Source organism: Phocoena phocoena, chromosome 11 (assembly GCF_963924675.1).
Source record: "Phocoena phocoena chromosome 11, mPhoPho1.1, whole genome shotgun sequence".
In the NCBI taxonomy this organism is placed as follows: Eukaryota; Metazoa; Chordata; class Mammalia; order Artiodactyla; family Phocoenidae; genus Phocoena; species Phocoena phocoena.
The window spans coordinates 32,561,211-32,705,389 of record NC_089229.1 but is presented as its reverse complement, the minus strand read 5'-3'; positions in this window follow the sequence as shown (position 1 = coordinate 32,705,389).

Genomic DNA, 144,179 nt, shown 5'->3' with positions numbered 1-144,179 from the left:
GTCTTAGAGTTCTGTGCTAAATTGTTTCATAATTACTGTATAACTTTACCTTACTTCACTTGATTTCAAGTTTATAAATATATGAATCAGGATTTACAACTTTTATCACTTTCCATTTCCCTCTCATTGTGTAGTACTTGGTTATGTTTGTTTCCAGTTGAAACCTGGCACTCCTCAAGCAACTGAATAGCACCTATTTGTGGAATAATTGATTGGCCTTAAAAGCTGAAATGTAAACGGACTCAAAAATTAAAATGGAGTGTTTTTTTCAATTTAGTTGTTCATAATTATTTTTCTGGTCCACTCTCAAAGTCCAGTGGGGAATGGGGAAGGAAAAATAAAAACAACAATATTTTAACAATCCACAAAGTATTTGGCTACCATTTCAACTATCTAAACTGTGCCGTATCTACTAATCATAAAAAAATACTAGCCTTAGTTGAAACACTAGAGGTCCTTTAGCCTAATCTTCTCACAGATGCTGTATCACTTATCTTAAAAATTTGCTTTATTCATATGCATATCTGTTCCTGGTATGATTGTTTTTTAAAAAATCTTTAAAATTACAGAAGTAAAAATCCTTCCTTTTCATTACTCATAACTTTTCCTTCTTAAAAAATATTTGCTTCAATGTCGTATTCTTCTTTATAAATGAGAATTCTAAAGGAAGCTTATTACAGAATAGTGTTTTCTTTTTTCTTTTGATCAGTCTTGCAGCATCAATATTTCTCCTAAGTTTTTTTTCAAAAAAGTCCCTCTCCAGTTTCAGAATAGTAAGTGTGATAAGGCGTGGTCAAACCTCTATTTCATAATTTGTACCAACATTTTTAATATCTTTCAACCTATAATATAATTCTGAGATATTTCTAGAGTAGGATGGCTGTACATTTATACAATTCAAGTTATTTGCAATATTTTTTTAAATGAATGCATTTGTGGACTTCTGTATAATACACAATAAGAGCAAGAACTCTTTTCCAACACAATTGCTGTTTTAGATCATTAACTTTCATCAACTTTGGTAAACTAAGGACTGATTATATCTGTTTGTTAAGTGCCTGAAACATATTATAGATACATCCACTTAGCTAAGTAAATAAGAGACAATCTCAAATACTCAGTTCCTGGGTGGACCAGGCCCAAAGGCCATAAAAACCTCAGAAAATGAGGTCTTAGTGAGACTTAGTTTGGTTCAACATATATCTGTTTTATCTCCTGGAGATAATAATCAAGCTATATGAATTACAGGTATTGCATTCACACTTCTTTTTTATGGATTAGAGGTCATTATACTGATATTCAGGTACATGTTTGCTATGAGAAATGTATTCAGGGTTTGGGGATGCTACAGCAGAAAACTTATTCATTAAATTACTCACAACATTAATTTGGATGAGTTAGTTGGCACCTTGGAGAATAGGATAACGTTTTAAAACTTGACAAGTTGGCATGTAGGAAGACAACAAGTTAGGTTTTAGTATTTAGGTTGAAGGAAGCTATTTCATCCAAGAGGAAAAACAAACTGGACAAAACAAGAAGATAATATTTGCAGAGATGTGATACATATGTGGTATAAGAAAATATATTTTTAAAAATCTTTTACAAGTAAACAAAAACAATTTCTATAATTAGTATTTACAGTTCATGATTAAAAATAAATTTTAGTTGATTTATTTCTATTTAACTTTGAGCCTAAATGGCTCCATCATCCATCTTTTTATTCATTCATTCATTCATTCATTCACAGTTTCATGCTTATATGCCTACATTTAGTCAGTAAATATTTAATGACAATAAACATTCTTCTTTTTGCAAGACAGAGGCAATAAAGGAATAGGTAGTCTGTTATTTATCCTTCTACCAGATTCCCTGTGTGGCTTTGATTGTAAGAAGAGATCAAACTGAAAATTTGGAAGATCTTTATTTACGCTCTGACACATTGAAAATCCCTTTTGTTATGGACTGAATGTTTGTGTCTCCCCTCTAAATTCAATGTGATGGCATTTGGAGTTAGGACTTTTAGGGGTTAGTTAGGTTTACGTGAGGTCATGAGGGTGGGATCTTCATGATGGGATTATTCTCCTTATAAGAAGAGGATGAGAGACCAGGCCTCTCTGTCTCTCTTTCTCCACCCTGTAAGGATATAGTGAGACGGCAGCAGTCCAAGCCATGAGTGTTCCACCAGAAACCAAATCAGCAAGCACATTGATCTTGTGCTGCCTAGGCTCTATAACTGTGAGGAATAAATGTCTTGTTGTTTAAGCCACCCAGTCTTTGGTATTTTGTTACAGTAACCTGAGCTAAGACATGGTGATAATAAGAAATATATATATATATATATATATATATATATATATATATATATATATACATTTTATTTTTATTCTTTGGCTGTGTTGGGTCTTTGTTGCTGTGCGTGGGCTTTTTCTAGTTGTGGCGAGTGGGGGCTACTCTTCGTTGTGGTGTGCGGGCTTCTCACTGCAGTGGCCTCTCTTGTTGTGGAGCATGGGCTCTAGGTGCGCAGGCTTCAGTAGTTGTGGCTCGCGGGATTCAGTATTTGTGGTGCGCAGGCTCAGCAGTTGTGGCTCACGGGCTCTAGAGCGCAGGCTCAGTTGTTGTGGCACACGGGCTCTAGAGTACAGGCTCAGTTGTTGTGGTGCATGGGCTTAGTTGCTCTGCGGCATGTGGGATCTTCCCCGACCAGGGCTCGAACCCGTGTCCCCTGCATTGGCAGGCGGATTCTTAACGACTGCACCACGAGGGAAGTCCCTAAGAAATATATATTTGACCTTTGTCCCCAGTTCCTGACACAGAGCTTCTAAAATTTTTGGTGATAGGAACATCCTTTTGTTATTCATAACAAGCTTCTTTCCACCATACTTGAATTTATACTAATAAAGTGACTTTTGATTGGCTCCTAGATAGCTTAAGGATGGGGGACGGTTGCTAGAGGAACTAACTGATGATTAGAAGTTAGGAACTTTCAGCCCCATCTGCAGAGGAGAACAGGGCTGGAGGTTGAGTTCAGTAATCAATGGCCAATGATTTAATCAATCATGCCTACATAATGGAACCAACATGAAAAACCCTGTATGATGGAGTTGAGAGAGCTTCTGGGTAGTGAACACATCGAGGTGCTGGGAGGGTGACATGCCTGGAAAGAGTGCATGCAGCACCCCTTCCCTCATACCTTACCCTATGCATCTCTTCCATTTGGCTGTTCCTGAGTTGTATCTTTTATAATAAACAATAGTAGTAAAGTACCTTCCTGAGTTCTGCAAGCAGTTCTAACAAATTATCAAACCTGAGGAGGGGGTTGTGGGAACCACTCAACTTTACAGTCAGTTGGTCAGAATTATGAGTGGCCCAGATTTGTAATTAGCATCTGAAGCAGGGGCAATCTATGGGACTGAGCCCTTCACCTGTGGGATTTGTGCTAACTTCACATAGTGTCAGAACCGAACTGAAGGTAGGGCACCTAGTTGGTGTTAGGAGAATGGAAAAACTGGTTGTTGGGTGAAGAAAAAAAACACACATCTGGTATCAGAAGTGTTGTGAGTAAAAACAGTTCAGAAGACACTTTCTCCTACTCTTTCTTTGAATTAATTGAATTCACCTATTCTTTAGAATTCAACAGCTCAATTCCTAATCTGACCAATAAGAAGTTGAAATTTCCACTCAAGAATAATACAAGTCGGGAAGCTGAAGACAAATTAAGTTAATAACATATAAAAGACTATATCTTTATAATTTTATTTTATTTTTTGGCATAAATGAAATATATCAAAAACATTTGTCATTAAGAAAAAAACACTACTTTAAGCTTTCAAAATATGAATGAAATACTTCTTGTAAGTGATAAATCTTAAACAAAAGAAAAAGTATAATGAATGTTATTTGAAATAAGATGCATGTATCTTTTTGAATTAGTGTTTTTATTTTTTTCAAGTATATACCCAGGAGTGGAACTGGTGGATCATATGGTAGTTCTATTTTAGATTTTTGAGAAATCTCCATACTCTTTTCCATAGTGGTTGTACCACTTTACAGTCCTACCAACAGTGTAGAGGGTTCCCTTTTCTCTACATCCTCACCAACAAAAAAATACACACACCCCAATATTCATAGCAGTGTTATCTACAATTGCCAAGTTATGGAAGCAACCTAAGTGTCCATCAACAGGTGAATGGGTAAAGAAGATGTGACATATATATATATATATATATATATATATATATATGCATACACACACACACACACACACACACACACACACACACACACAATGGAATACTACTCAGCCATAAAGAAGAACAAAATAATGCCATTTGCGGCAACATGGATGGACCTAGAAAACAGCATACTAAGTGAAATAAGTCAGAGAGAGAAAGACAAATACTGTATGATATCACTTATATGTGGAATCTAAAAAAATATGACAAACTAGTGAGCAAAACAAAGAAGAATCAGACTAACAGATGTAGAGAACAAAACAGTGGTTACCAGTGGGGAGAGGGAAAGGGGGAGGGGCAATATAGGTGTAGGGTTTTAAAAAAAGGGTTATTATGGGATTATATGAAATCATGTGTGTGAAAGTTTTGAAAATTGTAAAGCACTGTAGAAGTTAAAGAATTTTTCATTCAATTAAAAAGTTTTTTTTTTTTTAAATGCCACTTGCAAAAAATAAAAATAAGATGCGGGGCTTCCCTGGTGGCACAGTGGTTAAGAGTCTGCCTGCCGATGCAGGGGACACAGGTTCGTGCCTCGGTCTGGGAAGATCCCGCATGCCGCGGAGTGGCTCGGCCCGTGAGCCATGGCCGCTGAGCCTGCACGTCTGGAGCCTGTGCTCTGCAATGGGAGAGGCCACAACAGTGAGGGGCCCGTGTACCGCAAAAAAAAAAAAGATGCACATTTTATAATATAGTACTTCAGTAAACAATGATCCTCAGATCTTGAATTTATTAGGTGAATTTTGTCTCAACAATATGAACTTTTACATGTTGAGATCATAGCCCCACCATTAAAATAAGATATGCAGATGAAATAAAGGACTGAAGAGGGAGTCATAGACCTGCTGGAATGGATATACAATTTTTTTGGGGGGGTGGTTGCAAACAGCCTATGAAAATGGTCATGAGAGCAGTAATCACTTTAAACACTTCCCAGGCATAGAGATGACCAGAGATATACCCACAAAATAGACACATAACATTTCAGTAACCACCAAATAAGACCTTTCACATTCCTCTTTTCTCTTCCCTTCTAGACTTTCCCACATCCTGTCCCTACGTCCCATTGCACATACCTTAGTTTTATCATGGTGTGCAAGCTGGGAGAAAAGGATTAGAAAAAATAGATGATGAAAAAAGAATTTCATCGTACCTAGCTTCTACCTAAGGTAGGACTAAGCTGGAGAAGGGGAAAGGTCTCAACTTTAAGTCAAGAGCTATATCAAGACTATTAAGTGAAAAATGATACTTAATTGTTGGCTGGAGAAACACTGCCATGATTTGATCACACAGTGATGGGATTTGCCTAAATTTCATCAGAAGTAAGGCGAAGGGCTAGCCCCAGAGAATATAAAGATAGAGGGGAAGAAAAATAAAGTTCCTTTAGGATGATATACCAAAAACAGAGCTTGATTAAGTAAGAATTATAAGAACTCCCTTGTACCTGGTATCGTACAAATATTTTTACATAATGTGTGAGTGTGTGTGTTCTCATAACTTTTGTCCCATTTGTTACAATTATTGCTACTTCATTGTAGATGAGATAAATGAGACGTAGAGATATCATGTAACTCACCTAGGTATAGGGTTGCAAGATTTATCAAATATAGAATGCCAAGTGAAATCTGAATTTCAGATATACAATGAATGTATATTTTTTAGTACAAGTATATTCTGTGCAATATTTGGGACCTTCTTATACTAGGCAATTATCTATTGGTGAACTGAAATTCAAATTTAGCTGAGTGTCCTACATATTATCAAGCAAACATACCTAGATCACACAGCTAGTAAATGATGGCCCCAAAATTTGAAATCAGATCTATAGGGTCTGGGTACACTTTATCCTCATAACTCTGTGATCTCTTTTCAGAGGAGAAAAAATGTCAGCGTGATTGCTTCTTTGCACTGTTAAATCTCAGGATCTTTCCCTACCTTTTGGCTTGATGTATTCCCACTATCAAATGCTGAAATCTACTGATGCTGGTTCTTTATCGTTCTTATACACCCAATAGAATAACTCATCCCAAAGACATGAGGTATATAGTCAGCTTTGTTTCTGTGGTTATCTTTATTATTCCCCTATGTTAAGAGCTTCCTAATACTTTTGGCATTTCTCCTAACTCAACACTTCTTCCTACTGCTTACTCAATTTGCATTTTACAAGCCTCTCAGCTTCCCCTACCAATAACATATTATGGGTCAGTGGTTTTTCAAGCTGCTTTTACAGAATGTGAGTTCCTTGAAAGAGAAAACATTTCATTTGTAAAAAATATGAAAATCTATTAAGGGTAAGACAAGACTGAACGAAATACATTTGATATTCTACTTTCACCATATGTTTTGGAATAAAAAAATAACAGATGTAATACTACTTTGTGGTTTCATTGGTGTTAATCATGTTTCTTGGGACTAAATTATCAAATAATTATAATTTTGGTGCCCCCCCCTTAGTGTGAATTATAAAGATAAAATTCACAATGAACAGGAAAACAGAAGAAGTTCAAAATTTTAGGAAGCTAATAAAATGATGGAAGTCAAAAGTTTTCTTTGGACATTTTATTAAGTTTTCTGGGGAATTTAAATAAAAGTTACAATAGAGAACTAAAAAATCGTAAATTTTTAGGAAGTGCATTCATGGACAGCACAGTTTTTTAGCCTGGTAAAGACAACATTAAAGATATACTTAGAGAAAGTCAGATAATTATTAAGAGTTTGCCTGTGTACACAGCATCAGACTATATGCTCAGAAGTACTCTAGCTGAGGAATACTTGCTGTAAGCAGTGTTCAACAAAGAAAGAAAAATAAAACAGATTAAAATTATACCTTCACACCATACACAAAAATAAAACTCAAAATGGCTTAAAGACTTAAATATAAGACAGGACACCATAAAACTCCTAGAAGAGAACATAGGCAAAACATTCTCTGACATAAATTGTAACAATGATTTCCTAGCTCAGTCTCCCAAGGCATAGAAATAAGAGCAAAAATAAGCAAATGGAACCTAATCAAACTTAAAAGCTTTTGCATAGCAAAGGAAATCATAAACAAAATGAAAAGACAACCCATGGACTGGGAGAAAATATTTGCAAACCGTAAGACCAACAAGGACTTAATTTCCAAAATATACAAACAGCTCATACCATTCAGTATTAAAAACAAAACAAAACAAACAACCCAATGAAAAATTTGGCAGAAGACCTAAATAGATGTTTTCTCCAAAGAAGACATAGAGATGACCAACAGGCACATGAAAAGATGCTCATCATAATTAATTATTAGAGAAATTCAAATCAAAACTACCAGGAGGTATCACCTCCCACCATTCAGAATGGCCATCACCAAAATGTCTACAAATAATAAGTGCTGGAGAGGGTGTGGAGAAAAAGGAACCCTACTACACTGTTGTTGGGAATGTAAATTGGTGCAGCCACTATGGAAAACAGTGTGGAGGTTCCTTTAAAAACTAAAAATAGAGTTGCCATATGATCCAGCAATTCCACTCCTGCACATATATCTGGAAAAGATAAAAACTCTAATTATAAAAGACCCATGCACCCCAATGTTCATAACAGAACTATTTACAATAGTCAAGACAAGGAAGCAACCTAATTTTCCATCAACAGATAAATGGATAAAGAAGATGTGGTATATATACACAATGGAATATTAGACATAAAAAAGAATGAAATAATGCCATTTGCAGCAACATGGGTGGACTTAGAGATTATCATACTAAGCTAAGTAAGTCATACAGAGAAAGACAAATACCATATGATGTCATTTATATGTGGAATCTAAAATATGACACAAATAAACTCATTTACAAGACAGAAACAGACTCACAGACATAGAAAACAATCATATGGTTACCGAAGGGGAAGGTGGGGGGAGGAATAAATTAGTAGTTTGGAATCAACAGATACACCCTACTATATATAAAATAGATACTCAACAAGGACCTACTATTAAAGCACAGGGAACTACACTCAATATCTTGTAATAATGAAAAGTATCTTAGAATATGTATACATATATATATATATATATATATATATATATATATATACACATCTGAATCACTGCTGTGCACTTGAAACTAACACAACATTGTAAATTAACTATACCTCAATAAAAAAATTTTATTGGAAAAAATTAAAAATTTTTTAAATCTTAAAAAAATAATACACACAAAGGTATAAGCATATATCATATTTCTACAAACAAATGTCTCAAATTCTATTTTTGTTTGTTTGTTTTTGTTTTTGCAGTACGCGGGCCTCTCACTGCTGTGGCCTCTCCCGTTGCGAAGCACAGGCTCCAGACGTGCATGCTCAGCAGCCATGGCTCACGGGACCAGCCGCTCCGCGGCATGTGGGATCTTCCCGGACCAGGGCTCGAACCCGTGTCCCCTGCATCGGCAGGCGGACTCTCAACCACTGCGCCACCAGGGAAGCCCTCAAATTCTATTTTTATTATACATAAATATAACCACATAATAAAGTTATAAAAATAAACTAGCGGTACTGAGATATAAAAGTGCTAAAGGAATAAGGAAAATATAAAGCATGGAATTCCTGAAGTGACTTTGTAAGTAGAATAAATATAGCTTATCTGTAATGTTTTTAGGGAAGTATCAGGCTTAAAAATGAACTTTGAAAACAGGAGAAGCTATAGATTAGGGAGGAAGAATGGCAATCCAATATATGAGAGGTAAAAAAAAGCAAAGTGAGAATGGCAAATATGTTGACTTTACCTAATGCAAAAGTGTATGACAGACAGTGTGTCATGTGAATTCTGGAAGGAAAAATTAGTTATTTGGTAAAGAGAAAATGCTGAGGACATCTGGGGTAGTGAGGAAATAATTCTTTTGTCTTAAAGAAATTAATTTACATGTACATAATAAATTTTAGGTTAGATTGTAGGAAGCAGTGGTATGCTGAGCTGGGTTTTCACTACAAAAGAGCTGATTATTTAAATGCTGTGGTCTTTAAATTGACAATAGTGGAAAAATTTACATTATGGAAATCTACCAATGCTACAAGTCAGGATTTTGTTTGCTTTTGTACGGAGCTGGTTTGCCAGCACTCCACACAAGTTATTGTTATAACTTGAAATTAGCTTCCAAATAAGGTAATAGAAAAAAAAATTTTGGTATATTTTAAGAAAGAAGGTCATAAATATATTCTTAAATTATTTCTTACATTATGTAGTAGGTCAAAAGTCCAAACATAGTTCCTTCAGTAAAATTGTACCTGTACCCTCAGGGAATTTGTTCCAAATTTGTTTGATTTATGATGTATCTATTTTTTTAATACTAAAATTAGATGTCTTAGTTAAAGGTGGAGAAATAAAGCTGATATCTATTTAATGAAGAGAAAGCTGTCAAACGAAGAAAACGTGACAATGGAAAAAAGGAATAAATCTATACAAAAAAAGATACTTTCTAATTTTAAAAGATACACTATTTTCCATTTGTTATATTGTTAAGTGTTAATTTATGTGAAAACATTTTAGGCTCAAATTTATGTTTTTTGCCCTGGTGGCTTTAAATATTAATTACGTAAATAAGTTTTATTAGATTAGAAATAATCAGGTGACAAAGTACACATTGTGAGCACCGTAAGTTGTATTTGAAATTGTATCCCTCAAAGTTTGAGAGAAATAAAAACATAGGGCATAAAATGGCTTGTCACAGATAAAGCATTTACACAGTGCTGCTTCCTCAGTATTCACTTGCTTGAATAAATATCCTAAATGAATATACCATATAAAGCAACATGCTGTATTTGCTAAAATAAATACAAGTTCAAATGTGCACAGCTAGAGATGGCTACGGCTCTTAGAGAAATAAATAGGGCTCAGTCTAAAATGAATGTGAGACATTGAAAGAAGCATAAAACAGTTTTACAGAACATGATAAAATGAATACTGTGCCATTTAAAACTGATTGACAGGTAATGAACTATAAAATCTATATTAAAATGAAAATGGCACAGGGAGAGAATAGTACATGGCCTTATCCCTGCAGTCTTAGGGTTGAAAAATGGGAAATTTTCTCCACCACTAGCTCACAAAAATTAAGCAAATTAAAAACTGCTGGAAAATGTATGTGCTATGATTGAATTAGCCAGTTGCTGAGAAAGAGAAGTGCAATGCAATTTAACTTCGTGGTATTAGGATGATATTCCTACTCATAGATTGAATTGGCACTTGAAAATGAGATGTTTCCGGTATATATGTGTGTTTATTTATGCATCCTTATGTTTCTATACAATTCTTCATCTACCAGAGGATTTAAACATATGTTAGAGGTCTGTATACTGCATTTTAGCCTATCAGCATACCTGTGTAGACATTCCATTGCTAGTTTATAATTTAATAGTCTGAATTGTGTAGCCATAACAAGTAAACGGTGGGTTTTATTGCTAGCTTGATATAACTGTTCTGAATAAAATTTGAACTGCCTCACTCAAAAGGAAGATGTCTCTGTACCTTACTCTCTTTGTCTTTTTTCCTTGCCTCAGGATCTAATAGAAAGAAAAAAAAAATTCCTGGTTCTCATGGGTAGCAAAATAGAAGTTCTATTCTTATTTCTTACATTAAAAAATAGAGGGCTTCCCTGGTGGCGCAGTGGTTGAGAGTCCGCCTGCCAATGCAGGGGACGCGGGTTCGTGCCCCGTTCCGGGAAGATCCCGCATGCCGCGGAGCGGCTGGGCCCGTGAGCCATGGCCGCGGAGCCTGTGCGTCCGGAGCCTGCGCGTCCGGAGCCTGTGCTCCACAACGGGAGAGGCCGCAACAGTGAGAGACCCGCGTACCGGGAAAAAAAAAAAAAAAAAAAAAAAAAAATAGAGAGACTAAAACTGGTTATATAACTGAAATGAAAAGCAACAATTGTGAAGTTACAGGCTTATATTACAAGCTTATTTCAGTACACTCAAATACACACACACACACACACACACACACACACACACACACACACAGAGTTTAGGTATCATTTACTGATAACCCATTATTGGCCAGGGTTTACTGTAGAAATTTTATGAAATTGCTTAATTTCATACTGGGCTTCAATAAGATATACAGTGCTTTTGTTCTCAATTCACTAATGACAAAATTAGGGTCCAGAGACTTTAAGAAAATTTTCCAAATTTGCATCGATAGTAAGTGGCCATAGCCTAGTTTCAAACCCAGTAGCCTCACTCCCACACATTTTCTTAACCATTATATAACCAAAGGGGTTGTTTTTTGACAACTATATATTCTCATTTTACCTAAACACTTTAGATGTAAACTTATTATTTGAATTCTACTAAATACCAATGTTTTGGCCCAAGGCCTAGATCATCAGATACATAATTAACCTGGATGCTAATCTGTTACTATAAAGAAAGAATTAGAGCCAGGAGCATTATCAAAGTGCATCCCTCAAGTAAACAATGTAGAAAAAGGAGAATGTTATCCACAGTGATTATGCAGATAGGGAAACTGTCTAATGTATCTTGATAAAACTAAATTGATTTTCATCTTATCTCTGCTTTGCCTACAGTAATTCATCAATTTCTTAATTTCTGGTCATTATAGTGTAAATTTCCTTCTTTTGCCTTCACATTAGATATGTAGAGGTCCACTTATAGTGTAAAGAAGAGATTGTGAGTTTCCTGAAAACCTTCAATTTAGCAGAGAGAAACTGTGGCTTTTTTTAGACCACTAAACCAACTATTAGAGCAAATAACTCAATTCCTTTCTTAAACTTTTACAATTCTAGAGCTGTCAAGATAACATGGATTAGTGGAAAAAGGAAGAGGTCAAAAAGCCTGATTGGATGGTGGTTAAGAAAACATATTTGACAGGGAGACTACCAGGTTTGAATCTGGGCTATGGCCACTTACAACCTGTGCAAATTTGGACAATTTGCCTTAATGTCTCTGTGCCCCATGTTTGTCATCAGTATAACGGGGACAATAGCAGTATGCATCTTACTGGAGTCCTATATGAAGTTTAAAATGTCAATATACATAAAGCTTGCAGAATTTAAAATTTCACTTGGAATCCTAAGTCTTTACTCAGTTACCATGTGAATTTTGGAAAAGCCAATTCACTTATTATTCTAAAACTCACACCATTCTTGTTTACATTGATGAAAATAATTACTCTAGTCATTTGTGTCAGGGTAACAAAGCACCTCAAAGATAATGGCTGAAAATAATAAAGATTTACTTTGCTATTTTGGCAGGGGTTCAATGAGAACAGCTCCACAGGACATTACCTGCTGGGGAGTGAAACAATGGATTGGGCTGAAAGCATCTGAAGACTCCCTCCCTCTGCCTGGTGGTCGATATTGTCACCAGGAATCTCAATTGGTTTCTCAATTGAAACGCCTAACATGTAGACTCTCCTTGTGGCTCCAGGACTTTCTCACTATGGCTGAGATCCAATAATGAGCACCCGAATCAACCAGGCAGATACTATACCACTTTTACGACCTAAGCTCAGAAATCACAGTGCCATATCTGTCATAATCACAAACACACCCAAATTCAAAAGGAGGGGTCAAAGTCACAGTATAAGACAAGCATGTAGTGGGAGGTATTACTGCAACAAATTTTGAAAAATACACTCTACCACAGTTATCTAGCACATAGAACTGTTGCCAGAATAAAATGGAACAAGGTATCTAAAAAGTGTTGCAACATTTTAATTTCACTAATCAAATTAAATCACTTATGGATATGAACGCACAAAGGAAAAGCACTATTATATAGTTATATGTTATCATTCTTATCTAGAGTACAAAAATTTGATGAATTTTCAGCAATGTTGATGTGTTTGAAAATTTCACTATAACCTTGACTTTTCTATAGCTCAGATTAAAAATATTGAAAAATTTTGAAAGGAGGGCAAGGTATGTTGGAGTTGAGAATATTAAATTATTTATGGACTAAGAATTAGTTTATTATTAAAATTAGCTATGGCATACCCTCTAGATTTGTATTATTTTGAAGGTTAGAAACCCTTTGGGTATCTGAAAATAGAGCACCAATAGCAGAATTTTCAACAGCCACAGGGGAAGCCCAGAGACACAGGAAAATACTTCCCCATGCTGAATGAAAATAACTTTCAAAGTATACCAGCAAAATTATCCATTAGGAATAAAGGCAAAATAAAGATTAGCAAAAGCTGAAGCCATCCTAAAAACTTTCTAAATGATATATTTAAGGAAGAAGGAAAAGGGTCAAAAAAGGAAGGTCTGAGGCTTTAGAAGGAATGGTAGCAGAGATACTACTAGAAAATATTTGGTTATGTCTGAATTTTCAAAAATGTATAAATCAATAATAAAAGAGTATGCCTAATCTGTGGATTAAAAACAACTACAGAATTAAAATACTTGAATTATGTAGCATAAAAATACTGCTTTGTAGAAAGTAATATTTTTATGTTCCTTAGACAGGTATTAGCAAACTTATTCAGTAAAGAACCAGACACTAAATATTTTAGGCTTTGCAGGCCAAGAGGCAAAGTAGAGGATACTGTGTATATAATTATATAACAAGAGAGAAATATAACGAGAGAATTTCCACAATTGTTTTAATTGATGAAGTTCAAATTAAATAATAGTGATTGACAATACTTGTATGAATGTGGGGTGTGTGTGTCTGTGATACAGAAAAATAAAAATTTGGGGGGATATTTTGCTTAACCAGAGTTCAAAGTTAGTGTTTTCTATCAACCAATTGACTGCAAAATGTGCATCTGTTAATGCTCATCTTTAATAAGATTTTACATATTTCATGTTTGAAAATGTCTTTTCACACAGATAGGTAGTCCCTTATACTGATATCAACAAATGAACCACTTGGAAACTTACTTTGGTTATAGCCTCATTTTCATTCTGCTGTAGTAAAATATTTCATTTTAAATTTTGTAATATTTACGATGTTGCTTTCCTGGATTGCAGATATTGTTGTGGGTGCTTAGAGTTATAATGTTTATGCATATTTTATTTGTTTAGCTCAGCTATAATGTCATTAAATAATAAACACAATGCTTTGCTATCTAATTTGATAACAACACTCTACTGTGTCTAAATATCAATCAATACATTTGAAGCTCACTTTTCTCTTCTGTTTTGACATGATGAGCATTCACTGGTATCAAAAAATGAAAATGAAAGTCTCAGTATGGCAATACATGTGGCACTCAAAATGCTTTGGACTTATAATTTCATCAATGAAATTTGAATTTCATATTTTCTCCTTGTCACAAAACTTTACCCTTTGTTTTATTCATTCATTTAACATGTAAAAATTATTTTTAAAGTGACAGGCTCTGCAAGAAAAATGTGGCCAAAAAAAAAAAAAAAAGGAAATCAGAATGAACACACAACAAAAGTAAGTCAAGATGAATAAAACTATATTATTAAAATTAATGAAAACTTATGAACCCCCCAGTTAAAAAAAAAAACATGATTAAAATATTTAGATTGTATTAAACTTATCCAACAAAATTTTATTTGTAAGAAAACATCTAAAATAATTAAAACCTTTTGCAAACTGTTCAAGAGAATAAAAAGGTAGAAATGTTCTCCAAATTGTTTTGTAATGCTTTTATAGTTTTTACTTCAAAACAAGATGAGAAACTATACAATGCAAAAAAATATATATATAAGCCAATAGTCTAAAAGGAAACTAAAACGAAGAGGAGATGTCAGTACACATCTATTAGAATGGCTAAAATCCAAAACACTGACAATACCAAATGTTGGTGAGTATGTGGAGCAAGAGGAACTCTCATTCATTGCCCATGAGAATTCAAAATGGTACAGCCACTTGGGAAGAAAGATTCTTACAAAACTAAACACTCTTACATACTATCCAAGAGTTGTGTTTCTTGGTATATTATTCAAATAAGTTGAAAATTTATGTCAAAGAACCCTTACTTGCATGTGTATGGTACAGCAGCTGTATTAATATTTGCCAAAACTGAGAAGCAATCAAAATGTTTTTCAGGGCTTCCCTGGTGGCGCAGTGGTTGAGAGTCCGCCTGCCGATGCAGGGGGCACAGGTTCGTGCCCCGGTCTGGGAAGATCCCACATGCCGTGGAGCGGCTGGGCCCGTAAGCCATGGCCGCTGAGCCTGCGCGTCCGCAGCCTGTGCTCCGCAACGGGAGAGGCCACAACAGTGTGAGGCTCGCATACCACAAAAAAAAAAAAAAAAAAAAAAGTTTTTCAGTAGGTGAAAGAATAAATAAACTGTGGTATATTGGATAACAGAATATTATTCATGCTAAAAGGAAATGAGCTATCAAGCCATGAAAAGACATAGAAGAAATTTCAAGTCATATTACTAAGTAAATATTGGGTTGGCCAAAAAGTTCGTTTGGGTATTTCCATAAGATGTATATAATTCCAACTAAATGACGTTCTGAAAAGGCAGAATTATGGAGATAGTAAAAAGATCACTGGTTGCCAAAGGTTTGAAGGGAGAGAGGAATAAATAGGTAACAGAGGATTTTTAGGGGAATGAAACTACCCTGTATGCTACTGTAATGGTGGATACATGCTATTTTACATTTGTCCAAAGTAAAATAGTTACAGCAATATAAAGAAAAAAATGTCCTGATAAATGCGGATTTATCCCAGTAACTTAACTGAGTCTTAACACTAGAATCAATAAATGTAATTTACCACATAATGAATGAAAAGAGAAAAATCAATTAATTATTTAATAATTATAGAAAATATGCTTACAAAATTTATTTATGATAAATATTACTATTATTATAAAAATAGTAAAAAGTATAATAGATTATTTAAATCAAAACCACAATTAATAATTATTTTACCTTTTCCAAATAAGCAAAATTTATAAACTCTCATATGAATTGTTGGCCAAACAATGGGACATTTTATAAACTGCTAGTGTGAGAATACATTCATTCAACCACTCATTTTTTTTTTCCTTCTGGGCAGAAGATTAAATGTTATTGTAGGCTACTGAGTTTGAGGATAGTTTGTTATGTATTATTATCATTGTTTGTTAGGCTAACTTTAAAATCTGATAGTTACGTGATGAGGAGACAAAAGTAAATGATACCAATAGCCTACGTATTCTATGATAGAAGTATGCAAAGAGTATTACGGGAACACAAAGAAGGTAAATTAAACAAAAATGGCAGAAAGAATATGTAAGGGTCAAAGGTGTTCTAGAAAAGGTAAGTCTAAGTCAGAATGGCTACTGAATGTATACAGGATGATGTATGGGGGTTGCTTGCTACAGAGCAAGGTTGCAGATTGAGTGAGACATGAAACAATAAATAAGCAATAAAGAATATGGCACATTTGAGGATCTCTAAGTAGTTCAGTATTGCAGGAATAAGAGGGTGTCTGTAGAAGACTGAGTAGAAATAAGGTTACAGAATAAGGCAGATGCTAGATTTTAAAGGGCCTTACTTGTCACAATTGGATTTCATACTAAGACAATTTTAACAATACTGTATTCCCTTTTGTTGGTTCCTTATGAGAGAGCCAGGTCTATAATCTAAAAGTCTAATAATCCAGGTATCATATTATCATATTGACAGATGGTGAATCACTCTTGATAAATAACTTATTAGGGTTTACAAGTTACTAGTATTTCAATAGTAACATCCTTCAAAATGATGAAACCAATTTTATATATATGACTCTTGAGCAACAAAAGGTTAGGGATGCCCACATTTACACAGTTGAAAATCTGTGTATACCTTTTGAAACCCCCAAAACTTAACAACTAACAGCCTATTAGCCTACTGTTGACCAAAAACCTTACTGATAACGTAAAACAGTCAATTAACACATATTTTGTATGTTATATGTATTATACACTGAATTCTTACAATAAAGTAAGCTAGAGAAAAGAAACCGTTACTAAGAAAATCATAAGAAAAATACATTTACAGTACTGTATTGTATTTATCAATACTATAAGCTTACATCATCTGTTTATAAGATGAATCGTCTGTCAGTACCTACATGGATATTGTCCCATATAATACAAAACACTGTAGATATTTTATATGTATTACTAACACTGGTATCAAAAATGAAGATACTGTGAAAAAGAAATTTATATATATTATAGGTATAACAATTCTTGAATTGAAAATGAAGAGGCAGCAATATGATAGCTTTTTGGTAGCCTGAGGTAATCGATACAATTGCTTATATCAATAGTAGCCTAGTCTATATACTAATGAATGAATCATTATAAGATGTTTATGGCATACAGTATTATGGTAGAATTCATAATACAGCATTGGAAACATTGTTATATTAAAAAAAAAAACCCTGTGATGAAAGGCTGATATGAAGTTTCTCCAATTACAGCAGGAGGGTCATACTGTATGGTAATGTAATTCTTTGAAAGCATAGTTACAAAACGGCAAGAAAACTAACACATTATTATTAAATATCACTCACTTCATGCCTGTGTAAGGATAGGCTATCCACTTCAATGCAAGTCTTGCACACAGTCTTCTATACGATGAATACTTTGGCGGTGATGACATAAAAGCATCTCATACAGTTCTTGCTGTACAATTATTAGATTTTCACATGATGACACTTACATGACTACACAACAGATAACGTTTATTAACTGTATGGCATGATGGTTATTTGCTATTTATCAAGTGGAAGTGGATCATAAAGGGCTTCCTCCTTGTTGTTCTCTTAGTGAGTAGGCTGAGAAGGAAGAAGAAGAGGAGGGGTCAGTCTTGCCATCTCAGGGGTGGCAGAGGGTGAAGAGCGGAGGAGGTGGAAGGGGAGGCAGGAGAGGCAGACATACTTGATTACATTTATGGAAATACCTTGTATTTTCTACATTACTTCTTTGCTTTTTCATTTCTCTAAAAATGTTTCTATACTGTACCAATCCTTCTTCCCCCACTACTTTAGCTTCAGTGCCCTTATCATAGAAGGGTCCATATCGTAAAAAAATGTCAAAAGCACTCTCAAGTAATTGGAACCCTCTGCCAGACAGGCACTGCTTCTTCTATGTCTTCTTCCTGATAGTCTAGCACTGGTTTGGAAACACTCGTCTCCATCAAGTCATCTTCTGTTCATTCCTCTGGTATGTTGCCTATTAGCTCTTGAATTTCTCCAAGACACATACCTTGAAACCCTTACAACCCCCCACCTTTTTTGCCATATCCATAACCTCTTTTATGATTTTCTTGATTGGCTGTGCTATAAATCCTGTGAAGTCATACACAACATCTTGATATAGTTTTTGCCAGCAGGAATTTACTGTTTCAGTCTTCATGAATTTCACGGCTTTTTGCATAACAATGGCATCTTTAAAAGGTATAATCCTTCCAGATTTTCATGATGTTCTCTCTCTCAGGGTTCCCTTTCATAGCATTGTCAACACTTTGCATAGAGAAATGTGTGTAATGAGTCTTAGAAAATGTGTATAATGAGTCCTCACAACTCTGATCTAGAGGCTGAACTACAGACGTGTTTGTGAGCAAGTAGACCATTTTGATGCCTTCAATTTGAACTCATAGCATTCTGGGTGACCAGAGACATTGTCCAATATCAAAAGAACTTTAAAAGGCAGTCTCTTACTGGCAAGGCACTTCCTGACTTTAGGGACAAATCATCCATGGAACCAACCCAGAAAAAGGATTCTCATTGTCCAGGCCTCTTGTACAACCAAAAGGCCTGCAACTGGTGTTAATATTTTTCCCCTCAAGCGTTGGGGCTTAGGAGGTTTATAGATAAGGGCAGTCCTGACCATAAACCTGACTGCATTTGCACAAAACAGGAGAGTTAATCTGTCCCTTCCTGCCTTAAAAGCTGGTGTTGCTTCTCTTCCTTACTAACTTGTGGCATTTTTTTTTTTTTCCCCCAGAGCAGGGCACTTTCATCTGCTTTAAAAACCTGTCCCTAGGGCTTTCCTCGTGGCACAGTGGTTGAGAGTCTGCCTGCCGATGCAGGGGACATGGGTTCGCGCCCCAGTCTGGGAAGATCCCACATGCCGCAGAGTGGCTGGGCCCGTGAGCCATGGCCGCTGAGCCTGTGCGTCCGAGCCTGTGCTCCGCAACGGGAGAGGCCACAGAAGTGAGAGGTCCGTGTACCGCAAAAAAAAAAAAAAAAAAACCTGTCCAGGCAGATATCCTTTCTTCTCAATGATTTTCTAAACGGCATCTGGGAACTTTGCTGGGTTTTGGTTGGCAGATGCTGCTTCTCCTTTATCTTGCCATTTTTAAAGCCAAATCTTTTTTCTAAAATTATCACACCACCCTTTGTTGGCATTAAATTCTCCAGTTTTAGATCCTTCACCTTTCTTTTGCTTTGTCACATAATGACTTCACTTTTTCTCGATTCAGAGTCTTATAGGTACGCTTTTCTTATAGCAATCCTGCACACCACATAAAAGCTGCATTTTCAGTCTGAGATAAAAGGTATTTGAAAAGAGTGCAAGATTTTCACATCTGCTAGAGTAGCTGCAGCAATGGCTTCATGGATTTCCTTTCCTTTTTTTACAGTGGTCCTTATACTGGATTCATTTGCCTTGAAATGGTGGGCAACTGCAGCAGCAGGCCTCAATCTGTGGTACAATTCAACTTTTTCTTCTATTTTCATGACTTTTCTCTGCTTCTTGGGAGCACGTCCAGTATCACTAGTGGCACTTTGTATGAGTTCCATGGTCTTATTCAAGGTTTACGTTTTTGCACGAAACATGATGAAAAATACACGAGAACCACGAGAGGTCGCCTTTTACTGAGATTCGCAATTTACTGGACAAAGTGCTCAGGCAGAGATAATCAGCATCACAGGGCATCTTAAGCAGATACAATACATGAGCTCACCACAGTAGCAAGGGAGGTGGCTAAAAAATTATTACAGTAGTTCAGTACGTACTACAGTTAATTTTTTGCAATTATGACTTAATGCATTTTTACATTTCTTTACATCTCTCTACTGTGAATGCCATCGCATACAATCTGTTTTTGTGAACAGATTTTAATAAATTTTAACTTTTTATAATAGATTTGTATATATTTTATGGTAGTAAATGATAAAATAGACTAAGTATATACATATATTTATGCATTCATGACATAACTTTCTCTTTTCCTTTTTTTTTTCTTAACATCTTTATTGGAGTATAATTGCTTTACAATGCTGTGTTAGTTTCTGCTTTATAACAAAGTGAATCAGCTATACATATATATATGTTTCCACATCTCTTCCCTCTTGCGTCTCCCTCCCTCCCACCCTCCCTATCCCACCCTTCTAGGTGGTCACAAAGCACGGAGCTGATCTCCTGTGCTATGCGATTGCTTCCCATTAGCTATCTATTTTGTGTTTGGTAGTGTATATATGTCCATAACACTTTCTCACTTTCTCCCAGCTTAGCCTTCCCCCTCCCCATATCCTCAAGTCCATTCTCTTGTAGGTCTATGTCTATATTCCCGCATAACCCCTAGGTACTTTTTTTCTTTCCTTACATTCCATATATATGTGTTAACATATGGTATTTGTTTTTCTCTTTCTGACTTATTTCACTCTGTATGACAGACTCTAGGTCCATCCACCTCACTACAAATAACTCAATTTCGTTTCTTTTTATGGCTGAGTAATATTCCATTGTATATATGTGTCACATCTTCTTTATCCATTCATCTGTTGATGGACACTTAGATAGCTTCCATGTCCTGGCTACTGTAAATAGAGCTGCAATGAACATTTTGGTACATGACTCTTTTTGAATTACGGTTTTCTCAGGGTATATGCCCAGTAGTGGAATTGCTGGGTCGTACGGTAGTTCTATTTGTAGTTTTTTAAGGAACCTCCATACTGTTCTCCAAAGTGGCTGTACCAATTTACATTCCCACCAACAGTGCAAGAGGGTTCCCTTTTCTCCACACCCTCTCCAGCATTTATTGTTTGTAGATTTTTTGATGATGCCCATTCTGAACGGTGTGAGATGATATCTCCTTGTATTTTTTTTTTTTTTTTTTTGCGGTACGCAGGCCTCTCACTGTTGTGGCCTCTCCCGTTGCGAAGCACAGGCTCCGGATGCGCAGGCTCAGTGGCGACGGCTCACGGGCCCAGCCGCTCCGCGGCATGTGGGATCTTCCTGGACCAGGGCACGAACCCGTGTCCCCTGCATCGGCAGGCGGACTCTCAACCACTGCGCCACCATGGAAGCCCTCCAGCTTTCTTTTGATTTCCATTTGCACGGAATATCTTTTTCCATCCCCTCACTTTCAGTCTGTATGTGTCCCTAGGTCTGAAGTGGGTCTCTTGTAGACAGCATATATATGGGTCTTGTCTTTGTATCCATTCAGCCAGTCTGTATGTTTTGGTGAGAGCATTTAATCCATTCACATTTAAGGTAGTTATCTATATGTATGTTCTCATTCCCATTTTCTTAATTGTTTTGGGTTTGTTATTATAGGTCTTTTCCTTCTCTTGTGTTTCTTGCCTAGACAAATTCCTTTAGCACTTGTTGTAAAGCTGGTTTCGTGGTGCTGAACTCTCTCAGCTTTTGCTTGTCTGTAAAGGTTTTAATTTCTCTGTGGAATCTGAATGAGATCCTTGCTGGGTAGAGTAATATTGGTTGAAGGTTCTTCTCCTTCATCACTTTAAATATGTCCTGCCACTCCCTTCTGGCTTGCAGAGTTTCTGCTGAAAGATCAGCTGTTAACCTTATGGGGATTCCCTTGTGTGTTATTTGTTGTTTTTCCCTTGCTGCTTTTAATATGTTAACTCTGTATTTAAGTTTTGATAGTTTGATTAATATGTGTCTTGGCGTGTTTCTCCTTAGATTTATCCTGTATTGGACTCTCTGTGCTTCCTGGACTTGATTAACTATTTCCTTTCCCATATTAAGGAAGTTTTCAACTATAATCTCTTTAAATATTTTCTCAGTCCCTTTCTTTTTCTCTTCTTCTTCTGGGACCCCTATAATTCGAATGTTGGTGTGTTTAATGTTGTCCCAGAGGTCTCTCAGACTGTCCTCAGTTCTTTTCATTCTTTTTTCTTTATTCTGCTCTGCAGTAGATATTTCCAGTATTTTATTTTCCAGGTCACTTATCTGTTCTTCTGCCTCAGTTATTCTGCTATTGATCTCTTCTAGAGTACTTTTAATTTCATTTATTGTGTTGTTCATCATTGCTTGTTTCCTCTTTAGTTCTTCTAGGTCCTTGTTAATTGTTTCTTACATTTTGTCTATTCTATTTCCAATATTTTTGATCATCTTTACTATCATTATTCTGAATTCTTTTTCAGGTAGACTGCCTATTTCCTCTTCATTTGTTAGATCTGGTGGGTTTTTACCTTGTCCTTCCTCTGCTGTGTGTTTTTCTGTCTTCTCATTTTGCTTATCTTACTGTGTTTGGGGTCTCCTTTTCGTAGGCTGCAGGTTTGTAGTTCTCGTTGTTTTTGGTGTCTGTCCCCAGTGGCTAAGGTTGGCTCAGTGGGTTGTGTAGGCTTCCTGGTGGAGGGGACTAGTGCCTGTGTTCTGGTGGATGAGGCTGGATCTTGTCTTTCTGGTGGGCAGGTCCACGTCTGGTGGTATGTTTTGGGGTGTCTCTGGCCTTATTATGATTTTAAGCAGCCTCTCTGCTAATGGATGGGGCTGTGTTCCTGTCTTGCTAGTTGTTTGGCATAGGGTGTCCAGCACTGTAGCTTGCTGGTCGTTGAGTGAAGCTGGGTCTTGGTGTTGAGATGGAGATCTCTGGGAGATTTTTGCCGTTTGATACGTGGAGCTGGGAGGTCTCTTGTGGACCAGTGTCCTGAAGTTGGCTCTCCCACCTCAGAGGCAGATCCCTGACTCCTGGCTGGAGCACCAAGAGCCTTTCATCCACATGGCTCAGAATAAAAGGGAGAAACAATAGAAAGAAAGAAAAGAAAGAAAGAAAGAAGGAAGGAAATAAATAAAGAGGATAAAATAAAATAAAGTAAGATAAAATAAAATAAAGTTATTAAAATAAAAATTATTAAGAAAAAAATTTAAAAAAGTAAAAAAAAAAAACAAAAAACGAACGGACAGAACCCTAGGACAAATGGTGAAAGCAAAGCTATACAGACAAAATCTCACGCAGAAGCATATACATACCCCCTCACAAAAAGAGGAAAAGGGGAAAAAATCATAGGTCTTGCTCTCAAAGTCCACCTCCTCAATTTGGGATGATTCATTGTCTAAAGGAGGGAGGGAGGGAGGGAGGGAGGGAATGAATGAAGGAAGGAAGGAAGGAAGGAAGGAAGGAAGGAAGGAAGAGTAAAATAAAGTTATTAAAATTAATTATTAAGAAAAAAATTTAAAACAAAACAAACAAAAAAAAACGGACGGATAGAACCCTAGGACAAATGGTGGAAGCAAAACTATACAGGCAAAATCTCACACAGACGCATACACACTCACATACACACTGACAAAAAGAGGAAAAGGGGAAAAAAATCATAAATCTTGCTCTCACAGCCCACCTCCTCAACTTGGGATGATTCGCTGTCTATTCATGTATTCCAGAGATGCAGCGTACATCAAGTTGATTGTGGAGCTTTAATCCACTGCTTCTGAGGCTGCTGGGAGGGACTTCCCTTTCTCTTCTTTGTTCTCATAGCTCCCAGGGGCTCAGCTTTGGATTTGGCCCTGCCTCTGCGTGTAGGTCGCCACAGGGCGTCTGTTCTTCACTCAGACAGGACTTTGTTAAAGGAGTAGCTGATTAGGGGGCTCTGGCTCACTCAGCACGGGGGGAGGGAAGGGTACGGATGTGGGGTGAGCCTGTGGCGGCAGAGGTCGGCATGACGTTGCACCAGCCTGAGGCGCGCGTGTGTTCTGCCCGGGAAGTTGTCCCTTGATCACAGGACCCTGGCAGTGGCGGGCTGCACAGGCTCCCAGGAGGGGAGGTGTGGAGAGTGACCTGTGCTTGCACACAGGCTTTCTGGTGGCTGTAGCAGCTGCCTTAGCGTCTCCTGCCCGTCTCTGGGGTCTGCGCTGATAGCCGCGGCTCGCGCCTGTCTCTGGAGCTCCTTTAAGTAGCGCTCTTAATCCCCTCTCCTCGCACACCAGGAAACAAAGAGGGAAGAAAAAGTCTCTTGCCACTTCGGCAGATCCAGACCTTTTCCCGGACTCCCTCCTGGCTAGCTGTGGTGCACTAACCCCCTTCAGGCTGTGTTCACGCTGCCAACCCCAGTCCTCTCCCGGCGAAGCCGAGCCTCAACTCCCAGCCCCGCCCGCCCGGCGGGTGAGCAGACAAGCCTCTCGGGCTGGTCAGTGCCGGTCGGCCCTGATCCTCTGTGCAGGAATGTCTCCGCTTTGCCCTCCGCACTCCTGTGGCTGTGCTCTCCTCCATGGCTCCGAAGCTTTCCCCCGCTGCCACCTGCAGTCCCCGCTCATGAAGGGGCTTCCTAGTGTGTGGAAACCTTTCCTCCTTCACAGCTCCCTCCCACTGGTGCAGGTCCCGTCCCTATTCTTTTGCCTCTGTTTTTTCTTTTTTCTTTTGCCCTACCCAGGTACGTGGGGAGTTTCTTGCGTTTTGGGAGGTCTGAGGTCTTCTGCCAGCGTTCAATGGGTGTTAGGAGCAGTTTCATGTGTAGATGTATTTCTGATGTATCTGTGGGGAGGAAGGTGATCTCCGCGTCTTACTCTTCTGCCATCTTCTCAAATCTCCCTTTTCCTTTTTTTTTTAATTATTTCTAGACTATGTGGTTCTTCTGTGAGTTTTTTCAAATTGTCATAAGTCCAAAAATTTCTCCAATACAGTTACTGAAAAAAAACTCCTTATAAGTGGACTGGCACAAACTCACACTGTTAAAAGGTCAACTATATAATTTTTCAGACACAAAGAATTCCTCAGGTTTCTCATAATTTGGGGAGGACTAGACACTTTCTCCTTAAAATATAACTTTCCCAGTTTTGGAGAAATAAGCTTTGCTCTAGAGTCGCTTTTGTAGAGCAAGGTCTTTAAAATTATTCAGAATTGTACAATTGTAACCTCAATTATAGTTTGTGCTCAATAAATGCTCACTGACTGTATTAATCTCTTAATTGGAAAGCACTTCAGATACACCTGGGTTCAAATCTTAGCATTTCTGCCTAAGTGTACCTTAGAGCAAGTAACTTCTCTTTTCGTCTTTTAAAAAAAAACTTTAAAATAAAGTATTATAATTCTTACTCCCTAGAGGTGATGAAAATACTTACTGCAATGATGCCATAAAACGCCTGGTACAGTACCTGGCATCTAGGAGGCATTTAATTGATGGTAGCTATTGTAATCATTGCTCTATTACTCTTGCTGATGTCCAAGTTTGGGAGGTTGAAGTCTATACAACCACAAATAGAGGCAGATTTGTCACATCTTGTCAGAAAGGTTTAATGAAATTCTAGCCGAAGACATAAGATAGGTTTGCTTCTGACTGGATTTTTAATATGCTTCAGTTGGACCACCTCTAAGAGCTCATTGGCAATACTGCCTCATCGGTTGCTATAGGCATCTCACTAGGAGAGATTATTTTTCATTCTCCTTCCTAGTTCATCCTTCCTTTTGTTCTTTCCCAACCTGCATAGCAAATGGCATTTCCTCTGCTCTTAAAGAATTTTATAGCAGCTCATTCACTCTTTGTGCTCAAAGAAAAGTGAACTGGCCTTATCATAGAGCAATACAGGGCTACAGTTGAAAAGCTTAAGCTTAATTCACTCATTAGTGAGAAATGCCCTACCTGGAGGAAGATAATGGAGATCTAATACATATGCTACATAGCTTCCCTACAGAATATTCCTTTCAAAAAGAAATAATTAGATAATAAATTAGATTTTAAGCACTGATCTACCCATATACACCAAAGAATACGTAATTAGAAATTTAAGCAGTCAGCCAGATATCATTAAGTCATTGGAGACATTTCTATCAGAAACCAATAGTATTCCAAGATGTAAATTGTCTGAAACCATTTTAAAATCCTTAAACATTGCAAAGTGTCCATAAGGTTGATTGAGCAAGCCAATTTAGATAAATGCATCTGATAAATAGCACTATACTTGTGGAAAATATGTGCTGTACTACACTTATTATGTTAACTTGGTATTTTAAACCCATGGCAAAAGGATGATGGAAATGTGGTGAAGAGTCATTCACATTCAAGAAAATATCCTTCTCTTAAAACATAACTGAGAGGCACCTAATGATGATATTGTGCTATGTGATACAGGAATATAGGCTATATCCTTTCTCCATAAATGCTCTAGCTCCAAATAGTCACACTGGGGTGAGGACTTCAACATATGAATTTGGGGGCAACACAATTCAGTCCATAGCACATGGATATTCAAAATGACCAAATAAACATAAATAGTTCTAACTTTTATGCTTCTAAGAAATATATATATAAGAAAAGATGACTGGAGTATGTGTGTTAGAGCTAAATATGTAGAAAAATAAAATTTGGCCACATTTGGAAACAGGTGTTTTACTTATGGATGATTAGAAATTGCTTCCAAGCTGCTCTCTTTATTTTTACTTTTACTTCTAAAATGATACAGTCTTTTTTTTTCTTTTGGCCCTAATATGGTTATATACTCTAGATTAATTCTAAACTGTGTGACCCTCTGGGATATCGACCAGTCTGTACATATTCATACTTTGGTTAGACGAATCTATAGGAATCCTGTTTGCTTAAGGAATTAAGGCATCTCTTGAGGTGGTGGGGTGGGGAGGGCACATTCTAGAAGGAGTCATAGGCCACAAGCTTAATCAGTTAAAATAAAAAGCTTATCTTTGCAGGTAAAAGCATATGATATGGCAATCAGAATTACCTATTAGCCTAGCCATCCATGAACTTATATCAGCAGTATATGGTATATGATGAAAAAAATCTGAATGTTATAAGACAAAAGCAGCAACTATTTTATACACATATACTCTATCCAAATGTTGGAAATAATAGGAATGGAAACATTTCTTCCCATTTTTTAACATGACTCTAAATATTTGGCTTCATGAGGACTCTATATAACTGTAATGGCAGTGGCATTGCCCAGTATATGGTAGGAATCAGCAGTTACCCAGAGGAAATAAAGGAAATCATGATAATGTTTAGAAACAGTGAGTGCCTAGTGGATTCTGTAATGGCATCCAGAGAAAAACAGAAATTGTTCTCAGCTCTCAGCACAGAGGCCAGAATAGTTTAGGAAACTCTGATATCAGCAAGAGTGATCTCAGAGGAAGAGGAATAAAATCACAGATGCCAACGGTAAATGACTTGAGGTATCTGTAGTTGGCATAATCAAGCCCAAAATAGTTCTGATTCATACCCAATTGGCAGAGTACTAATTAATGTGCCCTGTTGTACTCTCTAAAACTTCTCATTTTGGTGATCATGTTGATATATGGTAACCAATCCCAAGAGTGGGGAAATTTTGAGGAAACTGGAAAGTGCCTTAGCAAGATAAGGACAAGAGTAAAAATGTAAATTATGCTTTATGAAGTTATTGCATCATATTTTACTGTACTATATTTAGAGTACTAAAAGATTTAAGGTACTCTCAGCCATGTTACTGGTTGATTACCAAATTCTGCTAACAATGACGGAAGTGAAAATTGAACAGAAAGTTCTATAGTTGAAATGATTACTTTGTGTATATTTCTGGGCTAATATTCTTTCCTATAAAAACTTCAGTTATAGTGCACTTCTCTTCTTAGAGGTTTTAAGGAAAGCACTGGATTTCTTTGGGCAGGGAGAGTGACAATAATTGGAGTCAATCTCCTTCACTGGAAAGAAGAGATCCTCCTAGTACTTGTATGGGTTAACTTTGGGAACATCAGTTAGAAACCTACCTTGACTCCAGAAAAAGGTAGGGAGGGTTTCAGATACTCCAGATAAAATGGGAATCAGAAAAGAGTTCCTTTATTACTTTAGATACTTGGCAGGAATCTAGAGTCCAAACTGATTTTATTTTTGACATGAATTAAGGATACAAGTTATACCATGCCTGGAAATTCTCCCTATTACAAATGATATTTCAGTAAAATCAGAATTATATTTGGCACCTGCCATGATTATTTGGTGTTAGACTTTTTCAGTAAATAACAAAGAAATTGAGTTTATATGCAGTATTACAGCTTATCATGGTTTCTGATCTCAGCACTAAAATTTTGGGTTGGATAATTCTTTTTGTAGGGGGCTATTCTGTGCATTGCAGGATTTTAGCAGCATCCTTGGCCTCTATCCACAAGATAACAGCACACTCCTCCCCAACCCAGCAATATCTCTGGACATTGCCCAATTTCTCCAGGGTTGGGTGGATGGAGAGAAGGGAAACATTGCCCCAGGTTGAGAACCACTGGCTTAAGTAGAATAATGTGAATTTCTTGAAATGGGACTCTATGTACATGCAAAATTTAGAAATCTCACATACAACCTCACTTGTGCACAGCCTCACTGTCTGGACTTAAAGCCAGAATTAAAATTAAGTATCTCCCAACTCCCTAAGACAATAAGGAAACACATTTTTCTACCTCCCTTTCCTCTACCCTGACACCATGTCTTTTGGACAATTAAACTATAGTACTTTAGATTCCTTAGAGGAAAGCTGCTTTGTAAATGCAAAGTAATAATGGATATTGGCCAAATAAAATGAAAGAAACTATACTAAAAAGCTAACTGTCTAAATTGAGAAGTTGATGCTCATGAATGAATATTCATGGACATATTTTCATATTAATACACTGAAGTAATACCAGACTCCTGCTAGCAGATTAATTTGAAGCCAAAAGAGACATATATTTTTGAAGCTCATGACATTGATCTTGTGATGATCTATAACAATAACTGCACTTCTATCATAGAAAGTAAATGACATTATAACTTTGAAATGATGAATGCCAATGGTGTGGCTAGATACACGTTTATCAATTTGATTTGCTTGAATGGAATTTTTCCCCTAAGGGTCCTGGTAGTAGGCAGCAAACTTATAATACGTAAGAAATGGTTGTTCTTACTCTATGACATAAATCACAGCAAGATCCTTTTTGACCCACCTCCTACAGATATGGAAATAAAAACAAAAATAAACAACTGGGACCTAATGAAACTTAAAAGCTTTTGCACAGCAAAGGAAAACATAAACAAGACAAAAAGACAATGCTCAGAATGGGAGACAATATTTGCAAATGAAGCCACTGACAAAGGATTAATCTCCAAAATTTACAAGCAGTTCATGCAGCTCAATATCAAAGAAACAACCCAATCCAAAAATGGGCAGAAGACCTAAATAGACATTTCTCCAAAGAAGATATACAGATGGCCAACAAACACATGAAAGAATGCTCAACATCACTAATCATTAGAGAAATGCAAATCAAAACTACAATGAGATGTCGCCTCACACAGGTCAGAATGGCCATTATCAAAAAATCTACAAACAATAAATGCTGGAGAGGGTGTGGAGAAGAGGGAACCCTCTTGCACTGTTGGTGGGAATGTAAATTGATACAGCCACTATGGAGAACAGTATGGAGGTTCCTTAGAAAACTAAAAATAGGACTACCATATGACCCAGCAATCCCTTTACTGGGCATATACCCTGAGAAAACCATAATTCAAAAAGAGTCATGCACCACAATGTTCATTGCAGCTCTGTTTACAATAGCCAGGACATGGAAGCCACCTAAGTGTCCATAAACAGGTGAATGGATAAAGAAGATGTGGCACATATATACAATGGAATATTACTCAGCCATAAAAAGAAATGAAATTGAGTTATTTGTAGTGAGATGGATGGACCTAGAGTTTGTCATACAGAGTGAAGTAAGTCAGAAAGAGAAAAACAAATACTGTATGCTAACACATATATATGGAATCTTAAAAAAAAAAAAAAGTTCTGAAGAACCTAGGGACAGGACAGGAATAAAGACGCAGACATAGAGAATGGACTTGAGGACACGGGGAGGGTGAAGGGTAAGCTGGGACAAAGTGAGAGAGTGGCATGGACATATATACACTACCAAATGTAAAACAGCTAGTGGGAAGCAGCCGCATAGCACAGGGAGATCAGCTCGGTGCTTTGTGACCACCTAGAGGGGTGGGATAGGGAGGGTGGGAGGGAGACACAAGAGGGAGGAGATATGGGGGTACATGTATAGCTGGTTCACTTTGTTATAAATCAGAAACTAACACAACAAAAAAAGAAATGGTTGTTCTTACTGTTACTTTTATCACAGAAAACAGTCACTGACTATACTTCAACATCATCATAAATTTTCAAATATTAATAGCTTGCTGACCAGTGGGAATTTGAGTTTGGTGATGAAATACATATTGTTGAATGGGAAGTTTCATTAATTCCAAGGAGAAAGAAAAATGTGGTTATGTCTCCCCTGAAAAGACTAATCCTATTTAATTGGTTGCTGAATTGTAGACTTGATTTCACTGTGAAAGGTAATGGGATAAATAATTATACTATAAATTTATTTAGTTAATTTATTTGATAATCTAACTGAGCTGAATAGCTGATTTAAGGCTAATGCCTTAATCCTGATAAAATGTAATAATAATAATAACACTAACTTGGAATATAGGGCTACATGAGATCATGATATTTCTCTTGTGTCCACTAGCCCTCTGTCTCCCCACCACTCATCTGTTCTTTGTCCCAGCCACTAAACCAGTCTCACCAGATCACATGCTGAAATCTTCTTCACTTATCCATGTATTCATGCTAACCTTTCAGCTATTAAAGGCTGCACCACATCTTTTATAGGCTTCTACTCTTTTTACTTTAAAAATTCAGCTCCCTATATTCACCTCCTCTATGGAATCCTGCCTCTACTGCCCTAAGTATATTGAGTCTCCTCTTCTAGTGGCTTACTCCCATCTCTGTTCTATTACCTATTACATTGTAAAGCAGCTTATTAGTTCATTTATTTGCCCCCCTGACAATGTGAGCTCTTTAAGATCAGGACACTCTCACTTACTGATGTTTCCTACTGAACACAGTAAACTCAGAGAGCAGATGCCATACAGACATTTGTTGAACTAATAAATAAATCAATGAACAAATGTAAACTACTGTATAGTTTAAAATCAATTTTCCAGCAGATATTATAATGTGCAATTAGCATATATTTATTTACTTGCTTTCTTATCTGTATTTCTTCTCCTGTACCTGAACTTCCAACACCTCTAAGTTTTTTGAGGGCCACTGACCTTGTCTGTTTTTCACCTCATCCATATTTCCCATTTCACACCTAGTAGTCACCCGATAAATATTTACTAAAGGAAGAATCATGTTGTTGGATGTTGATAACCCTGTGGAGTGTGTAGCTGATTACAAATAAGCTGAAGCTTTAATCACAGACGACCCTTTGGAAATACTTTCAATGCCTGATACAATACTTAGTACTCAGCAAATGGTTTGTAAAAACACTAATACAGTGAAGAAAAACAATTCTACAGTCTAGTTATGCCTGGGGGTATTTGGAAGGGAAAGTTGGTTACAGGTAAGCAGTATTTGAAGATAAAAATGAAAGAGGAGATGATTGATCTTAAAGATAGCAGGAGGGAATTAGTATAAAAACACTGGTAACATTTTGAATCTGGAAAGAATAAAAGATGGTGATGTTTCATCTAAAACAATGTAAACTCCCTTCCATGATGTTCTCTCTCTCTCTTAGGTGAAAGGTCATAGTCCTTTAAGATGACCTGCATGGACTTCCATTGCCTAGCGCTAGCCTAGCACTCCACTTCATCACCCTATCAGGTCCTACAATTCAGCTGTGTGACCTGCCTTCAGTTCTTCAGTGTCCTCAGGGCCTTCATTCATGTTGTTCTCTTGGCCTGTAACCATCTTTTTCATCTTCCTCTCCTCTTTGATATTCAGGTCTTGCTTTAGATGATACTTCATTAAGGAAAATGTTCCTAACTCCCTATATTAGGTTAGAGGATAGCAAATTGCAGATACTTTATGAATTATTATATTACATTAATTCATCTTGCTTCCTAGACTATAACCCTATGCTGTCAGGCAAAGAATCTGTATTCTTTGCCATTATAACTTCAACTCCCAATACCATGACTGACTCAAATTTTTAGTTGAATAAATACTATGGTCATATGAGAAAGAATGAAACATTAATATATAGACATTTATAGGGAGAGAAAAGCAGATGTATTTCATATTAGATACCCTTTTTTACTTCATAGTGAAACAGCTGGGTAGAGTTGAAAATATTTGGGAAAATAAGATAATTTAGCATCAGTCAAAATGGAGAGTTCAATACAGAATAAACAAAGACTCAAAACCCACAGATTAGCCAACAAAGCACAAAGAAATCTGAGATCACCAGTGCAGCTCCTTATGTTCTTTCCTGCCATACTGGGACACATCTTGGTCCAGAGTTGACGGATGAAATCTCCAAGCAATGTAAGCAGGGAATCATTTCCACAAAGAAAGCTATTTAAGTTATAAAGTATATCCATTATATACTCCGATAATTATAAAGCTGACACCAACATCTCTCAGTGAATCATGCCCCATAAATGCTTAAAGTTTAAGTTTGTTTACCATTTACAACCTTGACTAACCAGAGGTACCCTATTTAAATCATTCCATAGATCATGAATTTCCAATGTCTTCCTACTGGTCAGTGTCATCTGGGTTTGACTGGTACGTCAACAGGGAAGTTGACCTTTTCCTAACCATTTCTTTCTTCTTTTATTCCTGGTGTCCCTAGGGTAGGCAGGATGCGTTACAAAACAGCCACTAATGTTTTTCTTACCACTTATTATCCCAAATTCATTTAAATCAATTGACAGATAAAAGAAATCATGCACACAATTTTAATGTGGTAAGCTGCTAATATCCAATTTATAGAAGATATGAGAAGCAAAATAAATTATCTACAATCACACTACCTAACATTTTAGGACCTGAACTAATTCAAGCTTTAACTAAACCTAAATTGTATGGAGAAAAAACACATATAAAACAAAATATTCACATCCTGTTGTGATCCTTAAATGTACTTACTTTATCCCCACCTGATAATAAAGGATTAAAAATGTTAAAGTTGTACTTATATGAGGATACATATATATATGTATATATATATATATATACTTATATCTGATTGCATACCACCTCTACAAGACTTCTAGAATTAAGCATTTGTATAATTTTATCCAAGTTAAAAAAAAATTAGCTGTTGCTAACTGTAAGATTATGATAACAAAGACCATTTTTATTCATCTTACTGGGGGCACATTGATTTTCCAATAGATTCTAGAGCTAATGACTTTAATGATAGCTGTATTTCTCCTTTACACAACCCTGTATTTCACCCTAAGTGATTTGCAAGACAGGGTTATAATCTAGGTATGCCAGACTCCTAGGTGCTAATTTTTATAAACTAGAATCAAATAATTAGAACAGAGGTTTGCATCTTTTTAATCAACGTGAACATTTTATTCCTAAGATATATTTTCTTTCAGAAGTATGCTGTAAAATGAGTCAGTATATTTCTGAAAAAAAAAAGTACATGGATATGTTTTTAAATCTCATCCAGAAGTGAAATCACTTGAAGGACAGGCATTTAAAACTGGTCTTCAATGATTTTTTTGCACACCAGATTTGGACGATCACTAAGAAAAGATACAACATTCTTTTGGATAAAAGCATTTCTCAATGAAAATGTGTTTGTGAGATGAAAAATATTAACTTTTTGCCTTGCATGTGGTAAACATATGATATCATGGACAAAATAAAAAAAAATAAAAAACCTTTCAAGGTAGTACGTCAATAACAATTTTATGAGCTAGGTAATTCAAATATTTTTATTCCCATTGTTCAGATAAGCTAACAGTGTATTAAGAGTTTAAGTATATCCCCTTTTTCTAACTCAATGTCCTTTCACATCATGTGAAATAGATCTTATTATCACTGTTTTTTGCATCTGCAAGTTTCTGTAGCATGAGTGGAGAGTTGAGTAGGAAGCAGAGTGTTTTGTTTTGTTTTGTTTTGTTTTTTCATTCTTACTTAACATAGATACCTTCCTGTATCCTCCATTGCTTTGCAAATAGAATGAGGCTTCTACTTCCACAAAGTAATCACAGAACTGCAATCAAGGAGTGATAATAAGCATTACTGCATTTAAAGACCTTCAGGATTATAAAACAGGAGGATAAAAGAGGAGAAATTAAGGCCTAAAGGAAACTAGAAATCTTTTTCTTAAATTATAGATTCGGGAAAAATGTTGCTCTGTTCCTAAAACTACAAATTATTTTCCAGCTGCTTTTCATTTTAAACTTATCCAAGCCATTTAAAGCATAAAAACACATCCAATTATAAAAGAAATCATCTTTTCTTGTTTGTTTGGTTTTCTTTTCTTTTGCCCTTAAGAATTTCTTTTATTATCTCACAAGCACAGCTTATATATTCAAAACTATGCTTGTTGCATTTTATCCAAAATTTCTAGGTACTTTATCATAGAAGCGTATGTGAAAATATACAAGACATTGATTTCAAAAGAGTAGGTGATATAATAGTTTCTTCATCTATATAATTAAACACATACTAAATCGGCTGCTTCAACACCTATTACATTAAGGTGTTTTAATGTTGCATTAATCTTCACGTGATCTTCACTTATGGCCAATTCTTGAGCAGAATGGTGAAGAGGCAGCATAATCAATTATTTCAGAAACCCAGAAATTGAAAGGGCTCCCAGGCAATAACTGTGACTCTGAGGTCAGCATGAAATTATACATTGTAGGCATTTGCTAGGGAGTGGAGCCTAATATTTAGCTTAAATGTCAGGGAACATTGGCTATCTTAGTGCCTAAAGAAATCACCCTTTGCTTATTTCTCTGGGTGAGGTGCTGACAATTACCTTGGCTTGTATATTTTGGGGGATAAGAGCAGGGAAGAGTCTGCTTTTGCTGCTGGTAGCAACATGAAGTGATAGCACCCTCAGGCAATAGTGTAATGCTGGTGTAATGGATGGCATCTCTAGAAAAAAAATAAGGAAGATCATAGAAGGTATTTGGTAAAGAGTTATTAGTTTCTACTATATACTGAGAAAGCAAGGTGCTAACTTTATGTAAACAGGAGATGAATATCCAGGGGTAAATTGATTGTCAAACTAATGCAGTGTGTCACAGCCCCTCATTTTCTGTACCGTCCTTCTTAGAAAGGCTCTACCAATACTGGATATGATCCTATATTTTTGTAAAATTTTCAAAAGTATTTTGTATTCTTCTTTTTAATAGCAACTTCCCTTCCCCCTATTGTATAAACTTTAGTCATCCTCAACTTGTATCTTCCTGTGGACACAGTCCATGAATTTGTAACTTAAGATAATCACTTCCAATTATTCCAGGAGAAGGTATATAGACTTCATATCCTTATAAGATTTGAACTCTTCTCTCTTTGCAGTTTGCAGGGCTTCCTCAGCAACTATGGACTTTTTGGGAAAGCAAAAATAACTGAAATGAGTGGGTGCTGTACCTGTCATTCAGAACATACCTTGGACATGGACTGTCAAAAGTTTTTGCCATTTGTCCATCACTGTCAGCGGTGGGCCTTTCTCTCTAAGCAGGGGTCAGGTGCAGCAGCATCTGTAGGGCAGCCCTGGAATATTCTGTGACTGAAGTGATGGCATGTAAACATAATCCTCAGGGCCAGCACAGACTCATGACTGTCCCAAGTTATGCAAGTGAAGAAATTTATAGGAATCTGTTAAGAGATATCTGGATTTCTGTGTGAGACTAGTAATCAGGGGACCAGAGATACAGGGCCAAATACACACTATGAGAGATTAGGCAGGGAAAGATACTGAATCAGGGGCACACCGAATAAACCAGTGATCACACGGACACTGAGGGTCCTCTTGTCTCCTCTGGAGTTCTTTGGGCCACAACTGAATAGACTCATAACTATGCCTTCATATTTATATTGTGACATTTATGTGCAGATTTACTGTTTGGCGACAGTGTCTGTCTCTTCCTGCCACTTTAGCCATCATGACCCCCAAAATGTAAGAAGCCAAAACCAGACACAATTAATAGTACAAGGCTGTCTAGGTTACTGGCCACTGAAAAGAGGTTAGGAGTCAAAATACAGTTCATAAGATAAGGTGAGGCAAGGCAGACTCTGAAACAGACAGACTCTGAAATTAGTTTTGCAAAACCTGAGTCTAGAAACTGATTGGTCACTATCACCAAGTTTTTAAGTTACTATGTTAGACAGAATAATGAACTTTCAAACATGTGTGTGGCTAATCCCCAGAACCTGTGAATATATTACCTTACGTGGTAAAGGGGGCTTTGTAGATGTGATTGAATGAAAGGATGTAGAGATGGAGAAATTATATTGGATTATCCAGGTGGGTCCAATGTAATCATAAGGGTTCTTATAAGAAGAAGGCAGGAGAGTTAGAGTCAGAGAAGGAGAAGTCACAACAGAAGTAGAGGTTGGGATGGAAGAGGGCCAAAAGCCAAGCACGGGTAACCTCTAAAAACTGGAAAAGGCAAAGAAAGGGATTTTCCTCCACAGCCTCCAGAAGGAACGAGGTCTGCCAACACCTTGATGTTGCCCCCATTTCACTCATTAGGACCTCTGACTACCAGAACTTTAAGATAACTGTGCTGTTTTAAGCCACTAAATTAATGGTAATTTGTTATAGCAGCAATCAGACATTAATACAGTGGTTGCACAACCTGGGATTATCATTGGCTTAAATAGCAGGTGTTCAGTCTCATAATTTATAGTTGTTTTTTTCTCATTCATTTTAAGTATTTTACTTTTATTTTTTAAGAATTATAGCCAATAGTTGAAAGCAATTGCATATGATTAATAAAAGTTAAGTGACTAATACGAGATGCTTAGAAACACTAAAAGGCATTTAAAAAAAGTTTTTTAAACAGTAGCATTAAACATATATATGTATATATAATTCATGTTGTATGAAATTTAATGTTAAACAAAAATAAAGCACAATGTGATCCCACAATATAATAACATTTATACTAAAATAGAATAATATATAATTTTACAACTGACCCATTGTTCTGCCAAATCAAAATTAAAAATTATTTCATTCTAAAAATTAAATGAAGGAAACTAAGTGAAATGAAAAAAAAAGATTCACTAAAGAAATGCTTTTAAATATCAGAATCATTTTATACATACATATATATATATACACATATATAAATATATACATATACATAACATAAAATTGGAAAGAGTATGAAAACCAAAAGCAGAAGAAGCAAAAATAAAACTAAGAAATCTCCAGATTCAGGGAAATCTCTCTCTCTATTAAAACAATAATGTATTATAGTGGAATTTCAGGGTAAGTTCTCAGTTTGTTGTGCTTTAATTTCTATTGACTTTAGACTTTTAACAAGGAAGAAAATGTATTTGAGAAGGTCAGGAAAAAAGGAATGTTTTCTCTTCAGATTAAAATAAAACACAGTGAAATACCTCAAATTGATCTACTATGGGCACAGAGATATGATACTTTTCTGAAGAAGTAGCAATATCAGTGAGCATAGTAAATAAACTTCCAGAACAGAGAAGGGGAATTGACTGAGAGTCCACTCTCACAAAAGCTTCATAAATGTGCTGTTTAAAACAGTACACATTTTCATAGGCAGCTGGCTTTAAAGCCAAGCATGATGTAAGAATTAACTCCCTTAATCTGAAATGATTGCAGTCAGTTTATAAGATCAGTTTAATTGGCCCCTTTTTTACTGGCATTTCTAGGATTTGCCCTGGTTTCTAAATCCTCAGAACCAAATACCCAGACTAAATTTAGCTAATCTCACTCTTTGGCATTTTAATGATGTCTTCCCCTCCAAAATTATACCCTTCTGCTATTAATTCAAATTATTGAGCCCTAAACCATCAACTTTCTTAGGTGTTTTAATTATTTAACTTGTTTACTCATTTCAACCTTGCTTTCAATGCTCAATGGTCCATGGGAGTCGTTCCCATTCTTATAATTCATTTCAAGCTGCACTGATGGCCCATAAAGAATAATAGCAATTTAAAAACATCTCAGACTTGACTGCCCACTACATTAGTTCTCATTAAGCATATTTTCTTTCAGCTTGATTTGTTTTACATTTCTTTTTTTTTTTTTTTTTTTTTGCGGTATGCGGACCTCACACCGCTGTGGCCTCTCCCGTTGCGGAGCACAGGCTCCGGACATGCAGGCTCAGCGGCCATGGCTCATGGGCCCAGCCGCTCCACAGCATGTGGGATCCTCCCAGACTGGGTCACGAACATTGGCAGGCGGACTCTCAACCACTGTGCCACCAGGGAAGCCCTGTTTTACATTTCTTAACATCATGGGAAAGCATCAGAAAATCCTCAACATGTAACCTGATAATCCTGATCACTATGTGTAATGGATTATTTTCTCACGGACAACAGATGGAATAAGCAGATTGCGACTGTTATGTATTGTTCTTAAGCAAAGTATGCCAAGGTATCTGCCAGTTCTAGAGACTTGCACACATCTACAAGTAATATCTACAAATCCTCTGTTTAAAACATTTTGCCTAGAAACCACGATGGCTCTTTTCTTCTTTCCATTTTACTTCTACAAATATAAAAGGACTTGTTCATCAACATGCCAAATAACATACGAAGTGTAACAGAAGATCACAATGGGGTCACTATTTCTACCATGATAAACATTATTTTAAAAGGTCTGAATAGCATTTCTTTTATGTCTTCAACTGTCCCCCCAGCTCCTGTCCCCATCCTCCACACACACTCACACAAACATATTCCAGATGAGTTCCAGACCATATTTTCAGAGGTTCTGCTAAAGATAGCATATATGTTCTTTTAGTACTTCTCAAAATACATAATATTGAACCTTAAACCTACTAGGCACTCAGTAAGTATTTGCTGTGTAATGCCATTTAGGAGCAAATATTAAGACAATGAAGTAATAAAGAATGCTTTTTAGACTTTTAAAATCTGTATTTGAATTACAAAAGTAATTCATGCCTAGTATAAAAAAATAAAAAACACACAGAAAAGCAAAATGAGTAAAATAAAAATACCTTAGTTTCTAGGGCAACAAAATATTATACAAGATAATTCCGAAGAGAAAATCCCCAGATGATTTTTCAAAATCATCATGGCAAATTTTAAAAAGTATAAATCATTTATAGGAATATAATAAGAAAACATAATTACAAACTTTAACATAATGGCTACTATGGACTCTTCTTTTTGATGGTGAAACAGAGGAAGGAGAGCCTGTCTATAACTGAGAAACTCACAGTGTGGGAGAAAATTCAGACACTGTGAGAAATGGTGTTACAGGCAGATACACAAAGTGCTATGGTAAGCACAGCTAAATAAGCCAATACACACAGCTGTGTTACTGTTTTGTTTAGTGTGAGAATTTGTATTACTAGTGTCTCTCCTTCAGAAATAAACTCACATCTACTTTAAATTTCTCTATATATTTATCTGAAATTGGAAATACAGCCAAAGGATGACATTCTCCTAGTTTCACTGCCTCTTTCTCCAACCCATCCTCCACCAGCTCATGAAGAAATACTCAAACATGAAACAGACCAGTTTTCCTAAGACGTTTTTGGACACTGTAAGAAAAATACCATGACTAACAAGTAAGACTGAGCAGTTAGGAGGACATCTTATCATGCTAATACTTATTACACCTTAGTAACAGATCTTAAAAGGAATGAAAAATATATGCTAAAGAGAGCATCAGTCACTAACATTTATGGAAATTACTACAGACTGTAGATGTAAAGAAATATGTCTTGCAATAGCACCACTAACCACTCAGGTTATTAGGTATCACTTAGTACAAACTCTTTTGTAATATTTACATTAAAATAATGGAATACCTGCAAGGGTTTGTTTTGCTTTAAATGGATACATGATAATGGACACATTTGTATTAGCCAGAGTTGGCCAAACTGACTTATTAGAGTCTTACAAGAATAAGACTATTCCACATAAAAACTAATCAAAATGACCAGAAAGTAATAACCACTTATTGATAATTAAAATTGGTTCAGTTATTCACTCAACAAATAGTTACTGAAGACCAGCTATGTGCCAGGCACTATTAGCTAGATGAAATTTGTGAACAAAATAGTTCCTACTATCATGGGGCTTACATCTTAGTGGCAAGAGAAAAACAGATGGGTAATAAGTTATAGAGAAAAAGAAAGCAGGAAAAGGGGATAAGGAGCAACTGGCAAGGTTTTGAGTTGGTGCTAGGAGATCTTAGTAGGAGATAATGGTTTGGATGATTTGGGCAGCTGTGAAAATGAGCAACAGTGGCCCAAATCTAGAAAAATGTATAAGGAAAAACTAATAGGATATTATAACCATATGATAATAAAAATTGAGAAAGGAGAAGTTAAGGATGACTCCCACTTGGCAGCATCAGAGTTATTGAAGAATCAAAAGTTGATACTGAGAGGAGGATCAGAGGATCTAACCTAGGGACAGAGGGTTTAATTGGAGTTTTGGAGAGCTTTATATGTGCCCCCTGTACTGACGTAGTAAACTAGTGTTTTATTCCTATCGGGGAGGTCTAAGTAAAAGATAGGTGTGTTAGCTGTTTTTATCATGGAACAAAAGAGCAGTAACTATTTTTTTGGGGGGTGGCATAAACTTGAAAACATTCTCCCAATAGGGATTATAAATGCTTCTCATGGACCTGATGTGAGCCATACACATAAAAGAAAAGCTATGTTTGTCAAGTCCTGTCAAACGGGATTTCATGGGGAGGCATAAAACCTTAGTAGAAAGAAAATGAAGGTATCACCAGGATACAAGAAATAACAGAAGGAGTAACACACAAAATAGAAACTCTTGGTCCTTGCTTAGTGAACAGCAGATGAGAGATTCCCTTTGCTGGGGGCATGGGAGTCTTCTGACCTATATATGATAGATACTCATTGGAGAATGAGTCAATGGCAAACAGTGCAGGACAATGCAGGATCACTCTGAGTGTACTTACCAAGTCAGAAGTATTCTTCTTTTTTCTCTCCTTCTTCTCTTTCCTTTCAAAATTTGCAAACCTGAAAGGACCAGAAACAGAAGTTAGGAAGGTGTTCAATGGGAGCAGAGGAAGAGCCTAAATAAGGAAAGAAAGAAGTGATTACACTCTCCTTATTCAACTGCTCGCTTCTTACCTGGTGCAGGCTGAAACCAGGGAAGGCAAAAGCTTTAGCTTTGAATCAAGTTTGGAATTCTAATTTTGATCCAATATTGGGCATTTTAATTAATAAAGTGAGGGACTATAGACACATTCTCTAAGAGAAAGATGACAAAATTTATAACACTTGCTCAAGGTTTTACCTGAGGCACTGGAAGAACTAGCCCCACTGTGCAGAATTAAAAAGAGAGTGCAAGACAAACATATTCAAGTAGAGATGTGTGTGTGTGTGTGTGTGTGTGCACACACACGTATATATATATATATATTCAGTGAAGAAACTTTAAAATTTTGATTCCTCTTCCAGATATGTCTATTATTTCTTATCAGTGTTAAGAAAATTTAATAAGCTATTACTTGTCTTTAACATGGTTCTTAATAAACTTATTGAATAGGATAGGATCAATGATAAGAAACTTATGCAATGTCTCAATTGATAATAATTCCACAGGCTAATTATAAGCCCTTTCCATTTTACTGCAAATTTTCTATATCTTGTCCACTGGGATAGACTAAGAAACTCTAAGAAAATGTTTTATTAAAGACAGACAGGAGAGCAGCCAAGATGGCAGAAAAGGACCCTAAGCTGACCTCTGCTCACAAGCACACCAAAATCATAACAATCTGAAGAGCAACCATTGTTAAAAAAGCCTGAAAACTATCAGAAAAGATCTTCCACAACTAAAGACATAAAGAAAGAAACACAAGACCGGTAGGAGGGGCGGATTTGTGAAATAATCAGATCTCATACCCCCTGGGTGAGCGACCCACAAACTGGAGAATAATTATATTACAGAGTTTCTCCCACAGGAGCGAGAGTTCTGAGCCTCAGGTCAGACATTCCCAGTCTGGGGGCCCAGCAACAGGAAGAGGAGCCCCCAGAGCATTTGGCTTTGAAGGCCAGTGGGAGTTGGCTGCAAGAACTCCAGAGGATTGGGGGAAATAGAAACTTCACTCTCAAAGGGCACACACAAAATCTCATGCTCAGCAGGACCAAGGACAAAAGCAGTAATTTCATAGGAGCCTGTGCCAGACCTACCTGCTTGTCTTAGAGGATCTCCTGGGGAGGCAGGGAGTGGCTGTAGCTCATTCTAGGGACATAGACATTGGTGGAAGACATACCAGGGAATATTAATCTACAGGAACTTTCCTGGAAACTGACATCTTGCTTGCATCATTAGCATCAAGACCTGGCCCACCCAACAGCCTGTAGCCTCAAGTGCTGGGATACTTCAGATCAAACAACTAACTGGATAGGGAAACATTCCCACCCATTAGCAGACAGGCTGTCTAAAGACTTCCTGAGCCCACAGATTCCTCTTTACATGCCCCAAAACATGGCCCCGCATATTAGAGGGCCGAGACACAATTCCAACCACCATTCAGTAAGCACCAGCCCCACCCAACAGGAAATCTGCACAAGCCTCTAGACCAGTCTCACCCATCAGGGGGCAGACACCAAAAGCAAGAAAACTATGGTCCTACAGCCTACAGGCCAAATCCGCAAACACATGCCAGACACTACCCTAGGACCAGCTGGCCCCTGGCCCTTGGGTGATGAGAAGGGAGTGAACTCCTGGGATGCATGGGACATATTCTATAGAGGGCCACTTTTCCAAGGTCAAGAAATGTAACTAACCTACTACATACATAAGAATACAAATAGAAATTTAGATACAATGAGGTGACAGAGGAATATATTTCAGATGATGGAACAAAATAAAACTCCAGAAGAACTAACTGACACAGAGATAGGCAATCTACCTGAGAAAGAGTTCAGAGCAATGATTGTAGAGATGATCAAAGAATTCAGGAGGAGAATGTATGCACAGAGTGAGAAATTAGAAATTTTTAACAAAGAATTAGAAAATATAAAGAACAACTGAACAGAATTGAAGACTAAAATAACTAAACTGAAAAATACACTAGAATGAATAAACAGTAGCCTAAATAAGTTAGAGGAATGGATCAGTGAGCTTGAAGACAGAATAGTGGAAATCACTGATGATGAACAGAAAAAAAGAAAAAAGAATGAAAAGAAATGAGGACAGTTTAAGAGACCTCTGGGAAAAAAAATCAAGCATACTAATATTCACATATAAGGGTCCCAGAAGGAGAAGAGAGAGAGAAAGGGCCTGAGAAAATATTTGAAGAGATAATAGCTGAAAACTGCCCTAAACTTGGAAAGGAAACAGTCACTCAAGTCCAGAAAGCACAGAGAGTCCCATACTGGATTAACACACAGATGAACACATTGAGACACATCGTAATCAAAATGACAAAAATTAAAGATGAAGAGACAATATTAAGGGAAAAGCAACAAATAACATAAAAGGGAACTCTCATAAGGCTGTCACCTCATTTTTCAGCAGAAACTCTGCAGGCCAGAAGGGAGTGGCACAATATACGTAAATGATGAAAGAGAAAAACCTACAACCAAGAATACTGGACCCAGCAAGCCTCTCATTCAGATATTGGGAAAGCAAAAGCTTTACAGACAAGCAAAACCTAAAAGAATTCAGCACCACCAAATCAGTTTTGTAGCAAATGCTAAAAGAACTTTTCCAGGGAGAAAAGAAAAGGCCACAACTAGAAACAAGAAAATTACAAAACGGAAAAGCTCACTGGTAAAAGCAAACATACAATAAAGGTAGGAAATCATCCACACAAAAGCTAGTAGGAAGGGTGAAAGACAAAAGTAATAAGATCATTTGTATCCACAATAAGCAGTTAAGGGATACATAGAACAATTAGATGTAAAACATATATCAAAACAGTAATCAGGAGGGGAGGAGGGTACAAATACAGGGTATCTAAAATGTATACGAAATTAAGAGATCAGCAACTTAAGTATATATATACACTTCTGTACAAAAACCCCATGGTCACTGCAAAATGAAAATCTATAATAGATATACACAGAAAAAAGAAAAGGAATCCAAACACAACACTAAAGATAGTCATCAAATCACAAGAGAAGAGAACAAAAGAAGAAAGGGGTAAAAGACCTACAAAAACAAATCCAAAACAATTAATAAAATGATAAGAACATACATATAAATAATTTCCTTAAATATAAGTGGACTAAATGCTCCACCCAAAAGACACAGACTGGATGAATGGATATAAAATCAGGACAGGTATATATGCTGCCTACAAGAGACTCACTTTGGATTTAGAGACATGTACAGACAAAGTGAGGGGGTGGAAAATGTATTCCATGCAAATGGAAATTGAAAGAAAGCTGGAGTAGCAATACTTATATCAGACAAAACTAGACTTTAAAATAGAGATTGTCACAAGAGACAGACATAAGGACACTACATAATGATCAAGGGATCAATCCAAGAAGATATAGTAATTATAAATATATATTCACCCAACATGGGAGCACCTCAATATATAAGGCAAATGTTAACAGACATAAAAGGAGAAATCAATAATAACACAATAATAGCAGGGAACTTTAACACCCCGCTTAGATCAGTGGACAGATCGCCCTGACAGAAAATCAACTAGGAAACACAGGCTTTAAATAACACATTAGACCAAATGAACTTAATTGATATATATATAGAGTGTTTCATCTGAAAACATCAGAATGCACATCCTTTTCAAGTGCACATGGAACCTCTCCAGGACAGATCACATGTTAGGCCGCAAAATAAGCCTTGGTAATTTTAAGAAAATTGAAGTCATGTCAAGCATCTTTCCAAACCACAGTGCCATGAGGCTAGAAATTAATTACAAGGAAAAACTGCAAAAAACACAAACACAGGGAGGTTAATCAATATGGTCCTAAACAACCAATGGATCACTGAAAAAATCAAAGAGGCAATCAAAAAATACCTAGAGAAAAAAGAAAATAAAAACATGATGATCCAAACCTTATGAGATGCAGCAAAAGCAGTTCTAAGAGGGAATTTTATAGCAATACAAGCTTACCTCAAGAAACAAGAAAAATCTCCAAAAAATCACTTAACTTTACACCTAAAACAACTAGAAAAAGAAGAGCCAACGAAACCCAAAGTTAATAGAAGGAAAGAAATCATAAAGATCAGAGCAGAGATAAATGAAGTAGAGACTTAAAAAAAAAATAGAAAAGATCAATGAAACTAAAAGAAGCTTGTTCTTTGAAAAGATAGACAAAATAGATAAACCTTTATCCTGACTTATCATGAAAAAAAGGGGAAGGGCCCAAATCAATAAAATCAAAAATGAAAAAGAAAACGTTACAACAAACACACAGAAATATAAAGGATCATAAGAGACTACTATGAGCAACTATACACCAATAAAATGGACAACCTAGAAGAAAGTGACAAATTCTTAGAAAGGCACAATCTCCCAAGACTGAACCAGGAAGAAATAAAAAATGTGAACAGACCAATTACCAGTACTGAAATTGAATCAGTAATTTAAAAACTCCCAAAAAACAAAGGTCCAGGACCTGAGGGTAAAACATTTAGAGAAGAGTTAATACCTATCTTTCTGAAATTATTCCAAAAAACTGCATAGGAAGAAATACTTCCTTAGTCATTGTATGAAGCCACTTTCACCCTGATACCAAAACCAGTCAAAGATAGCACACAGGGCTTCCCTGGTGGTGCAGTGGTTGAGAGTCTGCCTGCTGATGCAGGGGACATGGGTTCGTGCCCTGGTCCAGGAAGATCCCACATGCCGCGGAGTGGCTGGGCCTGTGAGCCATGGCCGCTGAGCCTGCACATCTGGAGCCTGTGGTCCATAACAGGAGAGGCCACAACAGTGAGAGACCCACGTACCACAAAAAAAACCAACCAAACAAACAAAAAAAATGATAGCACACAAAAAAGAAAATTACAGGCCAATATCAACTGATGAACATAGATGCAAAAATCCTTAACAAAATACTAGTAAACTGAATGCAACAATACATTAAAAGGATCATACACCATGTGCAAGTGGGATTTATCCCAGGGATATAAAGATTTTTCAATATCTGCAAATCAATCAATGTGACACAACATTAACAAATTGAAGAATAAAAACCATATGATCATCTCAATAGATACAGAAAAAGCTTTTGATAAAATTCAACATCAATTTATAATAAAAACTCTTCAAAGAGGGAACCTACCTCAACATAATAAAGGCCTTAATAGACAAACCCACTGTTAACATCACACTGAATGGTGAAAAACCATTTTCTCTAAGATCAGGAACAAAACAAGGATGCCCACTCTTGCCACATTTATTCAACACAGTTTTGGAAGTCCTAGCCACAGCAATCAGAGAAGAAGAAATAAAAGGAATACAAACTGAAAAAGAAGAAGGAAAATTGTCTCTGTTTGCATATGATATGAGGCTATACATAGAAAATCCTAAAGATGCTACCAGAAAACAACTAGAGCTCATCAATGAATAAGGTAAAGATCCAGGGTGCAAAATTAATATACAGAAATCTGTTGCATTTCTATACGCTAACAACAAGATATCAGAAAGAGAAACTAAGGAAACAATCCCATTTTCCATCACATCAAAAAGAATAAAATACCTAGGAATAAGCCTACCTAAGGAGGCAAAATACCTGTACTCTGAAAACTATAAGACACTGATGAAAGACACTGAAGACAACACAAACAGATGGAAAGGTATACTATGTTCTCAGATTGGAAGAATCAATACTGTTGAAATGGCCATACTACCTGAGGCAATCTACAGAGTCAATGCAATTCCTATCAAATTACCAACGGTATTTTTCACAGAACTAGAACAAAAAATTTTTAAATTTGTATGGAAACACAAAATACCCTGAATAGCCAAAACAATCTTGAGAAAGAAGAAGGGAGTTGGAAGAATCATGCTCCCAAACTTTAAACTATACTACAAATCTATAGCAATAAAAGTGTACGGCACTGGCACAAAAACAAACATATAGTTCAATAGAACAGGATAGAAATCCCAAAAATAAACCCATAAATTAATTGTTAATTAATCTATGACAAAGAAAGCAAGAATGCACAATAGATAAAGACAGTCTCTTCAATAAGTAGGCTTGGGTCAGCTATACAGCTACATGTGAAAGAATAAAATTAGAACATTCTCTAACACCATATACAAAAATAAACTCAAAATTGATTAAAGACCAAAATGTAAAACCAGATACTATAAAACTCCTACTGGAAAACATAGAATATTCTTTGACATAAATTGCAGCACTATTTTTTTGGATCTGTCTCCTAGCATAATGGAAATAAAAACAAAAATTAAAAAATGGGACCTAATTAAACTTAAAAGCTTTTGCATGGCAAAGGAAACCATAAACAAAACAAAAAGACAACCTATGGACTGGGAGAAAATATTTGCAAAAAATGCTACGGTCAAGGGATTAATTTCCAAAATACACAAACAGCTCATACAGCTTAATATCCAGAAAACAAACAACCCAATCAAAAAATAGGCAGAAGACTTAAATAGACATTTCTCCAAAGAAGACATACAGATGGCCAACAGTCACATGAAAAGTTGTTCAATATTGCTAATTATTAGAGAAATGCAAATCAAAACTACAATGAGGTGTCACCTTACACCAGTCAGAATGTCCATCATCAAAAAGTCTATAAATAATAAATACTGGAGAGGGTGTGGAAGAAAAGGAACCCTACTACACCAGTGGTCCCCAAAGTTTTGGAAACAGGGACCAGTTTTGTGGAAGACAAATTTTCCAAGGACCGGCAGGGGTGGGGGATGGTTTCGGATGATTCAAGCTCATTACATTTATTGTGCACTTTATTTCTATTATTTTTACATTGTAATATATAATGAAATAATTATACAACTCAACACAATGCAAAATCAATGGGAGCCCTGAGCTTGTTTCTCCTGCAACTACATGGTCCCATCTGGGGATGATGGGAGACAGTGACACCTGAAGTGAGTTTCTTATGTCCAGTCTACTCTGTAATCTCGTTTTGGTGCTGTCACTGCAGAAAATCTTGTTTCACAAAGATAGGATGTTGGAAATGGAAGTAGGCTTTTCAGTGCTTTTGTGGCAATCTCAGGATATTCCGCCTTGACTTTAATCCAGAATATATGGAGATTTCAAGTTGTCTCAAACATACTTTTAGCGTCACCGTCATTTGCAATCTCAAGCAGTTGATCCTCTTCTAGCATGGACAAGTCGATCACCAGACTTATTCACAAATGGGTCACGGATCCATTCCTTCCCAGTTTGGGGGTCTTTTATGGTTAGGATGTAATGCTCAAACTCTTTTGAAAGCTGAGATAGGTGATCATGCACTAGCTGGGAGAAAGAAGGCCCTAGCTCAGTCTCTTTCAAAAATCTCTGCTAATGTTTGAAACATGTCAAAAATCCCAATGTTCACTCATCGCCCCCATAATTCCAATTTGGATTTGAATGTAGCCACTTTAACTGCCAACTTGAACACAATTGTCATTCTCCACTGAAGTGACAGATTGAGTTCGTTGATCAGGTTGAATATATCACACAAGTAAGCAAGTTTTTTTAACATCTCTATTAGAGCATAATTGCTTTACAATGGTGTGTTCGTTTCTGCTTTATAACAAAGTGAATAAGTTATACATATACATATGTCCCCATATCTCTTCCCTCTTGCAACTCCCTCCCTCCCACCCTCCCTGTTCCACCCCTCTAGGTGGTCACAAAGTACTGAGCTGATCTCCCTGTGCTATGCGGCTGCTTCCCACTAGCTATCTACTTTATGTTTGGTAGTGTATATATGTCCATGTCACTCTCTCACTTTGGCCCAGCTTACCCTTCCCTCTCCCCATATCCTCAAGTCCACTCTCTAAAAGGTCTGCATCTTTATTCCCGACTTGCCCCTAGGTTATTCTGACCTTCTTTTTTTTTTCGCTTTTTTTAGATTCCATATATATATATATATATATATATATATATATTAGCATACAGTATTTTTCTCTTTCTGACTTACGTCACTCTGTATGACAGATTCTAGGTCCATCCACCTCACTACAAATAAACCAGTTTCGTTCCATTTTATGGCTGAGCAATATTCCATTGTATATATGTGCCACATCTTCTTTATCCATTCACCTGTAGATGGACACTTAGGTGGCTTCCATGTCCTGGCAATTGTAAATAGAGCTGCAATGAACATTTTGGTATATGACCCTTTTTGAATTTTGGTTTTCTCAGGGTTTATGCCCAGTAGTGGGACTGCTGGGTCGTATGGTGGTTCTATTTTTAGTTTTTTATGGAACCTCCATACTGTTCTCCATAGTGGCTGTATCAATTTACATTCCCACCAACAGTGCCAGAGGGTTCCCTTTTCTCCACACCCTCTCCAGCATTTATTGTTTCTAGATTTTTTGATGATGGCCATTCTGACTGGTGTGAGATGATATCTCATTGTAGTTTTGATTTGCATTTCTCTAATGATTAATGATGTTGAGCATTCTTTCATGTGTTTGTTGGCGATCTGTATATCTTCTTTGGAGAAATGTCTATTTAGGGTTCTGCCCATTTCTGGTTTGGGTTGTTTGTTTTTTCGATATTGAGCTGCATGAGTTGCTTGTATTTTTTGGAGATTAATCCTTTGTCAGTTGCCTCATTTGCAAGTATTTTCTCCCATTCTCAGGGTTGTCTTTTCGTCTTATTTATGGTTTCCTTTGCTGTGCAAAAGCTTTTAAGTTTCATTAGGTCCCATTTGTTTATTTTTGTTTTTATTTCCATTTCTCTAGGAGGTGGGTCAAAAAGGACTTGCTGTGATTTATGTCATAGAGTGTTCTGCCTATGTTTTCCACTAAGAGCTTGATGGTGTCTGGCCTTACATTAAGGTCTTTAATCCATTTTGAGTTTATTTTTGTGTATGGAGTTAGGCAGTGTTCTAATTTCATACTTTAACATGTAGCTGTCCAACTTCCCAGCACCACTTTTTGAAGAGGCTGTCTTTTCTCCACTGTATATTCTGGCCTCCTTTATCAAAGATAAGGTGACCATATGTGCGTGGATTTATCTCTGGGCTTTCTAACCTGTTCCATTGATCTATATTTCTGTTTTTGTGCCAGTACCATAATGTCTTGATTATTGTAGGTTTGTACTATAGTCTGAAGTCATGGAGGCTGATTCCTCCAGCTCTGTTTTTCGTTCTCAAGATTGCTTTGGCTATTCAGGGTCTTTTGTGTTTCCATACAAATTGTGAAATTTTTTATTCTAGTTCTGTCAAAAATGCCAGTGGCAGTTTGACAGGGACTGCATTGAATCTATAGATTGCTTTGGGTAATAGAATTATTTTCACAATGTTGATGCTTCCAATCCAAGAACATGGTATATCTCTCCATCTGTTTGTATCATCCTCAATTTCTTTCATCAGTGTCATAATTTTCTGCATACAGATCTTTTGTCTCCTTAGGTAGGTTTATTCCGAGATATTTTATTCTTTTTGTTGCAATGGTAAATGGGAAGGTTTTCTTAATTTCAATTTCAGATTTTTCATGTTTCTAGGAATGCAAGAGATTTCTGTGCATTAATTTTGTATCCTGCTACTTTACCAAATTTATTGATTAGGTCTAGTAGTTTTCTGGTAGCATCTTTAGGATTCTCTATGTATAGTATCATGTCATCTGCAAACAGTGACAGCTTTACTTCTTCTTTTCCGATTTGGATTCCTTTTATTTCCTTTTCTTCTCTGATTGCTGTGGCTAAAACTTCCAAAACTATGTTGAATAAGAGTGGTGAGAGTGGGCAACCTTGCCTTATTCCTGATCTTAGTGGAAATGGTTTCAGTTTTTCACCATTGAGGATGATGTTGGCTGTGGGTTTGTCATATATGGCTCTTCTTATGTTGAGGAAAGTTCCCTCTATGCCCACTTTTTGAAGGGTTTTTATCATAAATGGGTGTTGAATTTTGTCAAAAGCTTTCTCTGCATCTATTGAGATGATCACATGGTTTTTCTCCATCAATTTGTTAACATGGTGTATCCCGTTGCTTGATTTGCGTATATTGAAGAATCCTTGCACTTCCCGGATAAACCCCACTTGATCATAGTGCATGATCCTTTTTATGTGCTGTTGGATTCTGTTTGCTAGTATTTTGTTGAGGATTTTTGCAACTATGTTCATCAGTGATATTGGTCTGCAGTTTTCTTTTTTTGTGACATCTTTGTCTGGTTTTGGTATCAGAGTGATGGTGGCCTCGTAGAAGGAGTTTGGGAGTGTTTCTCTATCTGCTATATTTTGGAAGAGTTTGAGAAAGGTAGGTGTTAGCTCTTCTCTAAATGTTTGATAGAATTGGCCCGTGAAGACATCTGGTCCTGGGCTTTTGATTGTTGGAAGATTTTAATCACAGTTTCAATTTCAGTGCTTGTGATTGGTCTGTTCATATTTTCTATTTCTTCCTGGTTCAGTCCCAGAAGGTTGTGCATTTCTAAGAATTTGTCCATTTCTTCCAGGTTGTCCATTTTATTGGCATAGAGTTGCTTGCACATGCACATTCACATCCTCCTGAAAAATACATTGCACAAAAAAAAGCATTGTTGCCTTGTTGTCAACATCAGTAGACTTGTCAACCTGGATTGCATACCATGGTGACTCATTAATGCTTTCTAACAATTGTGCCTCAATATCCTCTGCTATTTCAACAATTCATCTAGTTATGATGCTAGCAGTAAGAGGAACACGTGCTACCTTTTAAACTGCAGCCTCCCCTAAAAGTTAATGACAAATGTCCTTAGGAGCAGGCAGGATCAACTCTTCACCAATAGCAAAGGGCTTCTTAGCTTTAGCAATGCAGTTAGCCACTAAGAATGATGCTCTCAGTGCAGACACATTTGATGAAGTGGTGGCCTTCAGTAATTGCTTCTGTTCTTCATGCTCATGTTTTTTTTCTTTTGAAAAACTCCAAAGGCTTGTCTTTTAATGCAGGATGCTTGGTCTCCATGTGGCAAAGCCATTTTGAAGGTTTCATGGCTTCGCTGAATAGCTGGTCGCCACGTATTATACAAAGCGGGCTTGGAGAATGTGCATCACCTGTTGCAATGAACCCGTAATTTAAGTAGGTCTCTTGGTATATTCTTTTAAATGCAGCTTTCTTTTTGTTGGCAGTCTTAGAGGCTTCTGCTGTCTCATCATTGGGTGTTTCCCCCTTTTCAAAGAAGCTCTCTGGTGACATTTGTTTTTCACTCATTTTGGCTAGGGTTAGCTTGCGGCCTTACCAAAACTGTGACTGAGACAAGTGCAAAGTGTGGGAAAGAGGCGCTGACGGAAGTGGTAAATAAAATAATGGGTGGGCCACACACAGACCAAAACAGGTGTCAGATTCTGACTTAAAGCCTGCCACCAGATGCAGCTGTACTATTAAAGTACATCAACTCACTTGCCACTATGAAGCCTGACACCAGATGCAGCTTAATTGTCACTTGCCACTCACTGATAGGGTTTTGATATGAGTCTGCAAGCAGTTGATTTATTATGGTCTCTGTGCAGCAAACCTCTCTGCTAATGATAATCTGTATTTGCAGCCGCTCCCCAGTGCTAGCATCACAATCTCAGCTCCACCTCAGACCATCAGGCATTAGAGTCTCATAAGAAGCACACGCCTAGATCCCTCGCGTGCACAGTTCACAGTAGGGTTTGTGCTCCTATGAGAATCTAATGCTGCCGCTGATCTGACAGGAGGTGGAGCTCAGGTGGTAATGCGGGCAATGGGGAGTGGCTGTAAACACAGATGAAGCTTTGCTTGCTCTCCCACCGCTCACCTCCTGCTGTGAGGCCTGGTTCCTAACAGGCCACAGACCAGTACTGGTCCAAGGCCCAGTGGTTGGGGACCCCTGTACTACACTGTTGGGAATGTAAATTGGTGCAGCCACTATGGAGAACAGTATGAAGGTTCCCTAAAAAACTAAAAATAGAGTTACTATACGATCCATCAATTCCACTCATGGGCATATATCCAGAGAAAACCCTAATTTGAAAAAATACATGCACCCCAGTGTTCATAGGAGCACTATTTATGATAGCCAGGACATGAAAGCAACCTAAGGGTCCATCAACAATGAATGAATAAAGAAGATGCGGTATATAAACACAATGGAATATTACTCAGTCATAAAAAATGAAATGATGCCATTTGCAGCAACATAGATTGACCTGGAGATTATCGTATTAAGTGAAGTAAGTAAGATAGAGAAAGACAAATATCATATGATATCACTTATCTGTGGAATCTAAGAAAAATGATATAAATGGACTTATTTATAAAACAGAAATGGACTCACAGACACAGAAAAAAAACTTATGGTTACCAAAAGGGATACGGGGCGAGGGGAATAAATTAGGCGTTTGGGATTATCATATACATACTACTATATATAAAATAGATAAACTACAAGGACCTACTGTATAGTACAGGAAACTATTTTCAATGTATTATAATAACCTATAATGGGAAAAAATCTGAAAAAGAATGTGTGTGTGTGTCTGTATAACTGAATCACTTTGTTGAATACCTTAAACTAACACAACATTGTAAATTAACTATACTTCAATTTTAAAAAGTTAAAAAATAAATGAAAACAAAGATAAGAAAAACACACACACAAAAAACAAACAAACAAAAAAATCTTAGGAAAATATAATCAAGGATTGAATTGGTAATAAATGAATGACATCCAACCCCCTCTCACCCAAAAAAAAGAAACACAAACTACCTGTTCAAAACCTCCTAATAATTTAACAAAATATTACCATATCCAATAATTTAATAAAAGCATTACCTCCTAATTTAACTATTTAAAACATCAAATAAGCAACTTAGTTCATTTTGATCGTTTGTTCTTTTATTTTTTTAAAGGACTGTGCTATGAATTTTTTCTCTATCTATCTATCTATCTATCTATTTATTTTGGGCCATGCCGCATGTAGGATCTTAGCTCCCTAACCAGGGATCAAACCCATGCCCCCCTGCATTGGAACCTCGGAATCTTAACCACTGGAACATCAGGGAAGTCCCTCAAGTTTGTTCTTAGTCAACTCACTAAATCCTTTTCTAAAATTGCTTACATACCAGTGACAACTCTATTTTTTAATTCAAAAATCTATATTTAATATAAAGCCTTTTGTTCAGAAATAAGTCCCAAAGCCATTTATTTTATATTAAGCTCTGTATTTCCTAGTATTGAAAACTTGTTCAAATATTTTTATTTAGCATGTCTATGGATAAATATCTCAATTTTATAAGGCTATTCATCTCAACATTTACTTCACATTAGAATAATTTAAAGAGCTTTAAAAATGCTTGTGCCAAACTGAATTCAAATATTTTGGGGGAGGGGGGCTAGCAATTATCTAGTGTTGTAGGACAAACCACCTTAAAATGTGGGGCATTAAAACAACAAGTATGTATTTGCTTATTTTACATAGTTTGGTCTGAACTCCGCTGGGTGGTTGTTCTGCTAGAACTGGAAGTCACAGAATTGCTGAGAAAAATATTCTTCCAATAGATGCTGAGGCAGATTTATAATTCAAGGCCAGAGGAAAGAGTGTAGGGACATGTACACTGTTAAATATCTTTATTCTTTCTGTTTCCCATTTGTACAGTTGTCTGAACCATGCTTTCAAGTATTTTAACAGATAGCCTTATTTTCCACAACTTTCTATTATGAAAATGTTCAAATATACAGAAAAGTTAAAGAAAAATGAAACAAATTATATATCCACCACTTAGATTTAAAAATTAACATTTTGTCATAGTTTTTACTGAACAATTGGAAAGTAACTTACAGACATGATGTTTCACCCCTAAACACTTAGGCATGCATCTCATAAAAACAACCACAATACCATTACATACCTCAAAAAAATGAACAGTAATTCCCTAATATTAAAACAAACAAACAAACAAAACCACAGAGAGAATCAAGATATTTAAAGTAACTGCCAAATTAGCTACCAGAGTTAAAACTTAGAGTGTAACAAAAAATTTTAATTCATTACATGACAACATAGCAATATGAAAACTTGTGTTTGCAATTATTTCAAATGATCTAAGAGGTTGTTCATTCCCACACAAAAGGAGAAACACCCACACACACACACACACACAAAATAATGGAAAGAGAATAAGAGAACAAATGATTTAATATTACCATGGATGGCTTTTCTAAGACCTAAGAGAATGATTATATTATTTTCATGAAATATTAATTCCAAAAATCTTGGGCCATGTCAATCATTCTAGAAAAGTTAATGTAACAGCAAATATTTGTAAATCACTGTATTTTGATTTTATAGATACTTTGCTACTTAGAGCTCTATGTTTTTTCTCACTTGAATATCACAACCAAATAGCTTGTTTCTGGAATCAATTACACTAACAAAATATTTTGTAGTTTCAATAATTAGGTTTGTAAGAGGTGAAAAGTAATTGCATAACTAGAATGTCATAAGTATAAAATTTCAACAATGTTGAGTAGGTATCTCTTTTGCTCTTGAGAGGAAAATTACATTTGTTACTAAATATCATTATATCATATTTCTGGGAAATATCAAATTCCTTATAAGAATGTCACATTGTTACTTGGCAACTGTGATCTTCCATCAGATACATTTTTGTAACATGGATTGGATGACTAGAGTATTAGCAACAAGTTATTCATTTTAACCCAGTTTTTTGTTTTTGTTACAAATGGCTTCATTATAGAAGAATACACAAACAATACAGACATTCCCTTGTATGCACCTCTTACAGATGAAAAAACAAACAAACCAAGTATATGTTTGTTCCATTCCTCCATTTACTATACTGAAGGGTTACTGGCACATACAAAATAGCTATTTCCACCTGGGTGTGCATGTATGTAAGTGTTTTTATGGGTTTTCCACAACTATATGATAGTTTAGTGGATCATTTACTCTAAAAAAATCAAAATGTAAAGAAATAATTATTAATATTCAAAATCGAAGAAAATAATTATACTCTGTTTTACTGTGACATTGTTACAGCTGAAAGGAAATAAAGGGAAGCCTCCTATTTTTTTTCTTCCATATTTACTTTGGGAAGGTTTACAAAATTACATTTCATGAAGAAAATTAAAAATTACCATCTCTATTTATTCAAGGTACTTTTTGACATGGAGACTGTTGGTTCATGAGGATCCCTTAATGACAAAATACACTGCAAAAATACGAAGCAACAATTCTTTCATTGAGCAAGGAGGGAGAAGGGTTCTGGCTTCAGCTGATAATTTATGTGATCCTGTGCTCAGTTCCAATTTTCTGAATAATTATTTAAAATTTTATTTTAGGATTATCTATCCATATACGTAGGAGACTTTGTGTTTCTGAGGCTCCAGTGGCATCAATGTAATAAGCAAAAAATGAAAAATCTATTTTTAAAGGAGCAGAATACTTTGGAAAAAAGTTTGTCCGTGTAGAAAAATTTCCCAATAAAGTGATATTGCAACTCTAGAAGACTGTATTATAAATATGTATTGTACTGAATCATTTTATTTAGTAGACAGTTTTAATATTGAATATATTTCAAGATCCTTAAGCACTATTTTTTTTTTTTTTTTTTTTTTTTTTTGCAGTACGCAGGCCTCTCACTGTTGTGGCCTCTCCCGTTGCAGAGCACAGGCTCCGGATGCGCAGGCTCAGCGGCCATGGCTCACGGACCCAGCCGCTCCGCAGCATGTGGGATCTTCCCAGACCAGGGCATGAACCCGTGTCCCCTGCATCGGCAGGCGGACTCTCAACTACTGCGCCACCAGGGAAGCCCCTTAAGCACTATTTTAACAGGTGGTATTATATAGTATAAAATTATAGAGAACAATGCTGTTGAAGAACAGTGATGAGAACAGAAACTAGGTAATAAAAGAAAACACTATATCTGTTATTGAAAGGATGCAAATCAATATATGGCCTTCCTGAATAGTCTTACTATTCTTTGCAATCAAGGGCATATAGTAGTTTTCAAAGAAATGCTTATTGGGTTATAATAATCATTCAAATCTTAAAATACAAACTACCTCTCTGGCAAGTTTTGTCAGATGATTGTGTCTGATATCTTCCCAGAAGACTTGCTTATAAAGGAAGGAAGAACACATTTTAAGAAGGAACAGACAGAAATCTAATTCCATCTTTATCAAAATAAAAAACAATTTAGGGGAATTTGTAAGTTTTCATGGAAATATATCTTGGAGACAAATGTAAAGGAAATGAATATTACAAGTAGTGTGTCAAGTGCGTCTCTGTGAGTCTATCGTAGAGACCGCAGAATATAAAGTGTCATGAAATACAGAAAATTTTAAATAATTATTTAAAAATGTGTTTTTGAAAAGGCATGTGTAGTTGACTAGAGAAAAATGAGGAAACTTAAGGAAGAGGCAAATATCAAATATTTTATATATATACATATATATGTATATATATACACACACATACACACCCACATATATATAACTGATTGATTGCATCGATGAACCCAATTAATGACTAGACCATATCTAACAACCTTTGCCATGTAACTTAGCTGTTCTCTCCTTCATTGACTCTGAGCTGGCCTTGTGGTTTTGTTTAGCTAACAGAATATGCTAGTATACTAGTGTGAAAGTGATGGCATGCTAGATTTGAGCTTGTACACTTCTATTTATCCTCTTGAAACTGAATCTACCATGAGAACAAGCTTAGGGGTGTATTTCTGGAGGAGAAAAGATCAAGTGAAACAGACAAGTCATCTCAGCTGAGCTCAAGCTAGACCAGCCAGGTACCAGCCAAGCTGCTAGCTGACCACTGAAGCATAAGCAAGTCCAGCCAAGAGCATCCAGACTGGCTCAAACAGCAGATCCACTCAACTAATCTTGTATTCATGAAAAGTAATAAATAGTTGTTATTTTAAGCCACTAAGTTTGGGGGTGGTTTGTAACATGACAATATTGTTGTAATAGATAATATACAGCAAGTATGTAATTTATCATACAAACGAGGAGTTTTGAGAATGAAAGGGGCTACTATGAATAATTATACTGAGAAAGCAGGTACAAGTTGGCTCTGCCCAAGTATAATCAGGCATATAGTCATCTTATTTATAGAGCATTCAATATCAGTCATTATCCAAAATTTTGTTTTTTAATTTACAAGGTTTACATTTTGTTTATTGGGGTATAGGGTTATGAAAAATCTAGAAAAATGAAATGTAAACTTATCTCCACCTTTAATAATATGTGCATTCATCTTTCAGCTGTAAAGAAGTACAACTCAAAATGACTTATAAAATACAGACATTTATAATCTCACATAAAGAGTTAAGGTTGGTTGGTTTACTGACAACAATATCACTAAAAAAAGAAAAAGAAAAAAAATCCCATAAAACATAAACAAACAAAAAAACCTCTCAACCTGTTTTTATTATAATCTTCCTTATCTAATAATTGGCATTATCATCTGTCCATGTCTCATAATATTTTTTCCCTTTCTCTCATTTTATTCATCAGCAAATCCTGATGTCTTAACCTATGAAATACACACAGAATCTGGCTATATTTTACTAGATCCATTACCATCTTGATCTAAAGCACCAACCTCTCCTGATGAATTATTGCAATAGCCTCCTAATCAGTCTCTCTACTTCAAACCTTATATCTATATAGTCTGTTCTTTATACTGTAAATCAGATCATGCCACATCTCTACTGACAGCCCTCCACTCTCTGTCCATTTAATTAAAAGTTACAATGTTCTAATGTTGTGTTGTCCATTTCAGTAGCCACTAGCCATATACAACTATTGATGACTTGGTGTGTGCCTGATTCAAATGATGGTATGCTTTAAGAATAAAATATACTTTGGATTTGAGAGACTTAGTATGACAAAAAAGATTGCAAAATATCTCATTAATAGCTTATATGTTGATTACATTAAGATAATTTAAGGTATTTTATAAGATAATATTTTGCATGTGTTGGGTTAAATAAAATATATTGCTAAATTAATTTGCTTTTATTTTACTTTTTTGCGTGGCTACTAGAAACTTTAAAACTATATGTCTCTTGCAGTATATTTCTATTGGACTGTCCTATATGACTGGGCCTGTAAAACCACTCTGAGTTAATCTCTTACTATGCCCCTCCTTTTTGTTCATTGTGCACCAAAAACTCTTGTAATACACTTTTGTGACCCTCCTGCTTTCACAGAGACACCAGACATGCACCTCCTTGGTAACTTTTAGGGACAATTTTAAGCTCTGTGCAAACAAATAAAATTTGGAATCTTCTTAAGGAAAACAATATAATATTATTACCATAAAATAAAGTAAAAGTAAATATTTCTTAGAATAAAAAAGAATTTACAACAAATTATAATTCTTAAAAAAAAGCTGAAAAATACCACAAGCATGAAAAACTCTAGGTGCTAGAGTAATAACATGATATTATGGGTACCATAATTCATAACATTATATTGTCTCTGGCCCTTCACCTTTAGGTCACAACACGTGAAGTATCATTCCTTGAGCAATAGAATTATTTACTGGAAGTTATTCCTATGAAGGGATGGCTAGCCATAACATAATAATAAATGGAAGTGACTGTGAATTATATATGTGTATCCCACCAAAATTATATCATATGTAATCATTTTAAATTATCTTCTATTCAACTTCTATTTAGCTCATTTTCCAAAAATGACTATGGCACTTGGATACATCCCTACAAGAATAGGCGTATAATGGAGGGGAATTTGAAGTTGACAGTGAGTGACCTTACCCAACTGAAGTTAACAAAAATCTAATTTCTGAAATTTTTACAAAACCTTGTGACCATATGATCATACTGCTAGCTAGCTTCATAGTAAATACTCCCCTGAGGCCTTTGGATGGATAATGTCCTCACCTCCTTCAAGTCTCCTCAAAAATCACCTTCCCAGGGCTTCCCTGGTGGCGCAGTGGTTGAGAGTCTGCCTGCCGATGCAGGGGACACGGGTTCGTGCCCCGGTCCGGGAGGAGCCCGCGTGCCGCGGAGCGGCTGGGCCCGTGAGCCATGGCCGCTGAGCCTGCGCATCCGGAGCCTGTGCTCCGCAGCGGGAGAGGCCATAACAGTGAGAGGCCCGCATACTGCAAAAAAAAAAAAAAAAAAAAAAAAATCACCTTCCCAATGAGGCTTACCTTGGTCAACCTATTTAAAATAAATACCATCCACAGCTTTCGTGATGTGCCTTACTCTGCTTTTATTTTTTCCAGAGATCTCTGTATACTGTAAAATTTGCTTTACCAAGTTTTTCTTTGTTGGTTGATCTTCCCGAAGGTTACTGGAATACAAACACCATGAGAACAAAACTTTTTACAGCTTTTTTTCCAATGCATTTCCAAGGCTTTGAATCATGCCTAGAGCAGAGGAACTACTCAATAAATGTGGATTCGATGAATGAAGAAACCAGAGCCTTTTATCTTTCTGCTCTGCCAACCTCATTGGTCTTCAGATTTTTCTCTTATGTTTGCAAGATAAGGCAGCAGACATCTCTTCTAACTGGGTACTGAATAAGCACAAGGAGTATTCCCTCTTGCTTCTCCTTTGCATTTGTCTAACTCATTAATTCTTGCTTTAGCATTGGCCATTTTCCTCATTATGCTTTCCTGTCATTATCTTTACTTTTCCTTTCCTATCATTGTGTCTTAAATGCCTGAGTTATTTTTCCTTCTTTTCTTTTTCACACGTGTATGTATTAAGTTTATGTTTCCTCTGAGACCTATTTAGCTGCCCCATACATTTTTTATGTCAGGCTTCAACTGCCATAATTTTAAAGAGTTTGCATTTTGTGACTGAACATTCTCTATAACTACTGAGTTGCTTAAGAGACAGTTTTGTGATTTGTTTTGATGTAGATGAAGGGGAAAAGTTTTTTCTGTATTTTTCAGATGTATAGTTTTACAACATTGTGATCAGAGAACGTGGTTAACTATTACTATTTTTAGAATATATTGGGGGTTGGGAGGATTTTTGTGGCCTAATAAATGGAAGTTTATCATGAGTGCTCCATCTACAGTCATATTTTTAAAATATTGCTGCATTTCTTAACAAAACACATAACTATTCCAGTTGGATCTATTAGTTCCACTAAGCTACACATTCAAATAATCCTAACTAAAACTAGGTATCACTAAACCAGGTGAAACTTAAAATTGGCAACACTAGAAAATTAGAATGTTTTAATAGCACTATAAAATAATTCATTTAGCATCTTATTATACATAAAAGTTAACTTAAGAGACTTATTCTGTGGTTATGAAGAACCTAGGGGCAGGACAGGAATAAAGACGCAGACATAGAGAATGGACTTGAGGACACGGGGAGGGGGAAGGGTAAGCTGGGACGAAGTGAGAGAGTGGCATGGACTTATATATACTACTGAATGTAAAATAGCTAGTGGGAAGCAGCCGCATAGCACAGGGAGATCAGCTCGGCTCTTTGTGACCACCTAGAGAGGTGGGATAGGGAGGGTGTGAGGGAGACGCAAGAGGGAGGAGATATGGGGATATATGTATATATATAGCTGATTCACTTTGTTATAAAGCAGAAACTAACATACTATTGTAAAGCAATTATACTCCAATAAAAATGTTAAAAAAAAAGACATTCTGTTTGTCACCTAGGAATACAAGAAAGAAGAAAAATAAATAAAATTTATTTACTTAATATTTCACCATAAGTTCATTCACAGAGTAGAATGAGAAATGTTTCTACCTATATCACAACTGCTAAAGAATACTGTGAAAATTATCATTAAACTCATTCAACATGTAGATTTAAACATTAAGTAAGAGCATGTAATGACTTCGGTATAAAAGATTTGGTAAAAGTTTGGTCCAAAGAATAAATTGGGAAAAGGGCCATTGAAGTGTTTCTTTTCCTTTTCCCATAAAATGTAAATTATTTATCATGAAAATGTAAAAGAATACCACAGGTATAATTAAGAGTATCGTAAGTATAATTCAATAATACAAATTTTAACATTCAAATAGAAAACTAGAAAAATCCATTTTTCTCTATTTCTCTAACCATGAATTTGATCTAATGTCTCAGTCTCTGTGATGCAGCTCTTCGTAAATACTGTATTATGTCTTATCTATTTCTGAAAAGGCAAAGCCAACACAAAGAATCTTTCTGTAGGCTTTTTTGTTTGTTTGTTTTAGCAGGACAGACTAATTTTCTCTGAATTCCTACTGCATTAAAATGTGATGACAAGATCTACTAGGTGGACGTGGCACAGATCTGAAGGATTCTGAACTTGAATGCATTCTGATTAATATTCTTTCCTTAACAAAATTGCAAGGAAACTCTCCTCCTTATAAATCACTGCTGTAGAAACAGAGCTAACTGGCTACAGCTTTATATACAGCTTGGCTTTCCCTGTGGGAGATGAATAATAATTGTGTTGTTTCCAGAGCATCACAGAGTAATTTGAAATTTGCAGAGAATAATACAAAGAACCTAGGCTTAGCTCCTGCCTCTGAATCATCAGCCAGATCAAATAAGTATTGGATGTTGTACAAAGTGAATGTAATGTTAACTCTCTGCAGTTGAAATAAAAATATTTCACCGGCTAACATATTTCAAAATGACTTTTGAAAGAGATGCCTTGCTTTGGTTGATGATACTTTAGTCACTATGCACTACAGAAATTGTTATTTATCGACAGGATTTTTTTTTGATATTTTCCTCCAAGGTTTAACCTTTGGCTAAAAGAGCATGCTTGAATTTACATTTTTAATAAGTTTCTCTTAAAGTATATGTAGTTCATGGAATCTTAAAAATATATTTTATTATTGACAGAAGAGTATTTCAAAATCCCTAGTGCATGATATGGGTATGTGTGATTGGGAGGTTGATGAATCTATTAAATTTCTACAGTTGCATTTCAGTGAAGATTCCTGATTCTGAAATATGTAGGGTTTAAGCCTGGGATTAAGCTTTTACTCTCTTTGTGGCCTTGTAAAATTAATTAATACCTATTAGATATAATCTAAGAAAATAATTGACCTTGTCTGATAGAGATATTATGGAAAATTAAATGAGATAGACCAAGCAATCTCCTTACACAGTGCCAGACACATATTGAAAGTTTAAGAATGATGGATACTATCAATGAAAATTTAGTTTATAATATAGTGAAAATAACCTTGGACAGGAAATACTAAGCTCTAGTAAAAACACTATTACCTAATAGCTCTGTAACCTTGGGAAAAACACATAAACTCTCTGAATCCATTTTAATAGCCATAAAATAAAGGTTTTCATAATTCCTTGTATATCAAATAAAACTGACATAATGATAAAATAAGGTAACATATATGATTATGCCATACAGTCAGATGAACTTTTATTTAAGAGTTTATTCATTTTATTACCTTCCTTCACACACAAATTTCCTCTAAAATCATGAAATCAGTTGATGTTTTCTATATAAATCCATATTTGAAAAAAAAAAAAAGAAAACTCAAACTGGCAATTATATGCAGACTTTGCATGTGTATCAATATTTTTCATGGTTTGGCTTTTTTAGAAATGTGTTTTTCATTGCTATTTTACCTCATTCCTAACAGTTAACTATCAACCATGTATTCAAAAAAAACCAAAAAACCCAAAATGGTTTATTTCTGCAACCATTCACTACAAGTGCCGTATTTCTTTCATCCCTTTGGAATACCCTCGTTATAAAATTTAGCATAGAAAAAGAGTGAAATTGGATGTACATCTCAAATCTCAAGTAAGCTATTTTGGTCACCATATCTCCCAGGAACAACTTGATATAGATTTATCATCCATCTTTAAAATGGATGAACCTTAGGGACTGGAATGGAAATGAAATATTTAGGCACTGAAACTTTAACATGATTTAAATATCCAAATTGAATATAGAAGGCTAGCTTAGAGGAAATAAAGAAAAAGAAGAATTGGTATTCTGTCTGATTTGTATTGCTTCAAAGAAACAAACTTTTGCATACTGGACCAAAATATATATTACTGGCATATGAACTTCTATTCCCACTTAGTGTTGTTGGCAATATACAAGTCAATTCAGCTAAATGAATCTTTTTGTATACTCCCAAATGCTCCAATTTCTTTCACACAGTCCACTGATTTTTTTGTGTGTGTGTGTGGACTTAAGAGGTGATCGGCAGCTCAGCTATCTCCATGGAGATTAATAGTATGTGATTTGCAATACGCTTTTAAAGTAGGATAACAAGCCAGATTCAATGGTACTTAAATTATAAAGTATGAGCCAATTTTTGTCCCAAGCTGTAAATATTTGGGGATGAAATCTATAAAAGACAAAAATCGTATTATAAGAAAACCTAGCTACATTTTAAATATAAAGGATATTCAAAATGTCATTTCACTGAGTTTAAGAAACAGCTATTATTTTCCAGTAGATGATTCTGTTCGCGGGGGGTGGTGGTGGTGGTGATTCTCCATAGTGTTTCCACACATTCCTACGGTCTAGGCTGTTTTTCAAGAATGTTTGTATAGTAAGCAACCTGAGAGGATAGAAATAGGCTCCCTGTGAGTCAGTGGACACATCTGTGTTTTGACCAGGAAAATACAGATAGTATCTTCCTCCCTCTGTAATAAGATTGGGGAAAACCTAAGCTCAGGATTCCAAATCTATGATGCAGACTCATTGTGCAGCATCCACCTGGGCCATTTCTCATGGTCCCCATAGGACTTTGGAGGCAAGGGTACCTGATGAAAACATGAAGCTCATGTTGTGTGCTGTATAGTGAGTCATAAAGGCCTTTGTTTCTCTCCCGTGGGTCTCTTGCCTTCTGCCAGAACCTATGAAACTGTGGCAGGGTAACTCATTAGCTTAGAAGTCAGGTAAAATCTCAGACCCTTCATCGTTTTTGACAGGGTCATTTTGATCCAACAGTTATTTATTGAGAACTTAATGGGCAAGTGACTGTGTTCAATGTTGCATGGAAAGAAATACAAAGAGATTATGTGACCCATACTCCAAAGGTATTTACCATTAGGGGTAGAGTGGGGAAGTAAGCAACACCTAGAATAATGTAATTCAAAGGAAGAAATTCTTTACGCTGACAAAATATCAAAAAACAAAAACAAACAACAAAAAATAAACCAACACCAAAAAACAAATGAAAAAACAAACAAAAAACAACCAGCACCATCACCAAAAAATTATATTTTGATAGGTACCAAATGGGAAGTATGGGGTTAAAGAAGCACCCAGGCTAATAAAGTTACAGGAGATCTTGGTCTGTTTCTGTAATAAGTAGATAATCATGGTTTAATTTTATATAATGTGGAGAACTGTACATGGGTATGAGACTTAAAAGGCAATTTAGGATAGATCAAGAAACGCTTGATGGCCAAGAAAAGAAAGAGGTTTGGGACACCCTGTCCGAAGTCAACCACTAGGAAACACAGACATACACGCTAAAAAGGATTATTGCAGGGAATTGGCCTACACATTCCACAGCAGAGGGACCTGCTTCAACAGTCCCTGCAAGGCTTTCTCCACTTTTCTTTTTTCTTTCTCTCCTTTTTTTAACTTATTATTTTATATTGGAGTATAGTTGATTAACAGTGTTGTGATAGTTTCAGGTGTACAGAAAAGTGATTCAGTTATACCCATACATGTATCGATTCTTTTTCAAATTCTCTTCCAGTTTAGGTTGTTATATAATATTGAGCAGAGTTCCCTGTGCTATACAGTAGGCTCTTGTTGGTTATCCATTTAAAATATACCAGTGTGTACATGTCAACCCCAAACTCCCTAACTATCCCTTCCCCCCACACGTCCCCTCTGGTAACCATAAGTTCGTTCTCTAAGTCTGTGAGCTGGAGCCTGAAGCCCACAGGACAGCAGTCAGGAAGGGAAGCTCAGCAACAGACTGGACTTTCGTGAGCATGAGCTGCAATCCCCCAAAGGCTGTCCGAGTCCTGTGTCCATTTTGGCTGCCTCTTATCTCGGTGATGAGGGCATCCTGTAGACGCCTCAGAGCCAAATACACATATCTGGTCCAAAGGCTCCTTCACAACAACAAGGTGAGTCAGCAGATGAGCAACAACGGTACAAAATGATTGCTACCTCCTTTCCACCCTCCAAAATCTTCTAAGAATCTCCCTTGTGGTCCACTTTAACAGGATGCATAGAAGGAAGGGAATTCTGGGAAGTAGTTCAGTCTAGCCAAGCTGACATAGTATATAGTCGCCATAGACCTTAATAGATAGATATTGGAATGCCTTTAAGGATTTGTTTTTGTTTTTGTTTTAAAATGATACCAGAGAAGCTGTTAACAAATATTATGTAAAAGTGCAGAAATTAATTTGAAAACAGAAAAATTGAATCCTAAATATCAACTATTTTAAATACATTTACTATTCTGTCATTAACTGCTTACAAAGTATGTGCTTTCTTACCCTCAACCAATTATCATCTTTTTTCCCATACTGACTACCAGAAATAAAAAGTAGGTTATTCTTTAACATATATTAAATACATACTCAAATAATCAATCTACCAAAAAATACAGTAGATTACCTTTACAGCATATGTGTGTGTATATAAGTATATATATGCAAGAAAACCCAAAGAAGGTGGTCTTGGTCTGGGCCATGCAGAACCAAAATTGTATAAGACCATTTCACTGTTCTAAAGAAGTGCCTTGGCTTAGTACTTAATTATAAGGGCAATTCTTTAGAAGATGAAAAAGCACCAAAATGTCAGCCTTCAGAAGTTGATCTCTATTTTAGTCTATTTGAGATGATAGAGACTTCTTTTTGTGCCTCAAAAAAATGAACGTGAAGACAGTGCCACAAGTTTTACTGCATTTAATTCAGCTTTCTCTAAGTCTAAAATGTAGAAAGCATTAATAAATACTGAAATCCCTGTTTCAGATCTGCCTGGAAGAGACTTTAATAAATTATATTTTATGCTGCAGTCCAAGCACTGAGCTGCCACACTCATGATTAATAGAGCAGCATTCTTATAAAAGAACAACAGTTCTAAAAGAGAAGAATTTTGTTATACAGTGCTATCACATCAATACTAAGAAGAGGTACAATATTGTTGCAGTCAAATAACTGAAAGAAAAAAATAAAATTTTATTATTAAATAATAAGTTATTAAGCTGTCAATTCAATTCTGTATCAGATTTTAAAGTATAATAGTACTGACATCAAAATTTGAAAAATGATTTTTAAAAAATTGGAGTGGAATCACTGTTGTTTTGGTTTAAGACTTTGAGAGGATATTCATAAAAATTCATTTGAATAGCAATAAAATCTCTAGATTGAAATTATACTCTTTGTTTGAAGTTCCAAATAATGGACATGAAAATCCATCAAAGCTGTCAATAATTTTAATATTCTTAAAGAGTGTCTTTGGCAACATTTAAGCACAGTTTTAAATTTTAATTTCAATTTTTCTAAATAATCTAATAGTTACTAAAATTATTCTTAAGATATTTTCAAATCTTTGCAAGTCAAAACTGACTTCTCCAGTCAGTGGGGGTGAAAAAAAATATTTTCTCAATACGTGCTCCAGAATTCTTCATTGAACAAGAACTGTGTTTGTTTAGAAAATTATATTAAAGGAAAAAGAATTAGTTAGGCTTTAGCTGTTAGCTCATAGATTGGATGAGCCAAAGAGGAGGAAAACTGTTAAACATTACAGATAAATGGAAACTGGAAATAAAGATAGCAGAGAAGAGAAAAAAAAAGAGAAGGGAGGAAAAAAATAAGAGAGAGTACTCAAGTAGTGTAGCAGTCCACCAAAGCTTGAGTTGCAGAAATGGCTGAGGAACTTTTAGCTAGATACCCAACACTGATTCTGAAGTTTTTTAATTGCAAAGAGAAAATTTTCTCATCTTCCTTACTCTTCTGGAGTGAGTAAAGTCTGTTACTCACTTTCTTCTCTAAAAATAAACAAGCAAAATTAGAAGTTAATCATCTTGATTCTTTTCTTTGGCTTAGTTGCCACTTTGTGTCTTGTCACCTCTTCTTCTAACTAGTGGTTTACAAATTTTAGCATTCATCAGAATGGGAAGGGTTTTTTTTTTTGGTTTTTTTTGTGGTACGTGGGCCTCTCACTGTTGTGGCCTCTCCCGTTGCGGAGCACAGGCTCCGGAAGTGCAGGCTCAGTGGCCATGGCTCGCGGGCTCAGCCGCTCCGCGGCATGTGAGATCTTCCCGGACTGGGGCACGAATCCGTGTCCCCTGCACCGGCAGGCGGACTCTCAACCACTGCGCCACCAGGGAAGCCCGAGAATGGGAACTTTTTAAAACAGAATTCCGGGATTCATTCCCAGAGTTTTTGATTCAGCAAATTTAGAGTGTGGCCTGACACTGCTGGTTAGTGGAACACATTTTGAGAATACCTGCTCTAAAGGATAATCTAAATAGGTGGGCCTCACATTTTCTCTGCTACCATTCTCATTCAGGCCAACATCATCTCTCACCTGGACAACAGCATCCTAACTGATCTTTTTACTACACCTCTACTCAGTAGTATGAATAATCTTTCAAAAAATATAAATCTGATTGGGTAAATAATTATTCCACAAAAAAAGCCTTCTCTGTCCACTTTATGTAAAATACAATGGACTCCTTTTCTCCTACATCCTGTCCCCCAAATACACACTGCTTTATATTTTAAGAATATGTACCACTATCTCATGTTTTCTTATTTAATACATATTGTTTATAAATCATTAGAGTTACAACATAAGATAGCTTGTCTTTCCTGCTTATATCCCTGCTCCCACATTGTACATGGCTCATGTTGTAGATTTCATTAATATTTGTTGAAAGAATAATTAAAATGCCATATTGCTATTATAAATATTTTAAGGTACCTTGTTATTTTTACATTTTCCATGGAAATTCAGATCACAAGATATCTGTTTTATTTACATTCTTACTCAGAGTCAAGCTTTGTCATTTCTCAGCTTTGCTACTTTGGGCCAGATACTCGTTTTCCCTGTGTTTCGGTTTCCTCACCCATAAAATGGGGATAATAATACTACCCATGTCAAAAGGTTGCTTTGAGAAACCAATTAGTCATTACATATAGAGTACCTGACTCATGGTAGATAATAAATGTTAATTTCATTATTATTTTAAATTATTATTATTACTAACTAGGGTGCTTCCCTAGATTAGATTGTTCATCACCAACCAGAGGTCATTGTTGGCAAAGGGATTAGGAAGCTGAAAAGTAGTCAAAAGAAGTGCTATGATGGATGAAAATGATGGTGTCACAAAGTTAAAGTGTCCAACTAGTAGGTAGAAGTTTGTCTGGCTGGAACGTAGGGATCATTGATGTGGACCAGCTGGCTCAGACAGCAAATGGTTCTGGAAAAATGGAATTGTCTGGCATTTAATCCCTGATTGTGGAAATTGGGAAATGGAACAAAATGCAACTTATTGAGCACCTGCTACATGTCAGATAATTGTATTCATGTTGTCTTATTGCAGTGTTGTATTTCTACAGATTGTAAGGGAAGAGACAGAGACATCAGGTAACTTATAAAACATTACACAACTTAAAATCATATCTGAACTCAATCTTAGCTTTGTCTAAATCCAAAACTAATCACCTCTTCTCTCTCATGTTTTCTTTTGGCTGTAAATAAGCAATAAATTTGTAAGAGTTTCTGATATACGAATTAAATCTATGTACACTGTGGAGACTGCCTTCAATTTACATCAAAAGCAAGAACCTTCTTTTGGGAATGTGGTTTATTGGAGCCAAGGGTAACAAGATGGAGGACATAGGTGGCTAGGACCTCTGGGAAATGGAGTAAAGTATATTGAGGGCAAAAGCAAGCAACCCCTTGGTTTTAAAATTAACACTTTAGACCTGACACCATTCCCAGAGGGGAATGATCTTGGTCCCTCTCTAACTAGAAATCCTCACGCTCACCTAAGCCAAGTTCATAGTGGGACTCTGAAAAACCAGAGATGAAAAGTGTGTCTGCAACAACTTAAAGCCTCTAGAAGCAGTACACATCAGATCTAAAATGTCACTCAGAGATAATCTAGTCCACCTGACAGACCTGTCAATTAAAACACACATTGCTGCCCAATCCTTAACCCCAGAATTTCTGATAGATTAAGTCTCAGATGAAGCCAGAAAAACTGCATCTATAACCACTTCTTAGGTAATGCTGCTGCTGCTGATCTAAGGCCATACCTTGAGAACCACTGCTGCAGTCTAAATCACTCATTTTATATGGGAATAAACTGAGATGAGAGTGTGTCCAAAGTTGCACAGTAAATGATCTTGGAAAGGTAAGAAGAATAAAGGACCATTGAGATGTGTCCAAAGAATGTATGTGGAGTCAATCTTGTGATAATATGGTTGTGGCCTTGCCCAAATTCATTGTTATAGCTACAAGGGTATTCAGCCACTTTGGGACTAAGCAAACCACCGGGAAAAAAGAATCAACATAATATATTTGATGCCATTTTCTCATAAACACTAACTCTTGCTTTGAAAATATTATAATAAATTCTATTAGTTCACTGTAAAGTTGTAATGAAAATGCGTGAAACAGGTTTTGTCTAGTTAGTCTTCAATTGCTGAAATGCACTAGAAAAAGTTGGGCTATTTAAATGATGGAGTAAATGTTATGTTCTCAAGGGAAAATTGATTTTATTTCCCAGGCCAAGTAAGATGAATTGGATATAGTTGCCTAGGGTACTGTCTTGAAAATTATTTGGATGCTAAGCTGGGGCTTAGAGGAAAAGATAATTATCTGTCACGGGTAATGAAGAGAAAAGGAACACCAAGTATTATACATTGTCAAATTCTGGGTTGTTACTTTCATTTGTGCTGGTTTTTCACATTATTCATATGAAAAATATATACATGGCTCTAAATTTGATGAAAATGTATGCTAGTAATTATGACCATGGAAACATTCTTTATCACATATTGTTTAATCAAATATTGATTGATCCACCCAATAAAATTCTACAACTGTGATAGTTGGACAACCTGTTAATTTCAAGACTCTTTTGTTCTACATAATCTTCTATGACTGTCCATGTAGCACAAACTTAAATCTTGTGACTCACTTGATGACTCATTTGACAAACAAATAAGGTTAAATTAGGAATTTGAGAGGTTATAAGAATGAATGTGTACAATAATGCTAATCAACTGTGTCTATGATGGTGGCGTGATTTTTGAGTGATATACTATTGCTTGCAACAAATATCTAGAAAGCCTAGAAAAAGAAAAAGTGAAAGGGTATTGGCTCTAAAGAGCTACGTATTACTTTTCTATTGCTGCATAACAAATTACCAGAAATTTAGCATCTTAAAATAAAATACATTTATTATTTCACAGTTTCTGTGAGCCAGGAGTCTGGGTATAGGTTAACTGACTCAAAGCCAGGCTGCAGTCTCCTCTGAGGCTTCAGGTTTTCTTCCAACCTCATTAGTTGTTCGTGGAATTCAGTGTTTTAGTGCTGTGGGACTAAGGTCCCTATTTCTTTTTTAGAGTAATGAAGTATCTTTTCTAGCTCCTAGTGGATGCCCTCAATTCCTAGCTACATGGGTGTCTTACAGTATGGCATCTTACTTTTTTGAAACTAGCAAGAGAATCTTACTTATGCTTTAAATCCCTTCTTTTCAGGAAGGGCCCAGTCCCTTTTAATGGCTCATCTGATGTGCTCAAATCCACCCAGAATACTCTCACTTTTAATTAACTCAGAATTAACTGATTTGAGACCTTAATTACATATTTGAAATCCTTCAATTTTTATTATATAACATAATCTAATCATGGAGTTGACATTTATAATAAACAGTCCCTCAACACTGAAGGAGAAGCAATTATATTGAGAGTGTTTTTAGCAGGGGGAGAGAATTTTGGATGCCATCTTAGAATTTGGATGCCTACCACAGGCAACTATTTATAGAATGTTTATTTTATATGTTTTACTGGGATTATAAAATATTATATATTGATTATGAACAATTGGGGAATAAGGAAAGAATAAAAACTAAACATTTTCTGTACTCACCATTTATGGGTAATTAGTATTAACATTTTGGTGATTCTTCTCTATTTTTTTCTATTTGTATTTATATGTATAAATGTTTTTAACTGTTAGACTTACTGCATATACAATTTTGTACCTTACTTTTTCACTTAAAATATTAGAAATACTTCCCTACATTATTCATACTATTCTAACACAGTTTTTCCAATAACTGCATAGTATGAATCAGATGAATGCATCATCATTTATTTTACGAGTCCCTTAGGTTTATTCCACATTTTAATGTTCCTTGCAGTGGCTATCTTTTTAATGTTATTTTTGTTACCATCTCTGTTTTATTCAGATAAAGCCTGTGGTAGAAGAAAATTATGGACATAATGTTTCACGCCTACCTATATCTATGCCTTTGTTAGTACCCACTACCTCCTCTACTGATTCTGGGCCTGGACATTTGAATACTTCAGCTAGTGGGACACTAGCAAACTTGATTCAAGCAGAGTATAAAATTAATCCTTATACAATCCAACTTCCTTTCATAGACCCCTGCCACTACCATGAAAATGTTTCCAGGGTGGCCTGTGGAATGATGTGATTATCATGTGAAGGTGAACTAAGTGTACCTAGCAAAGGTCATCCAAGACAAGGTAGCCCCCAGCCTACCATGAGGTAACTGCACTCACCTGGGTGAGCCTAGTCAAGGTCAGCTGAGCCTGATCCAAATCAGTAAATCTATAGACTCATGAGAAATAATAATCGGTTGTTTTTTTGAACAACTAAATATTTGAAGTGGTTTGTTAACCAACTAAAAACTAACTTACACAAAGTTCTAGAAATGAACTATAAAGGATACATTTAGAAATATCAGAAAATTACCGAAGAGTAATTACTTAATCAAAGTAACATTTACAGAGCTGCTAAGAAATGTGAGGTGAAAATTGCTTTTACAGAAAGAAAGGAGCAGGCTTTTTTGTAAAGATAAAAAGAATATCATTGAGAAGAAAGACAATCCAGAACATTGGCTTGAGACATTTAAACAGCACAAAGACATGAAATGCTCTTTCCATTGTGAGTTTCAGAAGTTTTCTCTTTGACATAAGACCTAGACCACGTTTCTACAAGATATCACTGGGATAGCCTCCAAGGCATATAACATTTTGTTAACACCTTCTGGGGAAATACAGCCTTCACTGCTCACTGGCATTAAGTAACACCCCAGTCAAACTGAAGCCACACAGAGAAATGAGCTTGCCCTCCCCCTTCAACCCATTTAACTTAGGCAAGAACTTGGCTGTATTTAGACGTACTTAGCAAAGATTGTTAACCATAAGCACTTTCTTTTTCCTTTCTTTACATTTTTCATGCTCCTCAGAAACAAAGGTCTACAGAGTTTCTCAGGGGAACAGAGCCCATGGAATTAAAATGTGTACAAATTTTGCGTCAAGTGATGGAGTCTCTTTTCGTAGAACTGTGTATTCTCTCCACCATGCTGCACAGAAAATGAAACATTTTTATTTCAGGGATAATAGCATATGGGACCAATCAACCAGGTACAGAAAGGAGACTCATTCCCTAAAGCAAATTGTTTATCATCAGTATCTATTGAGTCTGTATACTAAAAATCTACTGAAATTTAAGTCTGATATGAAATACAGTAAACTATACAAATCTTCATACCACCCTAGGTTTTACTACTGGAAATATTTGACAGGAATGGAATTAAAAGCAAACTAGGAGAGGAAATTACATATTTCATCATCATTAAGAGACTTCATTCAGTTAAACGAGTAACATATTTTCCCTTGAAGGTTAGTTTTTTGTTTTTGTTTTTGATGATATTCTTTTCAGAGTCAGAGGCAATATTAAGCTTGCCAAAGAGGAGACAAACAGAAACAGGTTATTTACCATCTTTTCTTTTTCATGCATTCTGCCAAGGAAATAAAAAAATAAAGGTGCTTAAGCATTTGACTTAGATATATTGGAATTGACAACAATCAGCATTAGATTATAATGAGTATTAATTAAAATCATATAAATGACTTCCTTGATGTTTTATCTGATGTTACTTTGTTTGCATTTTCTACCTCATCCCCACATGCTTTTTGTTCCCTTAGAAATATCAACAGATATTTAATCTAAAATAATGATTCAAGATACATTAAAATTATCAAAAAGGCTGAGGTATTTTGTCAACATGGTATTTCATAGTACTTAAAATCTACATGTTAGAATCCTAGTTGACAAGAGAGTAAAATGTGCAAGAGAAGACTTCGAAAGATTAAAAATGGCCACAAATTATTTGTCACTCATTTCATTAAAGAACAATAGATCATTGAAACAAATGCTTTCACAGTGCTTAGATATAATTTTGGTTTAAGGCAGTTGGTCCTCTGGACTTCATATTTTCAAATTATGATTATGTGAACAGAATGTTAATAAGAAAAAAGTGAATGTAGATTAAATTACAGAAATGGAGAGTCATTACAGAAAATGGAGTGCTTTTCTTCACATGTCAGCAGAAGGGAGGAGCAGTGGAGTCAGGGAAATTATTTTATCAGGAAAATCCCAGCATTAAACATGGATTCTCAAAAGACTTTTTAAAATACTTTCTTTCTTATATTCTTCTGTATATTTAAAAGGTTTGTTCTCTCCCATTTTATGAATTATTAAATTTTGATATTTTAATATCCACATAGTTAATATACATCATATCAGTCTTTAGAAATATCTTAATTGTGATCATTCAGTCCATTTTTTCCCAGAGTGACTTCCAGAGAACCTTTAAGATATGCACACATACAAACACAAAGAATTGGGGAGGGTGTACAGATAAATATGAGAAACTCTTTAAAGTGTGATCTCTTTCTTGGGAAATCAAAGTACATGTTAATATATTGGAGAATCCAAGAATTCCATTATTAAGTAAAACAAATGTAACTGACTGTGGAGCCTATTATCACTGCAGAACTTGTGATCTGGGCATACTAAAATAAAGGCTGCATGTAAACACAGCTCTAGAAACTACAAATGAATCCAAAATTAAAAAAAAAAAAAAAAAAAAGAAACGTGAGCATCCAATAGGGCCAAAAACATGTGTACGTAAGTGGCTCTTTCTAAAGCTTCCTGTGTCTGTAAAATGTGGAAACAGGAATAAGCTATTCCCTTGATCCAGATAAAAGGGCCCTGCTGACTATTCTTCTAGAATTTCTTGTGGCTTTAGAAGCTGGGAAATTTAAAGGAAATCCAAATATTATCATTTTAGCAGTCGCTTCTTTATGTGTGACCTTGAGCAAATTAATCCCTCAGCTTCCTCCTCTGTAAAATGGGAACAGTACAAAATCCATAGGGTTGTGAGGATTAAAGGACTTAATATGTAATGGGCTTAGAGCAATGTTCTTAAGTTAGCAATCCTTTGTTACATGCCATTATTTTTATTATTTATGGTTTCCTTGACAATTCATTGGCATACTTTGAAAATTGGTTGACCTTGAAGTTTCACTCCAGTACAAATGTCTTAAGTCAGGGATTTTTAAATTTGTATTGGAATAACAAAAAGAAACATGTTAAATTTAAACTTTCATGCACAGACCAAGGACCTCTACAAATATAGCAACAATATTTTCAACACTATATTCTCCAAATTGGCAAAAATCTCACAAATAAGAACAAAAAAACTTGTTGAACAAATTGATTCATAAAGTTAGAAAAATAATAGATATATAGAGCAATCCACATGTTTACTAAGTAATAACTATATTACGGTGGGACATTTCTGAACAATTTTCTTATAATAAAACAACATATTTAAATGACTTACAACAATAAAATGTATGCAAAGTTCTCAATGCAACTGAGAAATCTATGATCCTAAACTTTATCAGCCTTTAAATTGTTGCTCTCACTTGCAGTCATATGGTGCCACACCCAACTAACCCAATTAAATGGAACATTTCACATTATCTCTTAAAATAGTCTGCCTATGTGTCATGATCTCATAAATTGGAAGTTTGACCTAAAAAATCTTCCACAAAATGCCTAAAAGTTTCAGTTAAAACCTCACCATTCCAAACATACCCAATGAATGTAAATGGATTTACTTGAGAGGAAGAATTAGACATTGATAAATATATCAGCGTTATAAATATACCTATAGGGTCTATAAGCCACTAGCTATTACTTTGGAAAGAAGAGATGAGGTCAACGGAACTACTAGGCAGGTGAACGTTGGAGTCTGTATTGTGACGTCAAGCCTAGAAGTGCTCTGCTTGGTCTTTTGATGCCAGGGATGGGATAGGCTGGGGTAGGCAATGAAAATGGATATAAGGAGAAAGAGAAATATATCAAAAATAAGTATCCTCTTCCCAATAGGATGGTTTTACCATTGTGTGTGAATGTGGGTGAGTGTGGATAAATGGGGATATTTTTATACACTATTCTATTTTGCACAAGAAAGTACAGATTACTCATGATTAATAAAGTTTAAGTTTGTCAAGTTGGAATTCATGGAATGAAAAATGATTGTACAAATTCATGCCAAGTTCTGACCTTGCTGATCAAAACTATTGTTATACTTAGATATTATGCTCAATTATCTCCTACAAGGCTTTGTCAACATATAGCTCACATCCCTTCCACCATGTGATGTGATAGCAAAGCAGTTGATTTGCATATAGGAGAGATAAGTTTCCTAGACTGAATGTTTTGATAAGCCTTTTGGGTGAGGGGAAAAACAGGAGGTCCAGAGAGACCACTAAGGAACACGTTTGAAAATACGAGGCAATGGTGGCTGAAATATGTTCCTAGAGAGGAAGGGTCAGTGGACCGCTGGACGTTCAATGACCTAAGTGGAAAGAGAAACTAATCACTAGGAGTGAAATCTGAGGAATAATAAAGGGGACCTAAGAGGTTATGCAGGACAAGAGACAGGAGGTGGCAGTTGCCAAGAAAAGAATCTTTCAGAAAAGAAAAAAAAAGTGGATGTATAAAAGGGACTGTGCTAATTTGGTATGTGATATGTGATATAAACCCTTTTCCTTCTCACACCACAAAATCTCTAAACATCCAGGTAAAGTTAATTTGGGAGAGACAAGCCCTATATTTCTATGAGACGGAGCAAACTTTCAAGATTGTTTGCTGTTATAATAAGTGACTTTTTAAAACTTCTTTATTGGAGTATAAGTACTTTACAATGGTGTGTTAGTTTCTGCTTTATAACAAAGTGAATCAGCTATACATATACATATATCCCCATATCTCCTCCTTCTTGCATCTCCCTCCCATCCTCCCTACCCCACCCCTCTAGCTGGACAAAAGGACTGAATTGTTCTCCATGTACTAAACTGCTGCTTCCCGCTAGCTATCTATTTTACATTTGGTAGGGTATATATGTCCATGCCAATCTCTCACTTTGTCCCAGCTTCCCCTTCCCCTTCGCTGTGTCCTCAAGTCCATACTCTACGTCTGCATCATTAACCTGTCCTGCCCCGAGGTTCTTCAGAAGCATTTTTTTTTTTTTTTTAGATTCCATACATCATGTGTTAGCATACGGTATTTGTTTTCCTCTTTCTGACTTCACTCTGTATGACAAACTCTAGGCCCATCCACCTCACTACAAAAAACTCAATTTTGTTTCTTTATATGGCTGAGTAATATCTCATTGTATATATATGCCACATCTTCTTTATCCATTCATCTGTTGATGGACACTTAGGTTGCCTCCATGTCCTGGCTATTGTAAATACTGCTGCAATGAACATTGTGGCACAAGATTCTTTTTGAATTATGGTTTTCTCAGGGTATATGCCCAGTAGTTGGATTGCTGGGTCGTATGGTAGTTCTATTTTTAGTTTTTTAAGAAACCTCCATACTGTTCTCCATAGTGGCTGTATCAATTTACATTCCCACCAACAGTGCAAAAGGGTTCCCTTTACTCCAGAACTTCTCCAGCATTTATTGTTTGTAGAACTTTTGATGATGGCCATTCTGACCAGTGTGAGGTGATAGCTCATTGCAGTTTTGATTTGCATTTCTCTAATGATTAGTGCATCCTTTCATGTGTTTGTTGGCAATCTGTATATCTTCTTTAGAGAAATGCCTATTTAGGTCTTCTGCCCATTTTTGGATTGGGTTTTTTGTTTTTAGATATTGAGCTGCATGAGCTGCTTGTATATTTTGGAGATTAATCCTTTGTCAGTTGCTTCATTTGCAAATATTTCTCCCATTCTGAGGGTTGTCTTTTGGTCTTGTTTATGGTTTCCTTTGCTGTGCAAAAGCTTTTAAGTTTCATTAGGTCCCATTTGTTTATTGTTGTTTTTATTTCCATTATTCTAAGAGGTGGGTCAAAAAAGATCTTGCTGTGATTTATGTCAAAGAGTGTTCTGCCTATGTTTTCCTCTAAGGGTTTTACAGTGTCTGGTTTTAAATTTAGGTCTTTAATCCATTCTGAGTTTATTTTTGTGTATGGTGTTAGGGAGTGTTCTAATTTCGGTCTTTTACATGTAGCTGTCCAGTTTTCCCAGCACCACTTACTGAAGAGGCTGTCTTTTCTCCATTGTATATCCTTGCCTCCTCATCATCTCTCATGATCAAACTGACACATGCAGTGTCAGTTGTTACTTCTCCTTTTTCATTTCTAATTCTTTTGATTTGAGTCTTCTCCCCCCCCCTTTTTTTTTTTGATGAATCTGGCTAATAGTTTATCAATTTTGTTTATTTTCTCAAAGAACCAGCTTTTACTTTTATTGATCTTTGGTATTATTCCCTTCATTTCTTTTTCATTTACTTCTGATCTGATCTTTAGGATTTCTTTCCTTCTGCTAATTTTGGGGTTTTTTTTTTTTTGTTATTCTTTCTCTAATAGCTTTAGGTGTAAGGTTAGGTTGTTTATTTGAGATGTTTCTTGTTTCTTGAGGTAGAATTGTATTGCTATAAACTTCCATCTTAGAACTGCTTTTGCTGCATCCCATAGGTTTTGGGTCGTTGTGTTTTCAGTGTCATTTGTCTCTAGGTATTTTTTGATTTCCTCTTTGATTTCTTCACTGATCTCTTGGTTATTTAGTAGTGCATTGCTTAGCCTCCACGTGTTTGTAGCTTTTATAGTTTTTTTTTTCCCTGTAATTTATATCTAGTCTCATAGTGATGTGGTCGGAAAAGATTCTTGATATGATTTCAATTTTCTTAAATTTACCAAGGCTTGATTTGTGACCTAAGATATGATCTATCCCATAGAATGTTCCATGAGCACTTGAGAAGAACGTGTATTCTGTTGTTTTGGGATGGAATGTCCTTTAAATATCAATTAAGTCCATCTTGTTTAATGTGTCATAAAGCTTGTGTTTCCTTATTTATTTTCATTTTGGTTGATCTAGCCATTGGGGAAAGTGGGGTGTTAAAGTCCCCTACTATTATTGTGTTACTGTCAATTTCCCCTTTTATGGGTGTCAGCATTTGCCTTATGTACTGCCATGTGCCTCTGTTGGATGCATAAATATTTACAATTGTTATAACTTCTTCTTGGATTGGTCCCTTGATCATTATGTAGTGTTCTTCTTTGTCTCTTGTAATAGTCTTTATTTTAAAGTCTGTTTTGTCTGATTTGAGAATTGCTACTCCAGCTTTCTTCTGATTTCCATTTGTATGGAATATCTTTTTCCATCCCCTCACTTTCAGTTTGTATGTGTCCCTAGGTCTGAAGTGGGTCTCTTGTAGACAGCATATATATGGGTCTTGTTTTTGTATCCATTCAGCCAGTCTATGTCTTTTGGTTGGAGCATTTAACCCATTTACATTTAAGGTAATTATAGATATGTATGTTCTTATTACCATTTTCTTAATTGCTTTGGGTTTGTTTTTGTAGGTCTTTTCCTTCTCTTGTGTTTCCTGCCTAGAGAATTTCCTTTAGCATTTGTTAGAAAGTTGGTTTGGTGGTGCTGAATTCTCTTAGCTTTTGCTTGTCTGTAAAGATTTTAATTTCTCTGTTGAATCTGAATGAGGTCCTTGCTGGGTAGAGTAATCTTGGTTGTAGGTTATTCCCTTTCGTCACTTATAATATGTCCTACCACTCCCTTCTGGCCTGCAGAGTTTCTGCTGAAAGATCAGTTGTTAACCTTATGGGGATTCCCATGTATGTTTTTGTTGCTTTTCCCTTGCTGCTTTCAATATTTTTCTGTGTATTTAATTTTTGATAGTTTGATTAATGTGTCTTGGTGTGTTTCCTTGGATTTATCCTGTATGGGACTCTCTGTACTTCCTGGACTTGATTATTTCCTTTTCCATATTAGGGAAGTTTTCAACCAAAATCTCTTCAAATATTTTCTCAGTCCCTTTCTTTTTCTCTTCTTTTTCTGGGACCCCTATAATTCGAATGTTGGTGCATTTAATGTTGTCCCAGAGATCTCTATGACTGTCCTCAATTCTTTTCATGCTTTTTTCTTTATTCTGTTCTGTGGTAGTTATTTCCACTATTTTATCTTCCAGATCACTTATCCGTTCTTCTGCCTCAGTTATTTTGCTATTGGTTCCCTCTAGAGAATTTTTAATTTCAGTTATTTTGTTGTTTATCATTGTTTGTTTGCTCTTTGGTTCTTCTATGTCCTTATTAAACATTTCTTGTATTTTCTCCATTCTATTTCCAAGACTTTGGATCATCTTTACTATCATTACTCTGAATTCTTTTTCAGGTAGACTGCCTATTTCCTGTTCATTTGTTTGGTCTGGTGGGATTTTACCTTGCTCCTTCATCTGTTGTGTGTTTCTCTGTCTTCTCATTTTGCTTAACTTACTGTGTTTGGGGTCTCCTTTTCATAGGCTGTAGGCTCATAGTTCCTGTTGTTTTTGGTGTCTGCCTCCAGTGGGTAAGCTTGATTCAGTGTGTTGTGTAGGCTTCCTGGTGGAGGGGACTGGTGCCTGTGTTCTGGTGGATGAGGCTGGATCTTGTCTTTCTGGTGGGCAGGAGTGCGTCTGGTGGTATGTTTTGGGGTGTCTGTGGCCTTATGATTTTAGGCAACCTCTCTGCTCATGGGTGGGGCTGTGTTCCTGTCTTGCTAGTTGTTTGGCATGGGATGTCCGGCACTGGAGCTTGCTGGTCATTGAGTGGAGGTGGGTCTTAGCATTGAGATGGAGATCTCTGGGAGAGCTCTTGCCGTTTGACATTACTTGGGGCCAGGAGGTCTTTGGTGATCTAATGTTCTGAACTTGGCTCTCCCATCTCAGAGGCTCAGGCCTGACAGCCATCCAGAGCACGAAGACCCTGTCCGCCACATGGCTTACAGAGTTTCCAAGATAGTTAAAGTAGATAATGCACCTCGTATAGGCTCAGCATGAAGAGGCACTTGATAACACCCAGCTTCAAGCTCATTGGCTGCTTTCAGTTGGCAGGATAGGAGCACACAGGGCTGTTTGCAGATTAGATGAGTCAAGTAGCTGCCTGACATCACACATCCTGTAAGTAACGTCCAGCTGTGATATCAAGCCAGCCATGTGGTTCCGGCATCCATCAGTGGTTCTGAACCACTATGCTGTGCTGCCACTTTTTTTTTTCCTTTATGCTTAGTCTAGTTTCATTTGCTCAAAGCGTGCTGCAATAAGTTACTTTTATAAAACATTTAACACAACTACCCTAAAGGTAGGTATTATTGTTCTTGTAATTCTCAAATTTAAGAAAACAGAAACTCGGCAAAGTGAAATGACTTGATTAAATATAGAAACAAAATTAGAAATTTGAATTCAGTTCGAATTCCACATCTGATGCTTTTTTGACCACAAAGCCACATCGTATTATTGTTATTATTGTAAAAGAAGCATTTGGATATATATTGTTGTATATCCTCCTTATTTTGGGGTGAAAAGTAGGGACAGCTGGTAAATTTGACATTTCTTTGGCATAAATATTCTAGTTGGAAAGGAAAAAGAAAAATTATTTTGAGAAGAATTCATGTTTTAATTCTATATCAGGATGTATCAGCTGAAAAGCACTGAATATTTGGGAAAATTATCAGGCTGACTATTGACAGTTGAGGGAGACAAAAGGATTCAGCCAGAGGTAATACCGATACAGTGCATGACCTGTATAAAATATCCATAACAGCAAGAGACAGGCTCAAAGAGACAACAAAAGAATGGAGGAGTCAGGGAAGCCAGACTAACAGTGGGAGTGAAAATAAATCTTTCTTTAAACTCAGCAAGAGAGAAGAATCCTAATGGAAAAAGGATATTGCTGATGAAATGAATGTGGCCATAGCCATAAAACACTCGAGAGAACAAAATCACAGGTTAACAAGTAAGAGGCACACATTTTGAGATTTTAGATATTAGCTGTGACTATAAGCATATTCCAATTACTGAGAAAAGGTAGTACATCATACAGAATTTTATATAAACAGATCCCAGGAAATATTTTCCAAAGGCACTGCCATGATATTTGTTGAAAGGACACTGCAGCCTAGATGTGATAAAAGGGTCATTCTGGCTTTTGTGTTGGGCCAAGGCTTGAGGACAAGGCAAGAAGGGGTCAGATCTAAGGACAGCAACAATTTCAAATTGGGGTCACAGTGACTAAAAGCCAGAGACATGCCTTGGGCAACAAAGAACGGTAAACTAGATCCACTGAAAATCTCAGTCATTTCCAAGATGAAAATGGTGGGAGGCAGGGGAGAGAAAAAAAGATTGCTTAATTCATGAAATATAGTTGAATACCCTAAGAAGTTCAACATACATCATCAAGACTGACTAGAAATAGTCCTATGGAGATAAGATAATGATAATGACTGAACAAAATGAACGAATATGTACGTAAGGGTCTGGAGAATTTTCATTTATTTTTTGGAATGCCAAATAGCATACATCTTGTCAGCTGGCTGAACTGCTTTATGCCTGCAACTTCCAGTCGGAGAAGAGAACGAAGCTAATTGCTCCCCGTTGGCAGTAAACTTGGAGTCAGTTTAAAATCTTCACTCTTCATAAGGCCTTCCTTGAAATTTCCTGAACACCGTATCTCAATCTTCTTTTGGCACTTAACTGTAGAATTTTTAGCATAGTATAAAAAGAGACAAGGCAATTACTGCCTAACAAGATGCAATTATATCTACCAGAGATCAGCAAAATGTGGCTTGTGGGCCCTATCTGGCCCACTATCTATTTTTATACAGCCTGCAAGCTAAGAATAGTTTTTACATTATTAAATGGTTGGGAAAAACTATATCAAAGGAAGAATCATATTTTGTGATATAAAAAAATTATATAAAATTCAAACTTTATATCCATAAATAAAGTTTTATTAGACCATTAGCCATACATATTTGTTTATGTATTGTCTACGGCTGCCTTCATGCTACAATGACAGAATTAAATAGGTGCAACAGAAACTGTATGGCCTATAAAGCCTAAAACATATACTAAATAAATGTGTGTATTTTAAATGTCAAGAATTTACTGGGCTGTATTCATTTCATAGGTAATGTCCTTTTCTATTAGAATTCCTCTTTGCTACTATGATTTATCTTTATTAAACTGTGAATTTCCTGGAAAGAAGACTTTTTCTTTCTATCACTGTTTTTTTTTCATGTAGAAGGAATTTAATAAATATTTATTAAATTAATAACTATTCCAAATAATTTGATGTCATTATTTAGTAATGATGTTATTATTTAGCAATGTTATATGCCTAATTCTGAATGAAGTACCACTTTGAATAGGGTGGGCTGACATGAAAGAAACTGATGACGTTATTACAATCTTTGAGATTCATAATTTTATTAGGGATCCAATACAAATTTAAGAGTATCATCTACATAATGATACAGAGCAGTATATTATTTAAGTAGCAAATACTTGTTAGAGGCATAGATTCCAATACAACAATTGTAGACATTAATCATCATCATAATAGCTTAAGTTCTTAAATGTTCACTATGTGCTTGGTTAAATCCTAGGTATGTGTTAATCTTCAACAAACCCACATGTAAATACTATTGCCATTTTCATTTTAAAGATGATAAAGCAGTAACATTTAGAGGTCCTATGGATTTAGCTGGGAATTAAACTCAAGTAACATACTCTTACTTTTTAAAATATTTCAGAAAAAAACTGAACTTGGCCCACAGTCTTAGCCAATTTGGAGTCCGAAAATGTGTTCAGGGAATTAAAGGGTAGTATTAAATATAAAATTGAGAGATCAGGAAGCGTTTCCTGCAGAAGAATGGGAATAATATATGTAAGTGAAAAGAAGAGAGAAGTCAGAATGAGAGGAGGAAACTGAAAGAACAAAGACTTGTAAGGGGTGTGATTGGACTCTAATGACTCACATCATAATAGGATTCTACTTTAATTAACTGAGGAATCAAAAGAGGAAATCTGTATATGTAATTTAAGGACAGAATGTTGCTCTCTTGAGTTAGCAAAGTTTCATTTGCTAAATTTCTGTTTCAAAAAAAATTTTTTTTCAGAGGGAGGAGTACCTTACATTTTTTTCCTCCAGAAATTATACAGTACTTGAAAATAACAAAAGAGAAATTACTTTCCCTTTTTCTCTATATATTTAAAATAAAGAATATAAAAGTAGATAAGTGGCAAATTGACATCATTAAAATCAGCAGCAGGAGCTGCAAAATTAATTTGTGCAATCACGAGGCTGCTCAAGGTGTTGCAGAGTGAGAGCAGATTTAGAACAACCACTCCTCGGGCTTCCCTGGTGGCGCAGTGGTTGAGAGTCCGCCTGCCGATGCAGGGGACATGGGTTCGTGCCCCAGTCCCGGAAGATCCCACATGCCGTGGAGCTGCTGAGCCTGCGCGTCCGGAGCCTGTGCTCCGCAACGGGAGAGGCCACAACAGTGAGAGGCCCACGTATCGCAAAAAAAAAACAAAAAAACAAAAAAAAAAAAAAACAGAAAACAAAAAACAACCACTCCTCAACTGAGAATGAAGCCAGTGTGCTCAACCTAACTCAGCCTCTCTTCATATGAAAAACAAAACCCACAGAGCTACTTTCTACTTCAAGTCTTCATCTCATTATAATTTACATTTTAAGGGACAAGGTGAAGAGAAAGGCAGTTATGATAATTACATCTTCTCACCTATGCTGTATTACCATCTTTATATTTCAGTGGGCAATCTAATTCTATGATGTAAAAAAAAATTATTCCTGAGTTAAGTGAGAAAGAAGATGATTTTCACAATTGTGTGATGCCACTGAAAACAGAGGCAGTGAAAGTGACAACTTGGTATGATTTCAAGTACTCAAAAGCACTGAAACCATGTGTGCCAGTAAGACATATGCCCATAAAATACTGGAAGAATAATTTCTACTCATTGCATGCCATTGTAATTAATGTGTTACACCTCTACATTGATTCTGGCTGCTTCATAGCTGTAAGTTTATATTTATCTCTGTGTCTCCAGATAGACTGTGGTATATTTAGTAGGGAGTAGAATATAAGGTGCTTCCTATAACTTATTTTATTTAATCCTCATACCATCATAAGAGCTTAGGATCAGTAACTCAATTTTCTAAGACATAAGAAAGCTAAAGCTCAGAGAAATCAGGAGATTTTCCCATTCTGATATCACTGAGATGGTGACATGGGTTGTTCCTAACTTTGCTCTCCCTCACAAGAAGAATGACCGCTATTCAAGAACAAGATACCACTGAGAATCCTAGATCATGGGGATGAGGCTGAAGCACCCCCACTGCCATACCACTGGATCAAAACACACCCCATTAGAAGGGTAAGAGAAGCAGCCACATGTTGACCACACTGTCCCTCCCCCAGGCCAGTGCAGTGGAGAGATCTCCCCTGAGCCTCCAGTTCCTCTCAGCATTGTGGGCTGCTTTGTGGGAGCCTCTACTCTGATCTTGTACCACGAGGACTGAAGTGAAGTCTGTGGGGCTCAACCACTGGGAATCTGTGATGGAGAAGTGGGGAGGGGCTTGCAACAACCATTACAGGGATCTTGGCAGACTGAGTGTATACCTGCAGTTCCCAGGTAGTAATCCCAACTGGTGGCTTTGCTCTTCTGCAGAAACCACTTGGGGGTGTACTCTGACCAGGGAACTCGGAGGGGTGCTGCCTGATTTGGATCCTCAAAGGAGGAGTTTGGCTGGCCCTAGAGCCCATTTTGCCCACCCCAGGCAGAGAGCTAAATTACAGCCCCACCTGATGTGGAGAGTTTCTTCCAGCCCCATCTGACCAGAAGGGCTGGAGACAACTCCTGCAAGCTGTGCAGCCTGGCAGCACTCGAGCGAAGATGTGGGTGGGCAGAGCTGATAGTTTGCCAAGTAAAGCCAGTGGCCCTGGTCAATCAAGGAACTTGAATTGTGGGTGGGCTTGAGTTCAGACAACGAACAAAGAGCTTAACTGGCTTTAGAGCTGCTTCTCCCACTGCACCTGAGCAGAAAATCTAATGCATAGTCCCACTCATGGTTGAATACAGGCTTCAGCCTGTTCTACCGGAGAACCTAACCAGAGCACATGGGAGGCTGCATAGCCCATTCAATAGCCCCATGTACAGTGCATTCAAACAGAGAGCACAGCCTATGGCTTCCTCCACCTGCAGAGCAAAGCCTGTGGCCTCACCTGATCAGGGAGTTCAGTGGACACTCTAGCCTGATCGAGATTCCCAAAGAGCGGTACAGGTCCCAGGTTCCACCCTGCTGCCCGGACAGAACAGATAAGTTAATTCACAGCCTCATCCACTACCAGATATTGGGTCCAGTCCCAACCATCTAGTAGTTTTTCACCAGAAGAAACAGGCAACTACAGAGGCTATCCTGCAGACTTACTTAGATAGGGAACCAAGCCAGCAGTTCTATCCAACAGTTCTATCAGCCAGTGGCACACCCCTCCATCCCCAACCTCAATATATGTAAATCAAACCATCATGCTGTGATATACGTCAATTATTTCTCAATAAAACCGGAAAAAGAGATTTTTCCATTGTGATGCTGATAATAAAAGGCTGAGCCACAGTTGATACTGACTCCAAAGACTTCAAGTACTTAAATTTTGTTGATATAGCTCACGCACAGAAATCTACTCAAGGCCATCATAGTGCTTTGCACAGAGTGCTTTTTTAAATTAAATACTTAAACAATCCAGTAGTGACTGATTTCCATCACTCATACTTTAGTATGAATAAATACTCAAAACTCCATTTCTAAATAGACTAAGATCTTGAGGAAACCAAGAAGAGAGGAGAATAATTCTACAAACAAGCTTTAATTACTGTATAATTTTTTCCAAAGGCCACAGCAATATGCCACTATTTTGCAAGTATTACCCTGACTGATATCATGTGTAGTATTATTAAAATCTTACCTTATGCTAGACTCTGGGGGTTTGTGATATTTCCAAAGATAAGGATTATTTAAAATTTTAGTTTTAGGCAATATTCTATTCACTTTAAGCCACACAGTTAAATTTGAGTGTCTATATAAGGAAATATATATGTGGTTTAAGGTTATGTGATAGCATAGCAACTTTCTGGCAATAGGACATTACAACTATTGTTTTAATCTTTTTCCCTGGATACTGATTTTAGTTAGTTCATTTTATTAACATTTTTCTTTTGTTTACTAAAATACTTATCTTTTCCTACAGAGAAAAATACACTGGGAGTTATGTGTAAGAAATATTATTCCTTGTCATGACTTCATATCAGGAATACACATCTCAGTAATAGCATACGTTCTTTACGATGCCCCACCCATGTCATTTACCTTGCTTTTGCACAACAATATAAGCCAATTTGACCATTCCCAATTTCCCTGAAGTTTTAGTGGATATATTTGGCCTGCAACTTGAGAGATAAGTGAATGGCTATAGGTTTCTCCCACACAAACTCAACCAACAGGTGTTATATTCTGACGAAGGCTAGTTTCAGACCAAGTTCTACCACATCAAATGTTAATTTGCAAGCAGGCATAAGTTAGTAAAGTCCTTGCACTTTGTCCTTTTAGGCAGTCTGACAAATTCCTTATAACAAGAGTCCATTTTGAGGTTGTTGAATACCCCCAAATATTGCTAGACAACCTATAAATCTAGGTGATTAGCAATCACTTCAGGAAGCAAAAACACCACCTTGATAGAGTCTTAGAAGGGTCTCCAAAGGAAGAAGTCAGAAGTGACAGGTTACAGGGTTTTACAGTCTGGGGTCAAGTATTTTTGAGGCAGATCTTTCAAGGTAAGGTATAGAATTGATTGGTATTGGGCAAAGCGGTTGACATAATGGTTGAGGATTGGTAGACACAGAGAAGTGAAGATCTTCAAGCAAGTCTTGACAAGTAAACTGCTGTTTGATAAGCAAGATGTTTGCCTAGGTGTGCAGATTGCTGTCACTCATGAATTAATTTGTCGGAGTTTTCTGAAGCAAACACAAAAGTAAGTTACTGGTGTATGGTCCTATATAACCAGGCAAAATTTTTTGCTGCAAAAACAGATGTGATTTTGTCATAGGTATTGGCAAAGATGGTCTCAGTTCTCAATGTAAAGACAATACCATTCTTCTGGCCAAATCAACTAATATTCCTATCAGAGCAATCTACACAAACTTCCCTTAAATGAAAGGACAGAAAACTGATAGAGTTCTAGATTCAAGGCTCCACTTGGAAGGTTGCAGACTGCATATTCTCCATTCATGGTTCATACAGGGGTAGTAGTGCTTGGTCCATATTTCTAGTCAACTACATAACTTGAATACCACTCACTGCAACAAAGAAAAATTCTATTATCTCCTAAGCTAATTTCTATTTATGTAGTAATATCCTAAAGAACTTACTGTGGCCACTTTGGAATGTATACTCCTATTAAGTATTTAAGTTCTTTGAAGAGCTGAGTAAATTCCTAATGTGAATGACTCACTTGAACGATTACCCCAAGGTTATACTTAAAGTTCATTTACACACATATCTATTGATATCACTGGGTATTTAAAATTATTTACAGTAAGTATGACACTTGCAAGTATATACAAGTGGAGATGCAGGAAGGTATATAACATTAAAAAAATAAATATTGCAAACACAGATCCTGTTGATAATTAGTAAACAGAATAGTCCTTAGCTATTTTAATATGCTATTTTTGCAAGAGAACATAAGAAAATATTTACCCTCAAACTCTAAAAATTTACACTGTATACATGATAATTGTGCAATGTAGTTTTTTCTTCTGATTTATAATTGTTTTATTTTTTCAACGTTTTTATTAATATTTTCAAATATACAAAAAGTTAAAGGAAGGTTTTACTACACTATACTCACAGCCTAGGTTCAACAATTGTCAATATGTTGCCATATTTGCTACATTTATCTATTTCCTATCATTTCCTGCTGTATAATTTCCTATCATCTATTTCCTATCATCTACCTAAATTTACTGAATACTTTCAAAGTATTTGAGATATCATAACACTTAAGTCTTACCTAGTTAACCATGTGTCTACAAAGATTTAGAACATTCTCTAGCATAACCTTAGATTATCCCATCTAAGAAAATTATTACTAATTCTGTAAAATCCAATACCCAAGCTATTATCAAATTTTAATATAGATGTTCTAATCATATTTTATGCTAATTAAAATACAGAATTTAAACAAATTCCAACTTAGTTGTTCTACAACACTCCAAATCAATACATACTCATCGTACTATTATAATAACTTCTTCTGTATGTGAGTTGTAAAGGAAGAATTTTTACAACATTTAATCTTAAAGAAATATATTTGAAAAATTAAATCAATAGCACTATTGCATGGTAACAAATTACAATTTTCATTGTAATTTGCATTAAATTTCACAGAAAATTGAATTTTGCAAAGTGTCGATGTGTACACCATTAGAATGTATTCTAGATACCCATTTCAGAATATTTTGTATGGCCCTATATTGTAGTTAATCGATGTATTTTCTCTTGTTTGAGGTAATTAGAAGGATAATATCTCATTTTACTTTACATAATTAGCTTAATTTATATTTGCACTAATGACCAAATGCCTTAGTTGAAAAAAGCTTATTCTTCATGTCCTCCTCTACTCTTTGCAACGTCACACCAGGTCTCAAAATCCCTAGGGAGAGTGTCAATACTACTGCCTTAAAATCTCCAAATGGATTTTTTTAATGGGCCTTCGATGTTGAAGAAAAAGATAAGAGATTCTCTCAAGTAAATTCACTCCTGGGGTTTATCTTCACAAGCATCTTATGGTAAATGAAGAAAAAAAAAAAATCACCCTATCAATAGGTACTTGTTAACTTTAAAGACAAATAACTTTAACCTCACACTTCATTCATTTAAAAGCACCCTGCACACTCCTAGAAAACTTGTATGTAAACCCAGCTACTGATCCCAATTAGCTCTCTTGTTATCAAAAAATGTATGATTATTTTCAAAGAATGTATTTAAATAACCTGTGGATTGACTTGAATTTCTGAGTTTTATTTATCCAATATGTTAAGCTGAAAAACAATTGTTGACTTGAAGGAAAAATGAAAGGAATATTATCAATTACGATGATTTAGTAATAGGATTTTATCAAACTGAGATTGGCATTATCTGATTCTGTATATCCAGACATGAAGAGGCAATTTTAAGAAAATGCAATTCCTTTTGCAAAGTGAACTCACATCTTTCCAACTCTGGAAGAAAAAGCCAAACATACACCAGCAGAGGAGTTGGAGCATACCATGCAATTATGAACCATGATGCGATGCTCTTTTGAAGCTTATTGAAAAGTGAAAGCAACATCTGAAAATATCCGTTAAGCAGAAGTCTGGCCTGGGAGAGCTGAGTCAAAGGAACAATGCAGTTTTGTTGACAGATGTGACAAAGGAGCAGGTAGCAGAGCACTTCAGCCAACAATTGCTTGAGTGATCACATAACAACAAACAATAATTTGCCATCAGGTATGCATCATCACTTCCTCTATTTCACACCCTGGCCCTTAGCACTTTCTTGAAAGATCTCCTTGGAAGCTCTGGTTTCCTGCTAAAGAAACTAATGTAGTTGCATGCAGCTACTTCACACTTTAAAGTATGCTTTGAAATTACACACACATGGGAATAGCAGGAAGCTGAGAAAGTATCTAGTTCTATGCTTTTCTTCTTTAAGCTACTATAATAAAAACACACAAGGCTTCTTGTTTTAAATATATGTTGCCAACAGGAAATAAACGATTCTGATTTTATTAGCTGTAATATTTTAAAAGATTAGATGAGGCAAAAATACTTGAATTATTTTAGGATGCTAAGCTATAAAGGGGATTACCTATAGTGTAGAGCATGACGTTGGAGTCGAAATATCTGAGTTCAAATCTGTGTCCACCATGTTGCTGTATAATTTTAAACAAATAATTTATGTAAATTAGTTTCTTTGACTGAACACTGAAGTCATTAGAAGCTATCTCATGAGTTACTGAGAGGATTATTTTTTTTAATTCATAAAGGTATTAGAAAATGGTCTGACATCTCTCATTAGTTTTAATCTCATTATTATAATTATTATTTTAGTTTTATTGGTGTAACTAGAAACACTGTTATCAGTATCATTTCTATGAACTTTCAATAAACTTCACTCTTGACTGAACTTTATTCTTACTTTAATGTAGGAACCAATCTAAGTTTCTATGCATAACTTTTTTTCAAGCTATCATTGCCTCCTAAGTTTCTGGATTTAGAATATTTTTGATTCCAGGAAAATGACTTTACACTTTGTGGCAGTCTCCTTTCTGATTTTCAATCTCATTTCTCTTTTCTGTACACATGGCTCTACTGCATTTTTTACCATCCTTAGTAGGCGGGTTTGACAACATAGCTTGCTTATAGTTTATGGGGCAGAAATAATACATACCACATTCAGGCCAGGCCCCTACAACCCTCTCACCATAATCCTCTAGGTTTTTCCCACTCAGCTGTCTTCATGCAGAAGAGAAAGGTGACAATGGAATCCACATTTTAAATATTGAAAGAGCATAAGGTGGAAAAAGCTAGGGTCTTTACATCACATCTTACAAGAGGACTGTCCACCTATCAGATCCACCTGTTTGGACTTATGTGACTGAAAAATAAACTTCAATTGTGTTTAGCCTCTGATAATTTGGGGTGTAGCTATTATAGCAGGTTTTATTACCCTAACTAAAATATCTCTCATGGTGGGAAAATATTATATACATGTTCAAAAGTTCAAAGCTAGAATAAATACTCAAATTATCTCTAATCTAACAAAGTTTGTTATATCAGGCATTTAGAAACTAATTGCTATCAACATAAGGATCGAAATTTCTTGTCTCTTTTTCTAGACATTAAAACTTTATTTTTTATGTGGGGCGTATCTAGTTCATGACTGTATCTTTTACACTATTATTTCTTAAGAATAATCAGAAGCTGATCTATAAGTGACATCTGAAGCACAAATCATATTCTGCAAAGCATGAATCTTTCATTAAGTTTGATCTGTGTGGACAAAATGGATTTATGAAAAGTAGATGGGGCTTATAATCAGCCAGATCTGGGTTTAAATCCCAGGTCTAATTTTTTTTTTTCTCTTTAAGCTATTGGGCAAGTTAACTTACTGAAATTTAGGTATCTGGTCTATAAAATGGGACTAATAACTGTAAAAACATTAAAGAATAATTATAGAATTTAATGTATACTTATGTAATATATAGTTATATGATATATAGCTATATACTTCTATACTCATGAAATACATATAGAAAGAGGAAAAGAATAATTTACTGAGCACATCCCATGTGTCAGGCACTGTGCTAAGTATCTTTTTAAGATGGGTGTTAATTTATTTAATAACATCTATGACCCCCTACTAGTTTATCAATTTGAGTTCCTGCAGGAAAGAACATCCTCTTCACATATTACAGTTAAGTGGAGGTTAATATGATGACTAAGGCGTAATGAAGGGAAGGCTTAACAATGATTGTCAGGAAAGCTATGGCTAGGGAACAGGACAGTAACTAACTTCTTCACCCTCAAGCACGAACACAGATGGAGAATCCAAGCCTCAGAAGTAGGATCAACAAGTGAAATTTCAAGGAAACATCTGCAAAGCTGCCTTTTCTGTTCTAACCACCCCATCGAATAAAGCCACTGTGTCTGACCTATACCTACTTCTTTTTTTTTTTTTTTTTTTTGTTTGCAGTACGCGGGCCTCTCACTGTTGTGGCCTCTCCTGTTGCGGAGCACAGGCTCCGGACACGCAGGCTCAGTGGCCATGGCTCATGGGCCCAGCCGCTCCACGGCATGTGGGATCTTCCCAGACCGGGGCACGAACCCGTGTCCCCTGCATCGGCAGGCAGACTCTCAACCACTGCGCCACCAGGGAAGCCCTATATCTACTTCTTAATCTTAAATGAGTTCTCCTTGGCAAACTCTAACTTGGAACCACACCCCAAAGAGAATTCTGAGGAAAGCAATTCCCAGCTTTAGTCAGGAGGAACAAGTGCTGATGCTGACCTAGCAACAGACAATCCAGCCTGCTTAGATAGTGTTGTCCCCATAATTCAGGAAAAGAAGAAAAGAAATCATAGTAAAAACAACAATGTGTGTCTGGCATTAACTGTTCCCCAGGTACACTTCATAAAGTGTTTACATCTACATGCACTTAACAGTCACAAGCTCTCTTTCTGTTTTACACATTAGGATATAAGAGTGAGCAAGTTAAAGCAACTTGAACAAGAACTAGAGCTGCTAAGTAGTAAAGCCAAGATTCAAACCCTATTCTTTCTGATATTAGAGCTTGTGCTTTTAAAAGGTGATACCAGAAATAAAATTTTGATCTGTTTAATTGCAAAGCTCTATGCCATTGACACCTTTATCACTTCTGTGGTACAAAACTTGGAGTTACTTGCTAAGATAAAGACAGATATACAGCAATATATATAGTAATAATAGTGCTGTAAAGTTATCTTATATAATTATGTTTAAAATTGTTGGAATATATGAGAGTCAGCTAAATTTCAATAAAAAATAACTCTATTCAGACACATAACTAGAAATTAATAATATGATTATTATGAACTCAATTGCAACCCCCTCTCCCCAAATTTATGTTGAAAGCCTGCTCCCCCAATGTGACTGTATTTGGAGACAAGGCCTTTAAAGAGGTAATAAAGATTGAATTAGGTTATAAAGGTGGGACCCTAATCCGATATTATTGGTGTTCTTATAAGATGAGGCAGAGATAGCACAGATGTGCACATACAGAGAAAAGGTCATGAGGACAGGGCAAGAAGAGAGCCATCTTCAAGACAAGGAAGATGCATCAAGACAAACTAAACTTGTTGACACCTTGATCTTGGACTTCAAGCCTCTAGAAATGTGAGAGGTAAATTTCTGTTAAGTTATCCAGTCTTACAGTATCTTGTTATGGTAATCCTAGCCCTAGCCCTACTATAAGGATTTTATATAAGAAAGTGGGAGAGAGGATGGATTTCCGTGTGCATTGGTGTGATGAAAAGCACTTTTAATTTCACACAAAATGTACCTGTTTTCTTTATACAATATCTGTATCAGTCAGGATTCCACTACAAGTAACAGAAATCAATCTATCTAGTTAAAACACAAAAGGGTATCCATGAAAAAACTACTGCTAAAATCATACTAAATGGTAAAAGATCGAATGATTTACCCTAAGATCAGCAACAAGACAAGTTCTGTTCTCAGAACTTCTATCGAACATATTACTGGATGTTATACCCAGGGCAAACATGTAAGAAAGAAAAATAAAAACCATCCAAATTGGACAGGAAGAAGTGAAATTGTCCTTACTCACAAATGAAATGATCTTCCTTGTAGAAATCTGATGGAATCAACAAAAAAGATACTAAAACTACCAGGTTTAGCAAGTTTTCATGATACAAGATCAATATAAAAAATTGCTTTGTTTTGGTTTTATATATGAGTAACAAATAATTGGAAGTTGAAATTAAGATATAATATGATAAACAATAGTACCAAAATATGAAATATTTGGGGATAAATCAGACCAAAGATCTGTAAAACCTGTAAACAAAAACTACAAAGTATGGCTAAGAGAAATTTAAGAATTAGATAAGCTGAGAGATTGACCATGTTCATGGTGGGAAGACAATATCTTTAAAATGACAGTTCTCCTGAAATTGATCTATAGGTTAAATGCAATCCTTATCAAAACCCAGCAGACTTTGTGTGGGTGTGTGTATGAAGTGTGTAGAAAACAATAAACTGAATCTTAAACACATGTGAAGATGCAAAGGACCTAGAATAGCCAAAATAACTTTGAAAAAGAGCAATAATTTAGAGAATAAACACTCCCCAATTCCAAAGCTTATTATAAAGCTACAACAATCAAGATAGTGTGGCACTGGCACAAAGAGACAAACAGATAAAAGAAACAGAATAGAGAGTTTGGAAACAGACTCACACATACATGTACAACTTATTTTCAAGAAAGGTAAAAAGACAATTCAGTGGAGAAAAGATAGTTTTTTTTTTTTTTTTAACAAATGATGCTGAAACACTTTGATATCCACATTCATACCTAACCCATATACAAAAATTAACTCAAAATAAATTACAGAATTTTATATCTTGTGTGCTAGATACAGTTGTATTTTTTGTTTTGTTTTGTTTTGTTTTTTTTCGGTACGCAGGCCTCTCACTGTTGTGGCCTCTCCCGTTGCAGAGCACAGGCTCCGGACGCGCAGGCTCAGCGGCCATGGCTCACAGGCCCAGCCTCTCCGCGGCATGTGGGATCTTCCCGGACTGGGGCACGAACCCGTGTCCCCTGCATCGGCAGGCGGACTCTCAACCACTGCACCACCAGGGAAGCCCTATTTGTATTTTTAATAACTATTATTGTGCCTTAGTCTGGATAGTGCTTAAATTAATTGTAAACAGTTTAATCCTTTCAGTTCCTGATATTAAGCTATCTTAGGAGAAACCAGGCCCGATTTAGTTGAGGGCTAATCCTCCATCTCTCACACTCCTACTGAGGCAAAACCCTTCTCAGAACTCTATCTAATATCCTATGCATTATAAGGTTTTCCATTCCGGCTGGTGGTAAAAGGAGTTACTTTCTGTCATGTGTAAGCTTTCGAGATTGTTTCTTCTAATCTTTATTGTTGGTTCTTCCCCAGTCTAGCATAGCTTCGTCATATGTTTACATACTCAGTTGGAGACTGGCGAGAACCCTCTGAAGATCTCCAGTGTGCCGTACAAACTCTAGTCACCTTGGCTCTCCAGACACCTGGTTCCATTCCCTGAATCCCCTGAATTCAGAGATACTGCCAAGCTACTGCTCTCCTTGGGCAGCACTGTGGAATTTCTCTCAAGACAGAGAATTGAAAGTCTCATATTATCTATTTCCCATCTCTCAAGGTTCACTGTCCTTTGCAGCCTGATAGCTTGAAAATTATTATTACTATCTATTTGGCCAAATTTTTTTTACTGTTTCAAGCAGGAGGTTATATCTGGTTTCATTTATACTATCTTAGCTAGAAACAAAAATATCAAAGGCATTTTGATTCTGATATAAAAATTAAATGCATTCAACAGGATATGTGTAGTAAAGAGGGACAGAGCAAGAAAAAAGTAATCTGAAGATGTGGTCTTACTCTAGTTTTATAAATTAGAGGCTGTGGCCAAGGACAAGTCATTTAGTCTTTCTGGGCTTATCATCTGTGGAATTAAGGTATTATTATCTGCTCTTTCTGCTCTATACTGTTATTGTGAGGCTTCAGTGGCATGGTTTATGTACTTTAAAAGGAATATTGCGAGCAGTTCACCAGTGAGAGACATTTCTATGGTAAGAAAACTGATCACAGAAATATTAAAATGCATATTGAGAAGAAAATGAGTTTTGGCTTCAGAGTCGTGGACTTAAAAGCTCTTTCTGCTCTTTATTAGGTGTTTGGCAAGTTAATTAAACTCTCTGAATCTCAACTGCCTCTTCTTTAAAGTGAAAGTAACAATACCTACATTAAAGTGTTGTTTTAGAGAATTTTAAAAGAAAAAGTATACAAGATTCCTAGGACAGTGCATGGGGTGGAATGCCAATAAATGTGTTAATTCTTGAATTGTGTGATAAGTTTAAAAAAAAAAAAGAGAAGCAGGCTGTGAAAAAAAAATAACAGACAATTCTGCACATAAGTGCTACATATTTGTGTTGTCTTGACTTTATTTCTAAAAAATGGGTATCAGGGCTACCACCAGTTGACACAGCGTCATCGTATGAGTTATAAACAGAATGTGTGAACAAATTAGGAAAAGACACCTCTTGCTTCAGGGATAAACAGCTCTTTAACGAGCAAATTGTAAAGTAGATTTCAGCCTCTCACTCCCAGGGACAGGCGTCTCTGTGAAATGCACAACCTGTGCACCTTGATATGGAGGTCCTGGTGGCAACAGCCCCCAGTGTACATTCTCATCACCCTTTCACCTTCATGGCTTCTTGCTCAGAATCTATGGCATCAGACAAAAGGGAATAATTTGACAATAGGCAGAAGATGACATTTGGTCTTGAGATATTTAGAAATATCTTTTCCTGAGCTCTGAAAAGAAGTTGAGTTGGAGAATGTGCTACTTGGGGGAGTTGTGTAATAATAATAAAAAAAAATACATGCTTATGTGACCTTCTCTATGAGCTAAACAATGTGGGAGTTCTTGTTAAGAACTGGCCATTTAAAATAGTCATCTCTTTTGTCTAAAAAGGATATAAAAGCATATACAACTACTTTTAGATTATGTTTTCCTTCTAATGTGGAGAGCCACAGAGATGGTAGCGATTCCTCTGAACTAAATTTCCTGCATTCAGGTAGTGAAATATAATGCTAGACATTTTGTTTAGATTTTTAAAAGTAATTAGAACTCATTATTGAAGCCTATCTGTGTGGGAACTGTTTATTTAAAAGGAAGAGGTAACATAAGTGAGAAGAAGGAAGTGGCATGCTGCCAAGACAGGTTTCTGAAAGCTGACAGCATTCCAATCAAGAAAATCTCATTATTTATGAAAAAGTAACAACAGCCGAAAAAGCCATGTATCTATCTTTCAGTGGGTTAAAGATGAAACATTATGAATAAATGTGCTATTCTACCTGACATTCGTATGCAAATAGCAATTTCAAAGAATTTCAGAAATATTTACATTATGTTTATACCTTCCTTTATTCATTTACTCACATAGCCATACACTTAATGAAAATAACCATGCCATCCTTCAAATTACTGCATCATTTCTAAACTCACCATCACAGCAAAGCTTTTCAAGTGTTGTTTACAGACAATCGGCCAAAAAAAAGTTTCTTTTCCCTTCAGCAGAACCACACTATTATTTCCCAAATGCCTGTAAGAAATACTTTTGTTAAAGTTAAAAATGACTTAGAGCTTTATAATTTCAATAGTTACTACTCCCTTCTCATTTTATCCAATTTCTCAGCAGCATTCAAAACAGTTGGCCACATTTGCCTTCTTTTTTCTTTTAAGATAATTTTTAGAGCAGCTTTAGGCAAAACTGAGAAAAACAGAAAAACTGAGAAGTTACAAAGATTTCTTGTATACCCCCGCCCCACACATGCATAGCCTCCCCCATTATAAACATCCTGCACCAGAGTGGTACATCTGTTACAACTGATGAACCTATATTGACACATCATAATCACTCAAAGTTCATAATTTACATTAAGAGTTCACTCTTGGTGGTGTACTGTCTCAGGGTTTGAACAAATGTATAATGACATATACCTATCATCATAGTACCATACAGAGTATTTCCACTGCCCTAAAAATCCTCTGTGCTCCACAGATTCATCCCTATCCCCACCCTCCATGCTCTCATTCCTGCCAAGCACTGATCCATTTACTGTCTCTGTAATTTTGACTGTTCCAGAATGTCATACAGCTGGAATCATCAGATTGGTTTCTTTCACTTTGTAAATGAATTTAAAATTCTTCCATGTCTTTTTATAATTTAATAGTTTATTTCTTTTTGGCATTAAAAATATTCCATTGTTAGGAGGTACCATAGTTTATTTATTCACCTACTAAAGAAAATTTTGGTTGCTTCCAAATTTTGGTAATTACGAATAAAGCTGCTATAAATATTTTCATGCAGGTTTTTGTTGTAACATAAGCTTTCAACTCATTTGGATAAATACCAAGGAGCACTATTGCTGGATTGTATGGGAAGAGTATGTTTAGTTTTATAAAAAACAAAACAAAAAACCCCAAAAAAGCAAAAAACGTGAAACTATTTCAAAGTGGTAGTACCATTTTGCATTCCCACCAGCAATGAATGACATTCTGGTTGCTCCACATCCTTGCCAGCATTTGGTTTGTCAGTGTTCCAGATTTTGGCCATTCAAATAGCTGTCTAGTAGTATCTCGTTATTGTTTTAATTTGCATTTCACTGATGGAATATTTTGTGAAGCATCTTTCCATATGCTTATTTGTTTTCTATGTATCTTCTTTGATGAGGTGTCTGTTAAGGTTTTGGCCCATTTTTTAAGTGAGTTGTTCATATTCTTATTGCTGAGTTTATGAGTTCTTTGTGTATTTTAGATAACAATCCTCGATCAGATATGTCTATTGCAAACATTGTAGCATATGGCTTGTCTTCTCATTCTCTTTCCCAGAGCAGAACTTTTTAATTTAATTAAGTCCAACATCAATTATTTCTTTAATGAAGCATGTAACATCCCTGATATTGTATATAAAAAGTCATCATGAAACCCAAGGTTATCTAGATTTTCTTCTGTTATCTTCTAGTAGTTTTATAGCTTGCATTTTACATTTGTGTACATTAGTTCAGAACTTTTTAAAGTTTCTCTTGACATGTCTTTTTTGATCCATGCGTTATTTAGAAGTGTTTTTTAATCTTCATGGATTTTGGGATTTTCTCATTATCTTTCTGTTATTGAATGCTAGTTTAATTCCATTTTAGCCTGAGAGCAGACACTGTATGACTTCTATCCTTTTAAATTTGTTTACATGTTTTCTATGGCCCAAAATGTGGTCTATCTCAGTGAATGTTCTATGTGATCTTGAGAAGAATGTATATTCTGCTGTTGTTGAATGAAGGAGTCTCTAGATGTTGATTATATCCAGTTGGTTGATAGTGTTGTTGAGTTCCACTATGTCCTTACTGATTTTCGTCCTGTTGAATATGTCCATTTCTTTTTTTAAAATTTCAGTTTTATTGTGATGTAATTGACATATAAAATTGTAAGATATTTAAAGTGTACATCATGGTGATTTGATATATGTATACATTGTGAGAGTGGATCTGTCCATCTTGATAGACGAGTGTTGAAGTCTCCAGCTGTAAATTCAACTGTTTTCTTTTTGAATTTCTTTCAGTTTTTGCCCCATTTAATTTGATACTGTTTTTAGCATATACACATTAAAGATGTTTACATCTTCTTGGAGAATTGACCCCTTTATGATCATGTAATACCCTTCTTACTACTGATGTTTCCTTGCTTTGAAGTCTACTCTGTCTGAAATTAATATAGCCACTACTATTTTCTTTTGATTAGTATTAGCATGGTATATTTTTCTCCATCCATTTATTTTAACCTCTATGTACTTTATATTTAAAGTGGTTTCTTGTAGACAACATACAACTGGGTCTTATGTTTGCTTTTATTTTTAATTATTGTATTGAGGTATAATTGACACATAATATTAGTTTCAGTGGACAACATAATGATTCAATATGGATGTCTGCCTTTTAATTGGTACATTTTTCTTTTTGAAACTTTTGTTCTCCATGTTTTAAAGGAAAAAACTTACAAGATTTTAAAAAAATTAGACTATCTACTCATCTGATCTCTTTTTTTGGGTCCTTATGGAGAAGATACTTAATTGTACACCATATTTTCTGATCATCCTTTTAAAACAGAGTTTTTCTTATAAGTAGTTGCCTGTTATTAGAGACTATAATGTCCACTTCACTTCCTGGTATGGCTGTGTAATTAGTTCTCACCCACGGAATGTGAGAAAAGGTGATGTGTGTCCTTTTAAGTAATGGATATGCATACCATGCTCCATGTTCTCTTTTCCCTTCTGATGACAAGGCCCCAGGGCATCTGAATTAATAAAACAAAAGAAACCTTAGTCTCTGAATCATTAAATGGAGGAAAGCCATTTGTAGATCAGGCTCTCTGGTCTTGAATTATTATGTGAGGAACTTATTTACTGTGTGGTCATCTTACATATTTTGGCTTTTTTTTTTTAGTAGCTTGAATTACTGTAAATGAAATAGGGCCAATGGAAGATTATTTGAGTGGCAAGAGCTATAGCACAAGTGGAGGGATTGGGCTTGTTTAGAACAAGAACACTTCTGTTTATATGAGAAGAAAGGAGTGTAATGCATACAAAAGTGAAATAAAATTACTGGCTTTGGTGATCAGCTGACTGCCTCTATTTTTTCTAGGAATTATGGAGCAAACACCCAACAGAGAATGGGATGACAGTAGAGTTGAATAATATAGGTGAAAAATGTGAGACAGTCATCTCAACAAAATGAGAAAGTATAGTAGAATTGTCTGACAGCATTAAAAGTCAATTTAAAATTCATAGATCCTAGAAAATTTCCCTAGCACTATTCAGTTGCTCAGTTGGGTTTACCCAGAGAAAGAGGTTAATCAGATGATTCTGACTAAAAGACAGAGGGGCAAAGAATTAAAGACTATGCGTAAGGGGAAAACTCTCATATCTAAACTAACCTGAGAGGAGTGAAGGGAATGTGAACATGGGGTGGATTCTGAAACATGGCTAAAACAATATAGGGCCAAAGGAAACTGAGTTCATCATTCAGGCCAAAAAAATTATGGGATTAGAAGTATTTGCATAAGTAAATGGAATGATACAAGGTAGTATTGGGAATCTCAGAGGGAAATAGGTAGTGCAACCTAGTAGCATGAACTTCAATTAAGTTGGGAATTTTTAGAGAAGAAGAAATCATTTGAACAGCTCTTAGCAAACGAGCACTACAATACTCTGTTCTTTCATGACCCCTGTGAACTACTGACCTTTGACTTGCCTCTAAAGAACCTTTCCCACAGCACAATAGACCTGCACAAGGTAGCATTGTGTAATTCTTAACAAAGTGATCTTTGAACTGAGTTATACTCTTTACTTGGGTTAGTCATTTACTAGTTGGGTGAAGGTTGTTTAAACCTTTTAGGTTACAATTTCCTCAGTTCTAAATGAGAATAATGACAACTACCTCAAAGAATAAGTATACAGATTAAAGCATGTTTAAAGAGCGCTCAGAAAGAAATGGCTAAAATATATGATCTCAAAAATAAAATGTTAGCAAATTATAAGTAATTATAAAATTGGCTATTTTTATTCTGTTAATTATTATTGTGTTGTGGCTTCCAGCAGCAGAATTAAGAACAAGGATTAAAAGTTATACTAAGGTCAGTATCCAATCAATCTATGGAAGAGCTCATGAATAGCAAGAACTATCCTGACTGAAAAATCAATGCAATCTTTTTTCTCCAGGCTTGAGGATCATCAGAAAAGAAGGAGCAAAGAAATGGTATTTTATCTTACTTTCTCAAGAGGGCAACAACGACTCTGTTTCAAAGACTTCTGAGCTTCTGCTATAGTCTGAATGTTTGTGTCCCTTCAAAATTTATATGTTGACATCTTAATCCCCAAGGTGATATTAGAAGCTAGGCCTTTATAAAAGAGGTTCCAGAGAGCTTTCTTGTTCCTTCTATCATCTGATGACACAGCAAGAATGTGCCCTCTATGAGGAAGCCAGCTTTCACCAGACACCAAATCTGCCAGCACCTTGATCTTGGACTTGCCAGCCTCTAAAACTGTGAGAAATAAATTTCTATTATTTATAAGCCACCCAGTTTATGATATTTTTGCTATAACAGCCCCTAAGACAGTTACCTTTTTCTCAGACTATGTTAAAAGATCTTTTCCTTTTCATTCTGTAATGATGAAAACTTGAGCATCTTTAAGATGCTGAATTTCTGAAGAGGACATCTATGTGAAAGCCAGAGGACTAAATAATCAGTAAAAAAAAAAAAAAAAAAGAAAAAAGAAAGAAAAAAAAAAACTGTAAGCAAAGGCAAGAGCATGAGATTTGGCAATGAAATAAGTGAGGAATTATGTCTTCTTCTGTTCCAGCAGCTATGTATGACGAAGTAGACATTCTTATACACTACATACAAACTAACATTGCAACAGGGTCTTACATGCCTAACTGAAATCTGGCCCAAGGACTAAATTAAAATTATACTATTACAGTAAGGCAGATTGATCATTATGTCTGACAGTAGAAGGTATCCCCTACCAGGAAACTATTCCTAATAACACAGCAGGATACACTTCTCACACCTGGATGACATACCTGTCTAAAAAACCATCTTTATGTAACCTGACAGAAATTCTCCTCACTTGAATATAGTCTGAATTGAGAATGACAGCTTGCTTTCCACAGTCCCCTCTTCCCCTCTTTTCCACCTCTCTACAATTTCCAAAAGACTCATTTCTTTATTATTTCATTTATTTTGAAGGCTATAGGCTTCCATACTTGCATTCATTGGCTTTGATGCCAGTTCCAATTCCACATTAATTCCACCTAGTGCATTAAGTGATTAAGTGTTGATGCTAATGTACTTGAAAAAAACTCCTTCAGTTTGTATCGATGGTACTAAAGCAGAGTGCATAATCCCAAACTAGATTCTTTTCTATTTTGTACTGTCCTCATTTTCCTGGAGTCAGTTATTTTTCTTTGTCTGGGTCACTTTTATTTTCTTGATAACTTTCCAGAAGATGACAGAAAAAGACAGGGCTATAAACTGTAAATTTGTAAATTACAAATCAACTCTCTGGAAAGTGAACATTCCTGTTAATCAGCCAGGTGCCTCCTGAAACATCCCAAATGTTTGAAACAACTAGCTTGTCTGAATTTGTTGACTGTAACATTAGGTAACAGCAAAAGAGAGACAGGGCAAATAGACATGAAACACATATTAGAGTATATTCTACTCAGCAAAATGGTTAAATTTAAATTTCTATATATTTTATACTTTCTATTTCCATGACCACATCTTTTATGAATTCTTCCTTCATTACAGGAGATTCTTCTCCTTTCAGTGCATCCTGTAATCCCCAGCCAGATCAAACATTCTAGAATACTATTTCAATAGTGTCATCTGCAGAATAAAAGTAAGACACCTTACTTACCTCCCTGCAGGATAAATTCCAAGTTCCTTAAGCTACAATTCAAGGGTCAGGTTAATCCAACTGCCTTGCCTTTCCAGAGCTAAGCCTGTTTTTCCCCTATTCCAAATCCCTGTTCAAGCCAAATAAATGTATTCACTGTCTCACTTTGCCACCTTTGTGCCTTCACTAAGATAGTTATTCCTCCTTCCATCTGCCTGCCCAAAATAATATTCTCCATCAAGGCCCATATCAAGTCTCACCCTGCTTTCTATATTACAGTAATCTTGCTGGTATAAACATCTGTAAGTCACAATCATAAACAGTTCTATGTTATGAAATAACATAAAAGTTTGACAGTTACCCACTTTCTTAAGAGGCTTAAATATCATAAATGAAAGCAAGCTGGTTACCACAATAAGTGGTTTTATTATGACAATCTTTTGTTTTTTTCACATTTTCACTAACTCTTTGTCTAACCTCCTTGTTTCTTTTTTACAGGCTTCTCATATTTCTATTCAGGGAAGAGACTCTAGGTTCACTGCATTGTTTTTTACCCTAAACAGAAGATGAAGACTAATGGTCCCATAAGGATAGGAAAAGTATGTGTTCTTTTTTCTTCTACTCTAGAGTTTATTCCAGTACCTGACACACAGTACACAGTCAATACATATCTGATGAATCAATAATTGTTCACTTTCATAAAAGTTTATAAAAATTATACTATAAGGATCACACTTATAATATATGATCATATTCATATAATATGTGGTTAAACTTCATAATAATTTTAGGAAAACGATCTTATGTTTTGTTAGAAACAAAACACAAAGTATGCTATGAATTCTCACACAAAAAGAAGTTTTAAAAACTACAAGAGACTAGCACTCTTCTGATGGCCTAAGTATAGCTATTTGGTGGGGTTTGATAGATTCAAATAGATAATGTGTGTTATCTCTAGATTCTACATTCAGAAAATATTTACTGACCATGGTCACGCTGTAAGATTCTAGAAATACAAAAATTAGAAAAAAAAGTCCTCCCATCAAGAGCTGTAAATTGAAGAAACTGACAAATGAACACACAATTGCAATGCAACGTGATATGGATTGTGATATAGTAAGCACAGGTGCTGTGAGATGATTTATCATACTGGATTACACAGAAAAACTTTCTCAGAGACAATCATATGTGAGTTTAATTTTAAAGGACTATTAAAATATTAACTTCATTAAAACAAATAAATAAATAAACAATAGCGGGGTTGGTGAGAGGTTTGAAAGAAGTAAGTGTGTGTTTGACAGAGAATATCTTGTGTAAAAGCATAGAAGCATAAACACTCAAGAAATTACATATATTTTAGTATGACTGAAGTGTGATTCTATCAGGTTCTGAGGGGGAAGAGAGTGGGAGGATGTGTAGTGGATAGATCATCTATAACTTTGTAGATTTGAGGATGCTGTTCAATGCTTTTGAGCATCAAAGTGAAATAGATTGAATTTATGCTTAAGAAAGACTATTGACAGCAAAGGGTTGGATGGATTGCAGAAAACAAGAGGAAAGTAAAGCAAAGAGTTTTGAGATTGTGCAGCAATCCAGGTGAGAAATCATAAAAGTCTGAGCTAAAGTAGTGACAGTAAAGATGAAAAAAGAGGATATGTTTTAAAGACATTAAAAAAGTCAATAAGGTTCAGTGACAGATATTGCATTGGGTTAAGAGATAGGAAAGAATTAAAGATGACACGAGTTTTTGGCTTGACAGATTTTTAGATTGTGGAAATATCTATCTGGAAAGGAATACAGGAGAGAGAAACAGATCTGGGTGGGGGTCATGATTTCTTGTGTTTCAAATGGCCAGAATACTTACTGTTTAGTGATCATGAAAAAAAAATAGAATCATGTTTTTTCATTTGATAATGGTTAAAATAGAACATAGTCCCCTACAAGGATACACTAGATGCTATTAAAAAATAAACTAGTGTAGATTAACAGCATGTAAGAATAAAACCTTTGAGAATTTTTAAATAGAAGGTACAAACTGCCCTTAATCGCACTAAACTTCAACTGTTATAAATCTTTTTTGTCTTTCTTCTTTATCCTTCATAGTTTCATTGATAGAAATATTTAATATCACTGTGTGTTTCAATAACAACTCAATGAAGTCTTTTTCAAAGAAATTACTGTTCATTCACTCAGTGCCTGCCTATTCAAGTAGAAAGATGGCATCAGGGCAGAAGGGAAGGCATTGAGAAGAAGGTGAATCTCTTCCTTTAGCATGTCCACTTAAGACTTTCCCTGCTTTAGGATTTATTCACATTATTGTCCTTCTTTATATGGACTACTGGATTAGTGACTCGGGCGTCTTTGGCTCCATTGCCTTTAAAGATTTTCCTTTCTTCCTATCTGACTTAAGGTAACCTGGAGAAAAAACAATCTGTCTCGTGAATACTTGACTTTACAATGACCATTTCTGTCCCATTCACAAAACAGAGCATTACTTTCAGTTCACATCTCTACATCACTTTAAATGTTTGCTTGAAATTTATTTTTTAAATTACATTAATTAACCTGTATTAACATTATGGTAACTTCTTTGTAACTACTACAGAACTGATGTTTATACAGAGTGTTTTAAAACAGAAAAATAACTTTATTGTATAAGCCATTATAAAAATAATATATGCTTACTCTAAATAATTCAACAATGAAAAGTAAATAAGGTAAAAACCACTCAAAATCTCATCTCTCTTAGACAATCTATGTTACTATTTTGATGAATGACTTTTCAGATATGTGTGTGTGTGTGTGTGTGTGTGTGTGTGTGTGTGAGAGAGAGAGAGAGAGAGAGAGAAATGCAAATTGTAACATAATTTTATACTCATGGAGTTACAATGTACTTACAATTTTATAACATTTATTATTGAACAAAGCATTTTATCTTTCCATGGGTATGTAATCTCTCCTTGTTTGGATAAACCATAACTTTATTTTACCACTACCATTTAATAAATTTGAGGTTATTTCCCTTTTATGTCAATATAAAAAGTGCTTCAGCATGAATCTTTGCCATTGTTTGATTACCTCCTTAATGAAAAGAATTTTATACATATTGCCAAAATGCACAACGGAAAAGTTATTATCAATCTACATGTTTACCAATAGCACATAAAACAAACTCTTTCCCTATATCCTTATGCTAATGTTGTCTCTTTTCTTCATCTTTGCCAATTTTTATACAAAAGTATTGCATTAGTTTGCGCAAATGCCACTTGGAAGGACAACTTCCCTGGTTACCTTCTATAAAATAGCACAAGCCTATTCAGCAATCACACTCTGCCTCCCTTATTCTTTTTTCATGGCATTTTCACTACCTGATATACCATATATTGATTTAGTATTTATTGTCTTCCCCCATCAGGACTTACACTCTATAAGGGTTTGGACATTGTCTCTTTTCTATAGTTTTCTATCTCTAGCAACTGGAACAGGTTCTGGCATGTAGTAGATATTCAAGACTAAAATGTTGAATGAATTTTTTAAAAACCATGTATTTTTCCTTTATAAATCACTTACTTATGTTTACTGGCCTCTTCTCCAACTTTATCATATACTAAATTCTCATATTTATTCATATCTGTTTTTTGATTCTTTGCTGTGGTCCATAGGTTAATATGCTTATTTTTTAAATCAGTATTACACACTTATTTTTTACTATATTTCCCTAATACATTTAAATTTTAAAGGGCATAACCAGCCCTATTTTGTTCATTAGATGTTTCTAATAATCTCTTGCCTTTATATTCTTGCAGATGATCTTTTGAACCATTTAATCAAGTTTCACATAATCCCATTAGAATTGTAATTGGAATTGCACTGAATCTGGAAAAATAGTTCGAGAAATCTGACATCTTTACTGTGTAATCCCAAGACAATGCAAGTCTATATTTACAAAACTTCATTTCAAAACATATAAACTTCATTTATGTGTGCCAATAGAGGATGTTATAGTTTTCTTCACATATAGCCTGAATATTTCTTAAAAGTCTACATCTAGGTATGCAACACTTTTGTAGTCATTGTGTCATTGTGAGTGTATCGTGATAATACTTTAACTAGTGTTTAAATTGCTCTTTGAAAGATCTTGCATTAGAACTTCTCAGAAACCCTAAATTATAATGCCATAAAGCATACTGAAACTGAATTAGAACTTTACATATAAAATTGTTTCAATAAAATATGAATCAATAGCCTAAAAATGGACAAAATCAACTTATATTTACAATGAGTTTAAAAAATCAATCTTATTTTTCTTAAAAAATGTACCAATGACAATATATTCATAATTTTCTAAATGAAACCCATTGACCTTTATATTTAAAAAAATTTTAGACATGTGGTTGAGTCATTTTCCCAAACTTTTAAGATGGTGATTCTCTCTGTATAAAAGAAATGTTCTTTTTTTCTCAACGTATTTAAATAACCTAGAATTAAAATCCCAGGGGTAGATGAGAAATAAATGCACACACTCAACATGCTCACTTTCTAGAATGCAATTTGAAAGAACTCAGATATGCTTCGACCTGAGAAAAATCAAGAACTCTCACAGATGTAGCTGTAAGGTTTTTGTTTGTTTGTTTTACATAAATGCCATGCTAGTCTTTACATAGTCATGAAAAGTTGCATAACTTAGCCATTAAGGAGAGAACCAGAAAACTTAAAATGAGTAAAGTTTCCCAAAGGTGTTTTTAAGTCAAACTATTGTTGCTGAGAGAATATGATTTCAAATAAATGTGCTCACAATCAGCTGAGTGGAGAGCCTGAGAAAGAAGAATGCTAAATTGCAGCCTTCTGAGTATTTCTAAAATGACCATATATTTCATGTTATTGGACTTCTGGGTACTGATCACTGAATTGACCACATCTTTTTTTGATAGGCCAATCTCTTTTTGTCCTATTTCAGCTTGGAAATATAAACCATAACTCCTACACAGTTACATTTGCCATGATCTGAATGAATCTTCCTGTGTAATTTCCACTAATCATTTTTATTCCTCCATCTGTGCAAAAGACTACTTGATATTACCAACTAACCATCTGCACGTTTTTGGAAAGGCTGCATAGTGCCTGTTTATGTGAAACCAGACATATCTCTCTCATCACAAGCTGAATTCACCAAAAGAAGAGACTGTATAAATATTTTAAAATGTTCCTTCTCTTATTAAATAAAGACATATGAGATGACTAATGTAACATAATCAAGCTGCATAATATAAGCATCAACCACAATATTTCAATGATACAGTTTTATTCTTTGTGGGAGAAAAAGAGTTTTAAAAATTAATGGACAAAATAAGGAAATGGTTTTAAGCCAAAACTATGCTAAATTGGCAGTTTTGCCTCACAACATTTTGTTGGAAGATAAGAAGACAATTTCTGCCAGTTTCACAAAAAGACCTCCCTTTCTCTGCCTTAGTTACTATCCCCTGGGCGCTTTATATATCTTCCAGAAGACTAAAATGCTGCTCCTCCAGGGAATGAAGGAAGAACTAATCTCACCATTTGCTATTCACCATTCCATGCTCTAGTTTTCTGAGATTTCCAAAAGCAGAGCTGTGATACCGGGGACCACACCACATCCTTCACACCTGCTTTTACTCCCTGCTCTCATCACACTAGAACTCACTCCCATAGACCGAGTGCAGGCTTTCTTCACTAGCAGAGTTCAAATGTTTTCTATTTTTCCTCACAACAAGTTCTTGTATCTTTTGAAATATTTGAATATACTTGACAACTGAAATCACATATTTTACTAATTTTTCAAACATATTTTAGTCTCTAAAATTGTCTTTAATGGGATTGACTGAACGGGCTGCATATTTTAACAATCAGCTGGTATGCTTCCTTGATTGTGCTGCATATATGAATACAATTTTTTTGATTGAGACTCATACTTTAATGAGCCATACGAATTGCATCTTTGCAGAGAAGGTCTGTCAGAAACTTAGTGTTGAAGTGTTTGGGAGACTTTCTACTTACATCCTTGTATGTGTACTCATGTACATGCGGGTTGGGAGAGAGGTTTTTCTGGTATCTGGGGAACTGCAGTTAGAGATAAGCCTAAAGAAAATGTATCTGTTTTAAAAGAAAGATGAGCACCAATTTCTAACTCTAAGTTCAGGTTATAACTGAATGGAATTGTGCTTTCATGTAAAAAAAAACAACAACAAAAAACTTGAAATTCCATCTCTTTGATATAACATTAATGTTTTAGTGACCAATCTTCTATACATCTCTGTGTGTATGTATGTGAAGCACAATGGATAAACTCCTAAATGCCCTGGTTTTATAAAGATGTGCTGAAAAAAAAAAAAAAAAAAAGATGTGCTGAACTTACATCTTTAGGGAGAAATCAAGAAACAGTTTTATTTTTCACTTTTAAAAAGCTCTGATGGTTCTTACTTCCATGCCCCTTGTCAGAAATGTGGTCAGAACTCAAAATTTAATAGTAAATTTCAGGCAATGAAAAAGTCTAGTCTAAGCTAAATAAGTACTTTTATCTTACATTCAATGTAAAGTTTCTTTTTTCTCCCTAGACCAGAGAACAGCAGTAAAAAAGGAAAGTACGTAAGTGTGGTCTTTTCCTTCAGTCTCCTTTCTCCTCCCTCAACTATGATTAGAATTAACACAAGGCAAGACAAATAAACAAACAAATAAAAGATATGATAATTGGAAAAGAAGGAGAATTATCTTTATTCACAAATGACACAGTTTATGTTATTAAAAATTCTCAGAAGAAAACTAGTTTATCAGATTAGCTAGTCAAGACTGGAAGCTCGACTTGGAGAAATATGAAAGAGAACATTTTTTCAGAAGGTCTTGGTACTGAGCTCTCATAAGTTACTGCAGTAAGTAGCTATATATATATATATTTATTTATTTATTTATTTATTTTTAGGTATTTGTCTCTTTCAGAAAATAAAATTGTATTGATTTATATTTCTTAACTACTTAAATAGTGGCTCGAATTGGTGGATCAGAGATGAGATTTTAGTTGGATGGTGAGTCTAGGTTAGCAACCACATAACATTCATCTAAGTTACATCATCATAAAAATGATCTCTAACTCTCATGAACTATCCAGTAACAGTGAAACACATATGCAGGTGCAATCCTTCATTTGTGTGTTACTTAGAACCCTTAGGAAGGGAATCTAACTGTAAATATTATTTAAAACAATTTTTCTCACTCTACTATAGGGTAAGAACAGGGATATTTACTGTTTGTATTACTATTCATTCATTTGTTAAAGAAAACTATAGCAAGTATCTTCTAAAGCCAGATGCTGCTTGATATCAGGTTAATAATGTGGGAAAAACATAGTTCCTGATATCAATACTTTATTCCATCTGTAATGGAAAATTTTGGGTTTTAACTCCCCAGAATTCAGGCCTCTTCTGATTTCTTATGAGTTTTTAAGTCTGGAATTATGAAGAGATTGAGATTTTACTCTACTTGCAAGATAAGTTATCTTGCTACATTTGCATATATGGTAGCAGAAAAACATAAAACCTCTGGGCCAGAGAGACAATGTTTATTACTCACAAAAATGACAGTAGACAGAACATTATCTTTGTGCTGGTTAACAAGCCCCAGTTCCCACAAAGCAACATGATTAGAGTTGGGTGTTGAATCTTACACTGTGAGAATGTATTACAAGAGGAGGAAGCCAAAGATTAGGAAGCCCTTGGTCTTACATAGGGGCTGCTGGCAACCTGAATATCTTCTTTTTCCAAAGAGAGAGACATTATTATTATTACCCTGGAATGTAAGTGAATCTTCTCTAGAGATGGGAGTGAGACATCTCTATCTTTACTCTACTGGGGTATAAATAAATCTGAGCAAATTGTCTGGTAATGCCTAGACATGAAGTAACATGAGAGATTCATAGAAAATCACTTCTAACAAAGGGAAGGCCTAGTTATACTTCTGCAAAAGTTGAGCATATGAATGAGTGGACAACCTCTTGCCCCCATTCTGTATACAGCATTTTATTTAGAAAGTATATACGACCTAAGCTAATTCAAAAATTCATACTTAAACTATGAAGAATCCTCTCTCTTTCTCTTTTTCCCCCACTGAACATGTACAAAGTATAATTTGACAAGATTAGTACATTCAACATGCATTCTTCAAGAGTATAACTTAATCAATAACAATTTAGTGAACACTGAATACATGCTGACACATATGATATGAAGATGAATTGGGCATGGTCCCTTCTAACAAGAGCTTAACAATCAACTGGTGAGGGTCCAGGGTGAGGATTGTAGGGACATAAATTACTGCAGTACCAAGTAGAAAGAGGCAGCAGAGCACAGTTATTAAGAGTATAAACTCTGGAAGAAGACTCTTCTTAGCTTCCCTAGTTATGGTTTAGACAATTTATTTAAGCTTTCTCTAGCTCTGTTACTTCACCTGTAATAATGACCTGGTAGTATAATTTAATCCATGAAAAAGTGTCTGGAATAATGCATGTACTAATAGTAAACACACAATACATTTTAGCTATTATTATTATGCTAAGTTATAAATATGGCTATGTTTAAATTGCTTTCAACTTGTTGAAAAAGCACTAACTTACTATATTCTTTTCATTTTATTCATAGCACTTATCACTACCTAAAATTATTACATATATAAATATTCACATTTACTGTGGACTCCTTTCCATATATATGTTTAATTATTTGTTTAGATCTCTCTCTTTATAGTATAATTTGGAAAACAACAAAGACATTGTCTATTTTATTTTTCCTATAGTTCAACTCTTAGAAAATTATCTTGTATAAAATATAATCCAAGTAAACATCATCAAATAAAATCTACTTAGGCCAGTCAGGGAAAGTAAAAAGTACTTGAAATTCTCAAGCACGCATGTATTGATAAAGTATAATGTATTTTTGGTAATCGTTAGCTGGAAATTAAGCTGCAAAACTATGATAAAAACAATTTTCAAGAAGTCCCAACATACTATGGTAAGAACCTTAGATTTTAATTTTGAAACAGAGTATCACCAGTTTCTTCAGCGTGAGAACTATTTGCAAAAATTTTCTTTGTAAAAAACGATGTCAGCAATATTGAGAATGAACTGAATGGTGATAGAAGAAAATGGATACATGTATATTATGTAGAAAGTTAAAACTTCAGGTAAGACATGACAAGTGCCTGCAATAGGTCTCACAGGATGGATTCAAGTAATATTTTACAGACATAATGGACAAGATTGGAGTAATTCCATATGGTGATCAAGCTAGGTATACAGTCAATAGAGTTGATGTTTCGGATTGCAATTTGAATATATTGTGTGACTCACTTAAGCTTCAACTAACTGTCAACAGAGTTCCTAATGGTTCTCTAAGGGAGTTTAAAAGAGGGGCCAAAGTAAATACATCTAAATTGAGTCAGTGCATTAATTTATATAAGAGAAAGGCAGCTGCCTCCACAAAGAACTAAAGAAACAGAAACAAACTGGTACTTTGTTTAAAAAGGTTTAAATGAACTTATTACACACACCCATCTGGCTGCACTTATCACTCCTATAATTAAAGACAATGTTGTTTCAAGTCTTAAAGATTAATAAAGGATCAAACCGAAGTCTACAGAAATTACATTAAGAAAAAAATAAAAGATCTGTTTAAGTAAAATCTTCCAATAAAAGATTAAGAACTTCTTTCTTTATAAATACACTTCACAATAAAAATATGTTTGGCAATGCAATTCACTATAACAAAGTACTAAAAGAATTCTTCCTCAGAAAGAAACCACAATGTTTCAGACCAAAGAATCAGAGATGATTTAAACTTTGGCCTCAGCTGGTAGAGAAAATAATGCAGAGAGCCACAGAAATTTTTTATCTGGAGCCATGTTTTATCAGGATCTATGTTTCATCTGGATCTATGTGGAAAGCACCTTTAAAAGAGCAAAATAGAAAAGATTTTGAAAATAAAATCTAAAGGCTAAAGTTATTTGATGTTAGACATTCAGCTACAGGTCCTGAAGAGTCAACTGAGTTGCATGTAAAGAAAGTCATGGCTTGCTCAGAGCTTCAGGGACTGCTGAAGAATAAACACTAGACTCTCTTCCCAGACAAAGGAAGTATCACACTTGGGTACTGGCTTTGTGTTTAAAACATTTTGCCAGCTAAATGAGAAGTGTTCTGTATGTTAGTGGGTGCTGGGGGCGAAAACAACTCTGGCTTATTGTTTTCTTTACTGTTTCATTTTCTAGTCCCAGTTAGGTACTAGTTAGTCCCAGTTAGTCCCAGTTAGATACATATATATCATATGCTACAAGAAATAGGGTGCAATAACAGTGACATATTTTTTCTTCCTTTTGGTAAAGGAGCACTTTACTGAAAACTCTGAAATATCTTTCTATAATTACTACCCAAAGCTACCCAAAAGACTTGAATAGCTGGTCGAGAATGAAGGCATGATGAGAGCCTGTAGTAAAGTAGAGAATGGGGTGCAGAATATGTGTACAAGGACAATCTTGTGGGAATCTTCTGCTTATGTTCTCTGCTATTGTTTGCAAACTACCTCTTTTAGTGTGCTAAATAGAAAAGGACAGAGTTCTCTTTGTATTATGAAGAGGCCTAAGTAATGCTTTCATGCCATGGAGCATAAAAGCATGACTAAATGATTTTCCTTCAGCATGTAATTTTTTCTGATATGTAATTAGATGGTGACACCTCCCACACATTTACCTGAATGCAGTCTCAGATATGAATTATTAAAGTCCATGTCAACATAAGGGTCTTAGAATGGAAGAATGAAGGAAGAAAAGGTAAATGAATAAACACTCAAGGCTATTCCCAGGAATGATGGCCATTTACCCTATTTTTCAATTCTTAAAACAGTCATTTTGATCTATCACCAGGATATCAGAATGTGACAGCAAAGGATTTTGGGTATCACATGATAATATTTGTTCTGTCTGTATATGCTGGAGAAGAAATAGCCTACCAAAGAGAATAGAACGGAAGGAGGAAGTGTTGTGATTCATTATAAGATTGAATAGAAATGTGTTCAAATAATGTTGTGAGCCTGCCTCTCCCTCTCTGTTGTTGTTATATTATTATTATTGGCTATGCTTTTATTCTGTTGATTGTGTTTTCAGGCAAGACCCCTACAGTGCTCAGGGTTATGTAGTGTTTATAATTTCAGAAGAGAAATAATGTCATAAGTTGGTTAAGAAAGCAGCTTGAGCCAGTATTGTTTAGAAGTCTAGTCTTGCAACTTACTAGCTAATGTGAACTTGGGTAAGCAACTTAACACCTCTGAGCTTCTGTTTTCCTATAAAATGAGTATAATAATAGTATTAAAGCTCATAAAGTTATTGTGAGAATTAATTTCTTCTGCATAAATCACTTGGAATAGTGTTTGGCACATTAGAAACATTCTATTAAAGTTATCTAAAAAATAAATAAAGTGGAACCAATCTCTCTCACAGCGTCAATATTGTAAGGGTCCTGACTGGCTCTGCTTCAGAAGTGCACTCACCTATGAACCAGCCTCTATGCCCTGAGTGATGACATAGCCAGAACACAGGGTGGGAAGTGCAGGCCTTCCTCTCTGACAATGTCACAGGAATCACGTGAAATGGGGGAGGGATAATTCCCAGAATCAGATTAGGAAAAAAGAAAAAAAAACAAGATATACTCTAGCTATGAACTGTTTTCATTAAGATTGTCCCATAAACAAGGGTATATTTCAGGATTAAGATGGAAGCTGTCAGGGACTAGGGAAGGCAGAAGGAGAAGCAAAACATGAATTGACATCTTTCCAGCCAGGTCCTTCTACTCACCTGCTTCTACGACTTCCCCCTTTTGTGTCACTGTACTCTTTGCCCTCCCCCCAGCCCCCCCAATAACTCTCTCTACTTCCCAGCATCCTAGGATCACACTGTGGCTTTCGTATGTGAGTATTACAACATATGTCCTAGACCTTTCACTGTCAAGTGTCTTTTTAGGATATGTCTGTGTGCTTTTACAATATTAAAGATATCAACCACTTCAACTAGAAAATTTGTGAATATAGTAAAAACAAAATCACACTAAACGCTTTCTGATTTTCAGATAAAATGCTGGTTGCATAAATGAATTATTTAATTTTAAACTGGGAACCAAGTTAAACCACAAGAACTATAGAAAAAAAGAGTGTCCTTATGTCTTTCATCTTTTGTGGATTTATTTTTTGTGGATTTATTCATTTCTGGGTAGTAAGTCAATCCAATAAAGTACGTCATTACTTTATTCCAATTCCAATTCTTCTGTCCATTATGTCCTGACCTTAATACTTTTAAGGATACCTTGGCAGATTAGACAACAGTACAGTAAAACTGGGAAATCTCCACTGAAAAAGAAATGGCACACACTGAGCTAAACAGACATAAGAGTATTTTTGCCCTTTAGGGAAGTGTTCAGCTCATCTTCCTTGTTTCTAATGCACTCAAAGGCTCAGCCTGACTAATTCATACTCAGAACAAATTACATAACATTCCAAGAATGACACATCCAAAGTTCATTCATTCTGTAGTAGCTTGACATTAGAAAAGGGCAACTTTTGAAAAATGAATAAAATAGATTTTCTCACTCTGCTCATCATGTCTCAAAAACAGCTGAACAGGTTTTTTGAAACTTAACTTTCAAATAATGCATCATTCAACATTCACCATTTTAACATTGATAGTGCTAAGATTTGCAACAGTCATTTTTTTCTGAAAACCTAAATAACTCAGGATTTTAAATAGTATTAAAAGTTTAAGTTCCATGAGGATAATGACTTTGTCTCTTTCAGTCATAGCTTAGCTCAGTATCTTTCACTTAATAAATGTTTTTCTTTCTAATAAGTGATCAATTTAATGAATGAGTAAAAAAAGTGTTTTATTATGGAATATAAGTATTACATGATAGTGAAATGCACAGGTAGATAATCCTCAAGTTATTAATTCATAATAATCATTTCTGGCACTGAGTCAGTTACACAAAAATTATTAATGTATGATACCAACAACAGGCAAGAAACATTCAAGTGAATTTATACCAGGGCATATATTTGCAGATGTATCACTTAAGTGTATATGTGATATATTATTCAGAGATGCTTCATTTTAAAGCAGGAGCTAACCTAATTCAAATTGGCTTTGTTAAGAAAAACAATTTATTTAGGAATGTAAAAATATGACTTCTAGGAATCTAGATTGATTCTAACCTCAGGACATTTGGATCTAGGGGCTAAAATAATGTACCAGGGACCTATTTCTCCCTTTACCTCTTGTACCTCATTTTGTCAACCTCCCTTTATTCTGAAAGTATATCATCAGCTTCTATTCTAAAAAGCAGAGACTCTTTTGGTCATGTGTCCAGCCCTGATTAATTATTGTATCAGAGGCTTTGGATACACTGATTGTCCCAGATCTTGAAACATGTGCATAGTCAAGAGGCAAAAGGAAGATCACTATAAATAACAGAAATACTAGAGGTGGGGATGAGGTAGTTCCATATTGAAAGGGTTGGTACGCTGATTATACAAATGACCTCCATTATTCGCATTTCCCTGTTTGCACACCCTTTGCAGTACAATGTGACTTTACAGCTTTTGCTATCAAAGGCGGAGTCTAGTTTTCTACCCTTTGAATCTGGCATGGCTTTGTGACTTGCTTTGGCCAATAGAATGCTTCTGCTCTCTTTCTTTACTGCTGCCAACTACCATGGGAATAAGCACCAGCGAGACTGATGGAGAATGAGAGACTACATGTAGTGATCTGTCTCAGGCAAGACACTGATCTGTCCCAGGTAAGACTGCCACAACCATAACCCAGACCACCCTCCAGTTAACTGCATATGTATGAACGAGCCCAGCTGACATCTATCAACCTAGCTCACCAAACCAATTTTGGAAAAAGAAATAGATATTGAACCAAAAAAAATGTTGAGTTACTTTAAAATGATGAATGGATTTCCATTGTTGATTAAAACTATCTCTAAAAGAAAAGAAAATATTTCCTTACAATGATTAGGTAAATGACAACATCCAGTGGAATATTTTATAATTTCCTATAATAGATATTATGAAAAACAATATTAATTAAAGTGCATGTTCTGTTGTGTCTATTAAATAGAATGGTCATATTGCCTAAGAGATGCAATTCTTGAAAATGGTCGGTAAAAGATTAAGGGATTCGGCATTATAGGAAAAGGGCAGATCTTGTGGCCAAAATAAAATGATAAATAATGTTAAAATAAACATAAACAACATTGCTTTTGTGATAGACTGCCAATCAATCCACTGTTTTTAACATTTTCTATATTTTTGCATTTCAAAGCAAGACAAAGTAAGAAATTAATGGATTAATAATACAAAGTTAACTGAAGGAGTGACCTCACCTCACCAACCATGATGCAAAATGAAGCCAGTATCGATGGATGGAACGTCAAAAAAATAGAAGTGTTTTTTTTTCCCTACTAGAGCAGCAGAGTGAATAATAAATTGCAATATAATGCTTAGGCTGGCTACAGGGAAATTTGCAATGAGTAAGAAGAAGCCAGAGAGTCATTTCTTGATATAATTTTCTCACAATGATATCATGTTACTCAAAGTCTCACTTAATAGCTTCTCAAATATAACTCTTGAGATCCCCCAGAGAGTTATCAATCCTCCTAAAGCTGTACCTGTACTTTCTGAACTGCTGCAATAAAGATTAGGCAAGAATATAAAGAAGATAACTTTTTACACTAACTAGAGCATGTTTAAAGAACAACTTTATGAGGCTGTAATTCCCTGTTTAATCAAATTATATTCCTATTAGCAATATTTGTATGGAACGAGTCTATCATTTATAGTTGAATAAATGTTGTGTTTTTAATTTTAAAATGGGCTTTGAGCCCCTCATTAAAAATAAAACACTCAAAAAGATTACTAGTATTAACATTGTGGCAACTTAATTCTGAATCTTACCATTTCTCCTCCAGAAACAAAGTAAAAGCAGGGGGAAATCCATAAGTGAATTTTCATACAAACTATGTGACATAAAACCTGAAAATTGCAATACACTTTTAAGCATAACCAAAATTAGTTGAGACCAATAGGGCAATGTAAGAATTTCTGTAAGAAGTTACACAGAGAGCTGAGCCACAGAAACCCAGCAATGGTAATCTCAGACACCTCCAGTTAAGAATCATTCCCAAAAGGTGAGCTCCCCATCATTAGTAAGAAATGCTATGAGCAGGACAGATTTCTCCAAAGAAGCAGGAGTAGTAGTAAAGAAATAGAGGAAAGGTGGGGAAAATGCAGAGTGAAAAGCTCTGAAAGCACCAGCAAAAAACATCTTCCAAAAGTAGGAAAATCATATTGGATGCATTCATGAGAGGCATCAGCTGATGAAGAGACTGGTAGTGCACGGCAGGAAGCGAAAAGCCTCTAGCACCTGCTTAAATTTGAAGAGGCAGCAAAGTCATGGCTGGACAGAAGACTACATTTGAAGGAAACAGAAAATCATCTTATCAAGTGAAGAAGTCCTTTGCAAAGGCTAGAGATCTACCCCATCACTCTTATGACTTCTAGGAATCTAGATTGATTCTAACCTCAGGACATTTGGATCTAGGGGCTAAAATAATGTACCAGGGATCTATTTCTCCCTTTACCTTATGCCCCTCCCTTCCCAGGAAGAAAACTCTTGCAAAGAACTAGTCCATAAATTGCCAATTGCCTAAATATAGGTAATCAAAAATGAAGAAGGAAAATACTCAAATAAGGATTAGATAAATGACAGAGAGCTACATAATTTTTCTACAAAATAATTCCTCAAGTAAATGTTGCCATGGAACAGATAAACACTGTAAACATTCTACCATGAATTAAAAACGATTATAGTAATGATGAACCAAGCGGAGAATGAAGGAAAAGTTCAAAACAGGAATACAAGAACTCAAGCAAGACATGGCCAGACAACCCATAAAAGTGAAAGAACTGACAGAACTCAAAAAAGAAAGAATCAAAAAATAAAACCTTAAGAGAAATGAGAAAAAGTTAAAGGTCCAACAGTCTATCTTTAATTGCTGTGATTAAAAAGGCTCCTTAAATTTCCATATGCATTTGAGCTTTTTCTTTTTTTTGTCTCCTTGTCTACTCACAAACGAGTAACACATGTTTTTTCATTACTGGTTTAATAAATCTTATAGGGCTATTGTTTCCTCATTGCTCTTCTTTTCAGTGGTTTCCTCTTTTTCCCCCTTATTGTCATTATTATTTTATTAGTATAACTGTCATACAGAAGGTGTCTCTGTGCATGTGTATGTGTGTGTTTGTGTTTGAAACACTTTTATTCAGATATACAAGCCATTCACCTATGTTTTCTTCTAGTATTTCTGGCTTTATTATTATTTTTTTGCATTTGAATCATTGATTCACTTGAAGTTTATACTAGTAGATGGTATGTATTATGGGCCAATTTTATCATTTCCAGATGAATACCCAGTTTGAGCATCATTAAATAAAGCTCTCTGAAAACAAGAAATCTTATACACTGTTGGAGAGTACAAAATGATACATCCCTTATGGAAGGTAATTTGGCAATATCTACAAAAATTTTCAACTACATTTTCCCTTTTATTCAATAATGCTATTTCTGAAGTTTATCCTGAAGTTATTCCTCTATAGATGTAAAGCAATGTGTATACCATAAATCTTTGCATTACTGAAGTATCAAAAGACAAAATACCTCATCTATTCAATGATAAAGTCTTTTGTAATTGGAACTAAAGTATATCAACATAATGAAATACTAAGAAGCTCTCTCTCTATATATAGAAACATGGAGGAGAGGATTCAATATGTACCAAGTAAAAATATTATCAGAACTGCTTAAGAAACTGGAAAAACAAGAATTTGTCCACATTTGCTTATATTTGCACAAAGAAAAGCTGAAAGGATATCTAAGAAACTGGAAAAACCAGAATTTGTCCACATTTGCTTATATTTGCACAAAGAAAAGCTGAAAGGATATCTAAGAAACTGAAAAAGTGGTTAACATTAGAAGGCAGGAAAATAAAGGGGAAAGGAACCGGGTGGGGGAGTGACTTCATAATTGTGTTAATATTTGAACAATTACCCATTTCAAAAATTTATAATGTGTCTTTTTAAGGGAACACTTTGTTTATGTGTTTCAGATCACATTAGTCCTATGTTAAACTATGTAGATTATAAAACTAGATAATCCACCTGAGGTTGTTCAGATCAATGACTCTGTTTAACATTGGGTTACCACTTGTTGGAAGACACTTCATAGATCTCTAACATGTCTGTAGTCTTGTAAGCAGAAGCACTGACAGTCACTTGTTCCAGATATCCTTTCAAGGATATTTGTACAGCAAACAGACTTAGAAAATATAGTGTCTCCATCTGGAGCAAAGAGAGGTTTGTTTCTTTTCCAGTATAATAAAGATAATGTCTCCCTACAAAACAAAGGGACAGGTTTGTTTGCAGCCCATTATAAGATTGGAGTTTCCTGAGATTATGGTTTCTTCCCTGTAAAACTTACTGCATGTGCAGGTAACACCTTGCCTGTTTGCATCATCCTGTGGGAATTTAGGCTCGGGGAACCACCACAAGAAAATGATCACACATTGGTTACTACTTTTGCAATTGGAAGTAAACTATCTTTTGTCTCTAAGACCAGAATCTCATGCTTTCTGACAATATCCATAAAATGTCAGTAAACTAGCTTATTGACTTGCAAGTAGCATAAAGTCTCAGACCCACTGTGGTCTAGACCATGTTGTGGTCTAGACAATATTTGGCTTATATATGCAGATTTGTGAGATATATGGCCTTAAGGCCATATAAAGCAAGTTTCCTTATCTTATAAATAATTCTTAAATATTAATTCAATCTTGTGAACAATTAATGTAATGATATGCTTTTGTGTGTACATGCATGTGCATTTTATAGGAAAGGATGTAGGAAAATTGAGTTAGGACTAGTCAAAATATTTTGTATTACTTAGAACATGTACTTATGATGGAAACTGGATTCCAGACTACATTTGAAGTAACTGAGAGGTATTTTCTAGATGACGTTCTCATAAATGGAAAATGACTCTTACAAAAATTAAAATAGTAAAGCTAAAAAAAGAAAAAATAAACAGTATCAGATAGCTAATTATACTCAGATATACTTTAAAAAGCAGCAATTAGCCTTTTGACCAAACTTGTTATTAAATGATTATTTGTACTGAACTTCAAATTATCTTCAAAATAACAGAAAAAAAATTATAAAATGGTAGCACAGAAAGACTCCAATTATATATGAGCATACACATGAACCTAGAAGAATGAAAATTTTAATAGTGATGTCCTATGTATGGTGATATGTCATGTAATCTTTACTTGCTTATTTGTGTATTTCAGCATTTACTGTTTTTTTATTTTGGTTTTTTTTTCATTATTGCTGTAGTTTTTTTTGTTTGTTTTGGTTTTGGTTTTTTTGCGGTATGCGGGCCTCTCACTGTCGTGGCCTCTCCCGTTGCGAAGCACAGGCTCCGGACGCGCAGGCTCAGTGGCCATGGCTCACGGGCCCAGCCACTCCGCGGCATGTGGGATCTTCCTGGACTGGGGCACGAACCCGTGTCCCCTACATCGGCAGGCGGACTCTCAACCACTGCGCCACCAGGGAAGCCCCTATCATTTACTGTTTTAAAAACAATAAAACAAAATCAAAATAGAATCTAGTTTTATTTCCAAAGTTTTAACTATTAAAAAATAAAATTGTTTATCTAATTCAATTCTTTTTCTCTCCAAACTAGTTTGTGAGTATAGGCAAAATACAAGTAAAGCAATGATGTCACATGTCCACACTATTTTTCTAATGGATTTTCTATGAATGTAACCTAAAAAATAGCATGAAGAAATTCATACTTTGTCAGTAATTCAGTAGTTGGAATTAAAAAAATACATGGACGCTGAGAGGAATAAGTCACTATAATGACCGAATGTTTGACGTATCCCTCCTTTATTTAAATACATGTTTTGACAACATTTTATAGTTGCTTCAAATGCATTCAATTTACTAATTTAAGCCAGAGCATGCTACTTTAAAAAATTATGTTAGTCAACACTTTTTAATCTCTTTTTCCCTATCATTGAGTAGGCCTAAGCAGGACTTGTCTTCCTCTCCTTCTCTTTAATGTAGCCCTTTCAGAATCATACAGCAATTTTTGATAACTAATAATAATGTGAAGTTGTTTGAAGGGTAACATGGTTTAATGTCTTATTTCTGATATACAGGGTCAAGAGACCAAGACATATATTTTGGAATTTGTTGAATATATACTTGTGAGATTCTTAATGAAAAACTGGTCTGAGCTCAGAGAGCTAAAGTGAAGACTTCTTTTACTCCATATGAAAATTGATTCAGTAACCCACAGTCCTAGTGACTGTCCTCAGCATTTATTTAGACTTGTTTTATTGAAACATATAAGTAGCCAGTTCTTTTCACAGTAAAGAGGAGAAAAATGAAAGACCTAAGAATTCTTCATTTTCTCCTTTATATGAAGTGTGGTTCCCCAAGCTCAGCACCAATGACAAATGTTCTACATAATTCTTTGTTGTTAAGGCAGTGGGTTGGGAGAGGGACAGGTTGGACAGTGGTAAGGAGAGGGGTATCCTGTACACTGCAGGATGTTTAGCAGTATCCCTGGCCTCTATCCACTAAATGCCAGCAACCTCTCCATTCAGGACAACCAAAAATATTTCTAACCATTGCCAAAATTTTCCTGTAGGCGAAATCACCCACAGTTAAATACCTCTGATATAATTATAATCAGAATTTGCCTTACATAATTGGTTATGCTAACTGGCAGAACTAGGGATGGCATATAATAGTTAACCAAGTGACATGTTTTATTATAGCCTTAGCCTTGTTCACGCCCTCAGATATTGGTAACTTCATCTTGGAAGCATTAGTTCCTCAACTGTTCTTACTCTAGTAAAATAAGGAGGTTTTTAGTAGGTGTGTGAGAAGAGGTTTATGTCCAATGAGAATGAAGCAATGGTATTTGGCCCATAAATAAAGTTTACACTCATAAAGAATCAAAGATAGACAGGAAGTTATCTCCTCTCTGAAACTTCCCTTGGAGAGCCTTCTCAACAAGCCAACGCTGGTACACTCCAGAAAAATAAGGTAACCAAATTTCCCAATTTGCCTGGAACACTGACTTGCTTATGTTTGTTGCTCCTGCATGGTTATTAAGAATAAATTCCTCTCACTCTCAAAAGTGTCTTAGTTCAGGACAAGAAGTTAAAAAATATAACCCTTTACCAGTGGTAGTCTACTACTTTTGAACTAGCCATAGTTCTTGGACTCCTAATTATCCCAGAAAGACCTACTAAAACTCATTGCAGGTAACAATTGGACAGGCAGTTTTGTCTGGAATTTAAGAGCATGGACTCTGGAGTCAGAAAGTCTAAGCTCAAATTCTAACCCCATCACTTACTAGCCATGATACTTTGGCTCTTAGTTTCCTCATCTTTAAAATGTGGTTTATAATAACAGTTGCTTCCTCATAAGATCACATACATAAAATACTTAAATTACATATATAATAACATGCATAAAATACATAGAACTTTCCGCGACACAATACTATAACATTTTTGGCTCATGATATCTTGACCCTTGTCTCTTCTACTGTGCACACTGGGGAAAAAAAAAAAACGTGTGGGAAACTATACACATGTTTTTCCTTGTAATCTGAAATTGTGCCATCAACTTACTCATTAAATAGTTCTGATGTTTTCCATTTGCCTGTTTCAATAAAATTTGAATCACATTGCACTTGGTCATTTATAAGTGGTTTTTTGCACTTAATAATAATTTCATTTGTGTTTATATACTTTTCAATATCACATTTAGATTATTATTATTAATGCTATTACATTATATCCTTTTTTTCCTGGAGAATAAATTTCAATATTTATCTGGTCAGGAGTTGGGAAATGAATGTAGACTTCTAAAATAGCCCCCAGTGACCCTTACCTCCTCATATTCATACTTCTGTGTAATCTTTCACCTTGATACGGGTTTACTGGCTTGCTTCTAACTGGTAAAATATTGCAAAGGTGAAGAGATGTCACTTCTGTGATTAAGTTACTAAAGATTGTGATTTCCATCCTATTAGCAGATGCTCTGTGCTAGTTCCTCAGCTTATAGGTTTCGACGGAGAGAACTTCCACGTGGAGAGGGCTACGTGTGAGAGAACTGAGGCTTTCAGTCCAACAACCCATGAAGAAATGAATACTACCAAGAACCACACGAGCTTGGAAGTGGATACCTTCCCAGGCGGGTTTCGAGATGACTAAAGACAGAGGATTCCTTGATTACAGTCTGTGAGAGTCTCTGAAGCTGCAAGCCCACATTCCCATTCGGTACAAACTGTGAGATAACAATTATATGCTCTTTTAAGCCTAGTTTTTTGACAATATAATATGCAGCAAAAGCTACTTAAAAAGAAGAGAGAGAGAATGTGGTACATATGCTCATAAGCTATTCTTACCTAAAAGTACATTCAACTAAAAATAAACTCATTGCCCGTGCTCCATATTTCCTTTATCTCATTGACATCATCATAACCTTGATTTTTCATGTAAACCTCTGTTCAAAACTTTTAAGGAAATTTTGATATGAAATTGAACAGAAAGTGGAGCAGTGGGAATAAGGGAGGCCTTGCTTAGTTTTTGTTTGTTTTGCTTTGAGAGAGGAGATCCTAGGCTTAAGTGAATAATCCAGGAAGAGGGTGAAATAGATGACAATGGAGGTGGAAGAGGGACAAACAGAAGAGAAATTCTTAAGAAAGCAAGCTGGGATGGCATCCAGAGGAGCCTAGAAGGAGGAATCCATCTTTGACTGGAGGGGCAATACTTTAGCCCTCACTTCACAGAAGGTGAGAAACAGGAGTAAAAATTTAGGTATGCTGGCAATTTTGCTGATGATCATAAAAGGGAATTCATGAATCAGAGTATGTAATCTGTATATTACCAATATGAAATGACTTGAATGTAATAAAATATAACTGATGAACTATAGAGACATAATTAAACCTATTTCTAATGAAATAGGAAATATTGTAAACCTGTCTGTTTTACATGGGGAGAATACAATTACAGATGGTCCCTGACTTTTGATTTTTCGACTTTACAATGGTGCAAAAGCAATAAGCATTCAGTAGAAACCATGCCTCAGATTTTGAATTTTCATCGTTTTCCAGGCTAGTGATATTCAGTAGGACACTCGTGATGCTGGGCAGTGGCAGCATCTGCAATTCCCAGTCAGCCATGCAATCACGAGGGGAAATAACTGATACACGTACAACAATTCTGTACCCTTACAACCATTCTGTTTTTCACTCTCAATAAACTACTTTATTCAATAAACTGCTTTATTATAAAATATGCTTTGGGTTAGATGAGTTTGCCCAACTGTAGGCTAATGTAAGTGTTCCAAACATTTAACATAGGCTAGGCCAAGCTACGATGTTTTGTTGACTAGGTATATTATATTAAATGCATTTTCGACTTACAATACTTTCAACCTATGACGGGTTTATTGGGACATAATCCTATCTTAAGTCGACAAAGATCTGTATACTACTCATGGGTGCCATCTTCTCTGTTCCCCCTGTAAACATTTTTAGCATGTGAGGAAATACAAGGAAAATGTATGCTTTGATCTGCCATCAGAAATAATTAAGTACTGAAACTGAATCAGTACTGAATCTGCAGCCAAAGAGCAAGCTAAAATTGAACGTGTACCTTTGAAGAGCTACTGATGTTTTAACTTAGCCTCAAACACTGCTATTTATTCATGCTACTGTCAATTTGTGTTATCCAGTTACAAAGAATCAGCTTTATCCTCACCTTTGATCCCTGAGGGCACTGAAAAATACCTTCTTGCATATGATCTCAAGAGGTTTTCGTCCTAGTCTAATTCTCTAAGGCAGCTGGCTTCACGCCCAGATACCCCGAAATGCAGGTCAGTTGGTGAAATGGTCATGTTCTCATTTCCACAAAGAGCAAATGATGCCCTTTTGCTGTGTATGGACTTCCCGGGCATGTAAAAATCTATCCTGGGTAGAAAGAGACAAATGGAAATCGAAAGGTTCATGGCAAAAGTGCATAATAAACTGAAGAGTTTCCCCAATGTCAGTGTATTTGCCATTGCCCTCTACGATGGCATTGTAATCGAGAGGCAGTGAAATGAGGACAGCATGCTGACTGGTTCATAATTTTTTTAATGTCAATATTAAAGAACCGTCCTTTATTATGATTATTATAATTTCTATGTTTTTGTGCTAAAATATATTTTATATATTTCATTGTACAAAGTTTGGGCAATAGTAATTTTGTTCATACCATTCCTGACAAAATTAAATTTGTCAACCCTATCATGAAATCCAAATATTTGGGAAATACTAATCTTGGCTAAGATGGATGTTCAGTTTTACTTTATAGCAGAGTGGTGAAGAAAGTGTGCTTTGTAGTCAGATTGTGTTCATATTACAACCCCAGGAATGGCACTGGGACAATGGACAGTTTACTTACTTAGTCTATTCCTTAATCTCCTCAGATATAAAATAGACTAACGAAAGGAACTAAGCTCACGAGTGAGCAATTAATTCATTCATAAATATATACAATATCTGGCAAGGAGGAAGCATGCTCCGTCAGGGTAGTCTGTTATCATTTTAAAGCACTGAAACTCTCTTAGCACAATTATAATTAATGTTTATTAATTAATGTTAATTAATTAATTTAATGTATCAGCAATGAAGCTCTGGAAAATCATTTTTTCTTTTTAATTAAACCTACATTTGTTGAGCAATTACTATTTTCTAGAAACTATCCTATAATTTAGAAATACAAAATTAAACCAGACAGGATCCTCAGAGAGTCTGCAAGCTAATTCCTTAATTTTCAATGAAAGTTTTATTTATATGTTTAAGCAGATATTTTAAACTGGTGACCTTTGCTTGGTATTAAGCAGACCTCTGAGATAGAAGCTGGGAAAGCTGAAAAGTTAAAGACAGGAAGACACCAAGAAGATTGCCAGTGACAAAGTGGGCTGAGAAGAATTAATTCCAAGGAAGGAGAAGAAGAAAGAAATTCAAAGTAACTGATAAATGGGAGTTTGTTAGTTTCTGTGTTTGCAACCATTTAGCACAGAAATGCATTCTTTAAAAAGTGATCTTTCTGCAATTTTCCTTGTAACCTAAAGTAAACAGTATCATTTTCCTTAGTACTCACATGGTGCCTCAACTTCAAGAATTTTTTAGAGAGCAACTGGTGGAGTTAGTAAATTTTATTAGGATTTGATAGAAATATAATTGTGAACTATTATTTTGATCTGCATAATCACAGTAATCAAAAGTTTCAACCAGTTAATAGAAGTGTTTTCTATTTATAAAAGGTGAATTGAGTAATATCGTATGATTCAATTTTCACTTGAAATGTCTCCATCATCCACGTCCTGCCCCATGCAATCCATCTTCAACTCCAGTTGATATTGAAGTTCCCATACAAAGGTCCACATCTCTCTAACTTGATGTTCATTGCTCTTTGAATGGTATCCTATCACTTCCTGGGCTCAGTTTGGTAGATTGGTGTACTAATAAATTGAAAATCAGTATAATACAATCTATAAAATTCAGGAAAAATGAAAGATTTGCTTTTTTTAAATCAATTTCCATAGAAACCAAGTTGTTTAATGCCTACAGCAGGCATGAAAAATTGTTGGGTAAACAAGTAGGCCATGCCTTATAAGGCAAGAAATTTACCAATGTCCACCTGTGCCAAGGAGGGCAGAGAGCCTTATGACATTTTTACCCTATGCCGAACATGCTGACACTAAATGAATGAGATGTAAGTTCTTTCACTTGTTGATTTATGAATAAGTTTGAACATATAACTGAAGCATGGAATTTTTAATGCCTACTGAACGAAGACACAGCTCAAGGCCTGATTAACAATTTTAATATATACCTATGAAGTTTCACTAGGTAGACAGTACACATCTTAGGGGTACAAGTGATTTTTGATAGTAAAAATGATGGAGGCAAGTGTCTTAGTCAAAATTAACTTCCTACAACATTCCATGCCTAACACGTGAAACTAAGTTATAGTTGGGGGTCATACTATGTAATAATTGCCTTTCTCAGAAGGAAAAAGAAAGAAACAGATATACTCTCAAGAACTCCTCCATGATTGAAGTGATGCGGTGGTCAACATTTGTCTAATCCTGAAATATTGATATAATCAAAGGTTCTCTCTCTGGTCCTTATGTCTAATGAACAAGAGATTGTTGGCCTGCTGGGAAAGATCCCTGGTTCTGATTGAAGCATCAGTTATCAGGGAGTGAGAACTATCCTGGCCTGCATGGATGTGTTAAAATTTTAAAATGGGCAAATATCTGTCTATATTTCTCTTAATACTGAAAGTATTTAAGTTCTTCCTGTTTAACATTTTTTTGATAGTTTGAGAAAATTATTTTAAAATTAATGATTACTAGTATCAAAAACATTTTTAATATATGATGCTTGCTTGCATGTAATAGTTGTTTGGGTTGGCTTTATTTCAACTTTGTTAAAATTGTAAGCAAAATGTAAGCTCTGGGAGGTTTTTGGGTTGTTTGTTTGTTTTTCTATTTTCTTGTATGCAGTATCTATCTTATATCATACAAATTTAGAAACAAATTAGTTCATTGTGGGTGTTAAAGTTGGCAGACACTAGGGAAAATCTAACCAACAAGCATTCTGATGCAATCCCACCCCTTTCCCAAGAGGATTAAAACAAATTGCTCATCAATCTGTTTTTGCACTCAGAAAGAATAGGTATTAATAAGTCCAACTTGAAATCACAACCCATGGACCCTTTAATCTTTGGGATTGATTTGGGCAAAGAAGATAAAAAATTTTCAGAGACACAGAGGGATACTCCAGCCTAGTCCTAAGTATTACCTTTAGATACAACCCAATTACTCATCAGCAGAAAAAGATGCAATCCTAGGGCTGGACTACTATTTCAGATCCAATTTCTAGTTATCTCTTGAATATCTTTGTTGTCACAGAAAAATATGCTGGCAAATTCACAACATTGATCCAATGTTAGAAGAGGTTTTTCAGAATCTCCACTAACAAAAAGAATATAAAAACTCTGTGAAATTGCATAACACTATTCCCTACCTGATATAGTTTTGGATGTTGTAAACGTTATTGTTCACAGACAAGTTTCATTGTGATTTAATGCTACAATGCACAACTGCCTCTTTTTCATAAAAACATGTTTAAACTTTTGATAGCAATACAAAAATCTATCTTTTAAAATGCTTATGGTTAGGGAAAAAAGTTCTCAAACTCAACCTCTTTTTTTCTAACCTTCTGTTTGATTTTTCTGCCACTCATTTCTCACCATCACCATGCAAATTCACTCTTCAATACAACTAAGAGCTTTTCTGTTTAAAAACAGATCTCCTCCTAAACAACACAGGGTGTGTTCCATCACCAAAGGTATTTATTGAATGCGTGCCATGTATCAAGCACTGTGATAGGCACATGTAGATAAATATCAGTAAAGTATTAAAGCCTACAGTTTTGAGAGTTTTCTGTTGCTTTTTTATTCTTTAATTTGATGTATGTAACTCCAATATCAAACCCACATCTGCACCTTGATTTCTCTTAATTCACGCACTCAATCTTTCATTCACACTGAACTTCTTCCCTTACCTGAATATTCAAATGCCTTTTATTCCTGTGTAGTTTTGTCTATGATATACTCCTCTCTCATAACCTGAAATACCCCATTCTCAACCTGTCAAACACCCACCTACTTTAAGACCATGGTCAACTTATCTCCTAGTAATATTTCCTAAATCCCCTAGCAAGAGCCATTCACTTCCTCCTCTGAATTCAGAATAGCATTAAAATTATACCATGAAGTATACTTTCACAGAAAATGAGGGAATGAAAATTAAAAAGAGCATTTAAAAATTTAATGTTATAAAAGAATAATGTGAAAGAAATCTATTGCTGTTCATTAAATAAACAATATGTTAGCAGAAAGATATGATTGTTTTCTCAACAAAGAAGACTGGGAAGGTGGGGAAGGATAACAGTTTACTTTGTGATAATATTGAAAAATGTATGTACTAAATGTAAAAGTGAGAAATAAAACTGCTTTGTACATCCAAAATATATAAATATGTATTATTTTCAAATAGTTATTTTTCCAGGACATTGAAATTCCTAGTACTCAGAGAACTAATATTAGCATATCAAAGGGGGATACAGACTTGTTTTTTCAAATTACACTAGAGCATTTAGAAAATAAAGTCACTCTCACAAGAAAGGAATCCATTAAAATGAATAAGGAAAAAGTTAGAAAGCAGGTAAATTCAAAGACACACATGTTGAAACAAACACCTAGTGAGGGTTAATGCAAATGGACCATGAATGTATTTGATTATATTAAAACCTTTTCCTAATGTGCATAAAAGAAAACTAAAACTTACTAAAATTAAAGAATTCATAAAAGTTGCAGTATAAGAGAGAGTTGGGTGTGATACTCAGTTTGTGTGTCAGCTTGACTAAGCTCCAGCCTCTAGTTATTCAATCAAATACTAATCTAAGTATACCTGTGAAAGCCTTTTGTAGATGTGACTAAAGTCCAGGAACAGGCGATTTTAAGTAAAGGGATTATTTTAGTTAATCTGGGTAGGCCTGATTCAGTCAGTTGAAAGACTCTAAGAGCAGAACTGAGGCTTCCCCAAAGAGGAAAATTTCTGCCTGAGGATAAGAGCTTTGACACATGCCCCAGAATTCCAGCCTACCCTTCCTGAAGGTCTGCCTTAGGGATTTCAGATTTTCATCCCTGCCTCCTAAAATCATGTAATTCAATTCCTTCCAGTAAATCTCTTAATATATGTCTCCTCCAGGTATGTTTCTCTGGTTGAACCTTGACTGACACGTGGAGTTTAACGTCTTCATATGTCATATTTGCAATTCCTTTCAGTCAGTAGTCATTTAGCGAGCAGTTATTTCAAAGTTATAGGCAAGTAATTGAATTCAGCTAGTCTGTACTTAATATTTGACTGATTAGTCTATTCAGCCAAAATAGTTTTGCCTCCTGGATGAGTCACTGACCATGATCAAATTTAAACTTTTGATCTTGCCTCCAAACATGTTCCTCTTCTAGTATTCCTAATCTCTGATATGGCACATCTAGGTTCATCCCAGAAATCTGAGAGTCATCTCTAACACAAGTTCTCTTTCTCAGTCTTCCACATCAATTCTACTCCTGTCTATCATAGCAGTTCCAGAAACCCAAATATAAAGGACTTAGGGGAGGGTGTGAGCACAATCAGTTGGAAGGTGAGAAACTAGGGTGAATAGCATTTAACATAGAATTGAGAGTTTCCAAATTCAGCGTGTTAACCCCCTTCTCTCTTTCTGCACTGCACTATCTTAATCAATGGATAGTAGCTTTCTAAGTGTATCTCCTGCTTCTCTCTCCCTCTGTCACTTGACAAGTATTTTTGAGCACCTACTATGAGACAGACATCTCCAGGTACTACAGTTTAATAAAAGAAAGGAAAAAAAAAATCCTGTCATCATAGAACTTGCACTCTCCTGGCAGGAAAGAGAGAAACAATAAAAATAATTTAGGTAATTTACATGTTAGAAAGTGAGGAGTGCTATGAAAAAATAAGTCATGTAAGAGGAATAAGAGTGCCGGGAACAGGTAAAAAAAACTATTTTTAGAAGTGTGGTCAAGGTAGTCTTTAAAGATCAAAAGCTTTAACGTAGAGCAAAGGCTGTGGGTTATGTGTCAACAAAAATTTGTTGTTGTAGGTGTGACTGAGGAAGAGCCAGACTCCAGGTAGCTGGCGAGGGTGTAAATGAAGGTAAGAGAGAAGGAGATCAGAGAGCTCAGGACACTAAGAAGCAGATTGTGCAAGCGCTTGAAGGCCACTGAATCGTACTCTGTATGAGAAGGAAGGGCATTAAAGAGTTTTGAACAAAGGTGACATCATCTGACTTACATTTTAAAGGATTCTTATTACTGCTGTGTTGAGAATGAACAGTAGAGGAGTAAATGTGGATGCAGGAAGTCGGTTAAGAAGCTACTAAAATAATCTGAGAGACAATGGCTGGATCAAGATGAAAGCAGTGGGAATGAGAAATGGTCAGACTCTAGATATATTTTCAAAGCAGACCCAACAGGATTTTCTAACCGAATAGATCCACTGTCCATATAGTAATCAATGAAATCTTTTTTCTTTAAATTCATTTAGCAATAAATACTTTGTTCGGTCCCATTCTCTGCCAGGCACTGCTCTAGGATCTGGTGCTCACAGTGAACAATATGATCCCTAAAGTCTGATCATTTCAAGTCTTTATTTTAAATCATTCAGAGTCGTCCCATCTATTTAGAACAGAACTGCAGTTCTGTGAAGATGGGCAATCAGAACTGTTACGATCTTGTCCTTGCTTACTTTTTCTCCAATGTGTCCCTTCTAACCTGTCTCCTCTCTCCAGCCTTACTCTATTTTCTATCCACACTCAACTGTTCATTTTGCTTCTAAGGTTTGTCCATGTTCCTCTCTCAGGGGAATGTTCTGCTCATGGCCCAGCTTCTTTGCATTTCTACATGGTCTTTAGGATTCACCTTAGCTAACACCTCTTCTGAGAAATGGTCTCTGATCCCTCATGGCTTAATAATATGCCACTTCTGTGTCTTCCCATAACAACTCGTGCACACCGTTACCATAACACTCTTCTTTTGAGTTGTTAATGCCCTATTTACATTAGTCTCCTCCACTTGACTCCAAGTTACTTAAGAATATAGGATGGAGATATTACCAAATATTATCTTAATGAATAATTGATGAATTCTGAGGACACGCTAGGTCTCTGGTATGAATTTGGAAAATATCCCAGTCCTAAAGATTGAGAGGAATCTAATCACACTATGCTCTCTTCTGCCTCTAGCTACACTGGTCTTCTTTCAATTGTTCTAAAAAACTAAGCTCTTTTTCTCCTGAGGGTCTTCACACATATTGCTCCTTCTACTTAGAGCACTCTTGTCTTCAGTCTTCATCTGAAAACTCCCTCATGCTTCAGATAATGTCTTTGGTCTCACTTCCTCAGAGGGGTCTTCCCAGACCCTCCCATCTGAATTAGAGTACCCTGCTTAACTCTCTTTGAAAGAATTTTGGTTATCCTTTAAGCTAGTTAGCAAAACTCATATTAACACTGCTATGCCCATGATTGTTGCTTAATATATCTCTCTTCCATTAGTTAATAACATCTATTAGGTCAGTGTCAGATATGTTTTTTCCTTTTTTGTGTTTAACTTTTTTATTGAAGGATACTGTTTAGAAGGAAAACTGTTCCTGGTGAATTTGAGGTTCTTGATGTCTTGTTGCAGAAAGAATTCAGTGAGAGACAAAGTTATAGGTAAGAAGTGGATTTATTTAGAGAGAAAAACACTCCACAGGCAGAGTGTGGGCCATCTCAGAAGGCGAGAGAGCCTCGAAATATGGGGTGGTCAGTTTTTATGGGCTGAGAAATTTCATAGGCTAATGAGTGGGAGGATTATTCCAATTATTTCAGGGAAGGGATAGAGATTTCCAAGAACTGGGCCACTGCCCACTTTTTGGCCTTTTATGGTTAGCCTCAAAACTGTCATGACACTGGTGGGTGTGTCATTTAGCATATGCTAGTGTACTACAATAGCGTATAATGAGGCTCAATGTCCACTGGAAGTCGAATACTACACCATTTGGACCTAGTTGGTTCTAACCAGTTTTTGTCATGTCCTATAGCCATGTCATTCTTTTAAACTTTGTGCCCTGCCCCCTTCCCTCCTGTTTCAAAACTACATATACCACAAGTGAGGAGTTTGATGCATTCTCACAAACAAAACACCTGTATAAAAAACTCCAAGATCAAGGAACAGCTTATTACTAATATTCAGGAAATTCCATTCATTCTCTATTCCTGTCCTCACCCTCCCTCCCTGCAAGGTCTAACTGGTATTCTGAGTCTAATAGCATAGGTCACCTTTGCCTTTTTTTGTATTTTATATATGGAAAATATCCTGTGCTCTACTGCTGCTCCACTTTCTTCAGCATTATGTTTATGAGATCCATCCATACTGCTCCATGCAATTGTAAGTTGTTTACTTTCATCACTGTATGGTATTCCACTATACAAATATACCATGATTTATTTGTCCATCCTAGCAATGATACATATTTAGGTTATTTCAAGCTTTTGGTTATCATTAATGCTGTTGCTATGAACTTTCTTACACATGTCTTTTGGTGAAGATAAATATGGATTTCTTTTGAGCATACACCTAGAATTGAAAATGCTAGGGCAAAAAGCACATATGGTCAGCTATAGTCAATACTTCTAAACAGGTTTTAAAAAGTGATTGTTGGAATTTGCACTCTCACTGAAGAGTTTCAGTTGCTCCAAATACTTAAGATTTCCTTGCAAACAGTGGAGATTTTCAGTCATTTTCATTGTACCTATTTTGGTGGGTATGAAGTAGTTGCCGTAATTTGAATTTCCTGATAATAAACATGTTTAAAGACCTTTTTATATGTTTATAGCTATTTACATACTCTTTTACATAAATACTGATTTGCATGTTTTACATATTTTTATCTGGGCTATATGTCCTTTTTTAATTGATTGTAGAAATTCTTGTCATCTATACATATTGTGACTATCTTCTTCAGCCTTGTGCGATCCCTTTGTACTCTGTTAATGGAGTTTTTTGCTGTCCACTTGTTCTCAATCTTAATATAGTTCAATGTGTCTCTCTCTATGTATATAGTGAGTGTTTATGAGTGTGTATGTCTTTTCTAAGAAACCTTTGTCTACTCTGAGGTCACAAAGATGTCCTTCTACCTTTTCTTGAAAAAGTTTTATTCATTTGTCTTCAATATGTAGACCAAAATCCATTTGGAATTGATTTCCATGTATTTTTTAAGATAGGCATTGCCTTTTTAAATCACAGGTATATTCTCAGCACCCAGCAACAGAATTGAATAAATAGTTTTTGAATGTCTGACAAAATAAATGAATGAGTGAAAACATAGATTTGGGTAAGCTCTAAAAGAGTAAGGTATGTAGGATAATGTGTATAAGCAGGTATTTTAGGTTAGCTGTTCAAAATTCCATTTCCAACTTCATTATCCCTTCTCTGATATAAATGTTAAATCTTGACATCTCAGCTTCCATTGCAGCCAGAGATAGCCATGTGGCCCTTTTCAGGCCAATAAGATATAAGCAGAGGCCACTATTGATGTTAATTTCTTTTTCTCCTGCTGATGGCCTGTAATAGGCTTACAGTATGATGCCTGAAGGTAGAGTAGCTATACTGTGGCCCTGAGGTTAAGAATGAGCACAAGAAACAAACAACATTTTTAAGAAAAAAATATAACAAGAGCCCTGATCCCCAATAGTATTATTGAATATCTATACCAGTCATATTCCTGAACTTTGTAGTATGCATTACAAATGGCCTCCACTTGTGTTGTTTGGTGATACATATGTGGCATTGATTTTCTATTATTTGCAACCAAATGCATTCCTAAATGGAAAAATCTAAGGGATCAGTCTACATTTCCTGTTTGAGAATGCCATATGTTTTAAAGGATAACTTTCTCACACACCATAAATGAAAAACTAAGAAATGTCCTTCCTTTCAGCTTGTGCTGTGCTCATGTAAGTCAGAAAGTACTAGCCTGAACCCCTGAATACTGGCTCTGCAGTTATTAGGTATTTCTCTCCTGAGAAATTTACTTAATAACAATTACAGGTCTTTAGTTTGCTCTCTATTAAAAAATAAAACAGGAATAAAAAATCTTATTTGGGGAGTTATTTTGGAGAAAGGCTTATAGCAATGTGTGAAAGGTACCTGACACAAGGTAGGTATTTAATATATTTTATGTATATCCCTTCACTTTTAATTATAATATATTTATAGAACATACCTGAGAAAAGCATCAAGTAAACAATAAACCAGCAAACTAAAAACAAGGACAATTTGTTTTCAATAAAGATATGCACTAGATATGCCATTGTCCAAATGGAGGTCTCTTGGAAGCCATACTTGGCACACATATGTCACATGTGAGGTTAAAACATCATTTACCTTGTAGAAAAAAGGGCAGGGATATTTTCTGACATTTACAATATTAAGTTTTATTTGTAATCACAAATTTGAATTATAATTCTGTAGCGGCAATTTAATAAATTATCATGGCCTAAGGAACTTTATGATGCTTCCAAAATATGCAAATTATTATCAGACAGTTCCATGAGTGCCAGGAAAACAAGGCTAATTATCTGATGTGAAGACAATTTATTTGCCCAAATATTTAGAATTTTATGACAATTTTTTTTAGAATACTTTTATATTGTTTCTCGAGGGTAACAAGCATAATTTTGAGATTTATAATCTCATATCTGTAATTTGTGCATGTGCTGATGCATTCATAAAAGCAAATTTATCTTTCTTTAGAATAGCAAATTAAACCATAGCTTAAATTGGTTTTATCCTAATAGGATAGTACATTGATTCAGATATTTGATTTGCTTCACAGGCGAGACAGACAAGTAACAAGGAAAAATAAGAGTGGTTTTTTTTAAAAGACTGAAATGCACTTGAAATTGATAAAGCACCAATTTTAGATGGCACACACATTAAGAAGATTAAGGGAAAAGAGCAAAGAAATCAGTAAACCATTAACTGACCTTTTAAAAATTGCTTAGGCTTAGAAAGGTTCCTAAGGAGAGAAAAATAACAGGTATTTTTGCTGTATGTTGTTGTTGTTTAGAAATAAATCAAGAAATTATATCCTAATCAATTGAAGACGTGCATTTCAGAAAATCATTGAGTTGTATGGGAGCAAATACTGGCAAAGCTTATTACTACACAATCTAGTTACTTCAACACTGAGAAGGGGAAGCCATGCCAAATTTTAGTAGCTCTTAGAAAATATTATAGCAATCATATACCAGGGATTTCAGAAGCTGTTAAAAACTGTCATTAATTTCTACATAAAATTCTGTCACAAACTTTGAAAACTGAAAATAAAATATAACCAAAACCTCAGAATAGTCTAACAAATGGCACAATAAATTTATTTAATTCTGTTTCAAAAAAGCAATCTGGGATATCTATAGGAAGAAGAAGGAAATGATAATAATACCTTATATTTAGTACTCACTACTCTTAAGGCACATTCACAGTAGTCATCTCATTTGAGTCATTCAATAACTTTGTGATGTATAGCTTTTATTATGTTGAGGTAAGTTCCCTCTATGCCCACTTTCTGGAGGGTTTTTATCATAAATGGGTGTTGACTTTTCTTGAAAGCTTTTTCTGCATCTATTGCGATGATCACCTGTTTTTTCTACTTCAATCTGTTAATATGGTTTATCACATTGATTTGCATATACTGAAGAATCCTTGCATTCCTAGGGTAAACCCCACTTGATCATGGTGCATGATCTTTTAAATGTGTTGTTGGATTCTGTTTGCTAGTAGCATGTTGAGGATTTTGCATCTGTGTTCATCAGTGATACTGGCGTGTACTTTGCATTATTTGTGACAGCTTTGTCTGGTTTTGGTATCAGGGTGATGGTAGCTGCATAGAATGAGTTTGCGAGTGTTCTCCCTTTGCTACATTTTGGAGGAGTTTGAGAAGGATAAGTGCTAGATCTTCTCTAAATGTTTGATAGAATTCGCCTGTGAAGCCATCTGGTCCTAGGCTTGTGTTTGTTAGATTTTTAATCACAGTCTCCAATTTCAGTGCTTGCCATTGGTCTGTTTATATTTTCTATTTCTTCCTCGTTCAGTCTAGGAAGGTTGTGCTTTTCTAAGAATTTGTCCATTTCTTCCAGGTTGTCCACTTTATTGGCATATAGTGGCTTGTAGTAATCTCTCACGACCCTCTGTATTTCTACAGTGTCAGTTACTACTTCTCCTTTTTCATTTCTAATTCTATTGATTTGAGTCTTTTCCCTTTTTTTCTTGATGAGTCTGACTAGTGTTTATCAATTTTGTTTATCTTCTCAAAGAACAAGCTTTTTTTTTTTTTTTTTTGCGGTACGTGGGCTTCTCACTGTTGTGGCCTCTCCCGTTGTGGAGCACAGGATCCGGACACGCAGGCTGAGCAGCCATGGCTCACAGGCCCAGCCGCTCTGCGGTATGTGGGATCTTCCTGGACTGGGGCACGAACCCGTGTCCTCTGCATCGGCAGGCAGACTCTCACCACTGCGCCACCAGGGAAGCCCAAGAACAAGCTTTTAATTTCATTAATCTTTGCTATTGTTTCCTTCACTTATTTTTCATTTATTTCTCATCTGATCCTTATGATTTCTTTCCTTCTGCTAACTTTGGGTATTTTTGTTCTTCTTTCTCTAATTTCTTTAGGTGTAAGGTTAGGTTGTTTATTTGAGATGTCTCCTGTTACGTAAGGTAGGATTATATTGCTATAAACTTCCTTCTTAACGGTAAAAAACTGAAACCATTTCCACTAAGATCAGGAACAAGACAAGGTTGCCCACTCTCACGACTATTATTCAACAGACTTTTAGAAGCCTTAGCCACAGCAATCAGAGAAGAAAAAGAAATAAAAGGAATCCAAATCGGAAAAGAAGAAGTAAAACTGTCACTGTTTGCAGGTGACATGATACTATACATAGAGAATCCTAAAGATGCTACCAGAAAAATACTGGAGCTAATCAATGTATTTGGTAAAGTTGCAGGATACAAAATTAATGCACAGAAATCTCTTGAATTCCTATACAGTAATGATGAAAAATCAGAAAAGAAATTAAGGAAACACTCCCATTCACCACTGCAAAAAAAGAATAAAATACCTAGGAATAAACTTACCTAAGGATGTAAAAGACCTCCACTCAGAAAACTATAAGATACTGATGAAAGAAATCAAATATGACACAAACAGATGGAGAGATATACCATGTTTTGGATTGGAAGAATCAATATTTCTATCAAATCCTAATAAAAAAATTTACTAACTTCACCAGTTACCCTCTAAAAAATTCTTCTTGAAGTTGAGGCACCATGTGAGTACTAAGGAAAATGATACTGTTTACTTTAGGTTACAAGGAAAATTGCAGAAAGATTACTTTTTAAAGAATGCACTTCTGTGCTAAATGGTTGCAAACACAGAAACTAACAAACTCCCATTTATCAGTTACTTTGTATTTCTTTCCTTTTCTCCTTCCTTGGAATTAATTCTTCTCAGCCCACTTTGTCACTGGCAATCTTCTTGGTGTCTTCCTGTCTTTAACTTTTCAGCTTTCCCAGCTTCTATCTCAGAGGTCTGCTTAATACCAAGCAAAGGTCACCAGTTTAAAATATCTGCTTAAATATATAAATAAAACTTTCATTGAAAATTAAGGAATTATCTTAGCTTGCAGACTCTCTGAGGACACAGTCTGGTATAATTTTGTATTTCTAAATTATAGGATAGTTTCTAGAAAATAGTAATTGCTCAACAAATGTAGGTTTAATTAAAAAGAAAAAATGATTTTCCAGAGCTTCATTGCTGATACATTAAATTAATTAATTAACATTAATTAATAAACATTAATTATAATTGTGCTAAGAGAGTTTCAGTGCTTTAAGATGATAACAGACTACCCTGACGGAGCATGCTTCCTCCTTGCCAGATATGGTATATATTTATGAATGAATTAATTGCTCACTTGTGAGCTTAGTTCCTTTCATTAGTCTATTTTATATCTGAGGAGATTAAGGAATAGACTAAGTAAGTAAACTGTCCATTGTCCCAGTGCCATTCCTGGGGTTGTAATATGAACACAATCTGACTACAAAGCACACTTTCTTCACCACTCTGCTATAAAGTAAAACTGAACGTCCATCTTAGCCAAGATTAGTATTTCCCAAATATTTGGATTTCATGATAGGGTTGACAAATTTAATTTTGTCAGGAATGGTATGAACAAAATTACTATTGCCCAAACTTTGTACAATGAAATATATAAAATATATTTTAGCACAAAAACATAGAAATTATAATAATCATAATAAAGGACAGTTCTTTAATATTGACATTAAAAAAATTATGAACCAGTCAGCATGCTGTCCTCATTTCACTGCCTCTCGATTACAATGCCATCGTAGAGGGCAATGGCAAATACACTGACATTGGGGAAACTCTTCAGTTTATTATGCACTTTTGCCATGAACCTTTCGATTTCCATTTGTCTCTTTCTACCCAGGATAGATTTTTACATGCCCGGGAAGTCCATACACAGCAAAAGGGCATCATTTGCTCTTTGTGGAAATGAGAACATGACCATTTCACCAACTGACCTGCATTTCGGGGTATCTGGGCGTGAAGCCAGCTGCCTTAGAGAATTAGACTAGGACGAAAACCTCTTGAGATCATATGCAAGAAGGTATTTTTCAGTGCCCTCAGGGATCAAAGGTGAGGATAAAGCTGATTCTTTGTAACTGGATAACACAAATTGACAGTAGCATGAATAAATAGCAGTGTTTGAGGCTAAGTTAAAACATCAGTAGCTCTTCAAAGGTACACGTTCAAGTTTAGCTTGCTCTTTGGCTGCAGATTCAGTACTGATTCAGTTTCAGTACTTAATTATTTCTGATGGCAGATCAAAGCATACGTTTTCCTTGTATTTCCTCACATGCTAAAAATGTTTACAAGGTGGAACAGAGAAGACGGCACCCATGAGTAGTATACAGATCTTTGTCGACTTAAGATGGGGTTATGTACCAATAAACCCGTCATAGGTTGAAAATATTTTAAGTCGAAAATGCGTTTAATATAATATACCTAGTCTACCAAACATCATAGCTTGGCCTAGCCTAGGTTAAATGTTTGGAACACTTACATTAGCCTACAGTTGGGCAAACTCATCTAACCCAAAGCATAATTTATAATAAAGCAGTTTATTGAATAAAGTAGTTTATTGAGAGTGAGAAACAGAATGATTGTAAGGGTACAGAATGGCTGTAAGTGTATCAGTTATTTCCCCTCGTGATTGCATGGCTGACTGGGAATTGCAGATGCTGCCACTGCCCAGCATCACGAGTGTCCTACTGAATATCACTAGCCTGGAAAACGATGAAAATTCAGTCTGAGGCATCGTTTCTACTGAATGCTTATTGCTTTTGCACCATTGTAAAGTCGAAAAATCAAAAGTCAGGGACCATCTGTATTTGTATTTTCCCCAAGAAAAACAGACAGGTTCACAATATTTGCTATTTCATTAGAAATAGGTTTAATTATGTCTCTATAGTTCATCAGTTATATTTTATTACATTCAAGTCATTTCATATTGGTAATATACAGATTACATACTCTGATTCATGAATTCCCTTTTATGATCATCAGCAAAATTGCCAGCATACCTAAATATTTACCCCTCTTTCTCACCTTCTGTGAAGTGAGGGCTAAAGTATTGCCCCTCCAGTCAAAGATGGATTCCTCCTTCTAGGCTCCTCTGGATGCCATCCCAGCTTGCTTTCTTAAGAATTTCTCTTCTGCTTGTCCCTCTTCCACCTCCATTGTCATCTATTTCACCCTCTTCCTGGATTATTCACTTAAGCCTAGGATCTCCTCTCTCAAAGTAAAACAAACAAAAACTAAGCAAGGCCTCCCTTATTCCCACTGCTCCACTTTCTGCTCACTTTCATACCAAAATTTCTTTAAAAGTTTTGAACAGAGGTTTACAAGAAAAATCAAGGTTATGATGATGTCAATGAGATAAAGGAAATATGGAGCACGGGCAATGAGTTTATTTTTAGTTGAATGTACTTTTAGGTAAGAATAGCTTATGAGCATATGTACCACATTCTCTCTCTCTTCTTTTTAAGTAGCTTTTGCTGCATATTATATTGTCAAAAAACTAGGCTTAAAAGAGCATATAATTGTTATCTCACAGTTTGTACCGAATGGGAATGTGGGCTTGCAGCTTCAGAGACTCTCACAGATTGTAATCAAGGAATCCTCTGTCTTTAGTCATCTCGAAACCCGCCTGGGAAAGGATCCACTTCCAAGCTCGTGTGGTTCTTGGTAGTATTCATTTCTTCATGGGTTGTTGGACTGAAAGCCTCAGTTCTCTCACACGTAGCCCTCTCCACGTGGAAGTTCTCTCCATCGAAACCTATAAGCTGAGGAACTAGCACAGAGCATCTGCTAATAGGACGGAAATCACAATCTTTAGAAACTTAATCACAGAAGTGACATCGCTTCACCTTTGCAATATTTTACCAGTTAGAAGCAAGCCAGTGAACTCGTATCAAGGTGAAAGATTACACAGAAGTATGAATATCAGGAGGTAAGGATCACTGGGGGCTATTTTAGAAGTCTACATTCATTTCCCAACTCCTGACCAGATAAATATTGAAATTTAT